The 144,179-nt window shown below is 35.0% G+C and overlaps 1 long non-coding RNA gene across 2 annotated transcripts; it reads left to right on the top strand.

Annotated features, from left to right (window-relative positions):
• The first annotated feature begins 24,571 nt into the window (after positions 1-24,571).
• Positions 24,572-99,688, top strand: LOC147913478 (uncharacterized). Of its 2 annotated transcripts, XR_015548752.1 has the most exons (6): positions 24,572-24,810; positions 26,699-26,861; positions 61,800-61,912; positions 84,597-84,911; positions 87,807-87,897; positions 92,162-99,688. It is a non-coding gene; the product is annotated as an uncharacterized LOC147913478 (long non-coding RNA). The 2 variants fall into 2 exon arrangements; XR_015548753.1 differs by lacking the exon at positions 84,597-84,911 and having other exon boundaries at positions 24,585-24,810.
• The last annotated feature ends 44,491 nt before the right edge of the window (positions 99,689-144,179 follow it).

Below are 144,179 nucleotides of genomic sequence, written 5' to 3'. Positions count from 1 at the left end.
TCCAGAGTTTAAATGTTCTCGTCTTTTATTTCAGCAGAATTCTGTTCAATCTCTCCCCACTATTGCATTAATCTCTCCCCAATTGCAGTAGTCTTGAATAAAGTTTTCTTTGTCATTTTTAACAAATGTCTGTTACAATTTCTCTTTCGCAGTAGTGATATTACCATAAAATTAGTGACTTGAAAACAACACGTATTTATTATCTCATAGGAACGGACGTGAGGGTACTATGTGTCTGGAGATTTGAGAAAGAACACTAGTTAGCTAGCTTTCCTTGAGCTACTGAAATATATTACCAGTCATTTGTTGATAGGGTACCTAGTTTCTCAAAACTGTTGCTGCCAACTAACTCACTTGTCACTCTTGAATTGTTTTACTTTATTTCATGCGCTGATCACCATCAGAAATCTTAGGCATTTATTTGTGTGTTGTTTCTATCTTTGTCTGATAAAATGTAAGCTCCATGAGTGGTAGGACTTGGTATTTTTTATACTCTTGTATTCCCAGCAGCTACAATAATATCAGGTATATGTCCTCAAAATATTTTGATTGAATGAGTGAATGTTTACTATCATGCTGGGTGTTTCATTGCTGATGCTCTCAAAAAATATATGTAAGTAAAATGCTTTAGAAAAAGTATTTATTTATTTATTTTATAACTATTATCATTAGGTTTTTTTACTGTTGAGAAATCTGGAGAAAATCACCCTTGATGTTCTACTTTAAAAATCTCTGGGAGAAAAATCTGTCATTTGAGTGTCTGTTAAAAGAGGAACAGCTAAAATGTATTTGCACAGAATTGTAAGTTTAATGTTTCCTTGGGGCATTCTGTTCTAGAGCTTTCAATCATTTCCTCATCCCTGCTCTGAAATGCCTGAGTCTTTTTAGACACTTGGTAATTTCTGAAGCATTTTTCTCATTCTGAAAATTCTTACTTGGATAGAGTACTTTTCTTCATGCTCTTTAAAAATCAATTTTACTTTTTTACTTTAGCTTCATAGTTTTATCTATTTCAGTGAATGATGGTTGATTCTTCCCATTAAAGCTTTCTCAAAGCTAAAAACCTTGCAGTTCAAAGCTCAGGATAATAATTTGACAATATTTTTGAAGTCTGTCAAAAATCTTGAAATACTAGGATGCTCAAGTATTGAGTTACGTAATCGTTTTGCTTACTCTTACTACCTCTACACGTACCCAGGTTTTCTTGAATTGTAATTGACCACACTTCTTTTAATAGAAGGATCATCTTAGATGTGTGAATGTTGTATGAGTGTGTGTGTGTAAGATTACAGTAAGATAAACTTAAAAGTGCAAGGGAAAAAAATCCCTTTGGGGTGAAAAGAACACAAGAGTAGAATAGAGATCAGACTCCGGACCAAGATTGCAACATAGGAGGCTCCTGAATTTCCCTCTTCTCACAGACACAATGAATGTACAACTACACATGGAGATTTCTCTAAGAGAAATCCAGAAACTGGCTGAGTGACTACTACACATTGAGCGAGTAAGAAAATACCCACATTGAAATGGGTGGGAAAGGCTGCATCAAACTCTCACCATAACCCCACTCCTGGCATAGTGCCATACAATTGGGAGGGCATCCCCAAGTCCCAGGTTCTCCCTGAGAAGCAATTGATTTGGACTGCACATTTAGAATCCCACCCAAAGGACAGACCCTCAAAACATCCAGCTCTGAAAGCTAATCAGAATTGCATTCACGAGTCCCACAGGACTGTAGAAAACAAAGAGGCAGTTGTTAATGGGCACATGAGCACTCGTGTGGCTATTCCCCCAAGGTTCAGTGCAAAGGAAGCAGACAAAAATGCCCCTATGTCAGTCATTCCCTGGAAGAGGCTCAACTGCATACTTTACAAGCTGCTCTCTGAGGGTCTGGCTTCTAATTAGCACACACCTACGTGCTGTCTGTGATCCTCCTAGAGCCCAGAGGAGCTGGTGGGCACTTCTCCATCTTCTCCCTCCAGTTCACTCCAACAATAAAATCAAGTCACCAGCATCTCCCTGGAAGGAGCTCATTCACATGTCTAGCACTCCAATTTTTATGGCTGCTGTCTGAGGGGTGGGTCTCCAAATCACATGTCTCTGATAGCCAACAGGGCTTGTATTCAGGAGTCTCACAGGACTGTAGCAGACAAAGAAGTAGTTGCTAATGGGAGCATGTGTAAGGACATGTTGAGGCTATCCCCCCTTAAGGCTCAGTGCAGAGAGAGCTGACAAAAATGCACATCTCCCAGTCTTTCCCTGGAAGGGGTTGGACTGCATACTTTACAAGCCTGAGGGTCTGGCTTCCAATTAACGCACAACTAGGTGCTGAATCTGATCCTCCCCTTTGGAACATGGACAGGTCTTGGCACATCCTCGACTACTCGGAGACACTAAGAAAAAAGTCAGTGGCTTGGACAATCACAGTGGTTTGAGAGGCAACCATGACCTTGAGCTTGGTTGATTGACAATGTTCATCTCCTACACAGGACAAGTCTAGGAGAGGACTAGGAGACAACTAAGACTAGGAGAGGTGGCTGTTTTATCTAACGCACAGAAACCAACAGAGTCAAGAAAAGTGAAGAAACAAGGGAATATGTTTCAACAAAAGAACAAGATAATTTCCAGAAACCAATCTTAATGAAAAGGAGATAAGTAATTTACTTGATAGGGAGTTCAAAACAACAGTCCTAAAGATGCTCACTGAGGTCAGAAGAGCAAGTCATCAACAAAATGAGAATTTCAATGAAGAGATAGAAAATATAAAAAAGTACCAAACAGAAATCATAGATCCGAAGAATATAATAACAACTGAAAAATTCAGTAAAGAGGTTCAACAGCAGACTACATTAAGTAGAAGAAAGGATCAGTGAAGACAAGGCAATGGAATTTATCCAAACAGAAGAGCAAAAGGAAAAAAAAAATGAAAAAGAGTGAAGATAGGTTAAGGGGCTTATGGGAGGCCATCAAGAGTCTGATATACACATTATAGGAGTCCCAGAAGGAGAAGAAAGAGAGATAGGGGCAGAAAACTTATTCAAACAAATAATGGCTGAAAATTTCCCTGACCTGGGGGAAAGAAGTAAACTTCCAGATCCAGGAAGCCCAAAGAGTGCCAAATAAGGTGAATCTAAACAGATTCAAACTGAGACATGTTATAATTAAATTGTCAAAAGTTACAGACAAAGAGAATCTTAAAAGCAGCAAGACAAAAGCAACTTGCTGCATCTGAGGGAACCACAATAAGACTATCATGGATTTTTCAGCAGAAAGTTTACAGGGCAGAAGTGAGTGGGATGATATATTCAAAGTGCTGAAAGAAAAAAACTGTCAATCAGTATTTAGAGAATACTCTACTTTACAAAGTTGTTCTTCAGAATTGAAGGGGCAATAAAGAGATTGACAGACAAGCAAAAGCTGAAGGAGTCCATCACAACTAGACCAGCCTTACAAGAAATGTTAAGAGGAGTTCTATAAGCTAAAACAAAAGGCTGCTAATTAGTAACATGAAAACATATGAAAGTATAAAACTCACTAGTAAAGGTTATTATGTAGTTAAATTAAGAATACTCTAATGTTGTAATGGTGGTGTGTAAACGATTTATAACTCCAGTATGAAGGTTAAAAGACAGAAGTAGTAAAAATAACTATAACTACAGTAATTTATTAATTGACACACAATATAAAAAGATGTAAATTGTGACATCAAAAACATAAAATGTGTGGAGGGGTTTACAAATGTAGAGCTTTAGAATATGTTCAAACTAAAGTTATTATCAACTTAAAATGAACTGTTATAAATATGAGATGTTTTAGTAAGCCTCATGTTAACCACAAAGCAAAAACCTATAGTGGATACAAAGAAGATAAAGAGAAAGGAATCAAAGCATTCCATCAGCAAATAACAAAAGAAGAGAGCAAGAGAAGAAGAAAGGAACTACAAAACAGCCAGGAAACAATTAACAAAATGGCAATATAAGTCCATATCTATCATTAATTACTTTAAATGTAAATGGACTAAACTCCCCAATCAAAGATGGAGAGTGGCTGAATGGATAAAAATATGATACCCAATTATTTGCTGCCTACAAGAGATTCCTTTCAGCTTTAAGGACATATGTATATACTGAAAGTAAAGGGATGGAAAAATATATTCCATGTGAATGAAAACCAAAAGAGAGCAGGGGTAACTATACTTTTATCAGACAAAATAGACTTTAAGCCAAAGACCGTAACAAGAGACAAAAAAGATCATTATACAATGATAAAGGAGTCAATCCAACAAAAGAATATCACATTTGTAAATATATATACACCCAACATAAAAGCACTTAAACTTATAAAGCAAATACTAACAGATCTGAAGGGAGAAATAGACGGCAACACAATAATAGTAGGGGACTTCAGTACTTCACTTTCAACAATAGATAGATCATCCGCACAGAAAATCAATAAGGAAACATTGGACTTAAACTACAGGTTAGACCAAATGGACCTGACAGACATATACAGGAGATTTCATCCAACAGCAGTAGAGTACACATTCTTCTCATGTGCACACAGAACATTCTCCAGGATACATCATATGTTAAGTCACAAACAAGTCAATAAATTTAAGACTGAAATAATATCAATCATCCTTTCAAAATATGTGAAACTAGAAACTAGAAATCAGTTACAAAAAGAAAACTGGAAAATTCACAAATATGTGGAGATTAAACAACATGCTCCTGGTCAAAGAGTCAAAGAAGAAATCAAAAGAGAAATCAAAACACATCTTGAAACACAAGAAAATGGAAGCACCACATATCAAAACTTATGGGATGCAGTAAAAGCAGTTCTAACAGGGAAATTTACAGCAATAAATGTCTACATTAAGAAAAACAGTCTCATTAAACAACCTAACTTTATACCTCAAAGAAATACAAAAAAGAAAGACAAACTAAGCCCAAAGATGGTAAATGAAATTAAGAAAAAATATAACTGCTCCTTGTCATCGGTATTGGCAATGTTTTTTTTTGACATGACACCAAAAGTACAGGCAACAAAAGCAAAAATAAACAAATAGGACTGCATCAAACTGAAAAGCTTCTGCACAGCAAAAGAAATCATTAACAAAATGAAAAGGTGACCTATGGAATGGGAGAAAATATTTATAAAACACTATTCTATAAGAAGTTAATATACAAGGAACTTGTACAGCTCAATAGCAAAAAATAAATAACCCAATTAAAAAATGGTCAAAGGACCTGAGTAAATACTTTTCCAAAAAAGACATACAAATGGTTAACAGGTACATGAAAAGGTGCTCAACTTCACTAATGATCAGGGAAATGAAAATCAAAACCACAATGAGATATCACCTTACACCTGTTAGATTGTCTATTATCAAAAGGATAAGAGATGAAAAATGATGGTGAGAATGTGGGGAAAATAGAATCCTTGTACACTGTTGGTAGGAATGTAAACTCCTACAGCCACTAGGGAAAACAATATGGAAGTTCCTCAAAAAAATTAAAGGTAGAACCACCTTATGATACAGTGATCCCACTTTTCAGTAAATATCCAAATGAATCAAAATCACTATCTCAAAAAGATATCTATACTCCTATTTTCATTGCAGCAATATTTACCATAGCCATGATATGGAAACAACCTAAGTGTCTGTTGACAGTTGAATAGATCCGAAAAATGTCCTTTCTCTCTCTCTCTCTCTCTCTCTCTCTCTCTATCTCTCTCTCTCTCTATATATATATATATATACACACAATGGAATATTATTCAGCCTTAAAAAAAGGAAATCTTGCCTTTTGTGACATGGATGAACCTGGAGGGCATTATACTAAGTGAAATAAACTGGACAGAGAAAGAAAAATACTGCATGCTATCACTTATTTATGGAATCTAAAAAATAAAGTCACATTCACAGAAAGAGAGTGTATGAGAACAGTACGGTGGTTGCCAGAGTCTGGATGATGGGGGAAATCGGAAGTTGGTAAAATGGTACAAACTTTCAGTTATAAATGAATGAAGTCTGAAGATTTAATGCATAACATGGTGATTGTAGTAGATAATACTGTGTTGTATAATTGAAATTTGCTAAGAGAGTAGAATATTAGTTTTCTCACCAAAAAAAAAAAAAAACGGTAAATATGTGAGGTGATGGATGTTTTAATTAACCTGATAGTGAGAATCCTTTCACAATGTATCCATATAACAAATCATCACATTGTACACTTTAAATATACTGCAACTTCATTTGTCAATTATACTTCAATAAATCTGTAAAAAAGAGAAAAATATAAAGAATGTATATAGTGGAAGCCAGAAATATATCACGACAAGACCTTATTCATTTTTTTCTCATCCCTTCCTATTAATTGAGATAGCCAGATACGCTTTGTTTTGCTAATCCTGTAAATTACACTTTAATGGAAATTATATTCATTCCTGTAACATAGATTCCAGTGATGACTACACGATTTGGGACCCCAAAACAGAGAAAGATGGCAATTACTAGATGCAACACGAATTCAGGAAGAAGGCAAGAGTGCTTTGCATACTTCCACAAAGTGTTTCTCATGAACCTGCTTAGTGTTGGTGAGATGCTGAAGTGTATTAATTATAGGATAACACTTATTAGATTTGATAAAATGCTATGGAAACAAATCGTCTGGTAATGGATTTGAAGGAACTTTACAATGAATCAAAAACATGATTTAGGGGTATTTTTCCTAGAAATGGATTTGAAGATAGATTCATTAAGAAGATAAAATAAATTGAACCTTAAGATTTAATAAATGTGTAGTTTGAAAAGTAAAAGGAATATAGGATAATCTAGAGATTTTTAAGATATGTAAGTTTGTTTGGGGTGGTTGATTAACTCAGATATTGGATAGAGAATGAATAATTCAGTGGTGAAAGATACTTTATATTTACTTAAATTTAAAATAAGTCACTCAAATAATGATTTCAGTTACTTATTATTGATGTGTAACAAGCTACCTTAACACTTAAGAACTAAAACTACAGTCTATTCTCTCTCGGTTCTGTGTGTTGATTGGGCACAGCAGGTCAGTTCTTCTTAGCAGTTTCTCAACTAATTACCATTTTAGATGGTGGCTGAATGTTCGACTTAGTTGAACATTGAAGATGGCTACTTTCTCTCAGGTGTGGAACTGGGATGGGATGGCTTAATGGCATCTCTTTCTCCATATGGCTAGCTGAGTTTTCCTCATAGCAAGATGGTTTGTCTCACGGTAGTTGGACATTTCATTTAGTGGCTTGTTTTGTACAGAATATGCATCCAGAAGTTTCAGAAGGAAGTTGAAAGAGAAGAAGGCCCATAATGGCACTCCCTCTGTGTCTCATTTGTCATGCAAATCACCAAGACCAGCCTAGGTACAAAGTGAGGGAAAGATTAGGCTCCACCTCTTATGTGAAAATGAGACGTGAGTACATGGAAGGAAATAATTGATCATAAATATCTGGGGGATAAGCTATCACATTGATATCCCCAAACCAAGTACTTGCTTTTGTGTGAATATAAGGAGAGATGGACAGGGTAAATATGTAGATTTGGGAATCTTGAGCCTATAAGGTGTGGTTGTAACCACAATAGTTAATGTAATAGTTCAGAGATAGTATGAGATATAAGAAGAAGAATATATTTAAACAGAAGTTGGTGTATGCTAATGTTTAAGAACTCAGTATCAAGAACTTTGTAGGATCTGAGATTTTACCCTCTTTGAAAGCTTTCCACACTTCCATGGATGCTGGCATAACACACAAGATTCCTGGGTTAGAGGATGATGTTACATGACCTTCCTGTTTGCACCAGTTTTCGGCCCCTCAAGTTCTACAAGGGTGATGTGGTTGAGTATAGATGGATGTTGTTCATGTAGTGAGGTTGTATCCAGGTTGAGAACCTTGAATATAGAAAACCCCAATTTTTTTATAATGGTTGCAAGCAAACCTGAGCAATCTTTGCCCTGAATGATGTTATTATCTATATTATACTGGACAACAAGCAAACCTGTCCTCTGTTCTACAGGGAGATATCAGCTTTGTCTTCCAAGGTTGCTTGATATATGAATGTCGTTGAAAAGTATAGTCATGTTCCATTGCTGCCATAACAAATTATCACAAACTTAGAGGCTTAAAATTACGCAAAGTTACTATTTCACGGTTATGTAGGGCAGACATCTGAGTTGGCTTAACTGGTTTCTCTGCTCCAGGTTTCACCTGTCTGAAATAAAGATGTTGGCCAGCTGGTCTGTTATCTGGAGACTCTGAGAAAAATTCTCTTCTAAGCTCATTCAGATTGTTACAGAATCTAGTTCCTCATGATTGTGGGGTTTAGGTTATCATTTCCCTGCTGTTTGTTATCTGGGGGTTGCCCTTAGCAACTAGAGGCTTCTCTCTGGTCCTTACCCATGGGTCCCTATATTGTAAAGCCAGAGAAGTCACATAAAATCTTTATCATACTTAGAATATCTCTGACATATTCACAGGTTCTAGGGATTAGTGTGTGCAACTCCTTAGGGGGACCATTATTCTACTTACCGCACAAAGGTAGACTTGAAAAAAATCTGTCAGGGCTTCTGCTCACAAGACATGAGAAACTTATGGAAAATTGTCTCCTAATACTTCATAGAGGTGAAAGAGTCACTAAAGAAAGCATTTTAAACTGATCATGTTCAAAACGAAAATAAGGAAAGAGTAATGCCACTGGAAAAAAAATAAGTGAAAATTTAAAGTAAATACAATGACAGTGTCAAATTCTATATTCAGATAAGTTGAGGTAATAGATATTTGTCCATATGTCCATTTGATTTAGTAATTAAATAGTCATTAGTTACTATTCAAAACCAATTTCAGCAGTTTTGTGGGGATGTACGCCAAATTGCATTGGAGGTTGGAGTAAGTATTTAGTGAAGAATAGACATCAGTAATTGCAAAGCTTACTCGTGAAGCAAGGGAGACATCAAAAAGTTTGAAGCTAGGCATGGAATCTGTGATGGGTTTCTTTGTAGGGGTGTGTGAAGGAGAGTTGGGCATATTCATAGGGTGAGAGGTTCATAAAAAGGGAAAGTCAAGGTTAAGTTACAGAAGAGAGAGAAGAATTGACTGGCTATGATTTCATAGAGACTGGAATAGATTAAATCAAAATCACAACCTTATTAAAGGGAGGGAGGAAATAATTGATGACCTGGGCATAATTTTATGGGGTAACAGAGACAAAGTAGATGGAGTTCATGCCCAAATTTTATAATATTCCAAAGGAAACACAAGAAAGTAGTGGATTAAATCAAGACACAGATATAGAGACACACCTTGACGTTGAGTTCAAGATTGAGGGAAATGAGAACATCATTGACTTATAAATACGATTATAGGAAGTAATAGAGCTTGGGTTGAGGGTATTCATGCATGAACTTCCTAATGGTGTGAAGGAGGTAAGGGATAATAATGTTTTCTGAAATTAAAGGTGGTGAAGGTTGGAAAGACATGAAGAGTTTTGATGATTATGGCTAATTATTGAGGGAGATGAGTGAAGATATCAGATAAGGACAAAGAAAAATACTGTGAATCAGCACAGGTGCTCATTGAAGGAGAAGGCCATGGATTTGAATTTTCAGCAATTCTACATGGTTTTCTTCAATAATGCTCAACGCCGGCCCCAAATCTCTGTTCACACAGAATTTTGGACCATATTTTCCATTCCTGAGGGAATGAAAAACCAGACCTTAGACTAAGAGAAATTATAGAGATAAATCCTAGATCACAAATAATACTGGGGCAAAAAGAGTAACCATGATGTAGGCTTAGAAAAGTCTAGCAGGTGGTAGAGAGAATGTTGAGTGTTGGCAAAGAGAATGTCTGGTTCTTTCAGTTCCAGGAGAAAAAAAATTATCATACCAATTCTATGCTATGAGAGCCTATAACTGTGCAAGTGTTCTGGTATAGTAATTGAATGCTTCATACTAACAACAACAACAAAATAGCCAAGCCACTCAATCAAATGAATGAAGGATCAGAATTGGTATGCCCTTTCTATCTAGAAGCAAATATACAAATCTTACTCGAAAAAATTATTTCTAAATCCAAGCCTCTTATTATGTTAAAAAAAAATCAGCCAAATGTTAACTCATAGTAAAAATTACTGAACCCAGAAGAAGCCAACCTACCGTTAATGAGAGACAGAGGATGAGAGAAATCTGTTCGACAACAAAGACCAGAATTGACTTTCATTTGTAAATATTTCTTTATATACGACTAAAAGGCAAAGATCTTTTCAAAAGTATAACCATAATACTGTCATTATATCTAAAACAATTCCTTGCTATTAACAGTATCTAGTCACTGTGCAAAATTCTCTGATTGCTTTATATTGACTTAGATTTTGTTGGCTCAACTCAAGATCCAGATAGACCATATAGTGCCACTGTTTGTTATGTTTCTTGGTCTTTTTTATATCTATAGATAACCCACTCTGCCTCTCTCTCTTTTTTTGACCTTGCAATTTGTTTGTTGAGAAACCACTTTGCTAGTCCTACCTGGAATTCAGATTGTATTGTCACACTGTATAGTATCGTGTTCTTCTCACCCATGTATTTCTTGATAATCAAATCTAAGGGCTCGAATAGATTTGGAATTCATTATTATTATTGTTGTTATTTAATTTCATTTTTTGGCAAGAATACTCCGTGGGTTATATTGTGTTCTCTTATCAGAAAGCACAGAATTTCTGACCGTTTCTTTGTTTTGCTAGCAACCTTGACCTTTTATTTCATGAGGTGTGAGAAAATAGCAGAGTTCTAAGCTTATATTTTCTTCTCCATTTATTAACTGAATTATATATACAGATTATACCTATAAAGGGAAAACATCCCTTCTTCAACTATTTGCTTACACTGTGGTACAGTTTACACTGACAAAGAAGAATACATTTTTATTTTGTTTTATTTAATTAAAAAAATCAAAATGATGGTGAGTTAATTCTCCAGCATCATCCAAAACTAACCAAAAAGGTTTGTTTTTTTGCTTTTGACCATTAGGAATCCATGGATTTAAACATATTTGATTTATTTCAATTTATTGCAGATTTTATGTTTTCCGTTTTGTTTTGTTTTTTCTTGATGACGCTTATATTAACCTCTTTTGACAATGGGAGCTTCTTCAAGTTGGCCACTAAATCTTTTTAACATGATTCAGGTAGATTTTGACAGGTTTTTTCTTTTTGTTGTGACAAGTTATTTTGGGCCTATCTAATACCTTTTTGCTCAGACCTGGAATTAGTTATTTTTACAAAGAATCCTTGATCCTTTTGTAAGGGGAAGTAGTATTTAGTGATCATCATTTGAGCACTATACTTCTCATTTTTACTTGTTGTAATAACTTGCTAGGGCTGTCATAACAAATTCCGTAGACTGGGTGGCTTAAACAACAGAAGTTTATTTTCTCACAGTTTAGGAGGCTGAAGTCCCAGATCAAGGTGCCGGCAGGGCTGGTCTCTCCTGAGGCCTCACTCTTGGTTTGCAGATGGCTGCTTTCTTGCTGCCTCTTCACATAATCCTCTGCAAGCACACACCTGATGTCTCTCTGTGTGTCTGAATTTCCTCTTCTTGTAAGGACACCAGTCAGATTGTATTAGGGCCCACCCATATGACCTCATTTCACCTTAATTACTTCTTTAAAGTCCCTATCTCCAAATACAGTCACAGCCTGAGGTACTGGGGGTTAGGACTTCAACATGTGAATTTTGGGGGGACACAACTCAGCCCGTAACACTGGTTATTTATTGTTATTTATTTATTAGTTTATTTATTGCCTTTTACGTGGAAATAATGAGGTAATTTATTATTTTTAAAAGATAGTAGATCATGAGTTATTTTATATTTGTCTGTTTTTTCTTGGTTCCTTATTAGTTGAATATTATTACTGGAAATAATTTAGGCATATTTACAGTTTTGTTTTTCTGTCCTTGGGTATGACCCACTAGAGATCTGTCATCAAATTTTTAAAATATAAAGTTAAATTAAAACACTTTTCTTTGTGATTTAGCCACCAACCACAAGCACAAGTTTTTTTTTTGTGAGGAAGATCGGCCCTGAGCTAACTTCCATGCCAATCTGCCTCTTTTTGTTGAGGAAGACCAGCCCTGAGCTAACATCTATTGCCAATCCTCCTCCTGTTTTTCCCCCGTTTTCTCCCCAAAGCCACAGTAGATAGTTGTATGTCATAGTTGCACATCCTTCTAGTTGCTGTATGTGGGACGCCGCCTCAGCATGGCCTGACAAGTGGTGCGTCCGGGTGCGCCCGGGATCCCAGCCCCGGCTGCTAGTAGCAGAGTGCGTGCTCTTAACTGCTAAGCCACGGAGCTGGCCCCACAGGTTTCTTTTTTAATTTGCTTTAGCTTTTGGGGATTTTACTTTAAATTTAATTTTATTTTGTTGTCATCATGTGAGGTATTTGCATGTTTCTAAAGTCAAATGCATGAATGGTTTCCTGTGAAACCCCTCTCAGTGTCAGTTGCTCTTGTCAGATGGACCTACCACGATTTTCCTGCAGAGTTAGGAACTCCTCTTTTCAAGGGTGAAGTCTTGTTGACAGTTAACTTTCTGGATTCTTGGTTTTCAGGGCCATCAGAATTCCCTTTATTTCACCTCTTTTCTTCCCACCTGGTTACTGATATACCACCAGAGTCTAATTGCTGTTGTTGATTTGACACCTTCCACTCATAATGTCACCCCCCTCCACTTTGTAATCTTAGGGATGTTTTGATGTTTTCTGAGGCAGATTGGATTTTTCAAAGATGGCTGTACATACAGTATATACATATATCTGTCTAGCTCCCATCTATGGTGCTGGTAAATGTTTAACAATTGACTGTTTGTGAGTGGGGAAAGGCTATAGTGTTGTTGCAGTTGTCAGTTTTCGTGGTGTAAATTCTACCTGCATGCCTGATTTAAAGCTGTCGCTGTGGTGCCACTGCAGGTGGAGTTGGGCAGTAATGCTAACTATCAGCCTATATGAGTCAGTTCTAGCCCACCGCTGATCCCGTCGCTCATGTTCTTTCTTCAGTGTGGTATTGACATTCTTCCATTGAGTTGGTGGAGATTATGTTATTCTCTTTGAACCTAGGCAGACTTTTCTAACAACTTCAACCAATAGATTAAAGCAAGAATGCTGCTGTGTGACTTCTGAATCTAGATCATAAAAAGCAATACCACTTTCTCCTGACTTTCAGGATATACACCTTAGAGCCCTGAGCCACGATATAAGTAGTCTAGCTACTGTGAAGCTGCCATACTGGAGTCAGCATGTGGAGTGACCAAATAGAGATGGAGAGAAATTTCCTCAGCCTGTTGTCTTTTCAGAGCAGGCAACAACCTAGTCTCCAGATGACTCCAGCCACAGCCAACATCATCTGACTGAAACCGCACAAGAGATCTCAAGCAAGAACTGCTTAGTTAGGCACATTTCGCTCTGAGACTTGTGACAGATAACAAGTTATTGTTATTTTTGTTACTATAACTTTTTTATTTAGACCTAATTTTAGACTTACAAAAAATTGCAAATATAGTACAAAGTATACTATTCTACCAACTTCCTCAAGTTTTCACTACCGACTTTTTCTGGGTCCAAGATCCAACCCAGGAACCCATATTATATTGCGCTAGTTTTAATCTACTAAGTTTTGGGGTGGTTTGTTATACAGGTATAGTACCTGGAGCATCATTTCCAAATTTTGGCCAATGAGAGTCCCTTTATGTTGACTTACGTGAAGGACACCTTCTGTTTTAGGCCCCAGAGTCACTCTCTGTGCCTCTCCTTCAACTTTCCTCTTTGTCCCAAAAGGCTGACATGGATCCTCTTGATCTACAGCCTTATGCACTAAAGATGCAACTTTTCTACCTCACATAAAAAAAACAATATATAATGATGGCATAGGGACAAGATAATTATAAAAGGACTCCCATTCAGAAAGGGGAACAGATCTGGGTGGTCACTCCCTTATGCTCTATGGCCTCATCCAAAGTGATCATTAGAGATATTAATTCCATTTTCATTTCTCATCTTGTTTCTGGCTGAGAGAAGTTTGGAGAGGCCCTCAGGTCGTTTTAAGCCCCAAAGAATCACTTTCTATTTTGAGTCCAGGTCCATGGTCTTTATAAGTCTTTACAGACTTGCTAGTTTTCTTTCTTTTCTTTTTTAATGTTTAGTTCTCTGACAGTTATTTTCTAGATATAAGTCTGTGCTTTGCTGTAGGACATTTCTTTGTGTTCTTGTCTACATGCCTCTTTTTATCCTCAACTAAAGTGGACCTCACAGGCTTTGATGGGAGAGTCTCATGTTTAGCCCTTGTCCCTGACCCATTTGTGTTAAAATAAGCAGATATGTTGGTGTCATATTAACGAATTCAATTCACCAGTTGTTAAATTTACAATACTTTTTATTTGATCCTTTCTGCAAAGCTGAGTTTTAGTCAGATTTTGTTTACTTGGCTATTTCTCAATTTTAATTTTTACTATTGGGGTTAAAGGATAGTTGACTTTTCCAAATTTATTAGTTTCCAAATTTCTGGATTATTTCTGAGAATTTTTATTCCTTCTTGCACACTGGCTGATTCTGAACTTATCTTTTATAATAATTTTAAAGAGCAGCAAATAACAAAATATGCTATTATAACTCTATCTTAAGACTCTTCCCTAAGAGCTACAAGTATATTAGGCAAATTGTCTGTCATCAATACTGTTACAGGAAATTTACCAAATATGCCTACACATCATAATATGTATCATCATCCTTCCAGTCTCTGATAGAAGTGTGTTTACTGCTCAGCCCCTATGCCAAAGCCACAAATTTCAGGTTTTTGCTGTGGAAACATCCCACAAATAAGTACCTGTTTCGGGGTATCCCCAAACCATCCCCAGACTCAGTGATTCGCTAGAATTACTCACTGTTATCCTCATAGTTATGGTTTATTACAGCTAAAAGATACAGATAAAATCAATAAAGAGAAGAGACACATGGGGCAAAACCCAGGCAAAAGCTTCCAGATGTCGCTCCCAGTGAAGTCACACAGGATGTGCTTAACTCCCCTTCAATGATACATGACAACACGTGTAAAGTGTTGCCAACTAGGGAAGCACATTTGAGCTGGGTGTTCAGAGTTTGTTTTGGGAGTCGGTCATTTAGGGGTACAGGTACAGGGCCTGAGTAACTGACCTCAGTAATTTAAGCTCCAGATCCTTGGAGAGAAAGTAGATGTCCACCATAAATTACATTGTTAGTATACACTATCTGGACAAACTGACACACTGTGGTTCCAGGCTTTAGGCATTCTAAAATACTTTTATCAGACAGAACATTCCAGGAGCTTAGTGCCCAGGAGCTGACCAATGGCCAGTTCTGAAAATAGGGCTGTCTTGGGAAAATGTGCAGGTTTGAGCCTAGGTCTGCTAAGTTAATCCTTTCCTGAACAATACCATTTTCCGTATTGATCAGAATAGGCCAGAAGTAAAATATGGAAACCCAGGAGTAAAATTTCAGTAGCTTAATATATTAAAGGTCTAATTCTTACAACTGCAACAAGTCCCTGCTTTCTCAGTTGGGAACTCTATTCTATTTCATGTTCATTCTGGAGCTTGAAAAGAAAATGAGGTAATGTAGCAAATTGTGATCTGGCTTTTAAAGTTTTAGCCTGGAAATGACGCACAGCATTTCCTCTCCCATTTCAACAACAAAAACCAGTCACGTGGCAATGTCTAACTTTTTCAGGTGGCTTAGAATAAAATTTTATCATATGTACAGAGGACAGAAATCTATAGGGGATTATCACATTTACAATTATAATCGTAATTATTATTATTATTATATATAATGTACATACAAAATATAATTGTATATTATACATTTCACTTATATATTATTATTATATTATTATACTTGTTTATTATTTTTAACTGATGTCTCAAAGATAAGTCTCACAGTTTACTATCACCTCTGAAGTTAGCCCTTGGGTATGCCCTTTCACTTGAATGAATACATGAAAAATATTCCCTTTGCTTACAAATCCGTAAGTTTCCGTTAAGGACGGAACATTCCATTCCTTACAGAAACTTCTCGGTTTGTTTCTGACTTTATCATTCTTTCCTGTTTGCAACTCGTTCCTATTAGGAATTTAGCAGGTGAATACGTATATATATGTATATATGTGTGTGGGTGTATATATGTATATATATGTACATGTGTATATGTATAAAATTAGGGGATGTTATGAAAAATTACTTTCATACATGTATAAGTATATAAACGTATAGATATGTGGATAAAACATATATTCATATATTTATCAAAAATGAAAGTAATTTTTTCATGACATCCTAAAATTTTGCTTTCAGAGTATGAATCTCACAGGGGCACTTACCATGTGTGAAATCATCCATGATACACTTTAGTGCTTATTTATGTTGCAATTTCTAGTATTCTTCACTATATATTTAATGCATTTGTCACCCTCTCCCCAACCTTTGATCATATTTTAAGATCCCTTATTCTAAGGACACTATTTTTCCTTTTTTTCTAATTATGAAAGCATTAGCTTACCTTAGATTGCTCTTATAATTTCATCTGGAGAAATTTGAATACAGAGATTTCCATTTCTTGTTTTGACAAGTATGTCACATAAAATGATATTAATAAGGAATAATTTTTTTAAGTCTGTGGAAAATAAAATATTTCTAAAAGTAGTTGTATTTGAAATTAAAAACTAAAATTAAACCATAAGATTTAAACAAATTTTAATTTAAAAATTAAAGTTTGAAATATTTTCTAAGTATAATAAAATGTTATTCAGGGATATTTACCTCGATCTCAGACTTCACTATTCATTTCCTGCCCCTACATCTGTGCACTTACTTTTTCTTAGCCTAAGAGAAGTTTAGAGGCTGCTGTCTTAAGCAGAACGATGGTTCCTAGCCATTAGATTTCAGGGTCACTAGTCAGCTATATTTTTGTTTACTCACTCATCACCAATTCTCATAATATGATAATTTAAGCATTGGCTTTAAATTAGGGAGTGAACTTTATTTCTATTCCCTTTTCTTATTGTTTTTAATGCTTTTATTTTTTGAATTTGCTAAAGAGTAATCACCTTTGAACCACATTTGAACTGGATGGCATTTTAAGACACAGCCTGCTCCTTGTCAAGAAGTAGGTTGCCTGTTAAAACTATAAATGCACATGAAAATAATAGTAATGAAATTAATGAATTATTCCAATGTTTCACGTTAACAGTGGTTTAATGGTTTTGATATCAAATCGCTTATAATATAATCACAGTTATTTACTCTTCTAGAGTATCTTACACACTATTTATATAGTATACATAAATAATAAGATTATACTTTCTCTATAAGATTTATAACATCTCTTTCTTAATCCCTCCTGTCCTTTTCATTCTATTGAATATTCGTTCTTGAGTTTTTTCCTAGAAACCTCCATCTTGACACAGCCTACAGCATTCCATCTTCATTGACACTCTAACCTTGGATACTCTGGATCAGTGTTTACCCCACTTTTCATTTTGAACCTCTGCTCATGCTTGGTTTTAGTGATCCTACTTTCTCTTGTTTCTCTTTCTAGCTCTAAAACTGTACATTTTTTCCCATTGGTATCTTCTGCCTGCAATGTTTTATTTATTTTAAACAGCATGGGAAACAGTTTAATGGAGAGTATTTATATTTATAGATTTAGGATCCATAATTTTAGTGATAAGAAATTGACGTGGATATTTTATGAATTCTAATAATTTATCATTTTGATGAGGCACAAGAGGTACTTATCAGTTCTATGTTACTTTCTTAGAGATATTATTTTCCTAGATCTCTTCGTATTCCTGGTTCATTCAAAGTGTCTTCTACAACCAAGTTCCAGAAAATATATTTATTCATCCTCCCAAAATTTCGTCTTTTGCCTGAATTTGATATCCAGTTTTTGTTTATTTGTTGCTTTTCTTAATGCAGTCTGTACTTTTTAAATTTTCTTGTTAATGTTTTGTTTTCTTTGAGCACATCCTTAAGCAACTTCTTACATGCACTAGAAATAATTTTTAAGAAAGATGACATGTCTAAAAATATATTCAATCTACCTTCATTCTTGGTAACAATTTATCTAACAATAAATTTTATGCTATATTTTTCTCAAAACATTGAAGCTTTTATCTTTTAAAAAATTGTATTGTACTTTTCATTTTTAATGTTGAAAAACTGATGCTTTCTTATTCTTAATCTTTTTACTTTATCTTAAAATACATTTATTATTTTTCCCTAATTACAAGGTGGTATTACCTTTTATGGTCCTTTTTCAAAATTTATTCTTAAATAAATTATTCAATTCAGTGAGCCTTTCTCTCTATTGATCGCTTTATTTCTTTTTCGGTTCTCTCCTACTGGAAGTCTTGTTATTAGTGTGTTAGATATGCTGTATTTTTTTTAATTTTTAATTCTTTTTTCTTCCTAATTTCCATTTTTATCTATTCAAATTATTTATTTATTTATTTATTTTTTTATATAAATTTTTTGTTTATTGCATAACATTGGTTTATAACATTGTAAAAATTTCAGGTGTACATCATTGTACTTCAATTTCTGCATGGACTACATCATGTTCACCACCAAAATACCAATTACAACCCATCACCACACATGTACTGAGTTATCCCTTTCACCCTCCTCCCTCTCCCCTTCCCCTCTGGTAACCACCAATCCAATCTCTGTCCCTATGTGTTTCTTTATTGTTGTTATTATCTACTACTTAATGAAGGAAATCATACGGTATTTGACCTTCTCCCTCTGACTTATTTCACTTTGCATTATACCCTCAATGTCCATCCATGTTGTCACAAATGCCTGGATTTCATCGTTTCTTATGGCTGAGTAGTATTCCATTGTGTATATATACCACAGCTTCTTTATCCATTCGTCCCTTGATGGGCACTTAGGTTGTTTCCAAGTCTTGGCTATTGTGAATAACGCTACAGTAAACACAGGGGTGCATGTACCTTTGCAAATTGGTGTTTTCAAGTTCTTTGGATAAATACCCAACAGTGGAATAGCTGGATCATATGGTAGTTCTATCGTTGATTTTTTGAGGAATCTCCATACTGTTTTCCATAGTGGCTGCACCAGTTTGCACTCCCACCAGCAGTGTATGAGAGTTCCCTTCTCTCCACATCCTCTCCAACACATGTTGTTTCCTGTCTTGTTAATTATAGCCATTCTGACGGGCGTGAGGTGATATATCATTGTAGTTTTGATTTGCATTTCCCTGATAGTGATTTTGAACATCTTTTCATGTGTCTGTTGGCCATCTGTACATCTTCTTTGGAGAAATGTCTGTTCAGGTCTTTTGCCCATTTTTTAATTGGGTTGGTAGTTTTTTTGTTGTTGAGATGCATGAGTTCTTTATATATTTTGGAGATTAAGCCCTTATCAGATGTATGGTTTGCAAATATCTTCTCCCAATTGTTAGGTTGTCTTTTCGTTTTGTTGATGGTTTCCTTTGCTGTGCAGAAGCTTTTTAGTTTGATGTAGTCCCATTTGTTTGTTTTTTCTATTGTTTCTCTTGCCCGGTCAGACGTGGTGTTTGAAAAGATGTTGCTAAGACCGATGTCGAAGAGCGTACTGCCTATGTTTTCTTCTAGAAGTTTCATAGTTTCAGGTCTTACATTCAAGTCTTTAATCCATTTGGAGTTAATTTTTGTGCATGGTGTAAGGTAAGGGTCTACTTTCAGTTTTTTGCATGTGGCTATCCAGTTTTCCCAACACCATTTGTTGAAGAGACTTTCTTTTCCCCATTGTATGTTCTTGGCTCCTTTGTCAAAGATTAGCTGTCCATAGATGTGTGGGTTTATTTCTGGGCTTTCGATTCTATTCCGTTGATCTGTGTGTCTGTTTTTGTGCCAGTACCATACTGTTTTGGTTACTATAGCTTTGTAGTATATTTTGAAATCAGGGAGTGTGATACCTCCAGCTTTGTTCTTTTTTCTCAGGATTCCTTTAGCTATTCGGGGTCTTTTGTTGTTCCATATAAATTTTAGGATTCTTTGTTCTATTTCTGTGAAAAATGTTGTTGGAACTTTGATAGGGATTGCATTGAATCTATAGATGGCTTTAGGAAGTATGGACATCTTAACTATGTTAATTCTTCCAATCCAAGAGCACGGAATATCTTTCCATTTCTTTGTGTCTTCTTCAATTTCTTTCAGCAATGTTTTATAGTTTTCGGTGTACAGATCTTTCACCTCTTTGGTTAAGTTTATTCCTAGGTATTTTATTCTTTTTGTTGCAATTGTAAAAGGGATGGTATTCTGAATTTCTCTTTCTGCTACTTCGTTGTTAGTGTACAGAAATGCAACTGATTTTTGTATGTTGATTTTGTATCCTGCAACTTTACCATATTCGTTTATTACTTCTAAAAGTTTTCTGGTGGATTCTTTAGGGTTTTCTATATATAAAATCATGTCATCTGCAAATAGTGACAGTTTCACTTCATCCTTTCCAATTTGGATCCCTTTTATTTCTTTCTCTTGCCTGATTGCTCTGGCTAGGACTTCCAATACTATGTTAAATAGGAGTGGTGACAGTGGGCATCCTTGTCTGGTTCCTGTTCTTAGAGGGATAGCTTTCAGTTTTTCACCATTGAGGATGATATCAGCTGTGGGTTTCTCATATATGGTCTTTATTATGTTGAGGTACTTTCCTTCTATACCCATTTTATTCAGAGTTTTTATCATAAATGGATGCTGTATCTTGTCAAATGCTTTCTCTGCATCTATTGAGATGATCATGTGATTTTTGTTCTTCATTTTATTAATGTGGTGTATTACGTTGATTGATTTGCAAATGTTAAACCATCCCTGCATACCTGGAATGAATCCCACTTGATCATGGTGTATAATCTTTTTAACGTATTGTTGTATGCGATTTGCTAGTATTTTGTTGAGGATTTTTGCATCGATGTTCATCAGTGATATTGGCCTGTAATTTTCTTTTTTTGTGTTGTCCTTGTCTGGTTTTGGTATCAGGGTAATGTCGGCTTTGTAGAATGAGTTAGGGAGCTTCCCCCCCTCCTCAATTTTTTGGAAGAGTTTGAGAAGGATAGGTATTAAGTCTTCTTTGAATGTTTGGTAGAATTCACCAGGGAAGCCGTCTGGTCCTGGACTTTTATTTTTGGGGAGGTTTTTGATTACTGTTTCGATCTCCTTACTGGTGATCGGTCTATTCAAATTCTCTACTTCTTCTTGATCCAGTTTTGGAAGGTTGTATGATTCTAAGAATTTATCCATTTCTTCCAGATTGTCGAATTGGTTGGCATATAGCTTTTCATAGTATTCTCTTATAATCGTTTGTATTTCTGAGGTGTCTGTTGTAACCTCTCCTCTTTCATTTCTGATTTTACTTATTTGTGCCTTCTCTCTTTTTTTCTTGGTGAGTCTAGCTCAAGGTTTGTCAATTTTGTTTATCTTTTCAAAGAACCATCTTTTGGTTTTATTAATTTTTCTACTGTTTTTTAGTCTCTATTTCATTGATTTCTGCTCTGAGTTTTATTATTTACCTCCTGCTACTGATTTTGGGCTTTGTTTGTTCTTCTTTTTCCAATTCCTTTAGGTGCATTGTTAGATTGTTTATTTGAGATTTTTCTTGTTTGTTGAGATAGGCCTGTATCGCTATAAACTTCCCTCTTAGAACCGCTTTTGCTGTATCCCATAAATTCTGGCATGTCGTATTTTCATTTTCATTTGTCTCCAGGTATTTTTTGATTTCTTCTTTGATTTCTTTGTTAACCCAGTCGTTGTTCAGTAGCATTTTGTTTAATCTCCATGTATTTGTGGCTTTTCTGATTTTCTTCCTATAGTTGATTTCTAGTTTCATACCGTTGTGGTCAGAAAAGATGCTTGGTATTATTTCAATCTTCTTAAATTTGTGGAGACTTGTTTTGTGGCCTAATATGTGATCAATCCTGGAGAACGTTCCATGTGCATTTGAAAAGAACGTGTATTCTTCGGTTTTTGGATGGAATGTTCTGTATATATCTACTAGGTCCATCTGTTCTAGTGTGTCGTTTAAGGCCAATATTTCCTTATTGATCTTCTGTTTGGATGATCTATCCGTTGGTGTAAGTGGACTGTTAAAGTCCCCTACTATTATTGTGTTACTGTCTATTTCTGTTTTTATGTCTGTTAATAATTGCTTTATATATTTAGGTGTACCTACATTGGATGCGTAGATATTTACAAGTGTTATATCCTCTTGTTGGATTGTTCCCTTGATCATTATGTAATGCCCTTCTTTGTCTCTTTTTACAGTTTTTGTTTTAAAGTCTATTTTGTCTGATATGAGTACTGCTACCCCAGCTTTCTTTTCATTGCCATTTGCGTGGAGTATCTTTTTCCATCCCTTCACTTTCAGTTTGTGAGTATCTTTAGGTCTGAAGTGTGTCTCTTGTATGCAGCATATATATGGGTCTTGTTTTTTTATCCAGTCAGCCACCCTATGCCTTTTAATTGGAGCATTTAGTCCATTGACGTTTAAAGTAGCTATTGATAAGTATGTACTTACTGCTATTTTTTAACTTTTTTTTTTTTCTCAGTGTTTTAGTAGTCCTTCTCTGTTCCTTACTTCTTCTATACAGAATTGATGGTCACTTTAGTTTGACCTCTGTCTGAAAGCTGTACTCTTTAACTCCCCTCCTCCCTCCTTTTATGTTTTTGATATCATATCTAACCTCTTTTTTGTGCATTTGTATCCGTTACGTTCTAATCATGGAAATAGATAATTTTTCCTGTTTGTGGTCTTCTCTTTTCCCCTTAAATCAGTCCCTTTAACATTTCTTGTAGCACTGGTTTCTTGGTGACAAACTCCTTTAATTTTTGCTTATCTGGGAAAATTTTGATCTCTCCTTCCATTTTGAATGATAACCTTGCTGGGTAGAGTATCCTTGGCTGTAAGTTTTTTCCTTTTAGCACTTTAAATATATCGTGCCATTCTCTTCTAGCCTGTAAGGTTTCTGCTGAGAAGTCAGCTGATAGCCTTATGGGGTTTCCTTTGTATGTAACTTGACATTCTCTTGCGGCTTTTAGGATTCTCTCTTTATTTTTAATTCTGGACATTTTGATTATGATGTGTCTTGGTGTGGGCCTCTTTGGGTTTATCTTGTTTGGGGCTCTCTGTGCCTCCTGTACCTGGATGTCTGTTTCCTTCCTTAGGTTAGGGAAGTTTTCATCTATTATTTCTTGAAATAGATTCTCTGCCCCCTTGTCTCGCTCTTCTCCTTCCGGGACACCTATAACACGGATGTTAGTGCGCTTGATGTTGTCCCAGAGGTCCCTTAGACTGTCCTCACTCTTTTTAATTCTTTTCTCTTTTACCTGTTCACCTTGGGTAATTTCTTCTAGTCTTTCTTCCAGCTCACAGATCCGTTCTTCTGTATCCTCTACTCTGCTTTTGAGTCCCTCTAATGAATTTTTCATTTCCAGTATTGTATTCGTCATTTCTGATTGGTTCTTTTTTATATCTTCCATTTCTTTATTGACATTCTCACTGAGTTCATCTATTCTTCTCCCCAGATCAGTGAGCATCCTTAACACTCTTAGTTTGAACTCTCTGTCAGGTAGGTTGCTCATTTCTGTTTCACTTAGTTCCTTTTCTGGGGTTTTGTCCTGTTCCCTTACTTGGAATGTATTCTTTTGCCTCCTCATTTTGCCTCTTTCCCTGTGCTTGTGTCTACGTATTAGGTAGGTCAGCTACGTCTCCTGCTCTTGGATAGGTGACCTTATGTAAGTGATGCCTTAGGAAGCTTCCAGTGTGCTTCCCTCAGTTCTCAATGTTCCAGGGGTGGCCCCTATGTGGGCTACGTGTGTCTTTCTGTTGTGGCCTGTTAGCTCTCCCTATAGGTGCCCAGGGAGGCTGAGTTATGCTCCTGGCCAGCTGTTGTTATGCTCAGCTGCTTGTAGTTGTTGTGGGCCCTTCAGTCTCTTTATCAGGTGTGGGGAGCCCCAACACAGTTGGCTGTAAGTTCTAATACCACATTTGTGTTGCAGTATTTCTTTTAAGTGAGTAGGCCCCCAGCGTGGCAGGTTGTTAGGCTCAGGGCCTTACAATTGCTGTAAGCCTCTAGCCTATTAGGTCTCTTGTCAGCTCTCTGAGGATTGCAGCTGGGTGGGGCTGGCCTCAGGCACAGGAGCACCCAATTGTTTCAGGCTTTGGAAGGTGGGGCAAACCTCCTATGTAGGTCTTTGAGAAGCACAAGTCTTCTGCAGCTGACAAGCCCTGTTACCCACAGGTCCACACACACAGTCAACACAGTCCTGCCCCGTGTGAGTGCCCCGACCTCCCCAAGAGGACCCAGTCTCACCACGGCGGGAGCCCCACACACTCCGCCACCGCCCCACACTCTCCACCCGCTCCTTGTGCACACCCTGCCTGCTCAAGTCGGCTCAGTTTCCAGGCTGCAGAGAATCCAGCCACCAATCTATGCAGGCCCACACTTTGCCTGAGGGCTTGTTGTTGGGTGGGGCCAGTCTCTAGGGTGGGCTGCCTGCCCTGGCTGAGCTGGATTAAATTGGTGCTCTAGTGGGTGGAGCAGACCCTGGGCTAGCAGGCCCCAGGGAGAACTCCAATGGTGTCTGTGTCAGCACGCTCACACCAGGCCACAACAATGGCCGCAGCCAATGTCCCAGTCCCTGGAGACTCCTCACCGAGGAGTTTCACCCCTCACCGAGATGCACTCAGGGCCTATTAGGTGAGTCTCTTTTCACCCCAGCACTGTGCACCTTTCTTTCTGGTGATTTTACGTTGCTTTGTGGAATGGGTGAGTTTGTGCACGGGCCCTTTAAGAGCCAGTTTTAGTTTCTTTGTGAACCAGGTTTTCTGGGGCTGCTCCCCAATGCTTTAGTAGCAGGGAAAGTCAGATATTATGCCGCTGATGTCGATTGTGCTGGGTCCACAAAATGCCCACAGTGGGGCCGCTCCCCGGCTCAGGGCCCCGCGCCTCCAGGGAGGGTGCGCACCTGTGAGCTGCTCCCAGCGGCCGTGAAGCTGGCGGCTTGTGAAGGTGGCGTTTTTCCTCTCCGGAAGGGAGTCTCTGCCTCTTCTACCCCAGTTAGGATTGTCCGTTGTTGCAGGAGTTCCTCTTATCCAGTTTTCAGTTCTGTCTCAGGGGTAATTTTTCCACGAGTAGTTGTAAATTGGCTGTGTCCACGGGAGGAGGTGAGTTCAGAGTCTGCCTACGCCGCCATCTTGTCTCCTCTCCCCTATTCAAATTTTTGAGAGATTTTATCAACATATCTTTCAACTCTTTAATTATTTTATTAGTGCTATTATTTTTTTTTACTTCTCAGCAACACTTTCATGTTTCTAAAGGTTATGCTTTTATAATAAATTTTCTTTTTGGTTGTAAGTATCTCATCTCTGTGGATTGTGTTTATAGTTTGCTTATTTGATGTTTTCCTGTTTTATCTCTGTTGGCATGAGTTTTTTTCCTGTTTGTTTTGTTCTTAGTCTTTCATGTTTAGGCTTCTCTCACACACCCTCTATTTAAGAATAAGGTAATAGTTTCTGGCAAAGGATTCCTAGGATGTTTCAGAACAAATTCCTATTGGCAATTAGAAGAAAAGAATCTGAAAAAACATGTAAAAGCCTTAGTTTGACTGTGTCAGAAATAAGTGAGTAATCACAGGGCCAACACCTAGAGAATGAGGAACCCAGAGCGATAGGGCTGATATCTGTTACCCTTTTTCCTCTTAAGGTCACTGGTGACTTTGAAAGTGGTTTTAACAAGTTGAACAGTGCTTTCAGCCTTCTCAGGGAACTAAAGGGTCAAATGCTAAAGATCACAATCTGCCAGAGAAAGCTTCCTGGATCCACTTAGGCTCTGTGTTCAGATTCCAAAGGCCTACACCTTGGGAGTGAGGGCGACTAGGAAGAGGATAAATGCCCATGGATTGCAGCCCAAACATGAACTCTTTAAAGAATAATAAATACTGTCCATTAAATTGTTTCCCATACTGTGTAAAATAAATAAAACTTTGCAGACAGAAGATATCAATGGGGAAAAATGCGCAGGTTTAGAGCTAGAATGAGAAAGAAGAGAAAGTAAGATCATTGAAACCAAGCATAAGCAGAATTTCACAATGAAAGATGGGATAAATCATAGCATTAATACTGAAATTTAACAACAATTATAAGAAAGGAAATTTTCTTGATAACATATGTAAAAATAAATAGGTACTTGTAAACTGAGTCTAATGAGGCTGTTGTAAAAATAACAAAGTATTATCAAATATATGTTTTATTTGTTTAATGATTGAAAGTGAAAAATTTTTTCTTATATATATTATGCATGTTCATCCTGGAACATAGCTAATGGTATACTGTTCTTAGGAGGAAATACCAGAGAGATTAAGATATCTAGACATAGACATTGCAATAACCTTTTTGTAGGCTATGATACTGATTTCACTTTTCTCAGTCTTGACAAAATGTCTTTGCTTAATAAAAGGCATGTATCTGACAGATGACATTCTTATTGCCAAGACAAATGGGTAGAACTCTATATAAGAATGGGGAAATGTATCATCTGATTAGTTTTCTCAACTTATCTGCTTGTTCTATTTGTTCTTTTATTTCAGTATATCTGTCTTTTCTATGGCATTTTTACCTTTTGTCAAATGAAAGCAAACTGAACTGAAACTGTGGAGAATATCTGAGAAAATGAAAAACAAGAGAGTAGCACAACTAACATGATGTACTTTTATGACTGGTTCTCTAATTAGGAGGTACAGAGACTTCAAGGTAAGATTAAGATTAATTTATGAGCATAAACCAAAATAAAATAATATACAAATTCATTTTCCAATAGCACACTCATTTGGAACCTGTAATTTAGCCAGAGCAAGTCCATTTATATTGAATTACAAAATATCTGTGGGGAAATCGATATGAAATCAAATTCAATATATATGGGAAAGCTCTTAGAAAGAATTTGCTTCCAGTGTCACCAAGGAGTTCTCTGGGACTTCTCAGAATACCAGGATGGGGGGATTTTCACAGGATATCACTGATTCCTCAGAAATTATGCAGGAATAACATCTTCTCATGGGATCTTTAAATGGTAGATTCACTGGAAAGTGTTTGTGCAGCATAAATAGGTTTTAAATATAATGCAAAAATTTAATATCCTAATTCTATATTTTTCAGTGGGACTTTTATATTTGAATTGTATTTAAAAAGTTGGGATAGAAAAATAGACATATAATTACATGTTAACCATTACATATTGAATCTATCATAATTTCTTGGCAATATGTTATGCTCTTGGGTGTTATATAACAAATAAAAATATATGTTATCTGCACTTGAGCAGATTATACTTAATTCTGGAGCTAAAAAAAAAATATTAAAACTTTAAAGGATATCTACTCTACTATAAGTTTTTTTCAGAGAACTTATTTTAAACTGTTTCCAACTTTATTGAGCTCTCTACCTCACACCTGCAATTTTGTCAGACAAACTCCCCTCTTGTTTGATAACATTGACACAATGTGGTGGGAACTCACTTTCCATCCTCTCTCTCACAAAGTTTATGGCATCTTCACCTCCTTTTCCACGATCTCAGTGGAATATTTATCATTTCTTCTTTCTAAGGCAAAACACTCTGCTGTGTCTTGGAAACTATCTCCCTTCTTAAGAGGTTTTGCTTTTTATCTCACTTCCTTTTTGGCACTTCATTCTCTTCATCTCCCCCTGAATTTTTCTACTTACTTTTTTAACTTATTTAGGTGTCTCCAATCCTGATAAAATCTTTTAGTCAACTCTGCAACCACTCATTCTCTTTTAATCATTAAACTTCTTGAAAGATCAGTCTATATTTACTGCTTCCATTTCATTACTATACACTCATCTTGTATTCTTCTACAAGAATGCTTTGCTTTTCAATCCTGTATTTTAAACTGCTCTTAATGGGACAGACATTCAAAGTACCAAAGATTTTTCTACTCTCTAGTACTTAAAAACCATTTGCAATCATTTGTTATGTCTTCCTCTGCCATAGCTCTTATTTTCTTGTTTCATTCATCTTTAATTTATCATCACATCCAACATCCTACTTTCAATCTTGATTCCTTACATGTGAATAGTCAAAATTGCTTTCTGACTGTTGGACTATCCTTCATCTGTATGTGTTTCAATTCATTATGCACACAGTTACGAAATGAATCTTTCTGAAACATTGACCTGATAAATAATATAATGTAGAACACCTCAGCTGAATTCCCACTGTCTATGGAATAAAAACTAAAAGACATTGATGTGTTTTTCAAGTGCTCTACAATCTGACTCAAATCACCTTCTGATTTTACTTTTCACTGCTTCCTTTCATGAGCCGTATAATCCTGCCCATGATCTTTGCTTATGTTCATACATTTGCTCCTAGTTTTCCAATATCAAGTCTCCGTCTATCCTTTATAGCACATTCCCAATTCCTCTTGCTCCCTCGAGCTTTCCCTGACACTTTCAGCAGCTTATATTCCCTCTTTTTAACTTCCATCATATTTTACCTATACTTTTATGATTTTTTCTTTAAAAATATTTTATTATTTATAAAACATAACAAGAGTAATAGTGATTCAAGAGAAACAACATAAACATAAAATTTCAAAATAATATTTTATGTCATATTTTAAATATAATAAAATATAATATCTTATTATTGTGATATCTTCGTTGACTATAAGATTTTTCTAGCTTTCCTCTCCAAATTCATTTATTAGGTCATCCAAATATATAATTTATCAACTTTATTTTCAATTAATATAAATGAAAACAATACTGGTTGCTCTTAGCAAATACAAGATTACAAGTAACTTGATAATTTTTAATTTTGAGAAGGATATGTCTGCTGATATAATCTAATTGGATTTTTTTTGTTTTTTTGTGAGGAGGATCAGCCCTGAGCTAACATCCGTGCTAATCCTCCTCTTTTTGCTGAGGAAGACCGGCTCTGAGCTAACATCTATTGCCAATCCTCCTCCTTTATTTTCCCCCAAAGCCCCAGTAGATAATTGTATGTCATAGTTGCACATCCTTCTAGTTGCTGTATATGGGATGTGGCCTCAGCATGGCTGGAGAAGTGGTGCGTCGGTGCACGCCTGGGATCCGAACCAGGGCTGCCAGTAGCGGAGCGCGTGCACTCAACCGCTAAGCCACGGGGCCAGCCCTAATTGGATTTTTTTTTTAAATTGTTGAATTTTGAGAATTTTCTATATATTCTGGCTTTAAGTCCTTTATCACATATGTGTTTTGAAAATATTTTCTTCCGATATGTACTTCTTATTTTTATCATCGTAGCAGAATCTTTCATAGAGAAAAATATTTTTTTGTGAAATGCAATTTATTATGTTTTTCTTTTATGGATTGTATTTTTGGTGTCACATCTAAGAACTCTTTGTCAAACCTTGGTCATCTAAGATTTTCTCCCATATTTTCCATTAAAGTTGTATATTTTTATGTTTTACATTTAAATCTACAATTAATTTTGAGTTAATTTTTGTAAAAATGTAAGGTTTAGGTTGAAGTTCTTTTTTTTTTCCTCTCCCCTCCTCGCTTCTCCCCTCCTCTCTTCTTTTCTCTCTTGAATATGAATATCCGATTATTCCATCACCATTTGTTGAAAAGACAATTCTTCTTCCTTTAAATTGCTTTTGCATCATAATATAAAATCAGTTGGCCATACTTGTATGTCTCTATTTCTGGGTTCTTTATTCTGTTCTAGTGATCTGAGTGTTTATTCATCCACCAATACCACACATTCTTGATTATGTAGATATATAATAAATCTTAAAATTAGATAGAGTGATTCCTCCTGTTATATCATGTAAACAGTATTGTACATTTAGTTTTTGTTTCTACGTGTTCATTGCAGAATATATAAATACAATTGATTTTGTATTTTGATATATCCCGCATATTGATGAACTCAATTATTAGTTCCAGGAGTTATTTGTAGGTTCTTTGGAATTTTCTACATAGACAATCATGTCATTTGCAATATTTTACCTATAGATACATGTTAATACTTCTATATCTCTATGTTATATTATTGGTTTGAGAGTTGTATCACATATCTTCTCCATTAAGTTTAAAAAAGTGAAAGAACTGAAGTTTAGGATTGCATGTTAATAGTCCTCAATAAATAATTTTGAATGAATTGAGTGAAATTTCCTAATTATCTCATTCATATAGTGCAGTAGAGTGAATTATGAATGCAATTATTCTTAAATTAAATTATGTTATATTGCATGTAAAACTTCAATATTTGGGATTTTTCCTAGCAGTATATGAAATGATATCTGCAACAGATTTTGTGGATTCCTAATATTATGTAACAACCCCAAAATACTATGAACGAGTCTTACTTATTAGACCCTTGATTCTGTCATTTGCCAGTTATCCTGGTACAATCTATACTAAGCGAATTGCCAAAGGACTTTAACAACTTTTAAAAACGTGAATTCAGTGCTTTCATTTCAGATCTACTGAATCAAAATCTCTTGGTCCCGAGACTCTCAAATCCTACTTTTTAAAAGCCCTTCAGTTTTTAAAAGTATGCATATTGCATGATTCCATTTATACAATATTTATGAAATAACATAATCAAAGATATGGAGGATAGATTAGCAATTGCCAAAGTTTAGAGGCAGACAGTGGAGGAAAAGAATGTGACTATAAAGGAGTAGCATGAGTGAGTCTTGTTATGGTACAGTTAAATATCTTGATTGTGGTAAGTGTTACATGAAGCTACACGTATGAAGCCTGGGTGAAGGATGCATGAGACCTTTCTGAATATTTTCTTTGAAACTTTTTGGGATTCTATAATTATTTCAAAAAGTAAAGTTTAACAAAAAGACAAAAAAAATCTTGTCAGGTAGCTTTTATGCAGTCTCTTGATTGCCCCGACTGGTATTTGGGAACCCCTACCTAGGAAGCTTTGAGGGAATTCATGAGAAAGTTGCATAAACATTTCTTCTTCTGGTGGTAAAAATATTGTAATACTGTTATTTAAAAAATGTGATTTTTAGTTTGAGTAGCACAGAATCACTGTCAGGCGAATGGTAGAAACATAGTGCTTAATTTAAAATTAATCCACCCATCTCTTTCTGCTCCCCATTGGGCTGCCTAGACCTTTCATTATAGTGACAGAAGATAAAATGAATCTCAAACTCCCCACATTGGTAGATAATATGACCGGGGTAAGCTATAATTGATAGTCATTTCATTACTGAGGAAGGTCACTGGATTTGCATGATTATTCTTTTATTGTGAATGTGTCATTCACATTTGATCCTATGAAGTGACATCTTTGGTTCTCTGGTTCATAATCCCAATGGGAGCTATTCATTAGCAGTGGGTAACAAGATGAACTAACAAGATGAACATGAGTGCACAATGTCATTCCTTAGTTATAAAAACAGTGCAATCCTGGGATTCATGGTGAGAAGAAGAATGTGTTGATACCATGAGATAAATCTCCCATTATACTCAACATCTCAGCGTGATTAAAACCTTTCATGGGTACCACATTTAGTTTTGGCTCTGCAACTTAAAAGGGAATTTACAGAGGATTAAAAGAGAGTTCCATAAATGATTAAAGGATTAAAAATATGACCTCTAAAAGAAGGTTAAAGAGACTGTAATTATTTAGCCTGAAGACTAGGAAGCCAAAAGATAAGTTAGAATTATCTGTTAAGAATGTGGCAGACAATTATACAGAGAATGCTATACCGTATTTTCTAATTCTTCTGAGTATGCCTGGAAGAATTGAACATAAGTTGCAGCATAAGCAATTTAGATTGTATTTTAAATGGAATTTCAAGAAAATTAGGTCTTGTAGATATTTAGAATTATTATCTATGGATAGTGTAGCAATTCCATTGTGAAAGCAAATAAAAAGAATACTCAATCAAAATGTATCCAACTAAATTGTCCTACTTGAATGAGTATGGGGGATGAAGTGATTTTTATGTCATAGAAACCCCTTAGGTGAGAAATACTCTAAATTATATGTTAAACAACAACAATCAAAGGCACTTACATAAATGATATAAAGCAGACATACCTCCTTTTGCAATGGTGGAAAAAATACTTGCTGGCGCCAGATGAAGGTAAAGGAGTCAATATTAAGCAAAATTACATGCTCTCTGCCAGCTGACTTTGTTGTCTTTCCTTGAGCTCCGGTAGGGCGTATTTTCCCCTTTACATTTTAGGAGTCCAGTGCCTATCTATTCTCCCTGTTTATTCTCCTATCACCGTGGAATCATTTATTTGATTATTCATTCTACAAATATTTACTGAGTAACTAACATGCTACAGGCATTATGTTGGCTGATGAGGATACAGTGGACAATGAATACAACAAAACAGGAACAATTGCTGTCATCACAGAGCTAACAGTCTGGTAGGCCTACAGAGAAGTAGGCAATACAATGCAGGGTGTTATGGGACCATATAGGAGAGAGAACCACCTTTGATAGTGTAGCAGTTTTGATGACCTAGCATTCCAGGAATCAGAGAAATGTAGACCCCACCTTGTTGGATAGCAGAGTAACTTAATCTTGGCTGCTAACGATATCTCAGTTGCTTCTGATGTGTATAGTTTCCGTTCAGTTTACAATAGTTACTTGAAGGCAGCTGCTCAGTCTTTCTGAATACTGACATTTACATCTGTTTCTTTCCCAGATGGAAAGGGCTCATTATAGCCTCTTGACAGAGAGAGTGGGATCTTTTATCTGACATGAGTCTTTGTGCTGCTCTTTAGGCCCCTGAGGGATTCTGAAGTGAGGGTTTCTCTTGGCCTTCTGGTCACTGCTCATGGGCTCTGCCCCTGAAATCTGCACCTAGTAGATACCTGGGCTGAACTCTTTCAGCTTGATCGTTGCCAGGGGTCATCCTTGATGACTCAATCCCACTGCAGCTTTCATTTTTCCCCTGATATCTGGCTAAGATTCCCATTTGATCCCTAATCCTGCTGAGGTCACAGCTGACTGCACTTTCCAAGGCAAACTTCTGAAATACTGACCAGACAACTTCATTAGCTACATTTTTATCTTGCCAAGGGTTATTCACAACCTTTTCAGCAGCTGGCTGCTTATGCCTGTGAATCAACAGCTAAAGAAGTGGGTTGCTGTATTTGCTGGGATGAATGATCATGATGATAAGGAGAAAATTAAATTGCTGCTGCACAGTGGGGTTGAGAAGGAAGATCCCCGGAGTGTGGAAGATCTCCTAGGGCACGTCTTAGTACCATTCTGCCCTGTGATTATCAAAGTAAAATTATAGCAACCCAGTACAGGCAGATCTCATGGTGGCCCACACACTTCAGGGATGAAGTTCTGGGTTAACCCACCCCAAAAGGAACTCAACAAGTCAAGATGGTTGCTGAAGATAAAGGGAATCTAGAATGAGTAGGAGAAGAAAGTAGTTATAAATACTAGTTGCAACCATGTGACCACCTGCTATACATATTTCTTCCTCATTTGAATATAAATATATCAGCATAAAAAGAATTTTTCTTTATTAATTTTATATTATTTACATAAAATATATAAATGATAATGTATTTACATATGAATGTGCTATGTTATATATTTTTATATTGTTTATTTAATATATAAAATAAGAACTTTTTTATAGAAGTTTAAACTTATTCAGTTACAGGGGCTGATTAAGCAGTCTATGTGAGGCTGCTAGTGGTTCCACTTGTTTGATCAAATCTTGAATGATATATGTGGACAATAATGCAACAATAACAAGTAAAATGTGAATAATAATAATAACTAAAGATAATTGTTAGAATTAAGTATATTAGTGCCTAACTCATAGAATTAATATAATAATTAAATAATTATAATGTTAAAAAGCCCTTAAAACACTCCTGGCCTATAATAACAAAACTATGATAAGATAATATATTCTTGGGTATGATATTATTATTTTTATTAATAATAGATCCACATTTTCGTGAATATTCCAATTATTTCTTAAAAGTCTAACCCTCCCTGTATTTATCTCTAAATAGTATATTGTTTAGTTCCACTTGCTTTTGGAATTTCACTTGAATTATGTCATATATATTTGTTTGTGTCTTGCTTATTTTGCACAGTAACATGTGATCACTGCTGTACTGCACTCTCTTTCCTAAACACATATTTATTTATGTCTGAAATTTATCATTAATCATTTCATAAATATGATACATTGATATGTAACATACTACAATAATATATAAATATATATTATAATTTACATACTATATATAAATGTTATAAAACAAAAAATAAATAAAAAATTGTATATATATATCAAAATCAGGAAAAATTATGTATAGCAGGTGGTCACATGGTTGCAACTATTTATAACTACTTTCTTCTACTACTCATTCTATATTCCATTTATTCTCAGCAAAAATCTTGGCCTGTTTGGTTCCTCATAGGGTGGGTTAACCTAAAACTTCATCCCTGAGGTATGTGGGCCACCATCAGATCTGCCTATATGGGGTTGTTATAATTTTACTTTGTTAACAGCAGGACAGAGCAGTACTAAGAGATGCCCATGGGATCTTCTGCACTCCAGAGATACTCCTACTTACGCTTTGTCTGAGTTCATTCAAACTGCTATAACAAAATACCATAGACTGGGTAGCTTATAAACAGCAGAAATTTATTTCTCACAGTTCTGGAGACTAAGAAGACAAGATCAGGGTGCCAGCATGGTTGGGTTCTGGTGAAGGCTCTCTTCTGAGTTGCAGACTGGCAACTTCTGCCTGTGTCCTTACTTGGTGGAAGGGGCTAGAGAACTCTGCGGAGTTTCTTTTATATGAGCACTAATCTCATTTATGAGGACTCCACCCTCGTGATTTAAGCACCTCCCAAAGGCCCCTCCTCTTCATACCGTCACATTGGGCATTAGGATTTCAACAGATGAATTTTGGGGAGGACACAAACATTCAAACCATTACCCCCACTGTTTAGTAGCAATCCAATTTTCTCCTGATCATCAGTTTCCTTTTTTTTTTTTAACTTTTTTGTTTTTTTTTTTTTGTGAGGGAGATCAACCCTGAGCTAACATCCATGCTAATCTTCCTCTTTTTTTGCTGAGGAAGATCTGCTCTGAGCTAACATCTAATGCCAATCCTCCTCCTTTTTTTCCCCAAAGCCCCCCAGTAGATAATTGTACGTCATAGTTGCACATCCTTCTAGTTGTTATACGTGGGACGCGGCCCCAGCGTGGCCGGAGAAGCGGTGCATGGGTGCGCACCCAGGATCCAAACCCGGGCCACCAGTAGCAGAGCGTGCGCACTTAACCGCTAAGCCACCGGGCCGGCACTGATCATCAGTTTTCTACTGAAAATATTAGTTTTTTTTTTTTTTTTTTGTATATGAACAATGCTGCTATATCATTATCTATTGCTGGGTAACAAATCATCCAATAACTTGGTGGTAAAAACAATAATAATTTATTTACTCATGATTCTTTGGGTCAGAAATTTTGGCTGGGCTTAGCTGGGAATAATTTCCCTTTGCCTCACACAGTATATGCTGGGATCTGTCATATATCTGGGGTCTCAGCTGGGATGGCTGGATCTTTCCCTTAACACGGCCTCGCATCTGCAAGATGGGAAGTTCCGTTTGTTCACATGGTGGCAACATTCCAAGAGGGTGGGAGCAAAAGGTGTAAGGCTTCTCAAGGCCTAGGCTTGGAATTCACAGAGCACAATGTCTATGGCATACTGTTAGTCAAGCAAGTCACAAGCCCATCCCAGGTTTAAGTGGTAGGGAAATAGACTCTGTACTTTGATGAGGAGTTACAAAGAATTGTAAGCCACAAACTATTCACATTACTTCTCAACTTAAAATATGTCTACCAACGTGACAGATTCCCAAAAAGTCTTCTCCAATTATAGTATCAGACTCAAAGTCCATGTTCTCATTGTCTATATCAGGTCTGGATGTAGAGAGGCTCCTGGGATGCAGTTTCTCTTAATTGAGAGATCTGTGATTTGAAAAGACAAATTGTCATCCTCCTCTACACTCAATACACAATCAGAGGATCATGCAGGACAGCAGCAATAGACAGTGCCAGTCAAAAAGGGGAACAACAAAAGACAACTAGCCCATAGGAATTCTTAAATCTAGCTGGATACCATACCAATTGATAGTCCCCCTCCCACTCTGGAAGCTCAAAGTATTCCTTGATTAGGGCCTGTTTTTGCAATCTAGAGTGTTCTCCTAATTTTCTTTTTGGTTCTTGGATCCATCTCTTGGGCTCTTGGATCCATGCTCTGAGGTAATTATCTTTTTGTAGGAAATAGTTTAGGTTTTCAGATGTGTAGCATTTTCAGCCTGCTTTCTGTCCATAAAAAGCCAAGATTCTAGAAGTTTCCTTTGTGTTTTTACAGTTTCTGTCCTTTTCAGTTGAGGTAGTTGATGCTTTTACTAATATAACTCCTTTAAAATTTTTCTGGAGTTTCTCTGAATTTTGTTTGAGTCTACATCATGCACTAAAAATCAAATACACATTTTTAAAATAGACTTTGATTTTTAGAGTAATTTTTGGTTCAGAGAAAAATTGAGCAAATATATGGGGAGATTTTCCTATACCTCCTGCCCCTCTCGTGCATAGCTTCCCCCATTATCAACATACCGTATCATTAGTCACAATGATGAAATTACATCTACACATCATTATCACCCAAAGTCCATAGTTCACATTAGGGTTCACTCTTAGACTGATATAGTCTATGAATTTGGACAAATTTTTCATGAAATACATCCACCATTATAGTATCATACAGATAAGTTTCACTGCCCTAAAAATTCCTTTATGCTCCATATACTTAGCCATCCCTTCTCCCAAACCCTGGCAACCACTGATCTTTTTACTGTCTCCATAGTTTTGCTATTTCCATAATGTCATATAGTTGGAATCCTACAATGTGTAGCCTTTTAAGATTGGTTTCCTTTATTTAGTAGTGTGCATTTAAGTTTCCTCCATGTCTTTTCATGGCTTGATAGCTCATTTATTTTTAGCACACATTAATATTCCATTGCCTGGATGTACTACAGTTTCTTTATCCATTCACCAACTAAAGGACACCTTAGTTGCTTTTAAGTTTTGGTAATAATGAATAAAATTGCTATTAACATCCACCTGCTGCTTTTTGTGTGGACATAAGTTTCTAATTCCTTTGGGTAAATGCAAAGGATAATGATTGCTGGATTGTATCATAAGAATATGTGTAGTTTTGTAGGAAGCTGCCAAACTGTCTTCCAAAGTGGCTGTACCATTTTGCATTCCCATCAGCAATGAACGAGAATTCCTGTTGCTCCAGATCGTTGCCGTCATTTAATTTTGTCAGTGTTCTGGATTTTGGCCATACTAATCGATATACCATAATATCTCACTGTTGTTTTAGTTTGCATTTCCCTGATTACATATGACATGGAACATCTTTTCATATGCTTACTTGCCATCTGTACATATTCTTTGATAAGGTGTCTGTTAAGGTCTCTGGCCTATTTTTAATTGGGTTGCTTGTCTTCTTATTGTGCAGTTTTAAGAGTTGTGTGTATATTTTAGATGACAGTCCTTTATCAGATGTATCTTTTGCAAAACTTTTCTCCAAGTCTGTGGCTTTTATTCTCATTCTCTTGACATTGTATTTCGCAGAGCAGACGTTTTTAATTTTAATGAAGTCCAGCTCATGAATTCTTCGTTTCACAGATCATGCCTTTGGTGTTGTATCTAAAACATCATCACCATATTCAAGGTCATCTAGGTTTAATCATATGTTATCTTCTAGAAGTTTTATGGTTTCACATTTAGATCTATGGTCTACTTGAGTTAATATTTGTGAAGAATGTTAGGTCTGTGTTGAGATTTAATTTTTTTGCATGCGGATGTCTAGTTATTCCAGCACAATTTGTTGAAAAGACGATCTTTGCTCCATTGTATTGCCTTTGCTCCTTTGTCAAGGATCACTTAGATTATATTTATATGGGTTTATTTCTGGGCTCTCTATTCTTTTCTATTGATCTATTTGTTTATTCTCTTGCCAGTATACACTGTCTTGATTACTGTGGCTTCATAGTAAGGCTTAAAGTCAGCTAGTGTCTGTTCTCCGACTTTGTTTTTCTCCTTTGATCTTTGTTGACTGTTCTGAGTCTTTTACCTCTCCAAATAAACTTTAGAATCAGTTTATCCATATCCACAAAATAACTTGCTGGGATTTTGATTGAGATTACATTGAATCTATAGATCAATTTGGGAAGAACTGACATCTTGACAGTATTGAGTCTTGCTATCCATGAAGATGGCATTTATCTCTCTGTTTATTTCTTTAATTATGTTCATCAGAGTTTTGTAGTTTCCCTCATTTAGATCTTATATGTATTTCGTTAGATTTATACCTAAGTATTTTATTTTTTTGGATGCTAATGTAAATGGTGTTATGTCTTTAATTTCAAATTCCACTTGTTCATTGCTAGTATATAAGAAAGCAATTGACTTTTGTATATTAATATATTTATTATAAAAAATAAAATATAATAATATTTTGTATATTGTAATCCTGAAACTTTGCTATATTTGCTTATTAGTTGCAGGAGTTTTTTCGTGGATTCTGTTGGATTTTCTACATAGGGAATCATGTCATCTGTGAAGAAAAACAGTTTTATTTCTTTCTTCACAATCTGATACCTTCTTCTCTCTTTTCCTGTCTTATTGCATTAGCTAGGACTTTCAATATGATGTTGAAAATCAGTGGTGAGAGGGGACATCATTATCTTGTTATTGATCTAAGTGGGAAAGCTTTGAACTTCTCACTATTAAGCATGATGTTAGCTGTAGGCTTTTTGTAGATATTCTTTATTGAGTTGAGAAAGTCCCCCTCTATTTCTAGCTTATTAAGAATTTTTATCAGGAATGGATGCATGTTTCTTTTTGAGATCAGTTTCACTCTATTTAGAGCCATGTGTCAGTCTACTCTGGGATGGTATGCTTAAGATACTTTGAAGTGCTTTCTTCTTATGATATGTCCTTTTACAAAATGGTTACTTTAGTGTGTAATGCATAATTTACAAGTATGGGTAGTTCCTTTTTTAACTTTGTAATAATAATTTCTGTAATATTTCAATTGAAATCAGAAAAGATATTCTGTATAATGCCAGTATTGAGTTTAATTGATGATGTTTAATTGTTTAAGATATTGTCAATTTTTGTAAATTTTTCCTCTGGGTTTTAAGAGAATGTGTGTTTTACCATTGTGGATGAAATATTCTACCTATGTCCATTAGTTAAAGTTTGTTAATTTTGCTATTCATACTTTCTGTAATCTTTATATGTAAACTCTGATTATATATTCTGCTGTGATTGTGGAATTTTTTGTTTCCTCTATTAGTTCTGTAAATTAAGCTTTATATGTAATGAGACTATGTTAATAATTAGCTAAAATTAAAATTTAATATGTATGTGCTTAATTGAACTTTTGACATTATGAACTCACCGTTTTTATCACTAGTAAATAGTATTGCCAAAATTTTTAAATCAAATTTAAGGAGTGATAATTTGGGAACAATACACTGCACCAATTTAAAGAATATAATTCAATTAGTGTTGACAATAAACCTGTGAGACCATGACAACAATCAAGATACAGAACATTTGCTATATTCACCAAATTTTCTTCATGAACATTTTGCAGTCCATCTTTTCTTTAGTGTTTTCCAAGCAACCAGTTTCCTAGTACTATAAATTTATTTACATTTGTCAGAATGTTTTGGAGATAGAAACAGTATGTTTTCTCTTTTATTTGACATTTCTTACTCAGCATAATAACTTTGATTTCTTCATGTTCTTATGAGTCTCAATATTTTACTTCTTTCTATTGATGAGCAGTATTCCAATGCATGCATATATAACATTTTGTTTAACCATTCACCTATCAAAAATATGTTTGGGGGGCCAGCCCAGTGGCACAAGTGGTTAAGTGCGTGCGCTCCGCTTCGGCGGCCCGGGCTTTGCGGCTTCGGATCCTGGGCGCAGACCAACGCACCGCTTGTCAAGCCATGCTGTGGCAGTGTCGCATATAAAGTATAGGAAGATGGGCATGGATGTTAGCCCAGGGCCAATCTTCCTCGGCAAAAAAAGACGAAGATCAGCATCAGATGTTAGCTCAGGGCTGATCTCCCTCACAAAAAAAAAAAAAAAAAAGAAAAAAAATATTTTTGGAATTTTCCAGTTATGAACATACATACATACAGCTGCTATGAATATTTGTGTGCAAGTCTTTGTGTGGACATAGATTTTTCTTTCATTGGGGAAGAGATCTAGAAGTGTCATGGTTTAGTGGTAAGATAAGTGTAAGCTTAAAATATGCCTGAAGTAGTTGTACCACGTTCTTCTCACTAACAGTGTATGATGATCGCAGTTGCTCCACATCTTCACCAGCACTTGTTGTGGTCTCATTCTTTTAATTTTATACATCTGCAGGGTTTTAGTAGTGTCTTACTGTTGTTTTAATTTACATTTCCTTAGTGACCAACAAAGTCTGTGAATAACTAAAAATGTTTTTCGTTTTTATGTGTACATTGACCATTCTTTTTTGAAGTTTCTGCTCAAATTTTCTGCCCATTAAAAAAAATTTCTTATTATATTAGGCTTAAATGTCTTCTCTTTCTGACTCTTAAAAGTCTGAGTTTATAGCATTAAATTTAGATAATTTCTCTTTGCTAAAGTAAACATTTAAAGCAACAGTTTCCCTCAACACAGTCCTGTAGCTTTATTTAGTAAATTTTGGTATGTTTTGTTTTTATAATGATTAAGTACAGAATATTTTCTAATTTCCATTTTAATTACTCCTTTGACTAATACGTTTTTGTAGGTGCTTAGTATTATTTCCAGATATCTGGAGATTTTCTAGCTGCCTTGTTGTTGCTGATTTATAACTTTAGTCTATTGTCCTTCAGGGAACTCTTGCAAGTAAGCTTTCCTTTTTAAAGGAAGACTTGTTTTGTGGCCCAGCATAGGTTTGTCTTTGTGAGAAATCCATATAAATGTGGAAAGAATATGTATTCTGCAGTTTTTGGAGGTAGCATTTCATAAATGTTACTTATGTTAAGGAAATTGATAATGTAGTTCAGATCTTCTTTTATATTACCGAGAAAAGTGCATTAAAGCATCCAACTATCTCTATTTCTTCCTTTAGTTGTGTCAGTATTTGGAATTTAGTTCTTTCAGTGTGCTGTCGTATATTTGGAAGCTCTATTATTAGGCGTGTGTGTGTGTGTGTGTGTGTATACACAGAAATATACACATAAATTTATATATATATGTTTATTACTGTTATATTTAGTTTATGTAGTCCCCCTTTTAATCATTGTTTCAGAGACTAATTTTTTCTGATATTGACGTAGACACTCCAGTTTCTTATGTCTGCTTTGTTATTTAGTATCATTTCCATCCTTTTACTTTCAACCTTTCTATGTCTTTGTAAAGACATATAAGGGCATTAAGTGTGCCCTTTATGGGTAGCATATAGTGAATTCCTGCTTTTGTATGCCATCTGACAATCTGTGCCTTTTAATTGGAGTGTTTATCCCATTTATTTTTCATGTGAGTAAGTTAGTCAGCTTGAGCTGCCATAAAAAAATACCATAGACTACGTGGCTTAAACAACAGAAATTCATTTGACTTTGTCACAATTCTAGAAGCTAGAAGTCTAAGATTAATCTTTCAGCCAATTTGGCTTCTGGTGAGGGCTCTCTTCCTGGCTTGTAGATGGCTGCCTTCTCACTATGTCCTCACACGGCCTTTCCTTGGTGTGTGTGCGGGTGGAGAGTGAGAGAGAGAGCAAGCTCTTTGGTGTCTCTTCTTACAAGGACACTGATTCTGGATGATCAGGCCCCACCCTTATGACCTCATTTAGCCTAATTACTTCCTTAGAGACCTCATCTCCAAATACAGCTGCATTAGGAGTTAAAGCTTCAACATATGAATTTTGGGAGGATACAAACATTCATTTCATAACAGATAATAACAAAAAATTGGAAATGATAAATATGTGGGTAAATATAAAAGATATATTTCATCAAAAGTTTTCTTTCCATATGTCCTATTGTTCTCATGTAAAATTTTCCTCCTTTCCCCTTTTGTATTGAGTATTATTTTTATCATTCCATTTTTTTCCTGAACTACTTGGAAGTTGTATAATCTGTTTCTATCATTGGATTAGTTAACACAGAAATTGCTCCATGCATATCTAACATTTCAAAGCATAAATTTACTGAATGAATTTATACTCCCTAATGATAATACAAGATCTTACAAAATGTTAACTTTAACTACTTTCTGACTTATATGTTACTATAGTTATTTGCTACTCTAAATGTTACTTATATGTTACTATAAATTATTTGGTATAATTTATCTTATTGCTGTCATTTTAACTTCATAAGACAGTATCAATTAGGTATTATCATTGATTTATACACTCTAAATATTTAGATTCATCCATGTTTTTTCCACTTTCATTGGTCTTCATTTACTTTTACATCTTAGATATTCACTCTGAAGTTATATTCCTTTTGCTTGAAGTACATTCTTTAGAATGTCCATCACTGAGCCTCAAACTCTCTCCATTTCTTTTGTTTTAAAATTTTTTTTCTGCAAGTATCTTTTTAAATCAGTGTGAGCACATTATTTTTTCATTTGACTATAGCATTCTAGGTTGTGGTAAATATTATTTATTCTCACCAATATTTGCTTTTTATCCTCCTTCAGGTGTATTATAGAAGACTTTACTACTCAGGTCCCCTTGCTGTCGGGCAGGTACATATTACTACAGCTTTGTAGAAAGTAATAAGAGCATAACTGATTAGTATCACTGTGTTATAAGAAAAACTGAAAAGCAGTTGGGCAGTGGACAGTGAGGAAACTTGTACAAAGGCAGGAAAGATCGTGATTCATTCTTTCAGTGGCAAAATATTTAGTAAAACCGTGGCTTCCATAGGAGGTCCTGCATGTGAACAATGTTAAGAAAAGAGTTATGTTAGGAAGATGGTTTGGATAACAGAATATGAACAGTGAGTGTGTACATTTTATGTGCTGCTTTTAGCAGTGTGTCACAAGAAAGTGACAAGCTTGGGAAATAGTAGACAATTTTGCACATAGAAAAGAAAGGTGATATTGAGGTTCCATAAATTTGGAACCTTTCTAGGTGTGGAAGAACCAGCTGCTGCATAAGATAAAATTGAAAATCCTTTTGAGAGGAAGACATCCAGGAAATCCCTTCAGTTGTATCAACTGTCTATGGGCAAGAATGAATTTTAATTCATATAAGGCCACCATTGCTTCCATAGCTTCCATAGCCATCCATTTCTTTAAAACTATGGTTTAGCTCTGATTATCTTGTTTTTCTAATCGTTACGTTCCTTGTGACCTACTTCTTCTTTACCAGATGTGGAAGTTCTCTCCTAAAAAATTTTTTTAATACAAAGTTGTCCTGCTAAAGATCCCATGGGTCTAGAATGAAAAATCTTGTGACTGTTTAAGTCTTCAAATAACCTTTGGCTCCCAGTCTCCTATAAACAGAAAGTGGGCTGTGAAGGCTATACAACTTTCAAAGAAGAAAGACTATCACCCAACAACCACTTTAGCTAAAGCAAAAGGAGAGTAGGATTTTTTCAGAGCAGGAGTCAATCAACTTGTGTCAAGGGACTGATAGTAAATATTTTAGGCTTTGTAGGCCATATGGTTTCTGTCACAACTATTTAATTTTGCCACAAAAGCAGCCACAAACAATATTTAAATCAATAATTGTGGATGTGTTCCAATAAAATTATATTTAAAAATAAGTTTGGCCAAGGGCCAGATTTGACCCTAAGGCTGCAGTTTGCTGCCTTCTGCTCTAGAGGTTGAGCTAGGGGTCATGGGAAAAATTTGTACTAGGAGTGACTTCCTAAACAGTGGAAACAGGACCCAGCAATAACTCATGTTAGGAGAACCATGATTGCCCAGGGACGTTCCAGAACAGATGTGTACCTGTGGCTTTGCATGACTTTCATTCGTCCTCTTTCTGAATGGGAGTACTTATTTTTCCAGTTAGGCCGTTTTATATTATGTATACATGGGAGGATGTTTAAATCATGACAGCATGGCCTAATCTACCCTGGCTAACATATAAAGTGATAGGTTTATTCTTTTAGCCTATTGACAGAGGCATTCCACTGTAAGGTTAACGTTGATTATTGCGGTTGGGAACTTTTTTCTAAATCTAAAGTTTTTCCCTTGGAGGCTAATCTCTCTTTTACCTTAAACTTTTGTTGAGATCTGGCATTATCCATGATACAACTATGTTCTGAATTCTGTTTCATTTAATCTGATTGGGATTTGTTTCTTTTCCTGAATTTTTAGCTGCTCGTTTTTTGTTGTACAGAATTCTCAGTTTTCTTTTCCTCTGTGCCATTCTCTCTCTCCTACAGCCATCGTGAAGAGACTGCAGGATCTTCTCATAGTATCCTACATGCCTCTTAACCTGTCTTTCAGATCTAATATCTCCTGCCTCATTAGGCTTTGCTTTAGAAAATTTCTTCTAAACTTTCTTAATTTTTAAACCTATTCTTGAATTTTTCATTTTAATTATGATATCATTTTGTTGTTATGATATCTATTACTATTTCTAGAGTATCTATTTGGCTATTTTTTAAATCTTCACAGTTATTTTTCATACTTCTGTTTCCTGCAAATATATTCTTTTTTTTTCTTTTAAACGTATTTAAGCACAATTAATAAATTTTATGACTGATTTTAAAATTTATATCTGGTAATTCTAATATTTAAAAGATTTTTGGAGCCTAGCTGTTGTCTATTATTTATGGTGGTTCTCACTTAGTGACTTGTTTACTTGTGTGATTTTTGTCTGAGAGCTGCTTGTTTCTTATACAACCAAATCTGTGGTCATTTTTAGGCATTCCTTGGCTTAAGTTTCTTCAGACAGGGTTTGCATTTGCTCTTGTCTCCTGTCTGGGGCCACTAATAACCAGGACTACTTTAAACTTGAATTCCTCTTTAGATATTTCATGCTTTTCAGAGAACACAGGTAGCATGTTGGGATGAAAAATCAGTTCTAGCGCTGTTTTAGGATTTTGAATTTTCAAAAGAGATTTTTGTTTATTCTGCCAAAGTTGAGGTGGTGGAGCTTCCCTTCCGTGTGCACTGGAATACAGCTTATTTCTTGTTGACTCTTACCCTGAAGGTGTACCCTTTCGAATGCTGAGCTTTAGAAAGGGTTTCTCTAGGTTCTCCACCTTGTCTCTGCTTGCCTGTGTTCAACTGTCAATTCAGAAGCCCTTTGTCCCAGAGTACAGCAAACAACCCCAGGGTGAAAGCTACCTTCAACTCTCTTTTTTTTGAAAGAGTTCCTGTTCTCACTTCACTCGTGTGTTTCTTTCAGCGCACTTCAGCAGCGTTTACAAACGTGTCTGGGTTTGTTTAGTTCTCTCTCTCATCATTCTATCCATCATCGGAAGAACCATCAGAGTATATAAGCTGGCATACTGTGGGAAATACAAGTTCAATCCAACCACTCTGCCAATTTATAAAGTGTTTTAACTGTTTACTTTCTGTTTGCCTCCCACATGATTCATGAAAAAAAGAACCATGTCTCTTACTCATCAATACATCCCAGAGACTAGCAACGAGCCTGGCATATAGCAGCTAGCTGGTAATTATTTGCAGAATGTTGGTATTGAGGTAGAGGAGACTTTCTTCAGTGTCACTAGATTCTTTTAGACCCTAAAAACTGCAGTCCCAGCACCATTGCCTCTGCCCATCTCTTCAGTTCTCCCACTATTCCTCCCTTGAAATCTCTGGAATAGACTTTCTTTACTAACTCACGAATGAGACAATGTGCTTGCTGCAAATAGCATAGCACATGACACATAATTGAAATTCAATACCTGCTAATCATAACCTGCTCTATCCTCAGCCCTGTCCCACCCATGTCCGAGTTCTGTTTCACAATCTGAGACACACATTGATCTTTTATAGGGTTTATGATTTAATTTTGGTTTTCTTTTAATGATTCTTTTGCATTATAAATCATATAAAAACCACCCACACATCAGGCAGTAAAATTGTACCTAGCAACTATATTATTTTTGCCTGTGGTTATGCAATTTCTGATGAAAGATATAGGTAACTGAAATCAATCTCTTCACTAATAAATATATTATTATAACCTATCAATATCTTTTCCAGATCTTTGGTTCTGTTGTATATGAGGCATTCAACAACATATGAGGGATATTCAAATAATATATTATGTTTAGATAATATTAATTTTTGATAAAAAATTAATATCTTAAAGCTAATTTCTATTTCAATAAAGACTAATGTCTGTTGCCCCTTGTGTTATTAATATATATTTAATTGTTTTCGAAAGTGCAGCGATAATTGCGATTTGAAAATTTTTCTCTATTCAAAAATTCTCATTTAAAAAGCAGTTTTAGGGGGCCGGCCCCGTGGCTTAGCGGTTAAGTGCGCGCGCTCTGCTGCTGGCGGCCTGGGTTCGGATCCCGGGTGCACACGAAGGCACCACTTGTCAGGCCATGCTGTGGCAACATCCCACATAAAGCGGAGGAAGATCAGCACGGATGTTGGCTCAGGGCCAGTCTTCCTCAGCAAAAAGAGGAGGATTGGCGTGGATGTTAGCTCAGGGCTGACAAACCCTGTGTTTTTTCCTCACAAAAAAAAAAAAAAAAAAAAAAAGCAGTTTTGTAGTAATGTTGACCTTTCATTCTGCCTGTTTTCATTTTAAATATTCTTTGTAATTTCCCTTATCTGGGAACTTTTCACTCGATTTCACTGAGCCCATAGCGCTTGCCCTTTTTGGGATACTTTCCCCATTGATTATCAACACATCTACATGAAGTATAGTTATTAATTTGCTTGACAGGATTAATCCATTGAAAAACCAAATGGTATTTTACAAAATAAAGATTTAGATGCACTGATGTCACACTGAACCAAAAGTGCCATTTCAGATTTCACTTGTTTCTATGATACTGTTTCCTTGACTTCAAATGCATTCAGAAAAGATAAATATATCAGAAAAAAAAAGACAGAAGTTGAAGCACTTCTCCTTAAAAGAATGTATCAGGAAAAGTATGATCCTGGGCAAGCATATTGATGGGGCAAAATTTCAAAGTAATAAATGGAGTTTTCATTTAACCTACCTGGAGCTGAGTCTGTATAATGGAAGAAGTAAGCTTTGTTGGGAGGGATCAATAGAACTTTTAGCAAAATGGATTATCAATGAGGCTTCTGGGAATCTGTGCTAAAGAGAAAGGCAGATATAATTTCCATACTGTCTTGCAAGTGTAAGTGTTGTTCCAGAAGACACCAATCTGATGTTCAGGAATCTAGGATTCTGTACTGGTGGCAATCTTCTAATTTAAAACTGCTTCAGCATCAGGAATCCGAATTGTTTGTCTGTTAGCAGAGACTCTGACTGCAGAGAGCAAAACTGGGCCTCTCTATAAAGAAGATTGGCAAAAAATGGGCAGGGAACTAGTCCCAGATAATCAAATAAGGTTATAGACTGTTTACTGCAGTGCTGAAGGGAAGCACAGGGTGAGGGGCCCCAGCTACAAGCCCAGCCACACAAATTTAGCAATCTCGTAAGGGAATTCTGTCATTTACAAATGTTTTGATGTTAATTGTCTTGCATTTACCTTATTGACAATGTTCTAATTACATATTCCATCTTGGTAACTCAAATACTCCCAGTTTGGTTTCCCTCCTATCCCACTGGCTGCTCCCCCACATACTCTTACACACATTATACCTTCTTGACTGAAGCTTTTATTTATTTTTTTTATGTATTTTTTGTGAGGAAGATCAGCCCTGAGCTAACATCCATGCCAATCCTCCTCTTTTTGCTGAGGAAGACTGGCCCTGAGCTGACATCCGTGCCCACCTTCCTCCACTTTATTTGGGATACCGCCACAGCATGGCCTGACAAGTGATGCATTGGTGCGCACCCGGGATCTGAACCTGGGCCGCCAGCAGTGGAGCGCACGCACTTAACTGCTACACCACAGGGCCGACCCTGACTGAAGCTTTTAATATGAGCACTTTTCACGTTTCAAGCCAGGACAACATATTTCTCTCTATTATAAAGACATAGGAGATTCCATCCCTTTCCGTGTCACAAATGTATACTGATGTTTCCCAAATGTGTTTCTCCAGCAGACGTATCCATTGACTTTCAGATATTTATGTGCAGTGGCCTATTTATCATCTCCCCTTGGAACTTTCGTATGCTTCTCAAACAAAACAGTTACAAGAGAGGACTCCTGACTCCTCTCGGAACGTCATTATCTCCCTAACATTCCCTCACTTACTTAATGACACTTCACTCACTGAATGACATCAGCAGTCTTACTAAATGCTAAATACATATATCACATTAAAGTTCAAAACCTGACCCTAGCCTTTCATTCTTTTCATTCTTTACCTCCTCATCCAACCTATATTTAACTCCAAAATATGTCTTGAATTTACTCTCAACTTTTAATCCACATGGGCCTTGATCATTTCCAGTAACTCGTTTTTCCAGTTGTCCTCTTGCCCCTTTCTCATTCCATTTATTTTACATAAACTCAAATGAATGTTTAAAATAGTGTAAATTAAAATAGGTAATGTCACTTTTCTAAGCCACTGAAACACTTGTCATTAAATTTACAACAATCTCCAAGCTTCTCCCCATGCTTCTGGTTTGGTCCAGCCCCTGCCCATTTCACCTCACTCAGGTTGTTCTCAGTTCTCCCTTGTTCACTGTGTTCCAGCAATGCACTCGTTGTCAGTTCCTAGAGCACAGCCATTTTCTACCCCGGGGTCTTTGCACTTGCTGTTCCCTGTGACCAGCTCTTTCCCTGACGTTTTCTTTGCCTGGATCATTCCAATTAATGATAATTTCTTTTAAATGTAATCTCTGAGAGACATTCCCTGATTATCCTGTTCAAAGTGGGATTTGATCATTATTCTTCATGCAGAATCATATTAAGTATTAATTACATATGTATATACATACACACACATATACACATATACTCTATGTCGTGTAGAGTTACACATAGTAAGCTTGCAATAAATATTGTAGAATTAAAAGATGTGTAAATAGTTAATGAAATACAATAAATCAAAAGAAATCTTGTTGATGGGATATTTCAGGTAGGTATTGTTGCTATTAATTCCTTAACTTAAAAACTCTGTCTCCTCTCAAAAATATGAATGCCATTTTATTTTGTCAATAAACATCTATTGTAAGCCTAATATGTGATAGATATTTCATTAGGTGATGAAAATTCCATACCACAGTGAGCTAAATGTGTTCTACCATCTGGAAGTTCTATTTCAATAAAAAAGGCTAAAGATACCTAAATTATCAAAAAAACGTAAATTTTCAACTTTGATAATGATTATAAAGGAGTATAGAAAATGTCATGTGAGTTTTAATATGAAGAAAGATTAGAAGTTAAATATGTGAGTTGGAAATACAAAAAGTGTTTCTGACAGAGGTAATTGTGTATGAAAGCCCAGAGACCAGAGTGGATTTGTATTGTCTCTTTATAAAGATATTTTTCACTGCTGTTTAAATTACAGCAAAGTACAGGATAGGAGAAGTCCAAAGCAAACAAGAAGAAACCTGTGGGCTGATGCTGGAGCCTCAGGGAGGAATGTCACACTTTGGATAAAGATGGCAGCAATAGAGATGAAGATAATTAAACAGATTTGAGAGAAATTCAGCATACAAAATTTTAAAAGCTGTTTAAAAGTCATCTTATCAGAACGGCCATCTCTGATCATCCAATAGCTAATCATTAAACTAGCTAATCATTATTCACTATCACATGTAGCCTGGCTTATTTTTCTACATAGCAGCTATAGTGAACTGACCGATTCTCTCTTTCATTATTTGTTGGCTGTCTCTCTTTCTCATTCTCCCCAGCCTCTCATTGAAATGATGCTCCATGGTGGCAAGATTTTATTTATTTTTTTCCTGCTATATCCCTAGAACTTAGACCAGCACCTGGCCAAGAGCAGACACTCAATAAATATTTATTGGATGAAAGACTGAGTTTACAATAAAGAGAAAGATAGGAGTCAAAATAGCTTTCAGGTTTCTGGCTCTTGAAACTGGGATGATGGATGGTGATATAATTCATTGATTTGGGGAACACCAGATGGTCCCCGATTTAAGTGGAGGGGAGGGAAAGTCATAAATATAGTTTAGAACATCTTGAGTCTGAAATGGGCAGATAGACACACAATTAGAAATAACTAATTATCATATATATATAGGTACAGAACAGAAAATAAGTCATAACTAAAAATATAAATTTTGGAATTATTTGAATATGGGCCTTAAATTTCTGTAAGGAAGATATTGCCAGAAACCAAAGGGTTTGATTCAGTCTGTAATATAGACTTGAGAAAACCCAACTTTTAATGGCTGGCTAAAGGATCATATTGTTTAAAAACAAACCAATAAACAAAAATAACAAGACAAAAATGAATGGTCAGAGATACAGGGAAAAAAGTATCAAAGGATAATTTCTTGGAAGCAAGAGAGGAGAGTTCTAACAAAGAGAAGAAAAGGTCATCATTGATCAATTTCTTGGGCGATGAAACGATATAAAGATTGGAAATGTACCTTGGATTTAGCAATATGGTTGCCTCTGATGTCTTTAGCTACAGCTGTTTTGTGGAAGGAGGGAGAGAGAAGACAGATTGGGGTAAGTGAGTGGAAAATGCACAGATGGGGAATAATGACATTCCATGGTTCTTTCAAAGAGATTGGCTACAACAAGAAGGTAATCTGAGAGAGATATGGAGTCCAGGAATTATTTTAAGATGGGAGAGAAAATATCATTTAAACACTGAATAATATTGAGAGAAAAAATTGGGTAAAAAAAAGCTAATTGATCATCTAATATTCCTAAGCAAGTTGGAGGCATGAGACCCAAAACATAGATGAAAATATTAACCTTTGATAAGAGATACTTCTTCTATTAAAATTGGAGCCAGGGGAAAAAAAGAAAGGATAGAATTTGAAGAAGTTCCAGTTGAATGGTTTATATTTACCTGTGATTTCGGAGGCAATCTCATCTGATAGAAAGTGGGAAAGTTTTGGTGGAAAAATAGAAACTTGGAGCATATTAGAAAACTTTGGAAATAGCAATTGTTGAGAAGAAGAAATTAACTGAAGAATTACTGTAAGATTCACAGGAAGCATTGGTGGTCCAGGTTCAAGGCAGGAGAACTGGATTTTTTTTTTTAAATCATGCATTTTTAGTGATAATAATAATAATAGCAAATACATAGAACTTACCATGACAAGCATTGTTCTATGTTCTTTATATGGTTCAAGTCATATCATTAAAGAAGGTATGAAATTTGCTTAAGCTTGGACAGCTAGTGACTGCTGAGGCTGGATTAACAATGTGCATTGTGGTGTTAATTTGTCACTTAGTGATGTGTGCTATCACAACCAAATGAAATTTTACCCTGCCTTTGATGGCCGTACACCAACCAATTTTTCCAAAGCCAGCCAGAGGGAGAAACCACGACCCACGCATAACTCTCTACATTCTCTAAATACTCGATGATGGGATGCCTTATCCTCAAATATAAACTTCCCAAGATATTTTTTTCCCCACTCCCTCTGGATATTCTCTGTGTTCTCAGTTTGCTTTCACTAGGGACATTTGCCAATTTTCACCTCTCCTTAAGGTTCTTTCTCTAGAAAAATATTTATTTTTCCATTGAGAGAAAGCCCACAGCCAGTGTGAACATGCTCCCTCCTTGTTTCCATCCTGCTGGCTGGAGGGGCACATCAGACTCTAGTACAGCTAGGACAGCTACTCCTCAGATAAAGTTTAAACAGCAAGGGAAATACACACACATATAAGCACTGCATAAGTTTCTGGCCTCGTACAAATAGCCCTGCCTTCCTGGATCAGCTGAATTACAAAGAAATAAGTTATTAACCGCTGTGATACATTATTAGTCTTCTGAGACTTGAAAATATCATAAGTAACATATATCATGCTTTCTCTTATTCATAGATCTGTCAGTAAAAGCACCTCAATAATCATCAAAGCAAAATCCATTAGCATACAATAAAATTAAATTGCATTTTTGTGTGGTGTGAATTAGCTATGAATAAGAGTTTTTCTAACTGTTGCTAACAATTTATCTTTTAAGTTGTTAGAATTTTATTTAAGAAAATTGTGCATTGCATTGGGCAAGGACACAATAGAATATAGATGGCATGGTCAAAAGGGGCAAATGAGGAGAATTTAGTGAAGAGCCTACTTACAAATGTTTGCTCAAGGGAAAGAGAAGTCAGTGAGGGGTGATGGAATACTATGGGGATACCCTTAAGACTGAAGGAGCAAAGGTAGCTGACAGATTTTTTTTTTTACATATTGAGTTTAAGATGTCCATTGATCTGGAATATTACTCAGCCTTAAAATAGAAGAAAATCTTGTCATTTGCAACAACATGGATGAATATGGAGGACATTATGCTAAGTGAAATAAGCCAACCACAGAAAGACAAATACTGCATGATCTCACTTATATGTGGAATCCAAATTAATCATACCAATAGAAGCAGAAAGTAGAATGGTGCTTGTGAGAGACTAGGGTGAAGGGAAAATGGGAAATGTGGATCAAAATATACAAAGTTTCAGTTATGTAGGATGAACAAGTTCTGAAGATGTAATGTACAGCCTGATAACTATGGTTGATAATGCTGTATTTTATAATTGAAATTTGCTAAGAGGATAGATCTTAAGATCTTACCACAAAAACAAAACAAAACATGGTGACTATGTGAGGTGATGGATATATTAATGAGCTTGATTTTGGTGATTATTTCACAATATATACATATATCAAAAGTCGTACACCTTAGATATATACAATTTTAATTTGTACATTATACCACAATAAAGCTGAGAAAAAAAAGATGCCCATTGATCCATACAAATAGAGATGGAGAGAAATTGGTCTTGCTCTCAGTCAAGAGAAATCTGTGTTATTCACACAAAAGCACTTGAATAAAGAAGTGAAGAGGAGGGGCCGGCCCGGTTGGCGTGTAGCGGTTAAGTGCGCGCGCTCTGCTGGCCCGGGGTTCGCCGGTTCAGATCCCGGGCATGGACTGATGCACCACTTGTCAAGCCATGCTGTGGTGGCGTCCCATATAAGGTAGAGGAAGATGGGCATGGATGTTAGCTCAGGGCTGATCTTCCTTACACACACACAAAAAAAATGAAGAAGAGTCTTTTGGACTAGTGTGGCATGTGGTCTTACCTATCATTTTATGACAGGACTAGCAATTTTGGTTTTCAGGCCTGGTAACAACGCTCTATTCATTTAGTGTGATAGTTCAACAATGTGAAATACTTATGGTCTCTGAACTAGTAAAGTGAAAGCCAGTTCTTACTTTTTTTTCCCCCATCCATGAGAACTATTATTCTTTATTTGAAAGTACCATGTAAATTTTATAAGTTTCTCAGCAGTGAATCGTGTCATCTTTATTCCAGAGAGGCTGCTAAGGGGAGGAAATGGGAGGGAGTCAGAGCCACTGCAGAGTTCACACAGGTTGCTGTTTGTCACCGTCTAAACTCATCATGGATGTGGCTTATGAAAGAGACCTGCTGGAAGAAGAAGGATTTCACTGGAATGTTTCAGAATTGTACTGAAGCGAGATTTATATACTTAGGATGAAAATTAATGCTTACTCTGTCTGCCGCTGTGATGTGAGGAAATGTACAGTGCTGAGGCACATTATCCTCCCAGCCTGGGCAAGTTATACAATATGAAAGGGAATAGAGGAAATGAAGGGGGTGGAGAAAGCAAAAGATAGATCTATGGTCTTTTAAGGACATGTAGGAAAAAGAGAAAGGAAAAAATAGAGAAAAGGCAGGGAGGACCAAATCGTAAATTTGGGAGGTGGGAACGTTAAACCGAAAGAAAAATGGTGCTAACTTCATATTTTAAGAAGCATAGAAAAGTAAAAGTTGAAGGAATACAAATAAAATAGAAACCAACTTGAAAATATTCTCGTTAACGTCCTCATTTTTATTATGCATTATTTAATGTATATTTTTGAGTTATAGCATGTGTTGTTTACTCTGTGCATGTATAAGTTATGCTCATTTCTTAATTCCATTTCTCAAAGTTTAATAATTTAGTTATACAACTTTCAGCCCCAATATCGGCTTTTTGAAGCCTTTATTAAGCTTGCATTTGTTGCTACAGGGGAGAGGCTATGCAGCATAGTGGATAAAAGCTTGGATTTTGCCTGGTTTCAAAGTAAAATACTGGGTAAAGTATTCACTCTCTCTGTGCTTCAATTTCCTCAAATATAAAATGTGATTGGTTACAATGGTACTTAGGGCATGCTGTAGCCATGAGTATTACACAAATTAATACATGAAAACACTAAAATTGATGACTGTCAAATAGTGTGCTCTTAATAATATTACCATTATTATTACCACCTGCAGGGTAATAGTTTGTGCTTGTGCATAAATAGTTCTAATAACATAGACTAGATTACACAATTTTTAAAACTGTTTATTTTGAATTAATTTGAGGCACGCATAAAAGTTGCCAAAATCACACAAAGTATTTCCTTCATTCTGGTTTCCCTATGTTAGCATCTTATGTAACCACAGTACAATTGTCAAAATCAGGAGATTAATATTGGTACAACAGTCTGAACCGTATTACAGGCCTAGTACAATTTCATCAGGTTTTCCACTAATGTCTTTTTTCTGTTTCAGGATTCTTTCCAGAATCCACATTATTTATAGTTATTTCTCTTTAGTATCTTCCACGTCTGTAAGATTTCTCAGCCTTTCTTTGTATTTCACCATGTGGACACTTGAAGGGTATTGATCAATCATTTTGTCGAATGTTCCTTAATTTGAGTTTGTCTGATGATGTATAGTCATAGCAGTGGTGTTACGCATTTTTTGAAAGAATACTATAGAAACAATGTTGTATCCTTTTCAGTGAATCATATCGAGTGGTTCATAACGTTAATATATTTTACTACAGACGTCGTTCAACCTGACCACTTAGTTAAGGTGGCTTCTTCCAGGTTTCTCCATGACAAAGTCACTGTCTTTCCCTTTGTGCTTAACAAATGTCTTGGGGAGATACTTTGAGATTATGAGATCCTGATTTTCCTCATACTTTTGCCTAATAATGTGAGCATCCATCAGTGGGTCTTGTCTTCAAGATTTACTATTGTGGTGTTTGCCTAATGGTAGCTTTGTATTTTCCTCTTACCTTCATTATCAATTTGAATTGTACTGAAGAAAGAACAGTTGGTCATCCCTCATATATTTATTTAATAGATTATTTTATCAATACAAACTTATGCATATTTATTTTCCTCTATGGGTTAAAATCCAATGCTATCATTATTTTGCTGTTCAAAATATTTTCCAGCTTTTGCCATTAGGAGATTCTTTAGATTGCTTGGCTCCTATGTTCTTTCAATAATCCCTTATCTATTTTTGAGCACCTCTTTACTTTCTGACAACATAAGAGCTCCAGCTCTTACTGTTATTTCCTCTGTCTTGAAGTCATTCACCTGTCTAAGGAGTCATGGTTGCTTTTTTTGGAGAATAGTGTTTACAAAGCAAAATGGAACACTATATGTGGTGATTTATACTAGGGTGTTATTGCTTCTCGTATACATACATATATATATGCACATCAATATGACTGTATTTATCTCTGTGTGTATATATAAACACACAGATGGATAGATTTGTATATTAAAAATTGTGTGTTTATAGTGCTATTTTATAGCACATGTCTCAGTATAAAGTTAAAAATCTGACTAAATTTTGAACACATGTCCACACATATATCCACTGGATATCCAGCCCATGTAGCATTTGCAGGGAACTGTAGGCCAGCTGCAGGGTTGCATAAACACACGTGTGGTAGAGTAATCACAGGCACAGGGCAGGGGCAAACTGAACAATGGAGGCGTAAGCATGAGGACGAAGAGACAAGTGAAGAAGAAATCAGAAGGATCAGGAAGGAGTTAACCGAATTGAATAGGTCAGTGTGGTAAGAGTGAAATAAGAATTAAGACTCAAATTCAGGGGCCAGCCCGGAGGCGCAAGTGGTTAAGTGCGCGTGCGTGCTCCGCTCGGTGGACCGGGGTTCGCCGGTTTGGATCCTGGATGTGCACCGACGCACTGCTTGGCAAGCCATGCTGTGGCAGCGTCCCATATAAAGTGGAGGAAGATGGGCCTGGATGTTAGCCCAGGGCCAGTCTTCCTCAGCAAAAAAAGAGGAGGATTGGCAGATGTTAGCACAGGGCTGATCTCCTCACAAAAAAACCCAAAAGACTCAAATTCAACTATTTCATAGCAGAGAGACCTCTCTGCAATAAAAAAGAATTGAAGAAGTGAGGATTGAAAGAAAAACTTCAGATAAAATTATTTCTGATCTCAAATTTGAATGGGGAAAAAGAAAATTGAACCTATGATGGTTTTCTCAAAATACCGATTTGAGCAGAATATAGAATGCAAAAAAATAATTTTTGTGATTGATAGTAATACTGAGATATGGACTATCAGATCTGAAACCTATCAAAAGTTAGATATAAAGTAAAACCTGAAAATTATCCTTTAAATTGGATTTGATAAGGAACATGTAGCAATTAGGTTGACAGTTCAGTTTAGAATATAATAAATATGTTTAAGCTTTACCACTCTAATTGTGATCAGAAACAAGTGAGGTTAAGATAAGGTAGTAAATCATAATAATTGATGAATTGTAGGGCATCTTCAAACAGAAGTAAATTGTAGGTGATACAGGGAAGGGAAGGCAAAGGAGATTTTCATTGGCCATTTGAGACCCATGCTGTGGGTCAGCATTGTTACTTAACCCATTATTTGGAAGGAAAAATACATCCCTCTGTTGGTAGCACTCCTGAGAAATTGTTATACAGGATTAACTGTTAATAATCAGGGCCAGCATAGTAGAAACTGTGTGCTTTGTGTGAATACAATGTGTCCAAAAGACAAGTCGCAAGACATGACCCCACACAGGGTATGGATGGCAGAATAATGGCCCCCCAAAGATGTCCAAGTCCTAATCCCTGGAAACTGAGACTATGTTACTGAACATTGCAAGGGAGAATTTGAATATTTTATTAAGATTATAAACCTGAGATGAGAAGATTATCCAGTTTTATCCAGGTAGGCCTAATCTAATCAAATTAGTCCTTAAAATTTGAGAAGATGAAAAGTGAGAAGGATTTGGCCTACCATTACTGGCTTTGAAGAGGGATGAAGGGGGTCACAAACCAGGTGGCTTTTAAAGCTGGGATTGGTCCACAGTTTACAGCCAGAAGGAAAAAGGAACCTTTGCTTCTACAACTGGGAGGAAGAACTGAATCTAACAACAGATTCTCCCTAGAGCTTCCGGAAGGGAACACAGCACTGTGACATCTTAGCCCAGTGAGTCCCCTGTCAGACTTCGGACCTGTAGAATTGTAAGCTAATAGATCTGTGTTGTTTTAAGCCACTGAGCTTCTGGTAGTTTGTTGTAGCAGCAGCAGGAATTAATACACTGAGTTTGCTTTAATTCTGTATACATAGAAGAATTTGAGAAAGTTTAGCAAGTTAAAATGATTAAATTGAAAGCAGAGTTACCCTAAAATGGTAAAAGGGAAATGAATCTTTGTTGAGCACTGATTACTATTAAATGTGTTTGGCATCTTAAAAATTATTTTGTATAGACACCTCAATAACCCTATGACATAGGCATCATTTTGTTCATTCTATACATGTGGAAGGATGCTCTGAATTATATATTCTGAAGGATATATAATTATGAAAGAGTGAGATTGTAATTTCTAGCTAATGTAGGTCAGGTTTCAAAGCCATATCCAATAAGAGGCCATGTTTCCTAAAATATTTGGCCTGTGTCAGGTCCTGTGATACATGCTCTACATGCAGTGTCTCATTTACTACTCACAGCAAACAATTTTGCTGATATCGACTACAAGCAAGCACTTAAAGAAGGGAAACATCAGTCATTAGAATAGTTTTTTAAAAAGGTGAAATTAGAACAAAGACTCAGCTTTGAGTGGGAGATAGGTGAGGAACGGCATTTAGATTGCTGGAGAATAGTAAGGAAAATAGCAAGAAGTGCAAAAGGTGCATTTATGTTTAGTGCTGTTTTTTTTTTGTGAGGAAGATTGGCCTTGTGCTAACATCTGCCAATCCTCCTTTTTTTTTTGCTGAGGAAGACTGGCCCTGGGCTAACATCCATGCCCATCTTCCTCCATTTTATATGGGACGCCGCCACAGCATGGCTCCACAAGTGATGCGTCAGTGTGCGCTCAGGATCCGGACCAGCGAACCCCGGACCAGCAGCGGAGCGCACGCACCCAACCGCTTGAGCCATTGGGCCAGCCCTAATGGTTTTTTTAATATCAAAAATATTAGAAACGCTAAGAATTATGTTTGTGTGTATGATATAAATTGTGTATATGACTGTGCACATTTTAAAACATTGGCATTGTTTTTCGATGTACTGCAGTATTTATGTAGGCTATTTTGTGCCATCTGACTATACTGATAAAATGTGGTTGTTCATTAAATGGATAGAACACGGAAATTCACCTGATTGATAAAGAAAGCTTTAAGAAAAGCTTATCAGACATGTAGCTAAGGGAGATTTTGTCTCATATTTATAATCTATCATTATAGGTTTTAGAAATATAGATTATAATCTATAGCATATCTATAATCTATAGCTATTTAAGCTATACTCAAGAAGTACAACCTGGAAGTAAGTCTAAAGATATAGTTGTAAGAACATAAGCAACCTTTGCTATTTTATAGCAAATAGCTCACTATGCAGTTAAAATTCTATCTAAATTTTGACTGTCACACCTGAGGGAATGAGACAATTTTGTTCAATTTCCTTCCTTTTTTTTTCTGGTTTTGTCACCAGAATGAAGTATTGGCATTTGCACGCTCCATTTATTCTGTGAAGTATAGTAATATGCGGTACTATTTTGACCTTTCTGAAAGTCTGGAATTTAATTAGTTGACTATTTTCCTCTAGTCATCATCTCAACCTCACTGAGTTGTGAGAAAGGATAGGCTAGCCATAAAATGTATGAAAAATGATTAAGGATTTAACATCTCATATGTCTTTAATCCTCGTGATCCTCTCAGTTCTGTTTCAGGAATCTCAGATGTCTAACCAGCATTTGATCATATTGAAGTGATGATAATACAGCACAGTGCTCATTACAACACACATATCACCCTGATGAAAAAATTTAGCTCACTCTCACATATCTAGGAAATGATGCCCTTTTAAAGTAAATGTGTAGTGTTCTAGAGAGAGAGAAAGATATTTGGCATGTAGGAAAATTATTTATTATTTTCATATCCAGGTGTTTTACTCTTTATTGCTACTGAAATGAAGGGCGGTCATGTAGATGAAGAAGTGCTACAAATTACATGAAATAGATAGTTAATCTAGTCTGTGCTGCTATTCTAAACAGTTTGCTGTTAGTTTTAAATATGTTTCTCTCAATTTATATTAATTAATATAGAAATCTGTGCTTCCACAAAATAATGAATAAAACACTTGTGCATTGGTTTTCTGGAATGAATGCTTGGATAATAGAAATTGGCTTTGCATGCTTCAGTTAAATAAGTGCATTTCTAGCTAATGAATTTCTTATTCTGGAAATAATGTTTGAACATATATGATATTGATCATAATGACTTATATTTTGTATACAAATGTGTATTTCTTTGTGAAAAGCTAAATCATAGTTATCATTAAAACAAGTGATCTTTTAAAGTTACTGTGATATTCCAGCTTTCCAATTCTTACTCAAGGAAGATCTTTAAAAAAAGGACAATTTTTCTTTGTCACTTCCTAGTGATCGTATATTTCCTATATATTGTACACAAATTTAGTTAAAGATAAAAATTATGTTTTTTTTTTTTAAACAAAGATAGCTTACCATAAGTATGAGCACTTAAAATGGTCTACAAGGGCATATCAAGCTTACTAAGATTTTTAAATCTAGGATACCCTTTTAAACCTGTCGTCTGCATGTTGGTTGTGGAACTCAGGAGGCAGAGGACTCTTCACTTACTATCGCCATGACTTGCTTGTTGTACAAAAGAAAAAAATACTGGAATATTAAGCATTATTCCCCCTCTAATGATTTGAGGAGACAGGCTTAAAGTTAGAAAGTATTTTCTTTTTATATCTTCATAGTTTCACCTTCCCCAGTGTTCTCATTGGTTCTCAGAGCTCTGCTGCCCATGGCTAAATTCATTTCTCTGTGCCACTAAATCAAATACTAATCAGACTCTTTCCCCCAAAATGACATATTTTAAAATAATTCTACTCCACTTATGCACTTTGTAAGAATGGGAACACTTTAATTAAGCCAAGTGAGCAGGATTTGAATTGTTACAAAGTAATTCACACCAAGGGAATAGTTATAAACAGTATAATAATTCAAGTCCATGAATATATTTTTATTATTACAAAGTAATATTTTAAAAACTCTCATTTTTTTGAGAAATCACATGAGGACACATTACACTTCACAATACCAATTTCCTAAAATGAAAATGATTCTGTGAAATAAAGAAGCTAAGGCCAAAGGAGGAATCTTAAGAAGCCAAATTTGTTAACCTTCCCTAAAAGAGCCAATGTGTTTCACAATGGTTCTCTTAACTTCTCTCTTGCAATGAGGGAACATAAGAGAGAAAAATAAAAACCTGTTTATATATGCATATTTTGGTGATTTTTTTTCCACATACAAAATAGTGCTGTATATATTAATCACAGCACATGAAAAATTATTTGCCAGCCACACAATGTCTGGTTTCATTTGTAATAACATCAACAAAGATCTGTCTGTCCTCTAGAGTCTAGATTGTAATATTCACGAGTGGTTGACAAGATGTGTGGAACACGGCAGTTGTATTATCATAAATTATGGCAGGCATTGTATTATTTACTATCATCATCAGGCATTTGTGATTCTTCTAACAAAACTTACAGCATCCCATGGATGATCACTTTTCTTTAACATCTTTTTTTGTCTAAAATCACATTCCAGGTAGTACTCAAGATGCTCACATTTCCCTCTTCCACTAAGATTCTGCCTAAGTAGTCAGAGATAAGGCAGCATAGGTAATATATTCTCCAAAACAAATTCCAGAGGTCATCATTTTTAAATTATTATTCATTATTAATGTTTTCTTTGGCATTTTAAGGAATAATTGGGAACAGCTTTATTTTAACTCAATTTCCTTTTTATTATGTACACACAACACTCATCACAATGCTATGACTATGCTAGACCCTAAATAAGAGTTGATTGTTTAGTTAATTTAAAATAGTATCTACTGCTGCTCACCAACAATTCTGATTCTTCCTTTTGTTGCATTTTCTTATCTCTTTGACATTATAGGTGGCATAGTAAATCATTTTTTAAGCACAATTTAATTTGTTTCACTTTTAGGTAGAATCATTTAGCATTTGAAAGCCTGTTGGTGATTCTCCATGCTCTTTTTCCCAGGTCACCATGATAATGGCACATATTGATACGGCTATTCCATAGAATTGGAGTATTTTGGAATGAGAAGTCACCACCTGGAGGAAAGGTCTCTTAGAGAATTGCCTGGACTCACAGTGAGCAATAAATCTTGGCTGTTTTAAGTCACTGATATTTTTGGATTATTTCTAACTGAAGGGCTTAGGTATAACTTACTAAATCCTGAATAACAACAATGCCATTTTCATTTATTGGTGGTACAGATGGAAGGGGTGTGTGTGTGTGTGTGTGTGTGTGTGTGTGTGTGTGTTTAATAAGCATAAACAAATACGTGATCTAAAGAACTGTGGATGAGTAAACTGAATGACACCATTATGTGAATAGGAATAGGAAAAATAAAGGAGGATTACAGATGACATTTTTCTGTGAAGAAATCCCACAAAAACCAAAGCTACTGATGTCAGAAATCTCCTCTTGTGACAAATTTTCCCACAGCTTCAGGTTTCTGTAAATATGGCTTGTTGGACATTTCCAGTGATATTTACAGAAGCACCTAATATTCTATTTTTCCAAATTGTAACTCATCATTTTTCCCCCAAAATATTCTATAATTTTATCTCATTTGCTGATCCATCACTTTCTCAGTCACTTAATCTAGAAATCCAGATGTAACTGATTTTTTCTTCTCCCATTATCCTTCCATCCAAACACAAATTCCATGGATTTCAATTCCTTAATACAGTTCAGTTGTTCCTTTCTTGCTTTCCTGTTCCCGTGCTACTTTATTATCTCTTGTTTGGTTTAGTCAATTAATCAGCCTTCCTATATCCATTTATTTTAACCTTTAACCAAGCCTCCACAAAAATCCCCAGAGAAATATTTCTAAATTGCAAATCTGGTCTTGTTACCTCCACATATGAAATTTTCAATGTTTCCCACCCTTTCTAGGAGAATTTTTGATGAAATCGTAGTCCTGTGAGATCCTTCTTGTAAAAAATTACCTTGAACACATGAATTTAGGGATCAGTTATGTTTGGTAATTTACAAAACACATAGATATATTAAAAACTCAAAGAATGCCTGCCTAATCTTGTTTAATTGGTATTTTTCAAATTTATTTAACAACGAACCCTTTTTATTCCTTTATAAGATCTATTAACACTCTGCAGATCTGCTTTTCCAGGTAGACCCCAGGATAAATGTCAAGTCTCTTAGCATGTCGTTCAAGCCCCTGCTTGCATCTGCAGCCCTATCTTTAGCCTTTAGTTTTATGCTCTGGGACTTATAAAATGCTCTACGTCTTGGCTCATTCCTGGTTATTCCTCATCTTCCTGTATTTGCTTTTATCTCCTATCTAGAATGTCCTCCCACCTAAACATTAGCTGCCTAACTGCTGTTAAATCTTGATGTTTCAGCTCGGATGTAGACTATTCCTAGAAGCCGTCCTCATATTTACCTATTTCTATATTAGAACTTCCATAATATTTACTAATTATCTATTTATGTGTCTTTTCTCTTTAAGAATAAAAACCTTGAAGAGCAGAGATCATCCTTTGTTTCTTGCATTTCAGTGCCTGGGAGATAATTTGTGCTCAATAAATATTTATAGAGTGAGTGGATGAATGAATGAATGAACAAATGAATTTACAAAAATTCACATACTAAATGATTAATTATATGAATGACTGTATATGAAGCCTCAATGTGAATAGTCTCTAAAAGTTTAGTTCCTGTGTTGGTAAGTCATAGTGCATTTCTACTTCTTTCTTGATCTTGATGGTCTTTTTTAAAGAGCCAAATTAGGACTATGATGTTTCTACAGTGCATTCACAATATATAAATTTATTATGACCTGTTAAAATTATCAGTCTCAGCCATGGGCAATTTTTTTCTGTTTGCTTTTAATCCTTTTTATAAAGTGTGTGTTTTTACCTGATGAACTTGTGTTAGATATAAAAATCGCTGCTGTCCTGGATTTGTCACACTCTGGAAGTCATCAGATTATGTTTTCACAACAGGTTACGGGTTTCCGTGTCTGAGGTAGGCTCGGTCTCACAATCAGGGACCGCCTGTGTTTTGCTTCATTGGTTCTGCTTCTATTTCCCTGCATGGCAGGATGCAGTTCTGTCTTCTGTGGACTCCTTAACTTTCGTATTTTGCCTTAATATTGTGCCTCGGTCTTCAGATTCTTCTGATTCCTTTCAACCAGATTTTGTCTGCATTGAAATAACACATCTATGCAGAAGTCTCCAGAGTCTGTATTTCTTGTAGAAACTATCCTAAGATATTGACCCTTGATTCTAGCTCTTTGCTTAACGCCTGCACCTGGAGGTCCTACAAGTGCAGTGTCCATGAGAACCTCTCCTTTCTTCTTCCCCCTTGCATCGCCACCAGTCTCCTTCCTTTTTACTGTTCCTCCTAAGGCAACATCATGCTCACAGTCACTTAGATGTGAAAAATCTGATTTTCTTAGGCTTCTTTTTCTACTAAAAACCCAACTTCTTGTACTTTCTATCTTTCCATTATGAATAGAATCTTTGACATCCAGTATTTTTGGATTTCTAACTCTTTTGTGAGCCATTACAACAGAATCCACACATTTTACCCTCGACATCAATTATTTTTACTTTTTAGTATTTTGCATAAACTGAAAGTGTGACTGTACTAAATTTAAAATCATAATTTTCATTGGGAGTCTCATGATATTTTAACTGGCTCATAGTTATAATCTTATATAAAACAACAAAAAAAGCAATACAGAACACCTGATTTTGTTGTCTAAGCATATATTTTGCCCTGAGTAATCTTAATGGTTCACTGAAATTTATATTTCTCAAAATTAAATGATATATGGGTGCTTTTTCAAGTTAGGCATTTGGTTATTATGGCTATGGTATAAATCTTTGATGAGTCAAATGTCGTTGTGCTGAAGCAGACAAAAACTTATATCCTTATAATACCTTCTAGAATTATCTCTCTCTATTTATCTATATATTGATATGTATACACATTTTCTTTGTAACATCATAGATTAGCAGCACTCTAATTCCTCATCTGTATCAATAATCTTTAGCTTATTTTAGAGCAGTACTTATCAAAACTTCCATTGAGAGAAAAGAAATTTTTGTTAATAGTTGTCTGAAGGTTATGTAGTCTATTCATTTTTACTCTAAAGTCTATTTCTGGATTAAGTAAATCCAGAAAATAATGGTGTGCCTAGATCATATTATCTGGTCCTCCAAGACATGACTGCCAAGCCAGTGTTTCATGGCTCACTAGGTCACAGTCGTGCTGAGATAATAGATCCCTTCATCTTTTTAGGGGACCATGCAGGGCATGAGGTGGCTGGATCCCTTAGATTGGGTGCTCTGTCCATAAGCAGTAAGGGACAAGAAATGGTATACAAATACAGGGTTATCATTCTCTATGTGTACTTTGGTTTGAAACCACTGCTACAAAATTTTTTAAATAGAATTTTTCTGTGATATTATGGCATGTATTTACATTGAGTTATCTTATATAAAAGATGATACTATAATTATATCAAGTGTCTTTAAGAATCTAATTTATTACTGTATCAGAGTTCAGCCAGAGAAACAGAACTATATATATATATATATATTTTACATACACTTAAAATATGTACATAATATATATATACACACAATAAGTGTATATATATACACACTTATTGCAGGGAATTGACTTACCTGATTATGGAGAACAAGACAAGTTTGAAATCCATAGGGCAGGCCATCAGTAAGGGCAGGATGAAACTCTTAGGCATGAACTGAAGCTGCAGTCTATAGGTTGAATTTCCTCTTCCTCAGAGAAGCCTTGGTTCTACTGTTAAAAGCTTTGAACTGATTGAATCAGGCCTATCCAGATTATCTAAGACAATCTGCTTGACTTAAAGTCAACTGATTTTGGACTTCAATCACATATACAAATTATGTTCACAGCAAACACCTAGATTAGTGTTTGACTGAATAATTGGCTAATGTAGCCCAGCTGAGTTGATACCTACTACTGGCCAACAAAACTACAATAGCCCATATAATCTTAATGATGCTCCAAAGTAGAATTTTTCACCAATTTTCAGGACCAGGAATGTATGATATGCTTTTGGGAAAGTTAGTTTGTTTGCTTGCTTTAAGTTTATTTATTTTGCCTAATTGGCAACACGAATCAGGTAACTGACCATAAATTCTGTGATAGACACACCCTGAGGGGACCTCATTGAGTCACACCCTTGAATACTCCCCTCCCCTTGAGTCTGGGCAGAATCTGTTATTTCCTTCTAACAAATAGAATATAGCAAAGGTGATGAGATGTGACTCTTACAACTGCAACACATTATGTAGGAACCTGACTTAGCAGGCTGGAATGAGAGATTTTCCTACTGGTCTTGAAGAAGCAAACAGTCATACCGTGAACTTGCTATGGAGAGGACCGAGAAACGGGAAACTGCAATGACCTCTGAGATCTGAGGGCAGCCTCTGGTCGGCAGCCAGTGAGAAACTGGGACCTACAGTGGTAAGACTGCAAGAAAATAGATTCTGCCAACAATACGAATGAGCTGGGAAGCAGCTTCTTCCCTCGCCAAGCCTCCAGGTGAAAGTGCAGCACAACCGACAGCCTCAGAACCCTGGGCAGAGGAGCCAGCTAAGTGAGGCCTGATTCCTGACCCACAGAAACAGTGAGATAATCAACGTCTGTTGCTTTAAGCTGCTAAGTTTCTGATAATTTGTTGTTCAGAAATAGAAATTTACTATCATTCCCTTTCTCTATTTCTGGTTAGGGAGGCCTAACTCTTGCTTGGGGTTCTGTTCGCAAGACCTTTTAATAGTCCCACTAAGCCTCATCCCTCACTCTAGATTGTGTCAACAAAAAAGGTGATCTTTTGACTTCTCTGGGTTTTACTACTTGTCTTATTGGTTCGGAATTTACAGTAAGTAGAAAGATGGTTTCAATTAGGCTACATAAGAGACTGCACAGGCTGGTTCCTGATCTGGGGACACTAGGAAATAAAAGCAGTGGAGCAGAATGTACAGATCCAAATAATTATAGTGAGGTTTTTGGTGGAGCCTCTGGGCTCCATAACCTTTGGACTTAATTATTTTATTTTGGTTCATTGTAAGGCCCAGTTTAGGGCAAATTCTCTTTACAGCCTTTACAGGCATTGGTAGATTTAATAATTTTACTCAGTCTAATAGTTTTTCTGTGAGGTCTTGATCATGAGGAAATTTTAGTCTGGGAACTGCAAGCATTGACCTTTATCCAGTGCCAGGCTTGTCTGTGTGCCTTGTCTGCCTTGGCATCATTCTAAGGCCTTCCTCACCCATTCTGTGCTAATTATCCTTATGAATATCTGAGATCAATGTTATGGATTTACTCTCAGAAACATATTACTTAAAAATAAAAGGCAACAGGTGACCTTACCCTTTTGGAGATAGAATATCCACTTGGAAAGAGATAGAGAAAGCCAGATGACTTCACAACAATTTTAAGGCCAAGATATCATTACAGAGTAGTTATTCTGAGGTGACTTGGTAATTAGGCATAGTGCAAGGAAGTAGAACAAAAGATAGAGAAATTACAGGATACTTGAAATGAATAAAGTATAGTGGCTCAGGAAATAGTTTCAGTACTACAGAGGCACAGACAAAGAAATATAGAGAAATAAAAGAGCAGAGGGGCATACTTTAAAGGAGTCTTGACGCTTCAAAAGATAAATTAGATCTATAGTTAATGTAAATTTAAAAAAAGAAGTATCTCTAAGAAAACTCTATATCAAATCTGCCTTTAAAGATAAGGTTACAAAAGAGGTTGACTGATTACCCAGTAAAAGAACATGATTGGGGACAAAAGAGATCTAATAAAAAAAGAAAGGAATCATTTAGGAAGAAGACTGGAATGACAACCTCAGGGAGAAACAGGATCCAGGAAATTAAAAATCACAATCCTTAACCCTTAGTTCTGATATCTGAAGTGCTCTTAAAACAAACTGTCTTAAATAACTCAATCTGAAAGCAAGGCATGACCTTACCTGAATTACATTGGGAGAAGTGTTGACTTGATGTTATTTATAATCTTTATGAATCTCATGTTATGTGAATATTCGTGTATGTAATGCAGAAATACTAACGTGCTCTGTTATGAAGTGCTCCCTAGGTCCCTATAGGTCTTGTATAACATATATATAGTATATGGACAATCACATTTCTGTAATCCTCAAATTTTGAATTCTGAGATATACTTAACTCCAAGTGTATAGAATAGGGATTGTGGAACTCTTTCAAAAAGCACCCTTTCAAATCTGAAGATAGAGAAGCCATTGCACAAACAATTAGAAAATTGCGCCTTAACATTTAGGAAAGCATGCAGAAAATGTGAACAGAGTTTAAGTGGTGGGATGCATGTCACCTGACTCCTAAGAAAAAAAAAGTTATGATAATTTGTGGAACTAGGACTCTAAGACATAGGAAACAATATGAAAAACCATGTTAAAGAGATGCCAGACCAGACAATTAAAAATTAAATCTGGGCCTAATAAGAATGTTGGTCCTCTAAGAAAGTATCACTTGAATAGGATTACCCAATCAAGGAGAATCAGAAAGCCTCCAAAGAGACAGTAAAAGCTACTGAAATCATATAGCAAAGGTCCAAGAGCTTCTGATACATATTTTGTAAACTTATTTTCTACTGGCTTAATCTCATTTTTCCCTCCTAATTCCTTTCCCGTATATTTATTTTTTACTTTATTTTGTATGTATTTTATCAAGTCCTCTTCAACCCTATAAAACAAAATGGCATGTAAGCAAACACAAACAAATATACCTGTATCATGGTAGCCAGATTAATGTTTCTAAGAAATAGTTTCATTAATATCATCGTTCTACTGAAAAAACCCTTTATTCGATACCCATTGCTTATTCAACATAAAAGGTATTCTATATTTCAATTTTTATATCCGGCTACCTCCTATATTCTCTCCAGAATTGAATAAATCTTAAATACTACCTTTTAAGAATGCATCGTACCTTCCTGATAACTTTAATAATGAGTGTTGATTCATTTATTTTTTCCATTGTCAATTGGTGTGTAGGAAACTACCCTAAAACTTAACAATTTAAGCCAATGAACTATTATTTCTCATGACTGTGTGGATTAGGATTTGGGGCAAGAGTTTTCCAGGTAGTTATTCTGCTCCAATGGAATCAGCTGGGAAATTTATTTGGCTGCATTCAGCTGGCAATTAAGCCAGAAGGTCTAAGAAGGCTGCCGTCACCTGTGTGGCACCCCAGTGTTCCTCCACACGTCCGCCTTCTTTCCTGGTGATGTCTTATTCTCCAGGAATCCTTCTTGTTGTCTCTCTCCCCCTGCCGAACAGCCTGAATTTGCTTACAGTATGGTGGTTAGTTTTACAAAATAGGAGAAATGAAAGCTGTCAGTTCTCTTAAGGCCAAATTTGGAAGAAATAGAACATCACTTGTGCTGCGTTCTCTTGCTTAATGCAAGTCAAAATGTGTGTACAGAGAAGGGAGAAATTGTTGGTGACCCTATTTAGTGGCTATCTTTTATTCAAAAATATTTATTCATATGTTTAGTATGTCACGCAATAAATTAAGCACTGGTGACATGGGTACTGTAGACATACTCTTACTCAAAACTATCTATTTGCATCTTTAATATGTCAGACAGACATAGCCCTTATTTCATTCAGCTACATGTCTAACAATGAAGACAGATGCTAATCAAATAATCTCTTTAAAATGTGATTATAAATTGTTATATTAATAATGAAGAAAAACTCCAGGGAGCTCTTTGTGTATATAACAAGGGGACATCATTTAATACTGGAGAGTCAATGAGTAATTTATGGACTGGTAACGAAAGTTAAATACAAGTACCAGGATGAGGTAGAAGAAAGAGCAAGGTGGAGTTTGGGCAAACACAGTTATGACAATATATCGACCTTCAGGTTGGCTGGTGCTACTAGATTGGCAAGACCAAAAGAAAGACTGGCTTGAAAGGAAGTTAGAGAGTCAGGCTGGGGCAGACAGTTCCGGGTCTTGCAACATGTAGGAAGGGTCTTAGTCTTTATCCTTACAGCAATGAGCTCTCCGTGGTAAGGACTGATATTATTGTCTTTATGTATGTGTGACGTTCACACTGGCTGCAGGGTTCACAATGGATTGAGGGAAACAAATGCATGTAGGGGAGAATATTTATTTAAATGGTGATTGAAGTAACTCAGGCAAGAGATGCTGGTAGCTTTGCCTGGTAGTTGAAGATAGAGATAGATAGGGGCTCATAGATGAAAGATTTTTTTTTTAAGTTAAATCACCAGAACTAGTGTATTATTTATTGGACACAGTAATTAGTGAAAGAGATATATCAAGGTTATAACATTCGCAGAGTCTGGATTTCTATTTCCAAGTGTCTGGCTTGGGAAGCTGAATGAATTTTAGACATTTGGTTCTTCAATGCCTTTGAAATTTCCAAGTTGGAATATTAAGTAGGCTCTTGGATATATGGGATATATAAGATGGACATGTTCTGCTTTGTATTTTGTTTATTTAATAGTTTCTTTTCTAACTTTAGTTCAGGATAAATTATTATATCTATGTGTGTGTTTATCATAATAGTTGTTGTTAACATCTTAACATATTGCATCTTCCAAAGTACATTTTAAATTGAATTAACACAGCTCCTAAGAATTATCTAAGTTTTAGTTCTTTCTTCTGGAACTAGGTCATGTATACTAGATTGATTTATTTCAACATAATAGTTCTTCAGAAGCATATTCTACAACATTCTCAGAGTGTGGCATTTTCTTTCCTACAAGTTCTTCCTACAGAAATAAAAACATACTTAAAAGTTATAATCATACAATATTGAATTTATTTAATATGTTATCATTCTAAGAATACAAATAATATTTGTATTTGAAATGAGATGGAAAAGAGAGAATCCCTTCTCACTTCTTCAAAGAATGTCACTCTAAGTGTGGGGTTTCAAAATCCACATTACCTAAGTGAGGCGACATATGATTTAGCACTATTTCACCTGAAAACATCATACTTCTTGGGAAACAATATCCAACATTTAAAGTTCAGATTTACCTTAACAGTAGCAGCAAGTACATTATTCTATTTTGTAGAAGGACAGATACATTTTGATACTCACATTAATGTAAAAAGTCAAAGAAAATGTTTTTATTTATTTATTTTTTATTTTATTTTTTGAGGAAGATTAGCCCTGAGCTAACATCTGATACCAATCCTCCTCTCTTTTTTTGCTGAGGAAGATTGGCCCAGGGCTAAGATCCATGCCCATCTTCCTCTGCTTTATATGGGACGCCGCTGCAACACGACTTGACAAGCAGTGCGTATATGCGAGCCCAGGATGTGAACCTGCAAACTCTGGGCCTCTGAAGCGGAGCGTGTGCACTTAACCAGTACACCCCCAGGCCAGCCCTGAAAATTTTTTTTAAATATAATGTGAGCATACTTCCCAGATTCACTCTCCTGGTTTACACTTGTATCTATATTTTTATTTCTTACCATTCTTTTATTCTTAACATCATCCCTGGTTGGATGAAAAATTAGATAGTCACCCTATTTAACGATCATAAATTCTCTTATCTGCTACTATTTGTGATTTTCTAAAGCCCATCTCGAAACTATACATTTCCTTGGATTATGCAACAATATAAGAAATTCCACATTTTTGTTAAGTGCTGTGTAATGTACTCAGTTGCTTTTTTAATTTACATCCTTAAATCTTTTATATTTGCCCCTTAAATTATTATATTTTAAAATTTGCCTTAAATTATTATATTTTTATATTGTGCCTTACTCCAATTTGTTTGTTTGTTTTTTATCCCCATCACCAGTGTAACGTTATGTTCTGTCAGCTTTCATATCCTTTCACCATTTACTTTTTCCTCTGGACCTTCTCCAGAACAGATTCTTGAAATCTGATGACCAGGAGTGCTTGCGGTATTCAAGATGCAGGTGCATTAAAATTTTATACAAGAATAGGATAATATGGACTCTCTTGGGTTTGCTTTTGCTTTTATGTTTGCTGGCTTCCAAGAGCTCTCCTGAGGTTGTTAATATTGTGTTGGCTGCTTTGTCTGTTGCACTACATTGGCTTCATCTCCCCAGGGATGAAGCTCCAGCTTCCCACACTGATACTCATCATACTGTCTTAAGGGTGCCACAAATGTCCTCAGCTGCTGTTAAAAATTGACAATTCAAATATCCCTTTTGCCATTGTCTGAATGAAGACAATTCTGACACCAGGAGTGTGACTGAATGAAGATGGCATGCTTTCTCTAAAAGTCACCACCTTTGTCCTAGTGATAAGTATTTTGGAAACTATTTTCTACCCTTAACAATTGCAGTCTTAAGATGAAATGCTAATTTTTTTAAACAAGAAAAGGAAATATGTTTCTGAAAACATGCAGTAAAACTTCTTTAGATTCCATTTATATAAATCAAGTAAATTTCTCAATTGTTTCCTGCAAAAAAGCCCAAATATTTTTTATTTTATTCATAGTTAAGATATACTTTTTCAAAGCATTATGCTATTAAGGCAAAAAGATTTTAAAAATTTGTTTTCAGAACTGATATTTGTCGTTTTACTTCTTAGGCAAAAATTGCTATAGTTTAAAGGAAGATTATCGCCATCAGTTTTTTTCCCCCTTTAATAATGGGAGATTTTAAATTTCTATTTGAGAAGATTTTTTTTTTTTTTTGAGGAGATTGTATGTCAGTATTTTACAGCCTGAATTTGCTAAGGAGAACAGTCTGAAATCATTTTCTCTTAAAAGATAGGGGAAAAAAATCCATTCTATGCATCTTTAGTTACTAACTCAGTTTTCCATCCAAGCTGGGGAAGTAATCTGTACAAGTAACTAAGAATAAAGACATTAGCATGTATCACTTTTATGTAGCATTCTCCATAAGCTAAGCAAATCTCTTCAAGAAAAGTCACATTTCCCTGAGCTTCCAGAAACCGTGGTGGCACCTGAGGCCCGAGGCTCCAGGATCCATGCAAGTGCCCATGATCAAGGCTTCCAGGAACTACTGCAGTGCTTTCAATCCAGCTCCTCCTTCTCTCCCAGCAGTGACATGACACTCGTGACCTGAAACTCCAGGAACCATGGCAGCACCAGACACCAGAGGCTCCAACTAGAAAGGCACCCATAACACAGGTACCCCTGTCCCCATGGTGGTGTTCTTGGTGTTCATGACCCCAGCCTGCTTGACAGTGGTAATGACACCTGCAAATCCAGTGCCCCCAGCAGCAGTGGTGCCAGCACTCACAGAAAACCCAGAAGCAGCAGCTGAGTCACCATGCACAGTAGTGGACCGTGACTGCAGCAGCACCCACGGCTGTGGAGAGCCTGTAAACAGTGACGGTGGGGCCTAAAATCCTGGTCCCTCCCAGCTGCAGCAGTGCCTGCAACCTTGGATCCCCCACCTGCAGCAGTGGTGCCTGCAGACCCAACAACTCCAGACTTGACAGAGGTGCCCATGACCCCGGCTCCCACCTCATCCTTCTCCTCCACCCACTACAGTGGGGGAACTCGTGACCCAGGTGACCCTGGAAGCAACAGAGGTGATCATTAGCCAGGTGATCCCAGTGGTGAACACTGTGACCACAGTGACACCTAGAGCAGCAGGGCACAGAGGCACAAGCAGCATAATGAGGGCACTGACAACACCTCTGGCAGAGGCAGTGGAGGGTGGAAGGCACAGGCTCTCAAATAAAACCAGAAGCTGCTGAGAATCAAAGTAAAAAAAGTCTTACTGAAATAAAAAAGGTGTTTGCTACTACCACTGTGCTAGCAGAGGATCAACTTATCAAGCACCACGAAAATCTTTCATAAAAGGTATCACAAAAAGAAAATGACAAACCTCCATTGTGATCTGACTGATAGAGCATTCAAAATAGCTGTCATGAAGAAACTCAACGAGCTACAAGAAAACTCAGAAAGACAGTTCAATAAGCTCAGGAATAAAATTAATGACCAGAACGAGTATTTCACCAAAGACATTGAAACTAATAAAGAACCAAAAAAAAATTCCAAAGCTGAAGAACTCAATAAATGAGATGAAGAATAAAGTAGAAAGCATTGGAAATAGAGCAGACAATACAGAAGAGAGAATTAGTGAGCTTGAAGATAGAAATCTAGAAATGACTCAGGTAGAGGAGGAGAGAGAACTGAAATCTAAAATAATTGCAGAAATTCTACAAGAAATATCCAGTTTAATTAGGAAAAGCAATATAAGGATAATCGGTATCCCAGAAGGAGAAGAGAGGGAGAAGGGACCCGAGACCTTATTTAAAATATAATAGCTGAGAACTTCCTAAACCAGAGGAAGGAACTGGATATACAAGTACATGAAGCTAATAGAACACCAAATTATCTCAGCACAAAAATACCTTCTCCAAGGCACATTATATTGAAACTGTCAAAGTCATTGACAAGGAAAGAATATTTTGGGCAGCCAGGGAGAAAAAAATAACAATAACATGCAAGGGAAGCCCCATTAGGCTATCAGCATATTTCTCAGCAGAAACTCTACAGGCCAGGAGAGAGAGGAATGATATATTCAAAATATTGAAAGGTAAAAACAGGTAGCTGAGAATATTCTACCCAGAAAAGTTGTCTTTCAAATATGAAGAAGAAATAAAGGCTCTCCCAGACAAACAAAAGCTGAGTTCATCACCCCTACAACCACCTTACAAGAAATCTTGGGAAGAACTCTCCTACCTGAAATGAAAAAGAAAAGGTATACAAAGCTTTAAGCAAGGTGATAAATAGACAGAGAGAATCAGAAAATTGAAACTCTATATCAGAATAGATTAGTAAACAATTATAACATAAAGGTTAAAGGGAGAGAAAGCATTAAAAATAACTATAACCTATGGTGAATAATGCTGCAATGAACATAGGGGTGCATAAGCCTCTTTGGATTGTTCATTTCAGGTTCGTTGGATAGATTCCCAGTAGTGGGATGGCTGGATCATAGGGCATCTCCATTTTTGATTCTTTGAGGAATCTCCATACCATTTTCCATAGAGGCTGCACCAGTTTGCGTTCCCACCAGCTGTGTATGAGGGTTCCTGTTTCTCCACATCCTCTCCAACATTTGTTGTATTTTGTCTTGGTGATTATAGCCATTCTAACGGGCATGAGGTGATATCTTAGTGTTGGTTTGATTTGCATTTCCCTGATGATTAATGATGTTGAACATCTTTTCATGTGCCTATTGGCCATCTGTATATCTTCTTTGGAGAAGTGTCTGTTCATTTCCTCTGCCCATTTTTTGATCAGGTTGTTTGATTTTTGTTGTTCAGTTGTGTGAGTTCTTTATATATTATGGAGATCAACCCCTTGTCAGATGTATGTTTTGCAAATATTCTCCCCCAGCAAGAAGTGGAAACAATCTAAGTGTCTCTTGACTGACGATTGGATCAAGAAAATGTGGTATATATATACAATGGAATACTGCTCAGCCATAAAAAAAAGACAAAATAGTCCCATTTGCAACAACATGGATGGGTCTGGAGGGTATTATGTTAAGTGAAGTAAGCCAGAAGGAGAAAGACAAACACCATATGATCTCACTCATATGTGGAATATAAACCAACATGTGGACAGAGAAAACTATTGTGGTTACCAGGGGCAATGGGAGTGGGGGGTGGGCACAAGGAGTGAAGGGAGTCATATATATATATGGTGATGGACAAACAAAAATGTACAACACAAAATTTCACAATGTTAAAAACTATTAAAACATCAATAAACAAAAAAACAAACTGTAACCACTTCAGTTCGGTAATGAACTCACAATACAAAAAGGTATATTTGTGACAACAAAAACACATAAGGGGAAGAAGAAAAGGACAGAACTTGCATAGGCAAATGAAGATAAGATGCTGTCAGCAGAAAACGGGCTGGCTCATCTATGAGATCTGTTACACAAACTTCTTGGTAACCACAGAGAAAAATTCAGAGCAGAGTCATGAAACACACAAAAAAGAGAAAACTGAGAAACACATCACAGAAAACCACCAAACTGAAATGGCAGACAGAAACATAAGGATAAAGAAACAATTGAAATGTAGAGCAATCAGAAAACAAAAGATAAAATGGCAGTATTAAGTTCTCATATATCAATAATCACCCTAAAACTTAGTGGATTGAATTCACCAATCAAAAGACACAGAGTGGCTGGAAGGAATGAAAAACAAAACTCAACAATGTGCTGCCTCCAGGAGAACCATCTTAGCTTTAAAGACAAACATCAGCTCAAAGTAAAGGGATGGAAGATAATACTGCAAGCAAATGGCAACCAAAAAAAAGTGGATATAGCTATACTTACATCAGGCAAAATAGACTTCAAGCCAAAAAAGATAACAAGAGACAAGATGGACATTATATAATGATAAAGAAGAGAATCCATCAAGAAGAAATAACATTTATTAATATCTATGCACCTAACATAGCAGCACCAAAGTATATAAAGCAACTATTCACAGACTTAAAGGGAGAAATTGACAGCAATGCAATAATAGTAGGGGACTTTAATACTCCACTTATATTAATGGATATATCATCCAGAGAGAAAGTCAACAAGTAAACATCATCCTTAAATGAAACCCTAGACCAGATGGATTTAACAGATATATACAGAACATTCCATCCAAAAGTAGCAGAATACACATTCTTCACAAGTGCATATGAAACATTCTCAAAGCTATAACAGATGTTGGGTAACAAAACAAGTCTCAATAAATTTGAGAAGATTAAAATCATATCAAACATCTTTTCAACCATAATGCTGTGAAACTAGAAAGCAACTATAAGAAGAAAGCTGGGAAAGTCACAAATATGTGGAGACTAAACAACATGCTACTGAACAACTATTGAAGGTATAAAGAAATCAAAGAAGAAATAAAAAAATACCTGGAAAAAATGAGAATGAACACACAACATACCAAAATCTGTGGGAGGCTACAAAAATGGTACTAAGAGGGAAGTTTATAGCAATATAGGCCTACCACAAGAAAAAAGAAAAATCTCAAACAATCTAATGCTACACCTAAAAGAACAAGAAAAATAGAAACAAAGCCCTGAGTCAGTAGGAGGAAATAACAAAAATCAGAGCAGAAACAAACAAAATACAGACTAAAAACAACAGAAAAGATCAATGAAACTAAGAGAAGGTTTTTTTTTTTTTTTTTTTAAGATTTTATTTATTTTATTTTTTCCCCCCAAAGCCCCAGTGGATAGTTGTATGTCATAGCTGCACATCCTTCTAGTTGCTGTATGTGGGACTCGGCCTCAGGATGAACGGAGAAGCGGTGCCTTGATGCGCACCCGGGATCCGAACCCGGGCCACCAGCATCGCAGCGCGCGCACTTAACCACCAGCCACAGGGCCGGCCCTAAGAGAAGGTTTTTGAAAAGATAAACAAAATTGACAAACCCTTAGCTAGACTCAGGAAGAAAAATAACAAGGCTCAAATATATAAAATCAGAAACTAAAGAGGAGAAATTACAAGAGATACCAGAGAAATAAAAAGTATTATAAGAGAATACTATGAAAAGCTATACAGCAACAAATTGGATAATCTAGAAGAAATGGATACATTCCTAGAATCACTCAACCTCCAAAACTGAATCAAGAAGAAATAGAGAATCTGAATTGACCTATCATTAGTAAAGAGATTGAATTAGTAATCCAGAATCTCCAAAAAAACCAAAATCCAGGACCAGATAATTTCTCTGGTAAATTCTACCAAAAATTCAAAGATTTAATACCTATCCTTCCCCAATTCTTCAAAAAATTAAAGAGGAAGGGATGCTTTCTAACTCATTTTATGAGGCGAACACTACCCTAATACCAAAACCAAACAAGGACAATGCAAAAAAGGAAAATTACAGGACAATATCATTGATGAACATAGAAACAAAAATTCTCAACAAAATATTAGGAAATCGAACACAGCAATACATTAAAAGGATCATACTCCATGATCAGTGGGATTTGTTCCAAGGATGCAAGGATGGTTCAACATCTACAAATCAGTCAATGTGATACACCACATTAACAAAATGAAGAATTAAAACTACATCATCATCTTGATAGATGCAGAGAAAGCATTGGACAATATTTAGCATCCATTTATAATAAAAATTCTCAATGAAATGGGTATATAAGGAAAGTACCTCAACCTAATAAAGGCTATATATGACAAACCCACAGCCAACATCATAATTGATGGTGAAAAGTTGAAAGGTGTCCCACTAAAAACAGGAACAAGACAAGTATGCTCGCTGAATGACTCTTATTGGATACAGTATTGGAAGTCCTAGCCAGAGCAATTAGGCAAGAAAAAGAAATAAGTGGGATCCAAATTAGAAAGAAAGAATTAAAACTTTTTTGCATATGATGTGATTTTTCTTTCAATTATTTTATTGAGGTCATAATAGTTTATAACATTGTATAATTTCAGGTGTGCATTATTATTTATCAGATTCTGTATAGACTGCATCAGTAGTCTAATTTTTATCCATCACCACATATATATGTGCCCCTTTACACCTTTCACCCACCCCCCCAACCCCCTTCTCCTCTGGTAACCACTAATTTGTTCTCTTTATCCATGTGTTTATCTTCAACATATGAGTGAAATCCTGTGGTGGTTGTCTTTCTCCATCTGGCTTATTTCACTTAACATAATACGCTCAAGGTCCAGCCACATTGTTGCAAGTGGGGCAATTATGTCTTTTTTATGGCTAAGTAGTATTCCATTGTATGTATGTATATGCATACATACAATGTGGTGTGTATATATATATATATATATATATATATATATATATATACCACATCTTCTTTATCCATTCATCAATTGATGGGCACTTGGGTTTCTTCCACGTCTTGGCTATTGTGAATAATGCTGCAAAGAATGTAGGAGTGCATAAGTCTCTTTGAATTGTTTATTTTATTTGGATAAATGCCCAGTAGTGGGATAGCAGGACTATATGGTAATTCTATTTTTAATTTTTTTTCGGAAATCTCCATACTGTTTTCCATAGTGGCTGCACCAGTTTGCATTCCCACCAGCAGTGTATGAGGGTTCCCTTTTCTCCACATCCTTTCCAAAATTTGTTATTTTTTGTCTTTTTAATTCTAGCCATTCTGACATGTGTACGGTGATATCTCATTGTAGTTTTGATTTGCATTTCCCTAATAATAAGTGGTGTTGAACATCTTTTCATGTGCCTATTGTCCATCTGTATATCTTCTTTGGAAAAATGTCTGTTCATGTCTTCTGCCCATTTTTTGATTGTTTTTTTGTTTGTTTGTTTGTTGAGTTGTATGAGTTCTTTATACATTTTGGAAATTAACCCCTTGTTAGATATATGATTTGCCAACATTTTCTCCCAGTTGGTGGGTTGTCCTTTCAGTTTGTTCCTGATTTCCTTTGCCTTGCAGAAGCTCTTTAATCTGATGTAGTTCCACTTGTATACTTTTTCTTTTGTTTCTCAGGCCTGAGTAGACACAGTATTCAAAAAGATGCTACTAAGACTGATGTCAAAGAGTGTGCTGCTTATATTTTCTTCTAGGAGTTTTATGGTTTCGTGTCTTACATTCAAGTATTTAATCCATTTTAGGTTAATTTTTTGTATGGTGTAAAATAATGGTGTACTTTCATTCTTTTGCATGTGGCTGTCCAGTTTTCCCAACACCATTATTGAAGAAACTTTCCTTTCTCCATTGTATGTTCTTGGCTCCTTTGTTGAAGGTTAGCTATCCACAGATGTGTGGTTTACTTCTGGGCTTTCAATTCTGTTCCATTGATCTGTGCATATGACATGATTATAGGTATAGAAAACCCTAAAGAATCCACCAGAAAAACCATTAGAAATCATATAAAAACAGTAAAGTTGTAGAGTACAAAATCAACATAGAAAAATCAGTTGCATTTTTATACACTAACAATGAAATAGCAGAAAGAAAAATCAAGAGTACAATCTCATTTACAATCACAACAAAAGAATAAAATACCTACGAATAAATTTAACCAAGAAGGTGAAAAACCTGTACACTGACAACTGTAAGACATTATTGAAATAAATCTAAGAAGACACAAAGAAATGGAAAGATATTTCATACTCCTGTCCGTATTACCTAAAGCAATCTGCAGATTCAATGTGATCCTTATCAAAATCCCAATGAGATTTTTCACAGAAATAGAGCAAAGAATCCTAAAATTTATATGGAACAACAAAAAGCACCAAATAACCAAAGCAATCCTGAGAAAAAAGAACAGAGCTGGAGGTATCACACTCCCTGATTTCAAAATATACTACAAATCTGTAGTAATCAAAATAGCATGATACTGGCACAAAAACAGACATACAGATCAGTGGAACAGAATTGAGAGCCTGGAACTAAACCCACACATCTATGAACAGTTAATATTTGACAAAGGAGCCAAGAACATGCAATGGAGAAAGGAAAATCTCTTCAATAAATGACACTTGGAAAACTGAACAGCCACATGCAAAAAATGAAAGTAGACCACTATCTCATACTATACAGAAAAATTAACTGAAAGTGGATTAAAGACTTACCTGTAAGACCTGAAACCATAAAACTTTTAGAAGAAAACATACACAGTATGCTCTTTGATATTTGTCTTAGCAGTATCTTTTTGAATATGTCTCCTCAGGCAAGGGAAACAAAAGAAAAAATAAACAAATGGGACTACATCAAACTAAAAAGCTTTTGCATGGCAAAGGAAACCATCAACAAAATGAAAAGATAACCTAACAATTAGGAGAAGATATTTGCACATCATATATCTGATAACGGGTAATATCCAAAATGTATAAAGAAGTTGTACAACTCAACAACAAAAAAATAAACAATCCTATTAAAAATTGGGCAGAAGATCTGAACAGATATTTTTCCAAAGAAGACATACAGATGACCAACAGGCACATGAAAAGATGTTCAACATCACTAATTATTAGGGAAATGCAAATCAAAACCACAATGAGATATCACTTTACGCCTGTCAGAATGGCTATTTTTACAAAGACAAGAAATAAAAAGTGTTAGAGAGGATGTGGAGAAAAGTGAATGCTCGTGTACTGCTCGTGGGAATGTAAATTGGTACAGCCACTAAGGAAAACAGTATGGCGATTCCTCAAAAAGTTAAAAATAGGTCTACCATATGATCCAGCTATTCTACTTCTGGGTGTTTATCCAAAGAACACGGAAACACTAATTCGAAAAGATATATGCACCCCTGTGTTCATTGAAAGGTTATTCACAATAGCCAAGACTTGGAAACAACCTAAGTGCCCATCAACAGATGAAGGGATAAAGAAGATGTGATATATATATATACATATATCATTTGTATATATATATATACAATTGAATACTACTCAGCCATAAAAAAGATATAATATTGCCATTTGCAACAAGATGAATGGACCTTGGGGGTATTATGCTAAATGAAATAAGTCAGATGGAGAAAGACAAATACTGTATGATTTCACTCATATGTGGAAGATAAACAAGCAAACACATTGATATAGAGAACAGTTTGGTGGTTAGCAGAGGACAAGAGGGTTGTGAGGAGGGCAAAAGGGGTAGTGGGGCACATCTGTACGGTGACAGATGGAAACTAGACTTTTGGTGGTGAACATGATGTAGTCTGTACAGAAGTCAAAATATAATGATGAACACCTGAAATTTATATAACGTATAAACCAAAGTTACCTCGATAATAAAAAGAAAGAATGGTTGCTTTTCATTTTAAGGTTATGGAGAACATGGATTCTACATCTTAGAAAATTTCAGAGAAAAAATAAAACATGAATAAATGAAAATAATGTATCCAGATTATAGGGTGTACTATCTGCTCACAGAAATGTAAAACTTATGACCATAAAAAATGTTTAGCAGTGATCTTTTGGTGTTTATTTTTTTTTCTTTGATTTTTTTATAACTTAGGATGGGTGGACACAGCAAGGGGGTGGATTTTGAAGTGAGGAGTTCAAAGAGTCTTAAGGCATAAACTCTCCATTTACTGAAGAGTTGAGCAGTTTGATGTTCCTTTAAATGAGTCTTTCAGGAGGCTACCTGGGTTCTCCAGAGTCTCAAGAAGGTAGACTGTCAGAGTATGAAAGTTATTCTGGTCCAAATCTCTCCCATTTTATAGAGGGAAACACTGAGTTCCAGAGGGACTGTTCCAGAGTGCTCCAGAGGGCACGTGGAGTAACTTGCCCAAGGATGTGCATAGAGTTGATGGCAGAGCCCACTGAATGGCCAGGTTTTCTGGCTCCTGCCTCCCTATCTTTCTGTGGCCCTCGCTGGGTCCTGGCATTCGGGAGCTCCTCTGCTTAGCACTCCTGTCCTCTCCTTCTTGCCTATGCAACTCCCTCAGGCATCTCAAACACACTTCCAACTCTGCTCAGCAGAGAAGGAGTGTGTGTGAGAGGCCAGCACAGGCCTCGTGCATTCCATCCACACCCATGGAGGTCCTGGGACCAGGAAGGAGGGGAAGGGGAGGTTTATGGGCAAGTTAGGAAGACAGGCATGGGAAGGGAAATATTACTGCTGTGTCAAACTGACATTATCTTTATTTTACATGTATAAAAACTATCCACAAAAAAGTAAAATGACTTTTTTTTAAAACCACAAAATTATTAAGTGGTATAACCAGTATTGAACCCTAGTAAATTGAGTCCGGAGCTCTGTGTGTCAGTGTTATATAAGTAACCTCCAAGTAAATGAAGGTAGAAATGTTCAAAGAGAAATACAAATGTCCAAAAGAAATCCATTGTGCAATGCCTTTAGGAAATGTTCACAAGTTCTAGTCAATAGTGTTGGATGATGGGAAATCTTCACATTTGCCCCGTTACTGGCCATGGGTCATTTGACATGTGTTGTAAAATTGGACAAAACTTAAAATTAGGACATTTACTTGACGCAGATGAATCAGGAAACAGCATTTCCTAGAGGAAAAAAGTACAAAAACAGCAATATTTTTAAAAGCCTGCTTTGTTTGGATTATGTTATGGTTTTATCTGTTGTAAAAATAAGATATAATAGAATACACATGACCTTTGAAAACATAAAGATGAAAAATTCCTGTCTTTTATGTCGTCAATTTTGGGCTAGAAAACAAAATAATATTTACTCATGTATTTTATAGATTTCAAATATTCCAACATCTATATTTTATTATTTGAGTCATTTGATTCTCTTAGATATTTAGTGGGCATGATATATATAAATAAATTTTAGTGTTTTTCTGAAGTTCACAGTGCGAAAGGGAGAGGATGGTAAACCTTAGGAAAACTAATCAGATATTTTTGCTGTTTTCCTGAGACTCAGTCAAGTAGAAGAGAAGCTTTTGCATAGTCACAGATTTTATATATATATATATCCATTTCTCAAACAGGCCTGTTAATGCTGTGATTCATTTGAACAAAAGAATTATGTTTGACCAATGAACATCTTAGAGAACATGCTATGATGGAAATTGTAGGGAGCAACTGAGAGAAACTTCTGTACAATTTTTAAAATTATAAATGTATTATTTAGTTAGCAAATAAAAAAGAAAATACATCCTACAACCACACAGTACATATGACCACTTAATATTGTTGCATATTTCCTATCAGAATTAACCATGTTTATTAATTAATAGACTATGTAAACTACTTTGCTCTTTCCAGGACAGGGTAATAACTTTTTCTTTAAGCATACTTTCACACTAAGCATGTGTCATGTTGTTTTCATCAAGTACTTTTTAATAGACAAAAATAAAAGATCACTTTACTTTTAATGTTATTGATTTCAGTAAGAAAAGGCATTTTTTCCATATGAAAAGAAGCATTTCTCTAGAAATTCCTTATATAGGTCCTTCACTCATTTTTCTATTGGACTTTGTATATTTTTATTAAAATATTGTTTTATGTATTTTATGTTAAACAGTAATTTGTCTATCTTATATGCTGAGATTATTTTTGCTATTATTTTATTTTTTCCATTTTTTTATCCTTTCATTTTTATACACATTTCAAAAATTATTCTGTTATGTCTGTCTTTGAAAAAGTTATTTTTCTGTTGGCTTTCACTTAAAATGCTTAAAATAAGGTTCCTTATGTTGAGATTAGATATGAACCAACATTTACCTTTAATATTGAAGGTTTCTAAATATTTAATTCTTTGAGCCAAATAGAATTTATTTTTCTATATCTGTGAGACAAGAAACGAATGGGATTTTTTTTCTAAATACTTTATAAACTCTGCTAACACTAGCTGTATTTATAATTCACCTTTTCTCTGAAGATATGTCATTGCATCTTCCATATCTACCAAATTCTTATATATACTAGCCCGGTCCCTGGGCTGTCTGTTTTATTTCATGAATCTAGTTCTCTCTGCTTTGCAGTAAACCAGAATTTTAATTATTGTATTATCATTTATTTTATAATAAATTAATTTAGCTATATAATAATTATTTGTTGTTGTGGTTGTGCCTCTGTTACTCTTATTTAGTGTATTCCCTGCTTATTACAGCTCTATGACCTGCAAGATGAAACTGTCTGTTGTTCATATTCCTTTTACATTTTGCCCCATTTAAATGGTTCGGGGAAGCATCATTAAAAAAGCATCATTAAAAACAAAAAACAAAGTCTTTGTGAGTGATTTAAATCAATAAAAGTATGTTTTTCACTCATCCTCCGTGTCCTTTGCAGGTTAGCGGGTTGAGTGGTGGTGTGTTCTTCTGCAATCAGTGAGGGTCTGGGCTACTGAAGACCCCATCTTGATGCGGGCTTCTGCAATAGCCAAGGTGGATAAAGGAGACCTAGTGCCTCTTCCACTGTCTCTTAAATCTTCTCTCCAGGAGAGACATACATCCTTTTGCTCACGTTTCAAGTCATATGATCACACCTAACTTCAATGTGCAGGGAAATATAATCCTGCTGTGTCTGAACAGGAGGAAATCTGAAGTTTTTGCTAAAGAGCTTGCTCTTCAGGTCACCAAGCATTCAGTTCATTCTTCTTCAAAGGTAAGACACACTCACTCATAACCTGAAAGAAACAATGCAGATTCAAGCTGCAAGTCTAGATTCTCTAGATGTTCATGCTGGTTTCTTCATCAGCACATGATGTGCACTGGTCTACAGGATGTCTAAAATGTGTTTCCTCTTGATTCAGAAATTTAAGAGATAAAAACCAATTGATATGTTTCCAAAGTCCACTATACATTGATACAATGGTGGAACAAGGACAGGATAACCAAAATATACACTTTCTCAGAAATAAGTAATGATTATAATATAAGAGACTCAGCAATCATGTATGTGTGTGTATCAAATGTATGTGTTTATTCCTAGTGGACAGTATGTCGCATATCAACGTAGTTGTCCAAATATGTAAAATCTCCAAATTCTAGAAAAATTGAAGGTGGATTTGAGCTCCAGAATCTGAAGAAATCATTTATGCCATGAAGGACATAACTTTTGCTTCTTTGATTGTTTTCCAGATTCTTTTCTCTTGATAAGAATTGCATGCAACCCTAGAGTTAACTTTTAAGATAATCCCTTATCAATATTAGAAAAGAGATGTTTGTGCATCTGTCACATGCTCCTTTTTTTTCCTCCTGTTTCTACTATTTATGCTGTTGACTCTATTCACTGCTGGTCATCTCCTAATTATCCTGGACGCTGTACATTGGATGGGATACGGTGTCAACCACATAGGAGCTAGTAGAAACATAAATGTGGATCAGAACAAACTAAAATTATATTCTATTACACAAAATTTTAAGAGTATATGATATTCACTGCATGGAAATAAAAAACATTAAAGGGAATTTAAAAAGTCTGTAAGTTTGAATTTCTTAGATTTTCATGACATTTCATATTAATAGAGGCTTGTCATTCCCACGATCTGTTACTTTCATCTTAGGAATACATGTTCCATTGATGAGTCATTCAGCCCAAAAGAACATCCCATATGGTCAAATAGTCAGTTGTGATGTTTGGCATTCTATTCATCAAAGAAGATTCTGGGTAGTAGAGCAGAGGAATTCAGGAATACGGGATCCACACAGAAGTTTAGAATAGGTATTTCCTTCACCTAGATTGACTTCTGTTTCTTCTAACCACCGTGGTTTATATGCATATGATTTTTTAATTTCTTATTTTCAAAGAATAAATCATTAATTCTCAAAGAAAATAGAGAATAAAAAAAAGACAGAATAACATTTTTTGAAAAGTTCCATTAATTCTAAAGCTATATCAGTTACGGTGGACTTGAACATGCTTCTTATCATTCAGGGTAGTGATAGGTTCTTTCCTTTATTGCATCTTTTTAAGTTGTGCTTATCTCAATCCCGTGGTAGTTAACATCGTAGACTGTTCCTGAGCAACCAGTGTAGGCTCCTAAAGACTGTTCATAAGTCCATTAACGTGAAATTTAATATAATGCAGATATATATTTAAAATTAGCAATAAAATTTCAGATGTTCATTATAGTAGTTTTAATTCATACTTGATTCATATTGCATCTTTTCAACTATTGCATTAAAAATTTCAAATATTCCGTTTAGGTTTTTTCTTTTGTCATATATAAGTTTTACAGCTTTATTCAATATACAATAAGTTGAAAATATGTAAAGTATACAATTTGATAAGTTTTGACATATGAATAGACTTGTGAAACCATCACTAAAGTCAAAAATACTAATTCAGAAATCTCCCTAAAAAATCTCTGTAATACAAACAGTAACAGTTAAATCTTAAATGAAATTAAAGCCCCTAGTAGGGTTTGTCATCACGTTTTTCAGGCGTTTCTTAGAGATTTCAGATTTTCCAAATTGTAAATAGTGCATGATTTAAGCATACGCTGCCTCTGCAAGATGAAGGAAGTTTCTCCATAATGGTAGTATACATCACCTAATTCTAAATTGTGAAATTATATGGGTAAAAAATCACAATAACATGGATATAGGTCATTTAAATGATTGGCCCCAACTCAAATATCCCTCTCCCCATTTAACAAAAGGTATTCATGACTATTTTAATCTCAAATGGATTATGAAAAGTTGTAAACATCTAAAATACATGGAAGTAAAATGAAAATTTATTGAAATCTCCAGTAGAAAATATTACAAAAGAAGCACAATTTTATGACATTAACCAAAGATATGTTAAAAATCTCAAAGCATGCAAAAATTTTAATTTTATCAATTTTTTTTTGTTTTGTGAGGAAGATCAGCCCTGAGCTAACATCCATGCCAATCCTCCTCTTTTTGCTGAGGAAGACTGGCCCTGGGCTAACATCTGTGCCCATCTTCCTCCACTTTATATGGGACACCACCACAGCATGGCCTGACAAGCAATGCATCGGTGCGTGCCTGGGATCTGAACCTGGGCCGCCAGCAGCGAAGCACCCACACTTACCTGCTACGCCACCAGGCCTGCCTCTCAATTTGAATTTTGAAATGACAAACGTATATACTTGACTAGAGAACAATTTAAGTGCCAAAGAGTAATAGTGGCCCTTAGAAAAACTGATGGATGTTTTGAATATATGAAACCCCAACATATATTTCCAAAAGTATTATCTTTCTTATAGTGTTAGGAAAAATAAATGTGAAGTGATGGAGGACACATTTTGTTATCATATAATTTTGCTGAAAAAACTAAAAGCAAAAAGTATTTGATTGTTTCTAAGAATATGTGCATAATTGCAAGTACTATGCATATTTCAAAAATATTATATAAAATAAATTTCCAACCTGTTTTGTTTAATTTTGAAATTCACACTCCAAATCATTTTAAAAAAGTATTGATACTAAGTTTCAAAATAAGGATGCATGTTATCTTCAATCCCTTCTAGTAACTTTTGAAATTAAAGAAAAATGAGATAGTAACAAATTTTCTGTGATCTTCTTCTAGGTTTTATTCTCGGATTGGACTAAAATTCTGCTTTCCCCATATCTGCACAAAGTAGGAGACTTTAAAAAAACAATATATAAGAAACACTGAGGTCAGTCTGATGTAAAAAAAGTATATTTCTAACTTCATGAATCATGAGCTAAGTAATGAGTATGTAGTTCCATGAATGGTGATGAGTAGGTTGATTGCGTGAATAGAGATGAATAAATGAGCAAATATGTAGATTGGTAGGAGAATGTATGATACATTCTTTTAAAAAGTAAAATAAGAAAGTGATAAGTCAGAGGGAGAAGGTCAAATACCGTATGATCTCACTTATTAGGTAGTAGATAATATCAACGACAAACACATAGAGACAGAGATTGGATTGGTGCTTACCAGAGGGCAAGAGGGGAGGAAGGAGGGTGAAAGGGATAATTAGGCACATGTGTGTGGTGATGGATTGTAATTAGTATTTGGGTGGTGAACATGAGAACATGATGTAATCCATGCAGAAATAGAAGTATAATGATATATACCTGAAATTTATACAATGTTATAATAAGCCAATGTTACCACAATAAACAAACAAACAAAAAGTGATAATGAAGCAAAGACTATTTTGTATTTTCCAACTCATTAAAAACCTCAGCTTTTGACTGCAAGCCACTGAAAACCAGTTATAAGTTGTTCTTGAGCCAGAAAAAGACTATACAATTAAATTGTACACTGATTAGCATAGGGCATCCACATGTTCGTTCTGGAAGAAACTCACTTAATTCACAAACAGGAGATGGTATTTGAGGCACTGTGGTGGTATTCTCTTTGCTTAGAAATGAAAAGGAAATGAAATTTAAAAATCATGGTTTTCTGAGCAATGTAAAGATTTTGAGATTTATTCTTTGTTCCTTTTTTTCTTACATTCCTTTTCTTCTTAATACTTTGTGTTTTACCATTATCCTGACTGGTCTAGTATTCTAATATCTTAATACTTTTTTTCTTTCTCATCCTTGCATCATGCTTCTATTGTCTCCATTATAATAAAATATTTATTAATTTTTCTTTCCAAAAAAGCAAATAGAATAAAATGCTTCTTTTCATCTGAATTTAAATTTTAAAAAAGAACAAATCACCATTTATCTTCCAAAAAAATGTGTTAAAAATTAAATATAAACATTACAGGAAATACCACTATCTTGGAGTGAGTTACTATTCCAGATCATGATGTTTGTTATTTTCAGAAGTAAATAATATGAAATATTGACTATTGCCTCTCAATAGGTAATAGTAGCTTAAAATCCTCTAGTTCAAGAGAAATCACTTAAAAGAAATAAATTAATTGATGGGACTATGACCTGAATGTGAAAGCAAATAGATTGAATTCACTGAACTAACTCCTTCTTACTATTTAATTTTGAGTAACACTGGTAAGATATGAATACCACATTATTATTACAAAATAAAGATATTACATATAAAGCCAAAGGCCTATTTCTCTATAAATCTTAGTCTTATACAGGCCACTATTGCTACCATTTGCATACATATTAATATATATAGTATGTAATAATTATATAATAATATAATCATATTTATGAATATACGAAAATATATAAATATAATGCTATTATTCTATGATGTTAATGTGTATTAATATATTTATATATACATTAACGTACACATTTGTATATACATTGGAAGGACAATGATTGGATATGTTACATGTAAATATGAAATATTAAGGAATAAAATGCAGTCATTAAAGTGAATAAGGCAGGTTTGTATGAATTATCAAGAAATATGTCAATTATATGTTAAGTGAAAAAAACAATTTGCAAAAAATCTTGTAAAGTGTGTTTTTAAAAAAATTTAAATTAAATATTTCCATACATGCTGTGAATGTGTATGCACAGAAAAGTTCTGAGAGATGCATACTTCACTGTTAATCATGATTTTTCAATTCTATCTGGACCATAGAGAGGTCTCAATAAAAATTAGCTATATTTGGGTTGGAGAGAGAGTGATAAGGAAAGTCTCCATTTCTATAACTTCACCTACTGTACAATTTTTATTTTTATAACAATCATTTATAATTTTATAATTTTAAAAATAATTTTATAAATTTTATATTTTCAATTTTATAACTTTTATAATTACCAATAAAATGCAATTATTTTAAAAATATAAAGAAATATTCAGTTCTTTTTAAGCATGTGGTATGTTCTTAATTTTTTCACATAGAAATTCTTTTATTTTGATTTATTCAAATGCATCAGCTCCATGTCTTATGATTTTTGTTTTTAGAATTTTGAACTTCTAGGTCATATACATTATCATTTATTGATTCTATTAACTTTTATTAACATTTTTGAAAATTTATCTTTTATTAACTTTAAGTTCATTAATTTTTACTTCTACATTTAATTTTCGAATCCATGTGGAGTCTAGCTTTGCACATTTTGCTAGCTAGAAATTCAGTTTCACTTTCTATGTATAATTTGCACGTTTCCCAAAACCAACTTTCTGCTCTATCTCTCTGTTTTTCTCTCCCTCTCTCCTTCCTTTTCTCTTTCTTCACTTTGTGCTATATCTTAGTATCCAGTAAGCAAGTCTTCTATCTTTGCTCCTTTTTTCCATGTTGACTTAGACTTTCATGGAAATGTATTCTTTTAAGTAAATATCAAAATACATGAATTGAGCTATTCAAAAGTCTAACTGAAATATTTATTGTCATTGCAATGAATTTATGGAAAACTTGGAGAGAATTGATATCTTTATAACTTTAAATCCTCCTATCCAAGCGCATGAGATATTTCTGTAGTTATTAAAGTTTTATTTATTTTTTTAATATAATTTTAAATTTTCTCTATAGAGACATTTTAAACTTCATTTTATATTTTAAGCTTGATTTCTAGATATTTTATAGCTTTTGTTGCTCTTCAGGAGAGATGTTAATGATATTTGTAGTCACATTCAAAGACGTTGAAAATGATTTTGTATTAAAAATGCTGAAATCATTTGTCTTAATTTCAGATTGTATTTTTTACATAAATGTTTATATCATCTCTAAATAATAATAGCTCATATTTTTCCTTCTCATATGTATATATATATATAATTTAATTTTCTTTTCTAGTTTATGTGTCTGATATTTAAAAGGAATGTTCATAAATTATCTCCACTCAGGATAGCAGATTTTTAAAAGTTCTCCCTGTCCTAAATAATTTATCTATGGTTCTTAGTTGCTAAGACTTTTAAAACCATAATTGAGGTTTTTAACACCATCAAATATTAATCCCTCTTCTATTGAGATAATTCATGTAATTTTTTTTCCATTAGCCTATTAATTTAGTTAAACATAACATTATTCTAATACATCATTGGATTCAGTTAGCTAATATTTAGGGTTTTCACATCTAGTTATAACTGAAATAGGCTCTTTTACTGCCTCTTTTTCTAACTTACAATCAAGATTCTATTTGATTTTAAAATGAAATAAAGAGCTTTCTTATTTATATTTTCTGTAAAGTTGTTTAAGAAAAGAATCATCTGTTCCTTAAAAGTCCAAGGGACTGTATTTGTAAAAATATCTGGAACTTATTTCATTTCTTTTCTTTCTTTTTTGGAAGGAGATATAATTTCTATTTCCTTAATATTCATTGAAATATCCACATTTTCTGTTTCTTGATTATCTAATTTTGATACAGTGCACTTTTACAAGAATTTTATACCTAATAGTTGTTTCTCTTATAATTTTAATATTTGAAATACCTTTGGTATCTAAAGATTTTTCCTTTTTTATTTTGAATTTTGTTGATTTTTATGTCTACTATTCTTTCTATTTATCAATTTTTGAAAAACTATTAACAGTATTTCCAAATAACCAAATTTAGTGTTATGTTTGCTGTTTATTATTGCTGTTTTGTATTTCATTGATATGTCTTTATCTTATACTATTCTCATTTTTGTTTGAGATGGATCTCATGCTCTTTTATCTCAAGTTGTCGAATTGAGTCCTTTATCTGTTCTTTATTTTTCTGTTTTCTAATAGATATATTTAGTAATTCCAAAAATCTTGATAAGCACAATACAGTTTCCATTGAGTTCTCATATGATATCATTTCCATGGTGATCTTCTTTTAAACTAAGGATTGTGTAGTACATTTAGTTTCTAAACTTAAGATATTGTTTTCATTATTTTGATATTGATGTTTTATTTTATTGAATTTTAGTCAATAATCAATATATTCAATTATAGCTATAGAAGTTATTGAAGTTGTTTTCTGCAAATAAACTTACTAATATGTTCATTTATTTTGACTTATGTCTTTTGTTGCTTTATATATTTTAAAAATAAATGTTTATGGTTCTTTTAGGAGGAAAAGGGCCTGGCCCGTGGCAGAGTGGTTCCAGTCCTGTGAGCTTCACCTTGGTGGCCCAAGTTCCCGGGATGGATCCCAGGTGTGGACCTACACCACTCACCAGCCATGCTGCGCATATAAAGTAGAGGAAGATTGGCACAGGTGTTAGCGCAGGGTGAATCTTCCTCAAGCAAAAAAAAAGGAAGATTGGCAATGGATGTTAGCCCAGGGTGAATCTTCTTCAGCAAAAAAAAAAAAAAAAAAACGTATAAAACTTTCCATTTTTAGGTAAATTCTATTTTGTCAAATATTAAGTATGCTGTGCTCTTTATTGTTGTTTTTGTTCATATTCATACTGAGGTTTTTTTTATTATTTTAATTTCAACTGTTTTTAGTCTTAGTTATGTAGTAGAAATCATGTTATCTATGCTCTCAAATAGCCATATTCTACAGGTTGATTACTTGTTAATGGTGCAATTTGTCTTCCTATTCCTTGCATTTCCTAGGAATTGGTATTTTGATTTTGAGTGTTAAGTTAACTGAGTCAAGTTAATTTTAGGTATTATTGGAAAATATATATATTCTTTAGCTTGTAATCCTTGAAATTTGAATATTCAGAAGAGCAGAGGATAGGAGATAGTTGATTTCCCACACATGTTTTCATCAACTACTTTCCCAAGAGGATCTTAGCACTGCTTTGGTGTTATACATCTTATTCCCCATGATGAGGGCTATTGCTGCTTATTTCCATCTTATAATCCAAGTGGGGAAGACAGTGTCCTTTCCAAGAGCAGAAATTTAATGTCTCTTCCAATATATCGTCTTTCTGATAAGCCCATCGCCAAGCATCCCTAACTGCAGGTACATACCCCTCCTTTTATACCAGTTCAGAGAACTTTAGTTTTTACAAGTGCTTCTCACAGTTATTTGTAGTTCCTTAGTTTCATGCTTAGCTATCTTCTGTATAGTTTCTACAGAACAAATTATGGTGAAAAGAGCCATCAGTCTAAGCCAGCTCATATCTCTCCAGGAAGTAAGAGTACCTACCTAAATTTAATTTCAGGATGGTCTCTTCATCAGCATCTTTTGTAGATTCAATCTTTTGTGTACATATGGGAGCTATATATATATATAGCTTTTAGCTATATAAAACGTGAATTTTTTTAAGTGTTAGCAGGCGTTACCTTAAATGTTGTCAAATGTAGGTTGTAAATTAATTCAAGAAACAACCATCTTTGAAGAAATCAATAATTAACATTATCCTAATTAAATGTGTAGACACATGTAAGTGTATCTATAAAACTTGCAGTAACTTGTGAATAGAAGCATAACAGATAACAAATTATGCACTAATAATAGTTATAAAATTTTTGTTTTTTAAAAATCCCACTCTGTTGGGTTAATCAGGTAAAGCATTCTCCAGACATAAGAACATATTTTTGTAAATATCTCATGAAGTAAGAAGGAAAACAGTTTTCTCTTCAAATAGATATTTAATCAGCTTTAATTTTAATTATATCTATAAATCCAAGCTATTTTTGCCTTGTAGGATTATTGTCCTTTTCTTTAGAAACCACAGTATTGATTGAAGTGATAGAGATTATAAAAGGTAATACAATGAACCCTCATATATTTGCAGTTTATGACCTTTATATAGTCCAAAATTTTATTCTACTTGATGTAATGAATGAATCTTGATTCTTAAATGTTTTATTTGCCATTTTATACAGATTAAACAGGAAGAAAATAGAAACTTTACAAATGCACTACAGTTCATCAATACATTCCAACCTCAAACCATTTGCTCACCATTCTATACTATTTATGTCTTTCCTCTTATCTATAAATCAAAATAACAGAAAAACATCAACTTTCACGACATTATATGTCAGTTTTATTCAAGAGACACAGATTCATATAAAAACGTGCCAAAGCTGCAATTAAAAATTGGACCAATGTTGTTCATTTAATTTATCTTTGCTCACTGACTTTATTGTAAGATGATACTTCAGGATATATATATGTAACCAAACAGTGATTTATGAGTAAGTGGCAAAATGAACATTTAAAATGCTTTAAATAAGGTAATCATGTATTACAAAAAGCACCGTTAGTGTTGAATTTGTGGTCATTGAAAGAGTGGCTCACCTATATAACTGTCAACTCAAAGCGAACTTCTATCTACTCTACAGGGAATCTGATCACATGTATCTCAGAGTAGCCTAAAAGTGAGGCGATATCAAAACAATGTGCAAGGAAGGTTGTGAATATTAATATCTAAATATACATCATCTCATTTTTATATTTCCTACTGCTCAGGGCCATCCCAATTCTAAGAGGCAAATGTTGTCATAGTAGAGAAGGCCAGTAGGAAGTATACTGTTGGTCTTATCAAATGGCAGATCTTAGATGAAGAGATAATACCAACTATTACATATATTAATTATATATATATTTATATGTATCGTATAATGTGTGTTAATATTTCATTGAATTCATATATCATCTATGTTGTATAAGCAGTCCAACACCAAAGATCACGGCCTTAACGACCAGAGTATGCTAAAGATATTGATGTTTTCATAAGAATTCGATTCATAATTAGTAAGCACTGGCTAAAGTGAGCCCCATTGATCTCTTTTGTTTTGCCTTCAGAATTTCCCAGTTTCTAACTCTCAGTTCCTCTCTGTTGATCTTAGCCGTTTATACGTATATATGTATGTGTTGGTAGTAAGGAGACAAAATATACTAACTTTCTACCCTCTATTGTTAGATATCAGAAGCTTCTCATTAAGAACTATCATCATTTTCTAGTCTAGGGTAACCAACTATTCCAGTTTTTCCAAGACTAAAGGAGTTCCCAGATGCAGGACCTTCAGTTTTTTGTTTTATAATTTTATTTATTTATGTTTCCCCACAGAAGCCCCAGTAGATAGTTGTATGTCATAGTTGCACATCCTTCTAGTTGCTGTATGTGGGACGTCGCCTCAGCATGGCCAGAGAAGCGGTGCGTCGGTGCCCGCCCGGGATCCTAACCCGGGCCACCAGCAGCAGAGCACGCGCACTTAACCACTAAGCCACGGGGCCGGCCCAGGACTTTCAGTTTTAAAGTCAAGAAAAAAGTTCCAGGAAAACCAGGATGAGTTAGACATTCCATCTTTATGTTTTGCTGTGCGTAGTAGAAAAGCAGTGGACTTTCCTAACCCAGTCCTCCTCCACACACATTTAGTAGTTGTTTGTTTAAGTTGTGGAATAAGCTAATGTATCTTCTAATATGGAGATATTTACTAGATATTTCTAGTATGGAGATGATTTACATTAATATCTGAAGTCTTTAGAATAAATAAATCTTCTCTCTTGTTTAAATATTTGCACACAAAAAAAATCCCATGTTTTAGATGCATTCACAAGTTACCATACACAGGCTTCAATAGTAAGGATTTTGTTCTTAAGAGACTTTAAGGAAATTCCTAAAACCTGTCAGATGACCAGTGTTAACCCTTTCTCCACGGAGGCAACTGTTCCTATAAGCCTTTGTATATCATCCTTAATTTCCATTTAAGAGTCATAAATTTCAAGTTACACTCCTTTCCAGAGCTGACAAATTACGCTAGCTCATTGCTTTCTTGTGTTCAACTAGAGAGCCATATATCTTGCACTTGGATGGCTGCATGCTGAATGGCCATCGGGTAATAATAATAATGCAAAATATATAAGAGTGTGTTTTCAGTGATACACAGGGTGAAATATGGGTAAAATTCCTCCTGCCAGTAACAGCACGTATGCTTGAAGTAATAGCTCTTTCAGCCTACGGAGAATGGATCTTTATAATGTTTAATTCTAAATCATCAGATGATGGGCTCTCAATCTTGACAGAGCTCATGGTATGCATAGAGAAATCCCTTCTTTTGATAAGGTCATCTTATGCACACTGCACAGCTGAAGAACATTTCAAACCCCCTAATGATTACAATTGCAATTATTATCTGTGATTTATGTCTATGTGTGTATGTTCCTGCATGACTCTCTTATAACTAGTATGTTGTTTAGGCATGTGTTTGGTGACAGGACTTGCATTCTAGTTTCCTCAAGGCTGTATTATTTAAAAAAAAAGAAAAAATCAGTGCTATGAAACACTATGGTAATCATATGTGTATTCCACTCTCAGCACATAAACATATATTATGTAACTTTTCCAGACAAAGCTCTCCTACAGATTCTTGGGAGACCTCCTATGCAAGTATATAATAAATGAGAGGTAAATTTCAAACAAATAGCTTATTTTCATTTCCAATTCAGTCATCCATTATGTAGGTCCATTACGTTTTGGCTCCTGTGGAGCTGAGCACCGCAGGAGCAAAGAGTTGAGCAGCACTGACTACCATTCTGATTAGACCAGAAGCTGAGATGGGGTAATTTAAATAGAATAGGCTGGCCAATGGCTGGATGGAGGGAGTTGAATGAAGCAAGGAAGTCATTTACAGATTGGGCAGCATCACAAAGGCGAGGTTATCCAGGCTCAGTCCCTCATCCATAGCTCATGTGGTCTTCCTTGGAATAGTGTGGCTGTCGCCTGCTGTTAAAACTCACTTTGTTCTCTTGCACGTTAGCAAATAACATCTATTTGGAACTATTAGGATTTGGTACGGTTTCACTAAGGAAAAACCCCGCAGAGCTTTAAATAAGAAACTACACCTGACTTATCTAATTCTGTCTTCACATAATCTATACTCTGATAATTGGAAATCAAACAACAAATGTAAGAATGAAGGTTATTTAAGTTCAAGAGTTCAGAACAAATAACAATACGACCGTGATTCATGTTGCTGATGGAAGCAGAGATAATTACAGCAGATATTGGACAACTTTCTTCGCCTTTAGGAAAGCTGGGCAGTGAGAGAACTGAAGGACCAAGTTGAGAGTGAATCTTTGGTGGCAAGTTTAGACATTAGTAAATTTAACGATCCTGCTGATTCATTACAAATACTAGTAGTTCCTGTTGCTGAGATATGAATTTGAACATGAAGTAAATGTCAACACGTAGAAGAGGGTCATGTGGTGAGGGTTCAAGCCTGGGTGACTGCCCCTTCTCAGAGCAGCCCTGTGTGTCCCATTTAATGCAATGTTTTGTTGAACTCAAACAATAATGCTGTGGTGAAATTGGTATTACTATCCATATTATACAGATAAAAAAATGAGGAAATGTGCTATTGTGAATTTCATGGATTTGGACAATTACCGACGTCTTTGAAAATACTCTTTATTAATGGTATCAAAAAACATGTCAAAAATTACAAATTGTGTCTTCATCCTGGCAGTCTGATTTGAGTGCAGTATTTGGAAAATAATTTTTTTATCACCACAGAATGAATGACCAGTTCACTTTTCATTGAATCAATAGCACCATCATGTATATTGCACAAAATTTCATTTACTAGAGTTATTATAGACATTTAATATTAAGAAATATTAAATCCAAGAATTCATTAAATATTTTGGCTATAATTAGAACCATTTCAAAGGCTTTCTTTCATCATTTAAATATTCAGTTAATGCTAAACACTTGCTTTCTTAGGAAATACTGTGAAGCAAATGCTTTCCTACTCCTGTCTTTTAGTGTTCAGAATATAGTGTCCTTTTTGGAGATTTGTCTTTCTGAAATTAATAACTTCTTTTGTATGAAAAGTAAGTTCTAAAGATCAAATAGAGCATGTGCAGGTAGATAGAGCATGTGCAGGTAGATAGAGCATGTGCAGGTAGATAGAGCATGTGCAGATGGAATTTGGCCCTTAAGACAGAGCTTTGCCTAAATCCTGCTTTCAGAAAGCTGAAGGCAAAATGATCTTGTGCAAAATGTCTTTAGATGTCAATTTCCTCATCTAGTGCAGAGCACTATTCTGTACCTTAGGGTAAAACTGGCAGATCATCATCAACCCTGTTTTGGCCTCCTAATGCAAATTGAAAACATAAAATTTGGTGGGTATGGATTAAATTAATGATAGGAAAAACACACAGGCCTCTTTTATACTGTGAGATGTGAACATAAAGTTGACAATTATTACCAGAGTCTACTCTGGGGCCCTTTTACCATGAGTCGATTTATTTCATCTACTTTGTCTAGTGTGAAAGACATAGGCAACCTGCAAGGCAGCACACACTTGGAGCTAGCCCTTGACAAAATATACACAGTTGAAGGGAGAATACCCCCGTCTGTGACTTTGCCTTGCACTCTGATCCTATTATTGGAGGTGGCAGAGAAGAAAGATGTTTTCCAAAGAGCAGGTGCACACAGTAAACCAGCCAAAAGTAGGAATGTCTTGCGCAATAATGTATTAGTTTAACCAGTACTTTACGACTCTAAATCTCTAAGCAGAAAACTCCAACTTTCCAGGCGACCGCACTACGCTTCATAAATTAGTGTTAACATTATTTGTGACTCTTCTTACTGTGTATGTTTCCAAATATTGGATCCTAAAGTCCACTTTCCTTTTCTTATACTTACTAAAGCAAAACATCCATACAAGGAACAAAACTCCTCCTTTCCCTGGGCAGCACATATATTTTTTCTTTGTAATGGGCATATTAAAGCTAACCTTCACATCTGTTCTACTGTCTAATTACACATGGAAAGAAAAAAGCATAATTCACAACTGTACCATAAAACATAAGTTGTATATGATTTAAATTTGTGTGCAGTATACACTTTATTCCAGGCAGTATACATCTGTTATGTTATTCTCCTGTCATAGACATAAATCAACAGAGAATGTCTTTTCCTAGGGAAAAATCTTTTGCTGCCTTTTCCCCTATGTAAACAAAACATGGTTTTCCTCTACAAACAGAACTTTCATTTCATTCATTTTTAGAGCAAAGTTCAAATGACTCTATTGGTCCTGTGAGTTTTCTTTGATTCCAAGGACTAGCCCCAAACTTAAGACAAAAACAAAAACAAAAAAACAACCAAAAGCACTCAGACAAAAAAGTGGTCACTTCGTGAGAATTTTACAAACACCAAGTCACACAGAAGCCTTTTCTTTAGGAATCTTTTTTTAAAAACTTTGTATTTAAGGAAAGTTAACAGTTGAATTGGTTTAATGTGAAAACAATAGACCATGGCCATCAATAAATAAGCAAAATTTCTGATTCCATAGACTCAAATCGTGCTAATTATTCTGTGTTCAGTCCAATCAATTCATTGTTTCTCACACTGCCAAGAGTTGTTTCCTTGAATAAAGAAAATTTAGCCATAATATTTTAATTTTATTTGAAAATTAACTATTTCAAGTAAAGTATATAATTTATAGTGGAATTTGTTTTGGGATAGTAGAAATATCAGATAATTACATTCTTGTCTATGTAGTAGGTGTTTTATAAATGTGAATAAAATGAATAAATTGAACTGAAAAAATACATATCCGCCATCCATTTCATCCTCCCTGCCCCCATTGTCACTCTCATTGCCTTGCACATAGAGTTGTTTTACAAAGATGGCTACTTGACAAGTCTTTTTGTTCCAAAATCATTCCTCTAACACATTTTCTATGGTGCTCTGAGATTTATCATTCTCAATTACAATGTTTCTGTGATTAACTTCATTTTTCTTGCTCATCCAATGCTTGACAAATTGCATCCAGATCTTTTATTTTGGATTAAGGCATACCATAGATCCCTACCCTATCTTTATTCTCTTTCTAATTCTGGGAAATTTTTTAGTCCTTTTTAAGTGACACTATATACTATTCTATTTGGTCTTACCCCAAACTTTTTCTGTTTTCTCAATATCAAACTCCATCTCTGCTACTCTCGTAACTGACCTCTCTTAGTAGATTTTTAGACTGAGGCTATTTGAAAAAACTCCATCTTCTAATCTCAACATACCTGTTCCTTTTCTACTTCCCTCTGGGTTCAGAGAACTATCTTTTAATCTTGTTTACCAAAGCTAACCTATCTACCAAGGCTGTGAGTCTTTCCTCTTATCATGTATGACTTTTGTGTCTTCTAAAATCTCTTCCCTGCATCCTTCCAGTCCACTGAAAATATATTCTAGGGAACTTCATTCAAAAAACTAATAACAAGGAAAAATAAATGTATCTCCTTTCAAATTATGTTCCCATCAAGGGTGATAGACTCACCTCTCTACTTCTGTAATTATTGGAAATGTTAGTATACATTTATTGCCTCTGTATTATAATTATACCCAAATCCTAAGTCCCTTGCAGATTGACTTGATTCTCATCACTCTTCACAACTGCTCTTATAAATATAATAAAATCATTATTCTTAAGTTAACATTTATTGAGGGTTTTCTATGCCAGACATAAGCTAAAGCCTTCACATGGATTAATTAATTTAACTCACATATAGATAAGACATTGAAAGTGTAGATGGCTCAGAAAATCATCAAAGGACACAGCAGAGCTAGCAAGTTGAAAAACTTGGGTTTGAATCCAAGGTGTCTAATTCCAGAGCTTATATGCTAACTGACTTTTCTCTTTGAAATCAAATTTCAAAACAAACACGTTATTATAGAATTATTTTAGCTGTGATCTTGAATTTTCTTTACCATTCATCACTATTGACTGCCACGTTATTAATTCATTTTTTTACATTCTTGCCATCTGACATTGTGATTTTTTCTGTTCTCTTAATTTCCTACCTGCTTTTTCTAGTGTCTCTACTGCTGAATTTTATTACTCCTTCGCTCTACCAATGCAGATGTTCCCCAGGCGGATCTTTCCATGACCCTCTGCTCTCTCATAATTTCTCCCTCTGCCCCTATATCTTTTCAACTATCACCTCTATGTGGATAACTCCCAGTGTTATAAATTCTGCTCTGACCTTCCTCCTGAGATATGAACTTGAATTTTCAATTGCCTCTTGTTCATTCCTTGCTCCTTGTTGAGGCTGAATATAACTTCACCTCCAAATAAAAGGATAAAGTTAAATATTATTACCACGATGTCATCACAGACATTATTTTTTCTGGCCCCACAGCTACAAATACTGTTACTCCAATAAAGATTGAGGAACTGGTCCAAAAGAGGAGCAGTATTGCTCAGGTTTATAGAAAAAGGGATATAAAAAGGTATAGCAAGAAGCCATTTTATTAAAGAGTAAAATAAATTTGTATGTGGAACTCAGTGCTTTAAACTTTTGAGATGTTTTAACTCAGTGTTTTAACTGTTCAACATGCTATATCATGGGACATTTCTTAGGTGATATGGTTCCTATGACTATTTTCGTCAGCTCCATTCTTTCCTTGAAACCAAATCCTGGACTTGATCCTAGTCTTGTCATCTTCTCCAGTTAATTCTCTTTCAGTGTAATCACTTTTTCCTATTCTAAGTCATCCTTGGTTATGCTGAGAGTACAAAACTTGGAAATTTGTTTTAGACAGTTTGATGGTCTCTGTAATACTAATGGATCTCAGATCCTACGATCAGTTTTCAGATGAGTAGGCGAGGCATGCCATTCACAGAGATAGTGGATGCGTCTTTTTCATATAGTTTTTCTTTTCCTCACAACTATTCCGTTCTAATAGACATACTACACTATTCTTGGCAATTCATAAAGGTCTTTTATAGATAGTCTTAAGCAATCTATTGTTCCTGTAGCTTCTAATGGATTTGGTAGTGCTAGTAAGTGCAAGGAATCACAGGAGTAAAAACCACTGTACTTTCTCTGAGAGTTTGTGCAAGTTGATGGTGGTCAGAACAATGTGCTGGATAGGGTTACCATTGCCTGTGGTATGGCACTATTGGGCATACGTTGGAAACTGCACCTTGAGAAATAACAAGTCCCAGCTGAGAAAAAAATCAGAGGGAGGTTGGCAATTCAAAGGGAGTGGATGATTACCAAGCTTCATCAGCTGAAGTCAAATGGGTAGTAGATGAAGACTTTGATTCAAATGGAGAGAAAGCTAATGTATTTAACCTGAATAATTTGAGAGCTGATCTGTAGACACCCACTATGCATTTTTATGTTGTTGTTGCCATCTGTAGCATGCGTGTCCCAGGTTCATCTAGTGGAGTTAAAACATTTTAGATTTCTTTATAATTTTCAGTCTGAAGATGGAGGATACTGAATATAGATGTAGAGAATTTTGAGTAGCAGCCTATTAAAATAGTATATAAACTAGGAGCCATGATCAAAGTTTTCTATAATAAAGGCAACTTTTATTACTGAATAGAGTATTAGTTGCTGAGGGGAATGGGTGACTGGTAGAGCTGTAATGTACTGTCGTGATTGGACTACCTTTTGTCATTGAGATGATGAGAAAGCTATGAGATGTGATGAATCTGAAATTAAGTTCATTGTGGTAGGAATACAGGGTTCTCAGAAGTTGGAGAGTTTTTAGTAATATCTTATACTTCCCATCTCTGTCCTTGTTCTAAGTGCATGCCTCAGGCATTTTTATGTACTTAAGATTACTATTTCAGATTAATGGCCACCCAGAGTTCCTAAGGCCATGTTATGAATGAGTCGTGGTAAATTATTAGGTAAATGCAACAATAAATCTGTAGAAAATTAGCGTGGCTTTCTCTAATCAATCCGTGCAAGTGGTCTTTCTGATAGAATAGGACCATCTGAGTGCTGAGCTTCCTAAGATTCTGGAGAACTCTCAGTCTCAGTCAATAACATTTGCATAGAATTGTCTGGCTAGTTGCTTCAGCTAATTTTTGTGGGGCAGAATGACAATTGATTTCTTAGATGAGAACATTTTTTAGGGTTAGTGAACTTTTTCTTCTTTTTTCATAAGATGTCTTATAAGACATGGGATTCTAGATGTTTCTTTGGTTTTCCTGACTTTAGAAGTCAAAACTCTATCAAGGAGGTCTACCTGAACTTGCACAGTCTGAGTTTCTGGGCCACACTCAGCTGCTGTAGGCTGTGGTGCTCAGAAATAACCATCGCTGATGGAGCTGTTTCTCTAGAAGAGCATCCCTATGCGTTGAAGACATTTTATTCTCTGTTATAGTTACCAGGACTATTCTTTGGTGTTCCAGTTCTCCTTCTTCTGGAAACATGGTAGGATTGCAATTTCTTGTGTTCTTTAAGTTTAAAATGGCTGTAACTATTGTTACAATCTACTAGCTTTTGTAATTGCCCACGTATTTACCTTTACTGAGATCTTTATTGCTTCACATGGCTTCAGGTTTCTGTCCAGTGTCTTTTTATTTCACCTTGCAGGACTCCCTTTAGAATATCCTGCAGAGCAAGTCTAATGGTAACCAACTTCCTCAGTTTCTGTTCATCTGGGAATGTCTTAGTTTCTTCTTTACTTTTGAAGCAAAGTTTTGCCAGATATAGGATTCTTGGTTGGCAGTTTTTGTTTTTTTTTTCAATTTTAGCAACTTTGAATATATTGGCCCAATGCCTTCTAGCCTCCAAGGTTTCTGATGGTAAATCCGCTCATAATCTTATTGAGGATCCTCAGTATGTGATGATTCACTTCTCTCTTGATGCTTTCAAAATTCTCTCTTTGTCTTTTGAAAATTTGATTATAACATGTCTTGGTGAGAGTCTCTGAGTTCATTTCACTTGGAGTTTCTTTAGCTTCTTAGAATGTTTACGTTCATGTCTTTCATCAAATCTGGGAAGTTTTCTGACATTATGTCTTTGAATATTCTCACTGCCTCTTTCTCTACCGCTTCTGCTTCTAAGAGTCCCGTAATGTGTATGCTGATTTACTTGATGATATCCCACAGATATTTAAGGCTCTGCTCGCTTTTCTTTAATCTTTTTTCTTTCCTTTCCTCAGACTCAATAATATCCATTGCCCTACCTATGAATTTATCTATTCTTTACTTTGCCTGCTCAAATCTGCCTTTGACTCCCTCTAGTGAATTTTTCATTTCAGTTATACTTTTCAACTCCAGAATTTCTTTCTGGTGTCTTTTTAGGTTTTCTATCTCTTTGTTGATATTTCTACTTTTTCATACATCGTTTTCTGGAATTTCTCCACATCTTTCCTTTCTTTGCACACTTTTAAGACAGTTGTTTTAAAAGTCTTTGTTTAGTTAATCTGTTATCAGGACTTTTTCAGGGAAAGTTTCTGTTGATTTATTTTTTTCCTTTGAATGTACCATATTCCTGTTTCTTTGTAATTCTTGTGATTTTTTGTTGTTGAAAACTGGACATTTAAACCTAATAATGTGGTAACTCTAGAAATCATGTTCTCCTCCTTTCCTAGGGTTTGCTTTTTTTCATTTTGTTTATTGTTTTTGTTTTTGGAGTATTGTAGGCCCTTTCTATTTCAAGGATCAGTATGAGATGTAAACTTAAGGTCTTCTCAAGTTTTTTCTGAGCCTATGCCTTTCTCTAGGCGTGCAAGGTGACTTGCTTTAATTTCCTTCCTATATGCAGTTGTTTTTGAATGTTCTAATTTTTAATGTCTGGCTCCCAAAGGGGGAAAAAGAGAAAAATGAGGGGGACTAAGGGCTCTAGCATTTTAAGTCCACTGATAGTCACTTCTGCCAGAAGGGTAGGGGCTTGCAACAGTTAGGGGATGTACAACAACAATGGCTCCCCCCTTCTTTGTCTGCACCTCTGAGATCAGAAGCAGCAATCAGTGATCAGATCACATATCCCTGATATTTGAAGGACAGAGTCCTCTTTGCCCACTTTGGCTTCTACTAGCTGCATGCCAGCTGCTCCTGGATTGCACGCATGGCTGCCTGACACGGGGAAGGGAGGTGGGGAGTAGATGCTACTGTGCTAAGAGGTGAAACTGACTGAAATTAACACAATTTACCATATAATTCTTCCCCTGGCAGTTGCAAGACTTCAATAGATTCCAGAATTCCAAAATAGTTACATCAGATAAGATTCTGCTAGTACAATTATTGTATAGGTAGAGAGACAGATTCCTGGTGCTTCTTACTCCACCATCTTCCATATTTTTTCTACATTTACTTTTTTAAACAACCTTATTGGGACATAATTGATAGACAAATAACTGAACATATTTAGTATGTACAACTGATGAGTTTGGACATATGCAAACACCTGTGATACCATCATTACAATCAAGGTAATAGACATATGCAACACCTTCCAGAGTTTCTTTATGTCCCTTTGTGTGTGTGTGTGTGTGTGTGTTAAGGACATTTAACATGGGATCTATTCTCTTAACAAATTTTGAAGGGCACAATACTGTATTGCTAACTATTGGTACTATATTGTACAGCAGATCTCTAGAACTGATTAATCTAGCATAACTGAAACTTTATAACCATCAAATAATCAACCTTTACTTTTTAATGAGTCTAATGAATTAATATAAGAAGACATGCTTCTTCAAATCAATGTAACTGTCGTAGTATTTAGATGTCCTCAGGGAGATCGCTTGAAAAATAACTATTTCTTTCTCTTAAATTCAAAGAGAATTTTTCCAGCAGTTTCCTTTGCCACAAAAGAATAGCAACCTTGAATAATTTCTTTTAAAACAATAGTTTGACAATTTTCAAAGCAGAGTCAGATTATTAACAACAGTAATTCTGTGAGGCAAATTGTATGTTAATCATCTATGTCATTATTTGCCATAATTTTTTAAGGGTCACTCATAAAAAACATGTGTTTCTGTTCTACACTAAAAAAATTCTTCATAGAAGTTAAGGAAAGTAAAGTGAGAGCTTTGTTGAAGATTTAAGAGAACACGCATATCAACTTGGGCTCATGAATGATGGGTGTATATTTCTAAAAATCAGTAAGTAGATCTCTTCTGGAAACTAGAAGAGTTTAAATCATGGATTTGAATGAGATCACTTAGGAATTGTGAAGGAGGAGGAAACTAATGTCATCAGGAAACATCATTCTAGTAGAAATAGCTCCTTTGGATAATTAAAAGAGAGAAAAAAGTTTAAAGGGAGAAAATTAGGAAATTTTATTAATGCATGGAGTCCATCACACCTGGCAAGTTGGGCAATGTCCTAGTCTAGACTTAAATAAGAGTGGATACAGTCCCAAATTACTGTCCAGTCTTCCTCATTATTATATGCTAATGCACCCTCAATTAATGGGTGAAGCCAGACCAAAAATCTCCACTTCTCTGTCCTTCTTGACATTCCATGCCATGTCTTCCATGGCATGGAATGCAATTCCAAATTGAAAGTTTTAAGTTCAACATTGTCGACTTAATCATGTAAAATAAATAAATTCTACCTATTCGGGGAAATATGTTCTTATCAGAAATCTATGAAAACATAACAAACAAATAATAACATTCTAAATTAACTAGTGGAATGACAGGAGGAACAATATTAAAACGTTTCTATACACAAATGCTCTGCCATGTAATTCTTTTCCACCATGAGAAATTGAAACCAGATATCTTCATAGGACTCAAGGGAAGATTTCAATATGTCTCTCCACCAAATTAATTCCAATTCAATCATTTTTAGCCTTGCTTGTAATAGATGTCAGGCCTCTGTAACATCAGGCCTCTGCAACATTAACCAGCTTACTTTCGTACTACAATTCCGAAAACCAAGGCAGTGCTCTGGAGAACATGAGATAATCTGAACAGACAACCCACAAAGGAAACTGAGAATATGCATTCAAGAAATAAGAGCTAAACCTATAAGTTAAATTAAGAACTGTTTCATTGAAGCCTTTGAAGTGGGATTTCTAAGAATAATCTTTGAACTCAGACAAACTTATATTGAGATTCTACCAATGAAACACATTACTTGTGTGACTTGAAGCAAGTCACTTATTCTCCTGAAAGCCTCTCCTCTGTTAAACTGAGATCTAATAAGTACTTTATTCTGAGGATTAAAGAGATGAGATTCATGAGGAACCTGAAAGATGGAAAATATTAAGTATTAGCTGCCTACCTCCGTCTAAGTTACTCCTAGCAATTTGAATTCACTAACATAATGTGAAGGCACTGAATATCATGTGTATATGTGTCTGTGTGTATGTGTGCATGAGTATGTGTAAACAATCATTTTCTTACTCACCAGGGGAAAAACTATCAAATTTATCAAAAGCATTTCCATCCAATATTTTCATTCAATATTTACAATTAGATTAGACATTTCTAAAGAAATTACCTCAGTTTAATTTATAATCTACAGAGATTCTGGACTATGAAATAGTATATACCTAATAGATTAAGCAATTTGGAGATCAAACATGTGAAATCATTTTTTAATTATTTACCATGACTTATCAATAAAATATAGAAGGCAGAATTCAGAAAACTCATAATTTTCTTTCATCAATAAGACAGAATTATTCTTTCTTGAAAGCAGTGTTCTTGGCACATGAGAACATCTTAAATGATATGTAAGAGGCTTGATGTTTTGAAACGCCCATGAATATCTGCAATATCACATTTTTCAAATGGGTTTGGAAATAAGTCAGTTTATGGTTTTCATGGGTAAACAATCTAGTTCACCTTAGCTTATGTGCAGTTAATTTTTTAAACAAGGGTTATTTGAAATAGTCCTTTTTACTTCCTTCTTTTAATGATATTTAGGGACTGATAGAAGTCCCTCCTTCTAAAAGGGCATCCTGCCCTGTGTCTTCCCCTAATGATAGACAGTTCTGCAAGACCACTGAAGCAACAGAGGGGTCACTTAAAATACCATCTGGCAACCTGGAAGGATTGCCCTCATTCAACACAAATTTTATCTAAGAATCAACTAATTCACCAATGTATGTCTGCAATGTCCTCTTGTCTATCTAAGCAACCTTAGGTCGGTGACGTTTTACTTGAGATTAAAGATGAGAGAATATTGTTGGTGAGTCATCATAAAAGCATAAAAAACAGTGAAAACTACTTATAGCAAGTCATATTAAACAGATTTAAAAGAGGGGGAACTATACTATGAATTGACAATGGAAAGGAGTTTGATATTTACCAGGTATTGTGACTTAGTGCTTTTAGTAATATGGACCTCTTTTTGCTCTATAACATAAAATGATAACAAACTCACATATCCTTACAGTATTCTTGCTAAAAAATACAGTAGTAGATGAGACAAAAGCTTTTTATCTACTTAATTTGTCTCTCTCTTTAAATCCATGTTTTTGCTGGTAAGAAACACATTGCATTGGATCATTGAAATGATAATGCATTTTGTTAAAATGGGAGGCAAAATTAGAGTGGTCTTAGGCAAAATTCTTTGTAAGTATGGGAAAATCTATTAGCCACCTGCAGAGCAGCTATGCGCCCAACATTTATCACTGAAGTCTAACACAAAACAATTAAATGAACACACTAGAGGAAACCTCTCAAATCTCCAACAGAACTTCGACGAAATGCTAATCAGAAAATATAATTTGCAAATATCATACAAAATTACCCAAAAATAAAAAGTAACACAGAATACCATGTTATTTTTTTATGTGCATTTCTTATGACATTTCCTATTGTGAAAGTGGAAGTCAATACCCTAATCACTCTCTCTCCAAAGGAAATTTGGTGAATGTTAAGAATTTGGTGATCTGAAGCTTTTATTCCCGGAAAGCTCCACTATTATTTTTCTTCACTTGTGCACTGACTTCCTCTATGTCATGTGGTTTATTCTCCTTCAGAACTGCTGATCCTCCTTAACAAACGTGGCATCACCTTGGGGTTCTGCTACTGCCACCATTATTGCTGGTGGTGCAGCTGGTGGGGTTTTAATCACTTGAAATAACTCCAACCCTTTCATTCCCCAAACTACTCTTCTGCAAAATGTCTCTGAAGCCTCACTTAAAGTGTGCGTGTGGTTATCTCTGCTTTCAGAGGTTCCGTGTATTAATTGAGCAACTCGGTATGGAGCCTTTATTTTGTCAGTGTCTGTGTAAAGTACTTCATGTATGGAAGAAGCTTCCCCTTCTCTCAGGAAGTTCACAATTGATCAGAATGACACATAGAATATTGTATGATTCACTTTATATCAGAGGAATGAACAGAGAAATGGCTACTAGCCTGTATTCAGCAAAGGCTTTTTGGAAAAGATGGCTGAGTTGAATTTTAAAGAATAAATACTCCTTTGGCAAAAGAAGAGTCGGGTTTGTGCGTGTGTGTGTTTTGTGTGTGTGTTGGTGGGAGTGCTGGTGGTCCTGGTTATGTTTTCAGGCAGAAAGAAAACCTGTGCACAGATCCGTATGTGTAGGGTGCCATATTATTTTTTGGAATACTGTAAGTACTTCAACTTGGCTGGAGTATAACAGACAAAGTTGAAATTAAGGGACATGTGTAGAAAGAAAGGAAGTTAGCAAACAGCACAAGAGAGATTTGCTTGAAGAATGAGCTGGGAACAGATGTTAATGTATTCTGCTCTTTGTGGCTGTCCTGATCAACTGGGTCTGAAATTATTACTACCACTTCTACTAGTACCCTCACCAGTACCATTGCTGAAGTCTCAATATGCACCAGGTTTTGTACTAAATGTTTTACACACATTAGGTCCTTTCATACATCAAGTCTATGAGATTTATTATTATTTTAAATTTTTGTATGGGAAAGTTTAAACTTAGAGGGTGTATCACTTGTTCAAGTTGTGCAGCCAGTAAGTGGTAGAACCTGGTAACACATTCTCTCTTCTTACCCAGACTACCACACTGTATTTAATTTCTATGTTTTCTTTCTCTTGTGGTAGACCCATAACAGAAGTTTGTATCTCCAAATGTCATAACTTGAACATCCCCAGAAAGGATGATCCACTGCTAATTATTTCTTCAAAACTGGTTAAAAGATAGAGAATTCAATCTTGTCTAACTTATTTTCTCACATTGCCTAAGACCCTGTCATTATATTGTTTTTCTGTTCTCAAACATCTTAGTTCTTTCTAACGCCCCCAACACACATGTTCAGCTGATGATATTGCCATAGAATTCATTGTAAAAAATAGAAGTCATCAGATGGGAACTCCCTCATTTCCCTAATAGCAACTCTAGAACTTGCAGCCATATGCCCCAGGCTTTATTTTTTCCTCTATTTTTAGGAAGGAGAAAGGATCTCTCTTCCTAGTGAAGGTCAGTTCCTTCACATTTGCTCTGCACCCCATTGTCACTTGTCTTCTTAATGAATTCACTCTTTCAATGTTTCCCCTTTTCTCCTACATCTTCAAGGTATCCCCTACAACTGGATCATTTGAATTTTTCTTTATTTCCCATTTACAAGCCTCCCTTGATCCTACATCTCTTTCCTTTACTGCTCTGTTTTTCTGAGTTTCCTGCTCACTGTCACAGCAAGCTTTATTGGCATATTTTTCTATATACATGGTCTTCAGTTCTAAAACATCTACTCATTCTTTGTGTATAGAGTGTGGGGAGGGAGGGTGGAGGTTAGGATAACACTTGTGTATTAGGACTTACTGGTTAAAATGAAGGTTGGAATTAAATCATATACTAATCCTTAGCATCACATCTGGAAAAGGTAAAATACCCTACTTCACCTCTGCCTTCACTCCACTGTCCCACTCACTATTATCATGACCAGACCATTATGGCAAGAGTGGAGGGGCAGTTGTGAAGTTTGGGAAGCATTAGTTGGCTTACTGATGCATCAGCAGCTTAAGAGCCATCATATCCTTATGGCCTGGATGTTGATCTATGTAGGTTTTGGCTATGTGTAGGAAGGTCAGTGAGAAGTGATTCCTCCAAAACCAGACTTAGTGATTTTTGGCTTAGCAAATGGATGCCACTCAGTGAGCTTGTTGAACCACGAAACAACGTGGTCCCCATATTGTGAATATTTAAAGGCATTTGTGGTTCTCTACCTGCCCCCGGAGCAGTGGCTAGTTTCTGCCCATCCATTCTCTGATTCTTTAGGCAGCTCCATCCACAGTGCCGTCAGATGTCCCTTCATATGCTGCAGTACAGCACTTTCATGTCCAATTGTTAGCGTGGTCAGCGTGAGTGATCACGCACTAACGATGGAAGTTAAAGAGCTTAATGGTACTCCTAACCTTCAACTTGGGTCCTATAATCCTCCTCCAAGCAGAATGTCATAGAGTTTCAACCTTGAAAAGATTGTACACAAGAAAGTTTCAAGCATCCGTATTCTATCATATAGCCAGGTCTTTAGACCTTCAAGGTTTTGCACAATCTGGCTTGCCCTCACTTCAACCTCAAATTGTTTTTCTTCTCCTATACTCTATGTTTTAGTCCTACTGGTTTCCCATCAATTTCCTATGTGTTATACTCTTTCCCAGAAAGGGACATTGTACATGATATCTCCTATACTTGAAATTATCATTCCACCACTCTGTGGATGGCTAACTCTTGATAATTCACTACGTCTTATGTCAAATATTACTTCTCCAGAGAAGTTTTTCTCTAACCTCCGAATCTAAATTTGTTATTTTCTCTCATGACATGCTGTCCTTTCCTTTATACCTTTGTCACTTTTTCAAATCTGCTTTGTTTGTCATTTAATTTTCAGCAGTTATCATGTTATCAGCACACAGAAGTTCCTCAATTAGTACTTTTAATGAATAAATAAACAAATGGATATATGAATGAATGATGAGTTCTTTATTTCTCCTACTCTTGAGGTGAATTGGTAGGAGGCAACAATGTTCAGCATCCACTTATTTAAAACACTGAGCGAGGCCCCTTTCCCTTCATTTTCTATTGTAATCCTAATAGAAACTCTATGAAGGAGTCATGATTGTTACATCAAAGATTTATATCAGGGAAATAAATTCAGACATTCACAAATTTACTCAAGCTCAGAGTGTCTATTTACTTACTGACTATTTAAGTAAGTCTATTTGATTCCAAATTCAGTGCTCTAAGACATCCCCCTTTCATAGAACGTATCCACATTTTCATTAAAAAATATTTAATCCTGATGCTAAAAGCATGATCTATTATAGAAAAATTTGATAAATTTTCTTCATCAAAATTAAAAACTTCTACTCTTCAAAAAATACTCCTGTGAAAAAGATATGATTTGGAAGAATAAAATTTGCAAAACACATATCTCATAGACGACTTGTGTACAGAACATCTAAAGAACTCTTAAAATCAATTAATAGGACAACAACTCAGTCAATAAATGGGTAACTTTTTGAACAGATGCTTAAACCACATTTTATATATATATACGGCAAACATGCATATGAAAAGAAACCAACATCATCAATCATTAGAGAAATGTAATTTTAAAAAAGTGGTGAGATAACATTACACATCTAAAGTGGGATGGATAAAACAAAAATAGAAAAAACTGACAATACCAAGTACTGGCAAAAATGTGAAGCAACTGTAACTCGCATACATTGCTGTTGGGACTGAACCATGTTACAGCACTTTGGGAAACAGCTTGAAAGTTTCTAATTAAGTTAAATATACACTTATATGACTTAGCAATTCAACTCCCAAGTAATTAACCAAGAAATTTAAAAATGGGTGTTTTTATAGAAACTTTATGCATAATCACCCAAATCGACAACCCAAATACCCTTCAGCTGACGAATGGATGAACGAACTGTAGTGCATCTGTAAATGCTTTTAATTACACAGCAACAAAAAGGAAGAAACAGCGGATGCACACAGCAACACGGCTGCATCTTGAATGCATGGTGCTAAGAGAAAGAAACCAGACTCAAAATCCTCCATGTATTAGTGTGACAGACATGAAAAGGTAAAACTGTATGGACAGAAAATAGATTAATGGTTGTCAGTGGCAGTGAGTATGACGAGCGGTTGATTTTAAAGGGGGACAAGGGTGGGCCTTTTTTGTTTTTTAGCGGTGATGGGATATTTTTCTCTTGATTTTGATTGATGTATATAATTGTGTTTGTCAAAACTCATAGAACTATACACTAGGATGGTAAATTTTGTTGTATATGAATTTTTCTCAATGATCTGATTTTAAAAACTATTAATTCTTTACAAAATATTTAATTCTTCCAAACTGGAAATTTAACTTCTTTCCTATTCAGCCTGCCTCACTTTCTGAAAAATAAGCTAATAATCTGATTTCTGTCCCATTTTCTCCTGCAAGTAGACATACTAAGTAGTATATTTTAGAATTATAGACCTTGGGATACACAATTATGAATACCAAAGTTGATAAGGCACATTATAAGTCTTTCTTTCCTCCCATCTATATAATCCTTTTCTAGTCTTTATGTTTATATTTACTAATTTGTCTCCTATTAAAATGTTTATGGAGAACATAAAGTGTGCTTTATCTTTATGCTTACATAGGTTAGAGAAGATCCAGTGTCTTTCACGTACTTTAGAAAGTTTAAACTGTTAAATTGATTTAGAGACTTTTTATCACTCTAGCTCTCAATGGAGAAGCCATAGTCTAAAATCTATTTTCACATACTTTTAAACATAAAATTTCCATATAAAGTGTGTAGTCTATCCACCTCATTTTTGTAATAGGAAAATTATGACTCTGAAAGCAAAGATGATAATTGCTCAAGGTCACAGGTTATAAGGGTCTGGGTCTTTTCCCTGCTAGTTAGAAGCTTCTTCCAAATCATAATACTGTTGTTCTGAAAACAGTATAGAGATACATCAAGGAGAGGTTTTTCCAGAGCTAATTGTACCTTCGGCTATTACAACATAGAAACTAAGAAATCATGAATTGTGACACAGAACAATCCTGTTGTTAACATGCTTCATTAGTGCATGGTTGGGAAATGATATGAGTCAAATTGTATCCTGTATCATCGTGGGTATAAATGATTTAATATCACAATGCCAGGTGGCTGCCCCAAGGAAGGTATGGAGGAGGAAGTCATAGGAAGTGCCAGAGTGTTTAGTGATGCCTGCAAAATACAAGGGCATTTTTCTCGTTGGATTCAATAAGGAAAAATTGCTTTTTTTCTGCTAAAAGCCAGAGACAGATAAAACCGTACCTTTGCAGCACAGGAAACATGAGAAAAAGCTAAAGCAGTACATTTATACGGCAGAGTCATCCTTGGGACAAAACAGATGGCTGTCATTTTTCTTTGTAAAAGGTAGCATTGCATATTAAAAATGAAAAGATATATTGAAAGAGAGGAATACAAATTATGAAAATAATTACACATCAACAGACCAAAGATTTCCTATTTTTGTAGTACAATATACTAAAAATTTCAGCCATTATTTGCATGCCTGAAAAACTTGCTAGGTAATATCTCATTCACTTTCATTATAAAAAAATATCATTTTGGATAATTATTCGACCAGTTCAATATTTAAGTCCCTACAGAGATGATGGAACTTCCTGGTGCAGGAAGTTCCCTGCACCTTTGACATAAGAGGTGGGGCTGCTGGGTCAATGGATTTGTCTTGCTCCCTGTGTGTTCTCTGTTGTGGCGCAAGTTGAATTCTTTCTGACTTATGTCCCAACTTACGTTTGCTGAGGAATAGTCTCATTCCTGTGCACCTTCCTGGCCTCTGCTACTAAAATCTGTGATGAGTCATTTTTGTCCTGTTTCTCTTGATTCAGGGCCTAGTGGTGTCCCTTTATGGCTGTTTAGCTGCGGGGCACAATACAAAATCATGTTCTCTGAGACACAGGGACTGCATAAGTTGATTTCAGTTGAACAGGTTTAGCTATATCGTCCATATGTAGAGGATAACCCTCATGTTCCTCATTCAGTGAAATGATATTTTTCTGCAATGAAGGAATTCTGAGTATATATGTATTAAATCTGTGTGTGTGTGAGTGTGTGTATATACACTAAATGTGATTTTAATGTCTACATACTTATAAAAGATTTATATATAAGTATTCATAAATCAGGGGGAAAACTTTTCAATTCTTTTGTTCTTATTTTTAAGTCTATTGTTGAATAACATCATAAACAGTACTAAATTAACCCTGCTGGATATCTTCTTACATTAATGCATTGCATCACGTCATGAAAAGCATTTCTTTTCATGTCTCAATTTTATCTAAATAGGGATGATTTCAGGCAGTTTTTTTTTTTCAGAGAACTCTTCATAACAGTGGCAAATGCTTTAATGTACTAAATACCCAACAATATTAGTGTTGTAATTATTGAAGACTTGTTTAGAGGTAATGAGCTAAAGTGTTGGCAGAATTTGTGATTGTGAAAGCCTGATTTTTGGACGTGGGGTCCACCACACCACGGAAACACACATCGAGAAGCCCGACTGTTGTAAGTCCCTGTTAGTGGGGCATCCAGCAACATTTCCTTTTGGCTGGCACTTTATGTGGGATCCAGCTGTACGTCCTGAATGCTCCAAGTCCTCATAATCATATTATGTCTGCTCTTGCTCGTTCTGGAATTGGCAGCCTCAGACATGGTGAATTGATTTTTAGTTGGCTGTTCCCTATTTTATTTCTGGAAGGGGAGTTTGTTGAATAGACCTCGATAATAGAAAATACACCTTCCCGAGTTTTAAGGTCAGGCTCTTTACTTTCAGTTCTTTATGGGGAACTCTCTTACAAGGATGTATTTTTAAAAAGTATTTTGTCTTTAAAATCTCGTGTTCCAAATTCTTATTAATCATAAGCTCTGCTCTGAAGATTTGAGGTCTAATTGAAAGTCTTCAAAATAAAATAGTAACAAAATATCATACCCGATTGATATTTTAAAATAGCAAATTTGCTCGTGAAGTATCTGTTTCATGGAATTTTTTAATATTTGGATTACTTCTCCTCACAGCTCTCCAGAGTCAATGTACATTGCTATGAAAGCAGGCAAAATTGAAAGTAGACAGTATTGAAGTGTAGTACTTTCCTCTCCCTTATATCTCGATCTTCATTCCTCTCAGCCTTGACCTGAGCCAACTTTGAAGAATACCTTCTTCCCTAGAGACAGAGATTGGATTGGTGGTTACCAGAAGGGAAGGGGGGAAGGAGGAGGGTGAAAGGGATAATTTGGCACATGTGTGTGTTGATGGGTTGTAATTAGTATTTGGGTGGTGAACATGATGTAATCTATGCAGAAATGGAAGTATAATGATGTACACCTGAAATTTTTACAATGTTATAAACCAATGTTACTGCAATAAACAAAAAATTAAAAAAAAAAAAAGAATACCTTCTTCCCATCAACGAGGCCATTGCCAGAAGATATTTATTACAGTGTTAGATAATAAGAAGTAGTCCAGGAATATTAGGAACGTAACTATGTTCTCAGTTTCACTGTACCACCGACGGTCCTTGAAATGAAGGAGACATATGTGTGTACATATATGAGCATTTGATATATCAGCTACCACAATATAGGCCTTACTCAAAAATTGAGAAACACTGAAGAGAGTCACAGAATCTCGCTTGTGAAGACAAGCAAGGTTTATCAGTGGAAATGCCATTTTAGCTGAGTCTTGAGGAGTCAGTAGGGAAATTACACATAAACAGAACTAAAAATTTAGGCTAGGGTGAGATGGAAATAACCTTTATGTTTTTCACTCTGAGTTTGGATTTTATCAAACAGTCAGCAGGCGGACAACAGAGTATTAAAACTGGACATGTCATGATCAGTTTTGATCTTTAATATGTCTAGAAGTAGTGCAGAGGATGAATAGGAGGTAAAAATTGTCAAGGAGACTTTCAAAATTGCTTCAATGATCTAGGTAAGAGAGGATTATAAGAGTGTGTTTCATTTTATGTTAATACACATTTAGCAGGTGTTTTCTATTTTTATTACAGCAGTGTTTAACTCCTCCATGAAGACTTCTCTAGTCTTTCTACTTAATTTGATATTACCAATTTTGAATCCTAACATAGATTCCTATAATCAGCACTGTTCTGGTTACATGTTAACTTTATGTATGCTATTTGATCTTTATAACTTGACCATAAATGTATCTCTTAGACCACATAGCAGAATGTCAAGTACATAGTATGTATTCCATAGTAAACATAGATTACCTATCATTAATTTTTTAAAGTTTGTCACTAAAGCATAATTTTAGTGAGATATATTCAGTATTTTAATAAGGACACTGGTAAAACTACAACTGGAAGAAAAATACGTTCAAATACAAAAGACAAATTAAAGGGTCATTTAATCTATTTTCTAATGAGCTCAAGGTTTTTGGTTTTGTTCAAAAACATACTCCACCAGGAGAATTAGTAATTATAATGTTGTGACAACATCATAATTTCTGACACTGCAGTAGTTCCCCCTTATCCGCAGTTTGGCTTTCTGTGGTTTCAGTTATCTGTGGTCAACTGTAGTCCAAAGAATATTAAATGGAAATGCCAGAAATAAACATTCATAAGTTTTAAATTGCGAGCCATTTTGAGTAGCGTAATGGAATCTCACAATGTCCTGCTTACTCCTGCCTGGGACATGAGTCATCCCTTTCCAGTGTAGCCATGCTTGATACCCGCCCGTTAGTCACTCGGTATCCATCTGGGTTATCAGGTCTACTGTTGCCGAATCACAAGGCTTGTCTTGAGGAAGATCAGCCCTGAGCTAACATCTGTTGCCAATCCTCCTCTTTTTGCTGAGGAAGACTGGCCCTGGGCTAACATCCACACCCATCTTCCTCTACTTGATATGTGGGATGCCTGCCACAGCATGGCTTGATAAGTAGTGCGTAGGTCCACGCCAGGGATCCAAACCTGCAAACCCTGGGCCACTGGAGCAGGGTGCACAAACTCAACCACTATGCCACGGGGCCAGCCCCTCAAGTAACTCTTATTTTACTTAATAATGGTCCCAAATTGCAAGAGTAGTGATGCTGGGAATTTGAATATTCTCTTACTTTGTCTAATTTATAAATTAAACTTTATTATAGGTATGTATGTATAGGGAAAAACATAGTATAGGTGGGATTCAGGACTATCTGCAGTTGCAGGCATCCACTGGGGGTCTTGGAACATATCCTTCATGTCTAAGGAAGGACTACTGTTTAAAAATAAGAAGCTCAGACAGCAGTGCATCATTATAATACAGTTAGCCCTTGAAAATTTATGAATAAGAGACTTTCATAAGTTTTTATAAAATTCTCCTTTAAAAAAAATTGTTCCCTATCCTATCAGAGGAAAGAAAAGTAAATGAAGGAATTGCCTTACCTCACCACATAGCTGTGATTTAATTTTTTTACCCAACTAAAAGTTGACAAATTTGATTTTTATTGGTGGGAATTTTATTTGATCAATAACCAGAAAACACACTTCTCAGTCTAACTGAGAGTGGTTAAAATTATAAAGTCTGAACAGGAGAGACAGAACAATAGAGTTAGCTTTGGAAAAAACATCCCACCATTTGCTTATTCTCTCTGGAAAGTTAAGAATTTGTGATTTTGTTTCCTGTGATTTGTGGTAACACCAAGATATTGGGAGGAAAATAAATTTTTAAAAATTTGACTCCTTAAATTTCACTCCAAGTTACTTTAAATAAAGTTTCTATATTTTATTTAAAGAGTGGCTCAAAGCACCAAATTTCGTCTATAGAAACCTCAATTAGTCTCAGTACATGAGTTCAGAAAGGAAAACTGGGCAATGCATCAAACTGTGAAACACTGAAATCTCTATGTAAGGTATCCAGTAACTGACAATTTAAAATGGAGATGAAAACAAATGAGAATTTGGAACCTCTTAAAAGCTGCTCTAAAATGAATACTCACTCTTGGCAGTATTTCTCATGTTTTGTTTTTTTTTTTTTTAAAATATATGCTACCCACTGTACAGATTGGTATATGCTTCCCTGGGTCAAATTTTGTTTGATGGATAATGTGCTACCAGAGAATCAAACACATAAAATGAGATTAGCATAATGCAAATTCTCTCTTGCAGTGTTCCCACAAATGTGCAACTTAGAGAATTTTAACACGGTGATGTGTGGGGCCAGGCGGAGGAGATTACCTACTAACATTAATCACAGCTCATCACATATCTAAGTGTGCATTGTTGAGTATACTAGAAAATTCCTTTATATAACAACATCCCTGGAGTCCAGCCTTTTAGATATGTTTAAAGATGCATAAATCACCAATTTATCCTCTTGGCGTGTTTCTTCAGGAATTGATTTATTGAATCATTTAATTTTATGGTTTATAGGCCTTTACATTCCAGATGGGGTAATGAGATCCTTTTCCCACATTTGAAAAATTACTAGGTCTTTTAATGCTACTGAACCAACAACAGTATAGAAACATGGCAGCTTGAACACTTTACACAGCAGAGTAAGGGATAATTTGATATTTATGACTTATCATTTCCCAAGTATGCTGACCTCCCCACAAAATCGACTATTTATAAGGTGGAGAACTCTATATGGAATCTGCTTTTGATTTGGTTTATATATTTTAAATTACTAATAGCTAAAGCATGTACTTACCTATTCTTATCTAGAAGGAAAATAATTCCGTTTTCATTTCAGCTTGATATTTTAATATCTTTTGTTTCATAGAATCTCAGGTAAAATAAAAATGTAAGACACGGCATTGCATTTCAAATGGCTTTATCAGGCCAACTTGTCATCTTCCAACTGAAAATTAAGCCAGCAAAGAAATGATGTGTGAAAGCAGCACACACCTATACCTCTCGATACTCTGATTTATATGAGATAGTTTATTTTTAATAGGTACATTGTTATTAATTCAATGGGAAGATTTTCATGAACAAATTATAAATATAACTTTGCAAAAAAGAAGAAAGGATGAAAAAAGTAGAGGAAGTAAGAACAAAATGTGAAGAGAAGCAAAGAGAGAAAAGGAAGCTATAAGCCCACAATGACATAATTCTATCCATCTATAATTCCATGTAAGCTATAGAAGAGAAAAGGTTCATATAGTAACTGTTTTTCTATACAATGTTTAAAATATATTGTCTCAGTTTTAAAAACAATTATTCTATGTATTAATATTATATTTATCATTTTGTGAATATCTGCCTTAGACTAAAATAGTAGGTTGAAATGTGTAAGATAAAAATGCAATGTGCAGTGCTTTAGTTAAAATTATGAAAATGATAGTGAATTATATCTTCCATTGGAAAAGAGTGTTCTCAAATTATTGTAATTCTCATATAAAGACGCAGCCTGTGTTCTATTTTCTCAAATAAATGATGCTGAGATATTGCTGATCTGCTGGCCGAAAATCTGCTTTGGACTCAGTTTTTGTGAGTACCACCAAGGGTGGGAGTTTTGGAGATGGCATAGGGTGGCCATGGAGTAGAAGTCGGAAATGCTGTCTGCAAGGACTCTGGCCTAGTTTATGTAAGGTAGCCTGATAGCACCATTCCAACCAACATTTATGACAGAACTGTTGTAAAGAATGATGATTTCATTTGATCATCTCTGTATGGTGTAGGTGGTGTAGCCTTGACATACCGTAAGTTGGTAAACATGTTTTATTACCTGGAAATGTTTCTGTACTTTTAAAGTAAAAATAACAATGTTTAAAATGAGAATGATCTTCCTAACCTGTACTCAAAAGCAAATGAAATATAATCACTAAGATGAAATTGATCCTGGAGTGCTCAGAAGAAATGCTGCTATCTAATGGATCATTTTCTTTTTTAACATAGTTTATGCTTGATATTAAGTTTGAGAGCAGAACTGCAAAGAAATGTAGTTGGATGGCAACCCTATGTTGAAAATCTTCATTTTGTAATGTGTGATTAAATTTAGTAATCCAGAAGGTAGATGATATCTAATCAGTGCAACTATGGTGATAGTTCAGGAATACCTACACACAGTAACATTTTCCTATATTAAATGTACTTCCGATAAAATAAACCTAATAACACCGCACAAAACTCTAATAAAATAGAAAATCAACATAGGGTATATGTAAAATATCTATAATAATAAACCCACTTCATTTTTAATAAATACATTTGAGTGAGAAACTCTTATGGAGCCTTTACGTGAAAATCTAAATATTTTTGTTATTACATATATTTTTACTTCAAAGAATTTACCACGTAGTTAGAAGGTAGGTTCTCTTTTGAAAGAAGATATACAAATCAAGCCTCTATTGGTGCAAAGGGGCAAAATGGGCAATATTTCAAGATTAAAATATCTTCATCTTCCGTGCAAAATCCCTTCAATTAACAAATTGACTACATTTCTCCTGTGGACAATATTAATGCTTTGTATATATTTTTTTCTTTTATAATCTTCCATTTACCAAAAAACATGAAATTATTACTCAATCTTTGCTTCAAGGACAATGTTGAAACCTATTGCTACATTTCTTCCTGGTGCTGATGTGGATCAGTACCTACCGGAAGGGTGTTCTCGTAACAGTTTGCAGCAGGCAACATCATTATCCCTGTCTTCCTGCTTTTACCTCAATCTCATACACATGTCAGGTGAATCACGTATTCTCCAAACATCAGAGTGTAAACCAGGTTGCAGAAAGTGAATCAGAAAGGCAGCAGCAGCAGCAACAAAATGAATCCAATTCCGTCTTTTAGTATGTACACTGGCCAGAAAAGTTAGCCTTGCATTCATTTTCACTTTAGAGGGACAGGTTCCCTTTTTTTTTTTTTTTTGTGGTCAAGCCATTAACTTTATTTTATTTTATTTTATTTTATTTTTTTATTGATGTTTTAATGGTTTCTAACATTGTGAAATTTTGGGTTGTACATTTTGTTTGTCCATCACCATATATATGACTCCCTTCACCCCTTGTGCCCACCCCCCACCCCCACTGCCCCTGGTAACCACAGTCCAGTTTTCTCTGTCCATGTGTTGGTTTATATTCCACATATGAGTGAGATCATACAGTGTTTGTCTTTCTCTTTCTGGCTTATTTCACTTAACATAATACACTCCAGGCCCATCCATGTTGTTGCAAATGGGACGATTTTGTCTTTTTTTATGGCTGAGTAGTATTCCATTGTATATATATACCACATTTTCTTAATCCAATCGTCAGACAGGTTCCCTTTTACAATAATTACACAGTAAGGAGTAAATTACAAAGTAACTTCTTAAAGGAATACAGAAAAGTTGACTTAGAAGTTTACATTTCTTCTAGGCACATGATAGTATAATGAAAGTTATGTTGGTAATCAAATTGTACAATTGATCCTCAGCTGAGACCAACATATAAAGAGGTTTTTGCCTTTTGCTTCCACAGTGAGTTTTAAAAATTGACTCATTCTTTTGTGCAGTAGGGAGGAAAAGAGCACTCACTCGTCTGAGAGGCAGGAACCCTTATTGCTAATTTCTATTTCACCATTTTAAGATCTTTATGTCAAGCATCTTTACGTTAAGCCAACTTTTAGATAATGCAGTTATTTAGCTGTTCCATCTGTAAAACAAGGACGATTAAATATTTTAACTTTTCTCATTGCAGATTGTACCTGATATTCTTTGCTGAGTTGATGGAAGTCCAGGACACCTTCCCTCAGAATATCCATCCTTCTTATGTTTATCTTGCAAGGGTCATCTCTGGTGCTACCTAACATGAGCTGGCAGCTATAAAATACCTTTGGAAAACATTCACTCATCTACTTGGAGGTGAAATTTTTTACAGATGAACTATGTTTAAAAGTATTTCCCTCAACATCATTTAAATAGCCTTTAATTTTTTTTGGAAACAGCAATAAAGAGCTCTAAGTTTCTATGGATATTTTAGGAACCTAGGCCTAGGAAATAGCCTACGATATGCTGGTTTTCCTCATGGAATATTGTTGTTGATGATGTCAGAGTAGTAATCTCTCGGGTAGGGCACTTACAGCCTGATGATATCAAGCAAATCTTACTCATTTCTTCCTAGTGTATTTTTTTATAATACGTAGAGTACGGTAATTTAAATAATATGTGGGTATAGTAATTTAATAAATGATTCTAGTTATCGGGGCCATGGTCTCAAAAGCTTTTTTCTGATTGAGGTGTGTCATAACAAACAATTGAAAGTCTACTGTGCTAAAAGATTATTTCAGTGCTAGTGTGCTTATGTAAATTTTAATTTATTCAAAAAATATTTTATAGAAAGCCATAAAAATTTGGCCATTAGCTAGTTATTCCTCAGTTGTATAAAGTTTTTAGGTAAATAGTAGGTGTCTTTAAAGATTGAATGGTGTAATTAAAATCCATATTTTCTCATCAACTAATATCTAATTATTATTATTATGACTAATATCCCCAAGTAATTTCCAGATGTTATGAAATAAATTCTCTGTACTGTACTTTTCTTTTGTATCTTTTTTAAATGACATTTGAGTCTGTGAAACTATATCTCCCCACACAGCAGGCAGTACACTACTCACCTTTATCAATGATTTCTTTCACTGTAATTAAAATAATCACTATTCAGGATTTTGTTTTGCTTTACTTTTGTAATTGGCATTCAGTGTAAACTATAAGACTTATGTAACTGCTGTAATATGCTCACAAGCCGCAAAGTTGCAAGGCTCATCATTTCAAAGAAGTTAATGAGTGGTCATGAACCTCTGACATTTGATTCAGATTTAAAGGGAACGAGGTACTATTTGAAATGTTCCTACTTCAGGTTTATCAATGTGAAATTTTCTTTATAACTTTTCTTTATAACAATGCATATTATCTCATCAAGGTAAGGCTTGCATTCACGAGGAAAAATAATTTTTGATATTTTTATTCTAAAACAATATATGTCATCAATAAGGGTAACACAGAATAATAGCAAGAACACAAGACAATGGAAAGGGACATGCTTGTTTTACTCTTTATTCCTTCACTTGATGATTGTGTTACTGTGAACACATCACTCAAACTTTTTTTAACTGTTTTTTAAATTTCCTGCACAGTTATTTTTTGGTGAGGAAGATTGGCCCTGAGCTAATGTCCATTGCCAATCTTTCCTTTTCTTGCTGAGGAAGAGCGGCACTGAGCTAACATCTGTGCCCATCCTCCTCTATTTTGTATGTGGGATGCTGCCACAGCATGGCTTGATGAGTGGTGCATAGGTCCATGCCCAGGATCTGAACCTGTGAACGCTGGGCCCCCGAAGTGGAGCATGTGAACCCAACCAGTACTCCACCAGGCCAGCCCCTTTGTACAGTTTTTTAACTGATAATGATTTGTAAATCAAAGGTCACTGTATATATATAATGTATTATAATTTCCACTAATCAGTCCATTTGATCTCATTAAGTCATCCTTGAGAAAACTTTTGGATCACTTGAAAACTAGAGGAGTAATAAAAGCACATCATTTTATTTGATGGTAATCATATGCTGAATTTCTAAATTTTGTGACTTGTTTTCTATATTTAAATACATCAATAAGTATATAGTTTGTTTACTTTAAAGTTATTCTGGAGAGTAGACAGAATTTTATGTGTAGGTTAGAAAATTTTAGGGACACAATCTTTGGTCAATTTTACAGGCATGGATACTCTATAAGTGGTAAACGAATACTTTGCACTTGTGAAAATGCCTCCCGAGATGGTGCCCAAAGTAGACAACTGAAATAAAGCGCTGTGAGGAACTGTAATAATCTTTCTTCATAAAGGGTTCTGTTCGTTTTCAGAAATAGGCAAGGTTCATGATTCCATCAATGGATATTTATTGTATAAATAATAGGGATAAATACGCAATTTATTTAAATGCAGGGTGAAATTTCTTTCACCATCAAGGCCAGTTTCCAATAGTAACTTAGCTCTTAAGCTTTTCCAAATGCAGGAAGTATCTTTTGTGCCCTCACAAATGTGTGTTTATACTCTTTCACACGTTGTGTAAATCTCTGTATTTGTAACAACCCAATTGGAGTGTGAGCTCACAGAGGCCAAGTCTTAATGTTTCATAATTATAAGCCTTTTGTCAAATATTTAAAGCTCAAAAAATAGTGTTAAACAAAATAAAAAGGAAGATAATAAATTTGAGATGACCCAGTAAAAGAGACTGAAGATTCACTATGGAACAAACAGAATAAATTGTCATGGATGGACAGAGAGCAGACTCTTTAGAAATGGATTGTTAACACTGTCAAATTCTGCAGAGTCTAAGTACAATGATAAAGCAGCTATCAAATTTGGCAATTTGGAGATCATTGGTAACCTTTAAGAAAACAATTTCCTCAGGGATGGATGTAAAAGTGAAAGAGCCATGACCTGAGGAGAACAGAAAAGGAAGAAAGGAAGCAGCAATCACGGATCATTTTTTTTGAAGAATTAAAAAATAGAGTCATAGTGGAGGAAATAAAGCAAAGGTAATGAGAGTTTAGGGGCACAGGACCAGCAGAGAAAGGTACTTAGGAGTGTACTTAAAAATACTATTCATTCTTAGATAGAACCTGCCTAAACTTGATATTAATGTCCAATGACTAGTATTCTATAGTTATATTCATTTCTTTCACTTACATTTTCTCATATCTTCTAACATTTCCACCAATCCCCAAAAGGCTAATTGTATCTTTCGTTTCTTCCCTAAGTCTTGCCTCTGGCTCACACGTTATTATACTGTTTCTCTCTTTGCTGAGCCCTTCCTATCATAAGAAGCTCTTTTCAGATTGTGAAATATTCAATGTATAAAAGTTCCATGAAGGAAAGTGCTTTATAAATGAATTAAATTGGGGTCAGCAAATAAACATGCTACTACTCCCATATCTGGAGTACATGGCAGGTATTGCTAATTGATCTGTGTACTATTTGTGTTAATCACGAAAGCAACTTAAACAAAGAAATTTAGCGAGCTGACTCCAATCAGCCAAGCATACCAAGATGAAACGTTTGCCATTCCTGAGATAGTAATCTTGGTTAAGTTAAGGTCGTATCTTTAACCTGCCACTTAACAAAGAAAAATTCTGTTTTTAATCTGAAAAATAGTTCACTTTGAATTCTAGATAGTTACCATGAAGGTTTATCCTTTTAGTCACAGAGAGATAATACGCATTTATTCAATTCTTACATTTCCAACAAGTTTATTAACTGCACTGTGCTAGATACTCTGAGGGACCCAAAAGAACGTATGAAAAATACCTTTGCCTTCAGTGATCTTTTAATCTAGTTAATATGTATAACAGTATAAAATGTGCTAACAATATAGAATTCATGCATATTACATATTTAGGTAGACAACTTAAAACTCATCAGTCTCTAATTCACAAAGACACACACACTCATACACACGTGCACACACAATTAGACAACTGAGGAGACATAATCCATCAATTTTGGAAACACTAAAATTTTCAGCACTTTTTTTTCCTAATAAGTGAACTTATAAATGCTTTGATAGGGAAAATGAACAGAACAGGCACTGTATTTTATAGTTGCTTTATACTGTATAACTGTTCACAAGGTGATATTTTTAATTCTCTTGCTTTTCTATCCATCCTGTGTTTCATTTGTCTTTGGTCAGAACTTCAACTGGAAGTTAAAAATTTAACTAGCACTTCTAGTGAATTTGGGACTTTTTGGTCCTCACAGCATAGGCTTAATGAAAGAGAGACAGAGAGAGAGAGAGAGAGAGAAATTGAGAGAGATATTGAAAGAGAATGCCTGATAAATAGCTACATATTCATTCTAAAAGCTGGGTTGATTTGTTATGACACGCAGATCTCATCTGGATGAGTACCTACAGCTATGTCTGTGAAAGTGCTCCTGTGAACATATTTTGAGGATGTTATTGTTCTCCTGCCCTGTGGTGAGACTTCCCAGACCCACTATAAATAGTAAATGCAAATGTATAACAAATACACATTGCCAACGGGTGTTGAGCAATTCTACAGTTTCCCAGTTCCAGCCTCAGGATTGAGAATCTGTTAGCCACTTACTTGGATATAATATTTTATGATTGTATATTTGTATTTATTCCTGACAACCCTAAATTCAATCTCTAGCCATCTCTGAGTTTTTATTTCTTCATCCCTAAATCCAATCTTCTATATAAATTTAGTTTTTCTTTTTAAATATTTTTCATGAGCACTCTTTCCCTCTCTATTCACTATACCATCAGCACAGACTAGAACTACATGAAAGAAAGCTACAATAATTTCTCAGGTTGTCGCTGAATCCACCTTCTCCCTCTCTCCCCCACACATTTAAATAGATTTACTCTGTATGTTTTTAAATATTAATTTGGATTTCAAAACTGATTTCAATACTTATGTTCTGCCCAGTTTTCTGCAACAGTGCTTCATAAGTTTTATTCTGACTTTGTGTTTAACAGCAGTAAATAAAAATAAAAATTAGTAGCTATTTTGAAAATCCATATTGCTGCAAATGAAAATTCTCAAACTCTTACATCATTTATTCCCAAAGCCAAGCCACCATTACACAATCATAAACAAACTTCCTTCAGAAAGAAATTCTAATAATTTTAATGGTCTCCCCTCTGAATAATTTGGCATTTCCCCACTTGGTATATACAATTTTTCCATAACACATTGGATAAAACAATCATGTTTATTTATTTGTTTGTTTATTCATTTAAATCAGCACTCTGAGAAACTACTTTTTTTGTTTGTTCTTTGGTTTTGTTTTGTGAGGAAGATCAGCCCTGAGCTAACATCTGTTGCCAATCCTCCTCTTTTTGTTGAGGAAGACCGGCCCTGGGCTAACATCCGTGCCCATCTTCCTCCACTTTATATGTGGGACACCGCCACACATGGCTTGATGAACGGTGTGTATGTCTGCACCCTGGATTTGAACCAGCGAACCCTGGGCAGCCGGAGCGGAGTGCGCAAACTTAACCACTACGCTACTGGGCCAACCCCTTGTTTATTTTTTATTGTATTAAAAAAAAAAAACATGTAATATGTAATTTACCTTCTTAAATTTTGAAGTGTACAGCACAGTATTCCTAATTTAAAGCACATTGCTGTACATCAGATCTAGAACTTTTTCATCTTGTATAACTGAAACTTTTACCTAACAGCTACTCCCCATTTCTCCCTCCCTCCAGTCCCTGGCAACCACCATGTTACTCTCTGCTTCTATGAATCGGACTACTTTATATATCACATATAAGTGGAATCATGCAGTATTTCTGCATAATGTATATTTTCTTCTGTCACGGGCTTATTTCACTTAGCATAATGTACTCAAGTTTTATCCATGTTGTTACATATGATAGGATTTCCTTCTTTCTTAAGGCTGAATAATACCACATTTTCTGTATCCATTCATCCACAAATGGACATTTATGTTGCTTCCACATTGTGGCTATTGTGAATAATGCTGCAATGAATATGGGAGTGCAAATATCTCTTTGAGATCCTGTTTTCAATTCTTTTGCATAAATACCCAGAAGTGGGATTGCTGGATCGTATGGTAGTTCTATTTTTAATTTTTTGAGACACTTCCATATTGTTTTGCATAGCGAGTGCACATTTTACATTTCCACCAACAGAGTCAAAGCATTCTAATTTCTCCACATTCTTACCAACACTTATTTTTTATTTTTATTTTTTGATAATAGCCTTTTTAACAGGTGTCAGGTAATACCTCATCGTGGTTTTGATTTGCATTTCCCTGATGATGTTGAGCATATTTTCATATATTTGTTGGCCATTTGTATGTCTTCTTTAGAGAAATGTCTGTTCAAGTCCTTGCCAATTTTTAATTGGATTGTTTGTTTTTTTGCTATTGAGTTGTAGAAGTTCTCATGCATTTTGGATATCCTTATCAGATATGTACTTTTCAAATATTTTTTTCCAATTCAATAAGTTACCTTTTCATTCTATTGATTGTTTTCTTTGCTGTGCAGGCACATTTTAGTTTTATGCAATTCCACTCATATATTTTTGCTTTTGTTGCCTGTGCTTTTGGTGTCATATCCAAGAAATCATTGCCAAGACCACTGTTGTGAAGCTTTTTTCCTATGTTTTCTTCTACAAATTTTACAGTTCCAGGTCTTAAATTTAAGTCTTTAATCCCCATTTTGAGTTGGTTTTTGTGTATGGTGTAAGATAAGGGTCCAATTTCCTTCTACATGTGGATATCCACTTTGCCCAACCCCATTTGTTTTTTGTATTTCTTTTTAATCCCTGTTGCATAAGTGATGGTGTATTCATGTAATAAGGTGCCAAACAGCCATAAAGAAATCATATTTGCAAGGATTACTTATTGACATGTGAAAATGCCCATGAAATCATGGAAGGTGAAAAAAGTCACAATGCAAAAATGACTGCAGTATGATTTCAGTTTTGTACAATACTAATAAATAAATAAATATAGACAAAACTTCTTCCTTCCCTTCCTCGTAGCCTGTCCCAGGATGGAGAGGAAGAAGGCTTATCTTTCACAAACCTTATCTCATGTTCTTTCCCCTTCTAACCAAATACGAATGGTAGGAAAGAGATGAAATTTTAAGAAATTTTAGAAGAACTTTTAAGAGCTAAGTACTCCATCCTCTGTTATTGAAATGATAAAAAGACCATATAAATATTTTGAACATTGCTCTTTATTTAATGGATCATAGACTTTTCATAATTCCATGGATTATCAAGATATCATTATGAAATGTTGGAGTATTGTGTTTTGTTACTATTTAGCAGGTGAAGAACTAAGAATCAGACAGGTGAGGTGAGGCTATTTAGTAAAAAGAACACTGGACTTGACCAGGAGTCTTCCTCTGCCCTAATTCAAACTTTGGCTCATTCACTTATCTAATCTTGAGTTTTGTTATTTAATCTCTTTAGATTTTTCTTAGTTTCCTTGCCATTATCTTTAAAAAAAAAATTTAATATATTTTTTAAATTTTTGACCCTCATCACCCATTTCTCCTAACCCCCACCTCTGGCAACCACCAATCTGTTCTCTGTATCTATGAGCTTGGATTTTTTTAGATTCCCCCACATAAAAGTGAGATCATACAGTATTTTTCTTTCTCTGTCTGACATTTCACATAGCATAATGCCCTTGTGGTCCATCTGTGTTGTTGAAAATGGCAAGATTTCATTCTTTTTTATGGCTGAATAATATTCCATTGCATATATATACCACAATTTCTTTATCCATTCATTCATGGATGGACACTTAGATTGTTTCCATATCTTGGCTATTGTAAATATTGCTGCAATGAACATGGGGGTGCATATGTCTTTTTAAGTTAGTGTTTTCATTTTCTTCAGATAAATACCCAGAAGTAGAATTGCTGGATCATACAGTAGTTCTATTTATAATTTTTTGAGGAGACTTCATACTGTTTTCCATAGTGGCTGCACCAATTTACATTCCCACCAACAGTATACAAGGGTTCCCTTTTCTCCACATCCTCGACAACACTTGTTATTTCTTATCTTTCTGATAAAAGGCCTTCTAACAGATGTGAGGTGATATCTCATTGTGGTTTTGACTTGCATTTGCTTGATGGTTAATGATGTTGAGCATCATTTCATGTACCTGTTGGCAATCTGTATGTCTTCTTTGGAAAAAATGTCTATTCAGATCTTCTGCCCATTTTTTAATAGGATTGTTTATTTTTTGCCATTGAGTTGTATTTGGATATTAACCTCTTATCAGATATATGATTTGCAAATATTTTATCCCATTCGGTATGTTGCCTTTTTATTTTGTTGATGGTTTCCTTTGCTATGCTGAAGTTTTCCAATTTGATGTAGTCCCACTTTTTTATTTTTGCTTTTGTTGCTTTTACTTTTGGTGTCAGATTCAAAAAATCATCTCCAAGAGCTATATCAAGGGGCTTACCACTTGTGTTTTCTTCTGAGAGTTTTATGGTTTCAGGTCTTATGTTCAAGTCTTTAATCTATTTTGAATTTATTTTTGTGTTTGGTGTAAGATAGTGATCCAGTTTCATTCTTTTGCTTGTGGCTGTCCAGTTTTCCCAACCCTGTTTATTCCTGGGCTCTGTATTCTGTTCCATTGATCTATGTGTCTGTTTTTATGGCAATACCATATAGTTTTAATTACTATAGCTCTGTAATATAGTTTTAAATCAGGAAATGTGATGCCTTCAGCTTTGTTCTTCTTTCTCAAGAGTGCTTTGGCTATTTGGGGCATTTTCTGATTCCACATGAATTTTAGGATTGTTTGTTTTATTTCTGTAAAAATGACATTGCAATTTTGATAGGGATAGCATTGACACTATAGATTGCTTTGGGTAGTATGGATATTTTAACAATATTAAGTCTTCCAATCCATGAGCATGGACTGTCTTTCCATTTATTTGTGTCTTCTTCAATTTATTTCCTTAATATCTTGCAATTTTCAGTATACAGATCTTTCACATTTTTGGTTAAATTTATTCCTAGGTATTTTATTCTTTTTGATGCAATTGTAAATGGGATTGTTTTCTTAGTTTCTCTTTCTGATAGTTCATTATTATTGTATGGAAACGCAACAGATTTTGGTATGTTGATTTTGTATCCTGCAACATTGTCAAATTCGTTTATTAGTTCTAACAGTCCTTTGATGGAGTCTTTAGGATTTTCTATATATAATATATTATGTCATCTGTCAGTTTTACTTCTGCGTTTCCAGTTTGGATGTCTTTCATTTCTTTTTCTTGCCTAATTGCTCTGGCTAGGGCTTCCAATACTATGTAGAGTAAAAGTGGTGAAAGTGGGCATTCTTGTCTTGTTCCTGATCTTAGAGGAAAAGCTTTCAACTTTTCATCATTGAGTATATTGTTAGCTGTGGGCTTGTCCTAGATGGCATTTATTATTTTGAGATATGTTCCCTCTATACCTACTTTGTCGAGAGTTTTTATCATAACTAGATGTTGAATTTTGTCAAATGCTTTTTCCGCATCTATTGAGATGATCATATGATTTTCATCCTTCGTGTATCACACTGACTGATTTGTGAATGTTGAACCAGGCTTGCATCCTTGGAATCAATCCCACTTTATTATGATGTAAGATCCTTTCAATGTATTGTTGAATTCAGTGTGCTAATATTTTGTTGAGGATTTTTGCAACTATGTTCATAAGGGATATTGGCCCATAATTCTCTTTTCTTTTGTGTCCTTGTCTGTTTTCATATCAGAGAAATGCTGGCCTCATAAAATGAATTTGGAAGAATTCCCTCGTCTTCTGTTTTTTGGAAGAGTTTGAGAAGGGTTGGTATTAATTTTTCTTTGAATGTTTGGTAGAATTCACAAGTGAAGCCATCTGGTCCTGGACTTTCATTTGTTGGGAGGTACTGATTACTGATTCAATTTCCATACTAGTAATTGGTCTGTTCAGATTTTCTATTTCTTCATGTTTCAGTCTTTGTAGGCTTTATGTTTCTAGGAATTTATCCATTTCTTCTAGGTTGTCCAATTTGTTGGTGTATAATTGTTTATAGTAGTCTCTTATGATTGCTTCGTATTTCTGTGGTATCAGTTGCAATTCTTTTCATTTCTATTTTTATTTGAGTCCTCTTTCTTTTTTTCTTGATGAGTTAGCTAAATGTTTGTCAATTTTGTTTATTTTATCAAATAACCAGCTCTTACTTTCAGCAATCTTTTCTAATGTCTTTCTAGTCTCTATTTAATTTCTTTCTGCTCTAATCTTTGCTATTTTCTTCCTTCTACTAACTTTGGGCTTTATTTGTTCTTTTTCTAATTCCTTCAGCTTTAAAGTCAGGTTGTTTATTTGAGACTTTTCTTATTTCTTAACGTAGGCATTTGTGGCTATGAATTTCCCTCTTAGAACTATTTTTGCTACATCCCATACATTTTAATATGTTACATTTCCATTTTTGTTTGTCTTAAGATTTTTTTTATTTCTCTTTTGATTTCTTCTTTGAACCATTGGTTGTTCAATAGTATGTTATTTAATCTCCACATATTTGAGATTATTGATTTCTCAGTTTCGAGTATTGATTTCTCAGAAATCAGTGTAATTGATTTCTAGTTTCATACCATTGTGGTTGGAAAAGATGCTTGGTATGATTTAAATCTTCTTAAATTTATTAAAACTTGTTTTGTGGCCCAACATATGTTCTATCCTGGAGAATGTTCTATGTGCACTTGAGAAGAATGTGTATTCTGTTGCTTTTGTATGATATGTTCTATATATATCTATTAAGTCCATCTGGTCTAATGTGTTCTTTAAAGCCAATATTTCCTTATTAATTTTCTGTCTGGATGATCTAGTCATTGGCATAAATGGTATATTAGCATTTCCTACTATCATTGTATTGCTGTCTATTTCTCCCTTTAGGTCTGTTAATATTTGCTTTATATATTTAGGTGCTCTTATGTTGGGTGCATAAGTATTTACAAATGCTGTAATCCTCTTGTTGGACTGACCCCTTTATCATTATGTAACACCCTTCTTTGTCTCTTATTACAGTCTTTGTTTTAAAGTCAATTTTGTCTGATATAAGTATAGCTACCCCAGCTTTCTTTTGGCTACCATTTGCATGGAATATCTTTTACCATTCCTTCACTTTCAGTCTGTGTATGTCTTTACATCTAAAGTAAGTCAACACCAATACTGGTTGTTGAAGAGACTAACCTTTCCCCATTGTGTATTCTTGGCATTCTTGTTGAATATCAGTTGAATATGCATGTATTTATCTGTGGACTTTCTATTCAGTTTCCTTGTTGTATATGTCTGTCTTTATGCAAGTATCATACTGTTTTAATTACTGTAGCCTTGTAATATGTTTTGAAATCAGGAAGTGTGAGGCCTCCAGCTTGGTTCTTCTTTTTGAATATTGTTGGGGCCACTTGGGGTTTTTGAAGTTTCCAATGAATTTTATGATTATTTTTTTCTATTTCTGTATAAACTCCATTGGGTTTTTGTTAGAGATTGCATTGAATCTGTAGATTACTTTCGGTAGTTTGGACATTTTAACAATATTAATTCTTCCAGTCCATGAACACAGGATGTCTTTCCATTTATTTGTGTCTTGTTTAATTTCTTTCTTCAATGTTTCGTAGTTTTCAGAGTACAAGTCTTTTGCCTCCTTGGTGAATTTTATTCCTAGTTACTTTATTCTTTTTATACTATTGTAAATGAGTTTTGTTTCTTAATTTCCTTTTTGGATTGGTTGTCATTAGTGTATAGAAATGCAATTGATTTTTTATGCTGGTGTTGGAGTCTCGAGTCTGAAAATATGCAGGACAGGCCAGCAGGCAAGAAACTTAGGCATGATTTCTATGTTGCACTCTTGAAGTAGAATTTTTCCTTCTATGGGAAACCTCAATCATTTGTTTTCAAGACCTTCAACTAATTGGATGAGACCAACCCACATTATAGAGGATAATCTACTTCGACTGTAATTACCTACAGTCAGTGAATTGTAAGAATATCTTCCCAGCAACGTCTAGACTAGTGTTGGACCAAACAACTAGGTGCCATAGCTAAGCCAAGTTGACACACAAGACTAACCATCATAACTACCATCATCTATCTATTTATAAGTGTTTGAACATGTTCTTCATTAACAGTAAAAACCTTTAGATACTTTGCTTTTCGTTTTCTTCTTGGAAATCATATTGATTTACATTTAAAAAGGTACTGGTCATCTGTAACCATACCAAAATACATAAATAAATCGTATTCTAAGTTTTAAGTTGCATATGATGAAATACTCTAGGTGTTAAGAAATCTTCTGGGTTAAGTTATCATTGCAAATATTTGTAGTATAATTGATCAAAACACCATAATGCATATGTATTTTTTGTGTGTGCGTTGGTGCGCGCCCGGGATCTGAATCGGTGAACCTCCGGCAGCCGCAGCGGAACACGCGCCATAGAGCATATATTTTGATAAAATTTATCAAAAATAAAAAGGCAGTTTTATTGAAAATGCATCTCTTAATAGGATAGGCTGTTTTAAAATTAGTTGATGTGTTCAAAATTGATTGCCTATTCTAAGACTCTTATGTATTGCTAAGATTCAATGGCAACATAGTTGGATAATGCAAAAATAGTTTTGATCACTAACAAAGCTTATAAAAGGAGTATTAATGATTCTTGCTAAATGTATTATTAATAGAGAATACACCTGTACCCATTAAATTTATCTAAAAATAATAAGGATAATAATAAAAGAGTAGTTGTTTTCAAGTAGTTTTAAGAGACTCACTCCCTAAGGCATTCCAGGCATAGGGATAAGCCAGTGCAGAGGCCTAAGCTGGAGGCATGCCTGGCTTCACTGAAGAATAGCCAAGAGACTAACGTGCTTTAGAAGAAGGATGGTGAGGTTGCCTAGTGAGAGATGAGGTTCAAGAGTTTATAGATAATAATTGGCTATTAGGCCATTTTAGGGATTTGAGTTTTAGGAAGAAACTTTTTGGGGTTGATCTGATCTGACTTGACATTTTAATAGAATCACTCTGGCAACGGTGTGAAAAATAGACTGAGGACAAAGATGGAAGCTAGGTCAACCACAAAGATCTTGCAATAATTCAGGTGAGAGATGATGGTGACAGAGTGAATTGTTAGCAGTGGTAGTGGTGGGAATTGATTTGAATAATAGCATGTTCTGACAGAATTCACAGATGGATTGTGATGGAAAGAGAAGTCTCAAGAGTGATTGTAAATTTTTTAACGCGAGAATTTGAGAGGGATGAGTGACCATTAATTGAGATGGGGAAGATTTCAAAAGAAGAAAGTTTGGGGCAATATTCAAGGTTTCTATTACCATAAGGAAGATAGAAATAATGAATGCTGATTAACCACAAAATCATGATGATAAACTAGGAGAAATAATTTGCTATAAATGTGATAGACGAGGGGCTAATTCAAAAAGAATTCATACAAATGAATAAGACAAAAAAATTCTAAGTCATTCAATCAGAAATTGTGCAAATGACGTCAATATATAATACACAGAAATGGGAAAGTATATGGTAAAAAAATTTAAAAGTTAAATTTAAAGGTAATTATATAGATGTATTATAAAAGAAAAAAATGTTAATACTTACCTAATTTGCATGTGGGATGTGTATATGTGTGTGTGTATGTGTTAATGATTATACCCAATGCCAGGAAAAAGTTGTGAGATGAAATGAGCACATTTACACACTGAGGATGAGTTGAGGATGTAAGTTTGTTTCATCATCTTTTATTAACAAGAGCCTTAAAATATTGATGGACTTTTACTCAGAAATTCCAACAATAATCAAAAATAGAGGAAAAAAATTTAAGAAAATAAATGCTATCATAATTTCTTTATAATAGTGAGAAGAAGGAGAACAATATAAATGCCCAATGACAGACATAATTTAAAGCAGGTAGAGATAGCATGATTCTGTGTAATTTCTTTTACTTTGTTTCAATATTTTTCAAATTCTGTTTAATAAACACTTTTTACTTTCATAATCAAAAAATAAAACAAAGTACTATGAAATATGTTAGATTATGCATTATATTATAACATAATATATATATATAAAGAAGTACAATAAATATATTTATAAATTTTAGCATTAAAAATATTGATACCAGAAGAAACAAGACCAAATATAAAAGAGGCTGTTTATCTATCCTTCTACATTCTAACCTCATTATTTGTGAGTTTTATATTTGTGAATTTTTTTACTCACTAAAATTTATACGTAACTCTCAAATCAATACTCATGTCATTTTCACACTCATTTGCAGACATTTTGCTAAGAAAAGCAAAAAATTTGTGTCATCCACTGCACATTTCCAGCTGAAGTCAAACAAGGCAACACCTGCCTTCTTTCAGCTCTCATACACAAAACAAAGCAAGTGTCCTTCACATTTCTTACATTTTGTGCTTTTTGATGGTGATTTTGCTGTTTAAAATGGACCTCAAGTACAGTGCTGAAGTGCTATGTGTTGTTCCTGGTGTAAGAAGTCTGTTACGTGCCTTATGGAGAAACTATGTGTGTTAGATGAACTTTGTTCAGGTGTGAGTAACAGTGCTGTTGGCCCTTGAGTTTAATGCTAGTGAATTAACGATATATATTAAATCAAATGTCTTTAAACAGAAAAGTGCCTAAAACAAGCTATCAATATCCATCAATAAAAATATTGTGAGCAGAGGCTTGCAGGAACCTAACCCTGTATTTCTCATAGGAACAATTTTTCAGTATTTGCTCAGAGTCTGGTGATTTTCTTATAGAACATAACTACTGTAAATAACAACAAATGACTGTATATATTTGGCTATCTATCTGAATTTCCTAATGACAGTAAGGTATTGTGAATCGTTGGAAACTTCAGGTATTTTTCAATAAATGTTATTGGAATAACAACTTGATCACATTATGGGCCTAGTAAAGATTGACCTTATGCTTTTTTGGTGTATGGACATTTACAAGTGTTTTTACATTGAGGACTATATTGATAGATTAGGAGCCAGTAGGATTTCCATGAAGAAATATCAATTTTCTTGAAGGGGCTATTATGAAGAGTTACAGTAACTTTCTGCTACAGATGAATAATATATATGTGGATCTCTCAGCCTGGGACATACAGCCAACCCTTAATGTAGTGTAGCCTTTGCCCTCATTGATTCTCCTGTTTTGATAAATAGAAAGCATACCTGGAGTTCCTGGTACATTTGTGATTTCTATTCTGTGAAAACTGTTTTGTGGAGTGGAACAATCTTGACCACATGGGAAAAATAAACAAACATAAACCATCTTAGAAACTGATTTCCAAATGCAGTTGCTTTCCTTTGGAAAATTCTGCCATTTCAGTAAGCTCCGAGTGTCAATAGTGTAATAATTTCCTTGAATTGAATATGCAGAAGAAAATGATTTAGATAAGTTTGCAACGTTGTAAAGTCTTTGAATTGATTGACTCTATAGAGTGAAACAGGAAAGATTAATTTGTATATTTTCTGGGGTATTGAAAGTTTTGATTTATATTAGAATGGTTCTATAGAGAAAAGAAAGCTAATGTGATCCGAATTGACACTTTTGGTTATAATTCATTAGGGTTTGACAGTGATCAGCAAACCTAACCACGTCAGATCACACAATCGATGATGTCGGTTTGTTGTTTCTGATGATGTTGCTTTAATTTTCTTTGCTTATTTTTCAGTATTTATAATTGATTTGGAAACTTAAAACTTCTTTAACACATGGTACTAATATTTAGTTTCCTAAAGATAGTAAAACCATTCTCTCTGGGTTCATTTATCTGATTTAAAAAGTTACTAAGCAGATGAAAAAAATCTACAATGGTATCCTATAAAACATTGCTATTATTTTAAAATGTCCATTCTAATAAAATATAATCAAAGTGCTTTTGCTTTTAAAATCAGATAATAGCCAGACTAAGAGACTATGCTGTAAAATTAATGCTCAGGTTTCCAAAACAGAAGTCCAAGAACATAGATTTTTATTCTCCTTTTCTCAACTCTAAAAATTCAAAGTTGGCTCTCTGGCCATATGAAAGGAATTTATTCAGACTATCCCACAATTTCTTTCAGGAAACATATAACTTTTATTAGTTTACGATTATTCCTCAAAATAGTAATTGTATCGAGCACCAGCAAAGTGCAAAAAAGCAATAGCTTTGTACAAAACAAAATTAGAAATGCCCCCATCACCCAGTGAGACTGTAATATGAGAAAATAAATAAAATACAACTTTCTTTTAAACAACAAATGTCACTGTAATGAATATGGGTTTTTAATAGTACACTGAAATGACACATTGCCTTGATGTTCTTACAAAAGTTTTTGAAAAGTTGAAACAATCTTTCTGAATACCTATTTTTTTAAAAAAAATTCAGAAATAAAAGCAACTGTTTAAAAAAGATTATTTAATTGTATGTTTTTCAGGGTATAGTTACAAAGAATACAGCATACAACTATTCATTAAATATTTAATTCGCCTTGGAAATTAGAGTCCTGTGCAAGACTGTTTTATGGACCAAAAAGTTCAAATTCAAAACAAAAGCACATTTTCTTTTTTTGTTGTAACAAAAGTATAACATGATTTTTATTTCATTTTTTTGAAAGGAAAATAATAACAATACAGTAGGATTTTTCAATACTATATGTCAAGTTAAAATCCCAAAGCTGTAAAACCCCACACTTAAGCTGTGAGAGTAGACTCTCTATAATTATTTCCAATATTTAGCTCTCTGAGGCTTGTCTTTTTTTGAATCACACATAGGGAGATAAGGATTTAACTCGGTAGCCTTTTGCAGCATCAAAGGAAACTATATTTCCCACACACAAAGTTGGAAATCAAGGAAGTGAAAACTTTCATCTCAATCTACTATGACCGTACTTGTGGAAAATGAGGTCCAAGAACAGGTCAATGTCAATATTACCTTGTTCATCTTTTTAAAGGAGATTCATATGATTTCTTTTGTAATATGGTAAAATGTGTTGAAGGTTTCGAAATTGTGCATGGCTTTCCAATAGCCTAAACAACCTCTTCCCAGGATAAATAATCTTGTTTTCAATATTCCTATTGAATATTTCAGAGGCAGTATGAGAGTAGGATATAAAAATGAGAAAATGTGCTACTTTATCTGACAATTGTAAAGAAATTTCAGACTGATCATAAATCCAAATTACACTGTTAATGTATCAGGTAGAAGTACTTGCCAATGTGAGTGACAGAAAGCTCGATGAACAAGCTTTAACCAAGTTCAGAGTTAGACAACTAGGACACTGAATGAGTTGCTCACAATGCAAATCTTAATCTTTCCACTTCATTGTGTCAAGAGTGTAGGGTATATCCTTATACTTGTGTTTTCATGGTTGGAAGATGATTGTTTCAGTTCCAATCATCCTATCTAAAATTGAGGCTAACAGAGGGGGAAGAGAGAGAGAATGACCGTGCTCCTTCATTTTGTCCCTTTTTATCAAGACAACAAATACTTACCTTAAAAATACTCCCCAGTAGGTAAATATTTATAGTTTATTGGCCAAGACAGTGTCAAATGGCTGACAGAGATGCTGGGGACCTCAGTGATGAAGTTTGTGATTATACATACAATATGAGGGGCAGAAAGAAAGAGTAGGGATCTGGGTCCTTGAACATTCAGTGTGAGTTACCATCAATTTTGAGAGTTTGAGTGTCTCTCAAATTTGTCCAGAAAAGAAAAAAAATAACCACTCAGTAACCCTGCTCTTACATTTCTGAGTGTGCCAATCCAGTGTTCTAAATGATCTTGAATTTGTCCCATTTTAGATCAATAGGTGTTATTCATATAGATTCTTTTATGCAGCCCAGTAATTTTGAATTGAATGATATAATATGCTCAAGTTCGCATTTATTCAAAATTTTTTTGGATCAAATACTATGTGCCCAGCTCTGTGATAGATACCAGAGTTTAACCGAAGAGCCACTGACTTTCAACTTGTCAGGGAGATTTTTATATAAATGAGGAAATAAAACTATTGTGCATATAAAATAATGCATTTATTGATGTTAGCATAAGATGGGGATATGAGAAAATATAATATAACTAATAAATGCTATGGAATTCTAAGACAATAGGGATAAATATTTATCAATATGGTTGTGCTTCGTTATAAAGATCAGGAAATATTTGTGGAGATAATGGATGTGGAGGAAGGGTATTCTGTGATATTACAGATGATTTGTGGCATAAGGTGCACACTGCCTTAGCAAAAGTTTTACATTTGGCAAAGGGGAGGAGGATGCTCATCTGAATTATCTGTAGGGCTTTTCAAGGTGATTTAACTTTTCTTCTCTGTAGAATCAAGAATCGCTGTTTGAATGAGATATTATTTAGTGTGTGAGTTTGGTTACCTTTCAAGTCTGACTAGGAATAAAGCAATAACCCTTTTCTAGGTCATGGGAAATATTGAAGTTTTGATACAAGAACAATCTTTTAAGCACTAGAATAGAGAGTGATGTACATATACAGAGGCATGGTGAACATTTGGAAAGTAATTAAAATAATTCCAGATGAAATTAATATTTGATAAAGTTGGTGGTAGTTGAAAAGGAAAAGAAGTAAAACATGAGAAATCTTTTCATGAAACTACATTCTAGGATTTTATTACATATGATGGTGCTTGGCCTTTACTATTAGGTATTCTCTAGTAGTAGCTTTAAAAAAGATATAAAATTGTCTGAAATGAAAAACTCATATCTTGGGCTGGTTCAGTTACTGTTCTATATAGGTTGACGTGGAATTGCAAACACATATACTTTTTTCTTTATGAGTCAGATGTCTTTTTCAAACCACAATCGTCTCCAGAATCCAAAAGGCATATCAACTTTTAGAATTTAATACATCATATTTTTAAAAATCAGTAGATGATAGTCACGTAGTAGAGACAATAAAAGTCAATAATTGCTTTTTGTTCTGTACCAAAATTTAGATACTTTCTACCACACACTGCAAATTTTGTGAATAATATTAACAGACTACCAAGGATGACTATGGATTTTTCTTTTATAACCAAAGCTTCCTAAATAGAAAATGCAGACATTGGCTGTACTAGAAACAGCCGATAAACTGCAACAAAATATTTCACATGTTCACACTTAAATGGTCTTTCAGTTGAATACATCCATCCAATGCTGAAATTCTGAAATAATTCTGAAATAAACTGAATCCCCAAATGCTTTAAAAAGTCAGAAACTGATTTTGTCTGTTGTTAATTGTAAAATAGATAATTCTAGTGATTCTGCATTTTAGAAACTTCATAATTATAGTTCTAATGCCAAACAAAACAAAAAACAATCCTTTTCTCTGACATTTGTTTCTTCATCTTAACTCTGAATACGTAAAGGTTTAGGGATTAACTACTTAAAGGTAGAATTTGAGCCAATAAGAAAACAGAGTAGATTTTAATAAATATGTTAATCTGTGACCACCTAAAATAGACAAAAAAGCTGTTGAATGTGAAAGTTTGGTGTATTCTAAGACATTTCAGTTCAATCCTGTGCAAAACAACTAGAGATCTTTTTCTTTCATTTTATAGCCAAAGAATGCATAGAGAAACAAAACGGTGGGAAAAATCCTATCTCACATTGAACTTTGTAGAATGAATGGATATTCATCCAACACATATTTTTATTCTAGGTGCTGTGTATGTAAACGTAAATATTCTAGGTGTTGGGATGTAGGCGTGAACACGACAGACGTTCTTGTTCTGACTGAGCTCACGTTCTGAACAGGGTAGTTTAATTAGACAGGTTTTTGCCTTGCCCCAGCAAATAGGAAGGCTGTAGTCCCACTTAATTTGACAGAAAGGATTACTTCTAACTGAAGTCAACATTTAGAATGAATCAATGACTGATAAATAGGTTTCTGTGTAACAATATTAAACACTTTCCTTGACTGCAGCAACTAAGGATATGTGATTGCGTAAAAATTTTACATCCAGTCCTTATGTAGTCCATATTCTTCCCTAACTTTTGGTTCCCAGACATATGTAGTAGAGGTGCAGTGATTTTATACTGGAACACATTCATTCATTCATTTATTCATTAGCTTGTTCGGTCTTTCAACAGATATTTATGGAGTGACCAACAGCTGCCAATGAGAATTCATCAACAGGAAACCATTTCCTTATGAAACCTAGTCTAAAAGGTGGGGTATTGTTTGGAGTCAGATATATTGGTGTTCAAGCTGCAGATCCACGATTTACAAGCTATATATATAATTTAGGGTAAATTACCCAAAGTTTCCGTGTTCTTAATCTGCTTTATAACATAGCCACAGGATTATTAGAAGCCTTCCATGATAAGAGGGCTGCAGAGGGTGTGACAGAGCTCTCGATATTTGATAGGTGTTCAAACAAAGTTTTAAAATAATCGACCTTGGTAAGATTTATTTACGGAGATAATTTGATATCATGAAAAAGCACTACGGAAAAATTAGATTTAATTTTAGGCACTGTCGCTTATTTGTGATGTAACTTTGGTCATACCACTTAGAATTTCTAGGTCCTAATTCCTCATCTGTAAAATAGAAAGTATGACACCTAGTCTCACAAACTCAAACAGTTATTGCAAGATCACTCTGGAAAAGGATGGTTTAAATGATTTACGAACGATAGAACATTATACAATTTCAAAAGCGTTATATATTTTGTTTGCTATTCTCTCTTAACGTAGCATTTCAAAATCACATATTTCAAAGTTAAATCCATTTTCGTTTTTCTCTTGACATTTAACCTCCCTTTTATTTTTTCTTCTCATTAGCTTTGTCTTAATTCACATTCTCACTCTTTTATTTTGTTCTGTTTTTCATTGCTTTGTAATCTCTTTAATCTTTCATCTTAAACTAGAACATATCATCTATACATCTCCCTCTATTTCTTCAAGAAACAAAACACACACATACACAGCCATAAATACGTAATAAATCTACCAACATTCTCTTTCCCTGTCCTGTCACAGAAAATTTAGACATCTCCTATAGATAATGGCAGCTATTAGTCACAGTGATAATAATAGCTAACATTTCTTGAACTCTTATTATATGGCAAGAAGTATGCTAAATGCTTTTATATGCACAAATCTAATTTAATTCTCACAACAACCTTGTGAGATTGAAGTTTAGTCATTTAAATAACTTGTAGAATAATCAGATCAGAAAAAGTCTAATTCTAGTGATTCCAGAGTAGAATGCTTGTATATTACAAGATACATATTTTTTAATGGAGAAAATTCCAAATCATAAAGTTACCTTTTTTTTTGCAAAGGAAATTACAAAAAAACACAATAGGACAATTTAATGGTATTTATTATTTTAACATGAGTTTTTTTTTTTTTTTGTGAGGAAGATCGGCCTCACAAAAAAGCTAACATCTGTTGCCAATCTTCCTCTTTTTGCTGAGGAAGATTAGCTCTGAGCTAACAGCTATGCCCATCTTCCTCTGTTTTGCATATGGGATGCCGCCACAGCATGGCTTGATGAGGTGCATAGGTCTGCACCTGGGATCCGAACCTGTGAACCCCAGGCTGCCAAAGCAGAGCATATGAACTTAATCTCTACGCCACGGGGCTGGGCCCCTAACATGAGTTATTTTTGCAAATGCATGACATGTATAATATGCCTGTTATATTCTACATTTTTTATTTCTTCTTTATATTTATTTCCCTTTATTCTCTCTTAGTTATGATGTTAGTTTTTCTAAAAATAACTTTACTTTTGTGGATACCACTATATAAGTAATTTCATTCACTGTTTATCAGCACATCAGAATAATTAAACTTGAAAGCATTTTTTATTTGTATTTCTATTAATATAAATAAAGATTGTTTTGGATAAAATACAGATAAAAATCAGATTCCATCTAAAGGACAATTGATTAGGCATTGCTATGTAAATATTTATCAAATCACAAAATTTAGTAAATACTAAATACTAAATAAAAATTATTGATAAATA

This window comes from Ceratotherium simum, chromosome 27 (genome assembly GCF_057802395.1).
Source record: "Ceratotherium simum simum isolate JZ-2026a chromosome 27, ASM5780239v1, whole genome shotgun sequence".
In the NCBI taxonomy this organism is placed as follows: Eukaryota; Metazoa; Chordata; class Mammalia; order Perissodactyla; family Rhinocerotidae; genus Ceratotherium; species Ceratotherium simum.
Note: the sequence above shows the minus strand (reverse complement) of the source record. Positions and strands in the feature narration are given on the sequence as shown.